This window comes from Carassius carassius, chromosome 22 (assembly GCF_963082965.1).
Source record: "Carassius carassius chromosome 22, fCarCar2.1, whole genome shotgun sequence".
NCBI lineage: Eukaryota > Metazoa > Chordata > Actinopteri > Cypriniformes > Cyprinidae > Carassius > Carassius carassius.
The window spans coordinates 17,790,382-17,934,560 of record NC_081776.1 but is presented as its reverse complement, the minus strand read 5'-3'; the positions used below and the strand labels follow the sequence as shown (position 1 = coordinate 17,934,560).

Genomic DNA, 144,179 nt, shown 5'->3' with positions numbered 1-144,179 from the left:
AACACATGCGAGCAGTGAGCCTTGTGTCTTCACCATGGGCGTAGGTTTAGGGGGGGACGCTAGGTACTAGTCCCTATCAATATTTTGAGATAGCAAATTTGTCTCCACCAATATTTAGCAAGCTGCTTTGAACTGCTATCTGGATCTTTGCACTGCTATTTGGATCGATTCTAACGGCCAGGACGACGACAGTACAAGAAACGCCGTAATTTGATTGGCGGCGGGGAATCTGACAGGCTACACGTGCGGGCCGGGACTACTTTTGTGCTTGCACTAGCAGCGAGCGGCTGGTGTGTGTGTATATGCGCGCACATGTTGACGACGACGACGGTAAGTTACCAGGGCTGTCTCTCTGCCACATACAAAGGCCAGAGTAAAAACATTTTAATATTCAATTTTTTTTGCCCCTTTTTGTACTTTGTAGATGCCACCCAAGAAGAAAAAAAGGGAAATAAGAAGCTTTTTCATAAAGCAGAGTCAGAGTGTAAGTAGGCAAAATAACTAGCTAGCCACACAAATAAACTAGCAGTAGTGACTGACCAGTCACTAATCAATGTTATATAGTTTAACAATAATAAAATGTTAGAATATGATCTGTATTTTTTTCTAATGTTGATCTAGTTTACTGCTAGTCTCATACAGACAAACTAACACATAGATTAACATACATTTCAACACATTAATCCACAAAACCATGTCCCCTTCATATTTAAAAATGGCTCTGAAATATAAACATGATGCGTTGAATGCATACTGATACGTGTGTATTTGATTCATTAGTTCAATATTTAATTACACATAGGAAACTCAGACATCTTGTGAAGATGTCATAGAGCATGTTGAGGAAGAAGTAGCTGGACCTTCAGGGCTTAAGGTGAGGTCTTTATGAACTATGAATTATTATAGCGTGATTAAAGGAAATCATGCATGTTAAAAGTTTTAAAATCCATGTCCCCTTCATATTTAAATTGCTCTGAAATATAAACATGATGCGTTGAATGCATACTGATAGGTGTGTATTTGATTCATTAGTTCATTTATTTAATTACTGTACATATATAGGAAACTCAGACATCTTGTGAAGATGTCATAGAGCATGTTGAGGAAGAAGTAGCTGGACCTTCAGGGCTTCAGGTGAGGTCTTAAAGTGATAGATCGTCTTAAAGAGAAGGTCTTAAAGTGATTCTGTGATGAGATATACTACTATTGATTAATAGCAAATTATTAAATATAAATAAAGTCTACCTGTTTTATTATGTGAAAATGAAGTGAATTGGTATTAGTATAAAAGGATATCAGTGTGGATAAAAACCAGGGTAAGTTTTGTTTGCTCTTCAGGAGACAGTCAGTGAGAGAAACAGCAATCCTCAAGCAAGTCAGTGTAGCAGTGTCCTGGACTTGGGAAGTAAGCCATACCAGCCTGATCCAAAATTCATAAAAGTACAGCAACTTCGAAACAAGAAATTAAGGTTTCAGGCAAAGTGGTTTAGTCAATATCCATGGCTGCATTACAGTCCTACATTAGAGAAAGTTCTTTGTTTTGAGTGTGTCAAAGCATACACCATCAAAAAGACCACTCTAGAGAAAAGAAATGACCCTGCCTTTTGCTCTAATGGGTTTAACAATTGGAAACATGCCGTAGAATGCTTTAATCGCCACAAGAAAAGCAAAGCCCACCATCATGCCATTACTGTCAATACACTGGAGCAAACTCCAGTGCACACACAAATATCCAGTTCAATGGCTAGATTACAGGAGGAGGCGAGGTACTGTCTCGAGCAAATTATGGGCTCTTTGAGATATCTAGCAAGGCAGGGAGTTGCCTTTCGAGGACATGAGGTTAATGAGGGTAATTTTTACCATCTTGTGAAATTCCTTGCAACCAAGGACCCTATTTTATCCTCTTGGCTCAAACGTTGCCATAATTATATCAGTCCACAGTGCCAAAATGAGTACTTAGCTTTATTTGCCAACACAATTGTGAGGGAAATTGCCTCAACAATCAGGTCCTTGTCTGTGTTACAGTTTTCAATCATAATGGATGGTACACAGGATATACAGGGGAAAGAGCAGGTTTCCATATGTCTCAGATATGTGGATCAAGACCTTGTGCCGCAGGAAGTCTTTGTGGGATTGTATGAGGTGCTAGGGACAACTGGTGAGCAGATGGCTAAGCTAGCTATTGATGTGCTCCTGAGATTGAATATTCCAATCTCTGGCTTGTGAGGTCAGACTTACGATGGAGCAGCCAATATGGCAGGGAAATTCTCAGGAGCACAGGCAGTGTTGAAGAGAGAACAGCCATTGGCTTTGTATGTGCACTGTGGTGCTTGCAGTGCCTCTACCTTACTACGTGACACATTGCAGTGGGTCCATGAGCTTGGAACTCTGAGCAACCAATCAGGGAAATTCAAAGGGGTATTGGCTAGCCATCTAACATCTGAGGGGCCTACCAAAACAGTTAAACCTCTGTGTCCAACTAGGTGGACAGTGCGTGGTCAAGCTGTTGATACAGTTCTTAGCCAGTATGAAGCTGTGTTGTGTAGTTTGGAGGAAATGTCCTCTGTTGGTTCTCAAAATGGCACTAGAGCCAATGGTCTCCTAGATCGCTTCCAGAAGGGTAATACTGTTCTGGGACTGCTGGTAGCATCAGAGGTGCTGGGAGAGCTTGAGTGCTTAAACAAATCTTTGCAAAAACAGTCCCAAACAATTAAAGGCATGCAAGCTGCTGTTGACTATGTTAGTTCAACTCTTCAAGAAAAAAGGAGTGGGGAAAAGTTTGCAAAAGTGTTTGAGAAGGCAGTGTCAATGGTAGACTCCATGGGAATTGAACCGATTCAACTCCCTCATCAAAGAAATCCCCCCAAAAGATTCACTGGTGGGGCAAGTCAGCATAAGCCAAAAACACCAGAGGAATACTATAGAATAGAATTTTTCAAGGTGTTGGACAGTTTGGGCATTCAGTTCAATGAAACGTTTTAACCAACCAGAGTTACAGAAACTGAAACAGATCGAGAATGTTCTCCTCACTGGGCAGATGGATGATGTGATTTTACAGTATCCAGAAATAAACATGGATATTTTGAAGGTTTAGCTACCAATGTTTCTTTCAAAGCATACACTCACATCAAGTGATGAAGCTGCATGCATTCTGAAAGCAATGCCAAGTGAGGTGAGAGGCTTATTTGATGAGGTTGAGAAGCTTGTTAGGTTGTTGTTGGTCATCCCTGTGGCCTCAGCTGAAGCTGAACGAAGCTTTAGTGCACTGACGAGACTGAAAACCTGGTTACGATCTACTATGTCTCAGCAGCGCCTTAATAATGTAACTGTATGTCATGTACATCAAGAGGCCCTTGACAAAGTCGACCTTAACGATGTAGGCCAACAGTTTGTATCTGTAAATGACAGACGTAGGCATCTGTTTGGAAAGTTTAGATAAAAGGATAGAAACAAGAAAATGCAGTAAAATGTGGAAAGTATCCATAATGGAGTTATAATTTCCCCACCAAAGCTGAGACCAAACCAACCCCCATGGTCTTCACTAAACTTTGTCAGTTGTATTTGTTTTATGATTCGGACATTCAAGCGATTAGACGGTCGGATGTGTGTTATTATTTCGAGCTCCCATGTTCGCGCAGCTGCATTGTGGCACGAACACTCATATAAACAGCTGTGAAGATCGCGCACACAGAGGAGCGCAAAAACTAGTTGTCAGCACTGTCCTGTGATTTATTACTAAAGTAGCTTAGAATCTCAAAACGTATAGCATATTTTTCTACTTTTGAAGTAACTATGCTATGTACAACCCACAGCTTCACAATAATATAGAGACTGTATGACTAATTCACATACACAATCACTCGTACTGGTACTGTGCTAATTTATCTTTATCTGACCTTTATTTATCTCTTACACCGAACAATAATCTATAAGAAATGTTACGAACATAGATAACAGCTGATAGTGAGCTATGATGTCAGATCGCGCTTTCAATAGGAGAAAATATCCCACCTTTACTAGTCGATCTCAACCGTCTGGCTGAGGCCAGTCTAAAAAGACGCTCATGACAGTTGACAGAACGCTGCTGCGTGTCGTAATGAAAGCGTATCATTTTCACGTGTTATTAAGCCTTGCCACTTGCCAATTTAACCATTCAAAAAACTTTAAAGCATTCAAACACAAGACGCGGAAAAGCTGAACTGAGCAGCAGTCAGTAGTCAATTATCAGATCGGTGACCTTTCGAGAAAGATGCAAGACTTTTTATTTATAAAAATTATTTGAAAATAGACTTAAAATGGAAAAAGAAATGGGTCATCTTAATTTTTTTTTTAGGGTTGCTTAATGGAAAAAGAGGCCTCCAAATCTCTTTATTTTTCTCTCTGTGATCATCAGAATTTGAAATTCAAAAAAGTATTACCTTAAAAAGCAATAGTGCAAAATATCTTTAAAATTATGATTGTGGATTATGTCCCAGAGTGTAATGGGTCAAATGGTGAAACAAAGCATTAGTCAGCCAGACAATATAAGGACTGTGAAAATACCAATCTTCTCTAATGACAGTGTGTAATCCTAGACAATAAGCTTCAGGCCAAATTACTCTATCAAAATGCTCATGGGATATTCAGCTGATTCTTGGAAACCCCATGTGGTACATACATTAATGAGAAATACTTGAGCTACTGAAACTCTGTCAGTCTTACCACCCTGTCAAATCATGTGAATCCTTATGACTCTATACTAATTGCCTGTGTTAAAAATAGGTCTGAATTTTCAATGAAAAACTGCATGAAATTTTATCAAAGCCTGTGATCTTACACACACTATGACTCCTTTAAGCAAAGCAATTAAAAAGACTGTCTATAGTTCTTTAGAAAACCAGCCATATTGAGCACATTGAACATTAAATAACTGTGAAACATTATTGAAACATTATTCAAAAATAAAAAGTTTAAAACAATTAAAATGAACTTTGTTCCCCGAGTTCGCAACTCCAATCAAACACAGCTAAACCTAATCAAGTGTTCCGTCACTTGTCAATAACGAGCTCAATAAACTTATTTGAGTGTGTCAGATATAAAGGGATATATACAAAATGTGTAGAGCTGGGGTCCCCAGTACCATAATTAAGAACCACTGGACTAACCAAATGACTAATTAAAACATACTAAGTAAAACCTAGGTATCACACAAAAATGTCACAACAAGGCCACAAGACAACACAAATATGAAAATCAAACAGAAATAACTCAAAAAGAGTAGCAAGGAAGATCACAGTAATGCAGTGAGTCTATGATACCTTTGAGAATAGACCAAGAGAGGATGGCATCTATCTCTAGTGTTTGTGAATGTGCTTATTGGTAAATGGAGAACTGCAAACGAGATTCAGTGATCCGAGGAATTGGAGTACTGTAGGAGAAGCCAATGAGGGTGTGACAAATCATAAACTAAACATAAACTAAACACAGAATGTTGTATAAAATATTCAAAAATGTATTATTGTTCTGCAGTTTTGTCATTTTTTTTTACAATAAAGAATATATTTTTTCTTATGATAAAGTTGTAATTATTTACTAAGCAGACAATAGTCTAGGTAAATAATATGCTTGATATGAAATATAAGACATGATGTTTTAAAAGTCATGTTGAGCATACTTTTTTTTTTATTAAATAATCCAAATCAATTAACCAAATGAAAAACCTAAATAAATATACAAAAAATGACAGCTATGATGACTGTATATAAACTGTTAAAGACTGTTGGTAGACATGCATTATATAAACTAGTGAGAAAGGTGTTTATTTTTGGCTGAAATTACCCAAGTTTGAAAAGATACAGTCTGAAATGAGTTTGGAAAGAGACACAAAACACAAAGGCTATATTCAAATAATGTTACAAAATAAAAAAAAGTACAGCAGCATCTGCATTTATAGATGCAGTTTATATATATAAAATAATAATAATAATAAAAACTCTGGTGCAGCAATTTATTTATTTATTTATTTTAGGCAACTTTATAAAGTGCTTCATTTAGTTATATTCAAGTCTAAAATGTTATTTTTGCACTAAATCAACCTGACTACATCGGTTTACATACATGGAATGTACTTTTTTAAAAGCATTAGAGAATTAGCTCTTGAACAATTGCAGAATTATTTTTACCCATTTATAAACTGAAAAATGGTCAGCTGAAAATGTGCTTCCTATGGTAACATCTAATTTAATTTATTTTATTCAAATCATGTTAAAACATTTTTTTATTTACCCTTACTGAATAAACAAATATATATATTATTATTATTATTTACAGTAAACTGATATTTTACCATAACATTGTTAAGAAATATGCTTGATATATATATATATATATATATATATATATATATATATATACAGTAAAAAACGTTGGTTTTTTTTTTTTTACCTAACCGTTGAGTTACACTTATTGGGTCAATGTGTTGGGTTATCTTAAAATTTGTTGGGTCATTTTTTTTTCGTCGTTGGGTTATTTTTAGTTATAACCCAACTGTTGGGTTAAATATGTTTCCCGCTTCACTCCGTTCAAATATTAACGGTCCAGTCAGCGACTCAGCGCAGACATCAGTGGCAGCCTGCCTGATTATGAAGGGTAAGTAACTGTTAATATAATCATATGATGGATATAACTGTTATAACATTAAGTAATGTGTCTGATAAGTTAATCATTATTTTTTTATACGTTAAAAAAAGTTTTAATTCCCTTGAGTCCGTTTGTTTCCCCCAGAGAATCAGATCGATTGTACATAAATGTGATTCCTGTTTGTTCACCAGCATTAATACATTAAAAGATTAGCTGTAAAACTTTTTAGACAAGTATTACTTAAAGTTAATAAAAATGTCTAGTGAAATGTGAAAGTTTGAAGTAATCATTAGAATTAAGCTAGAAAAGCCGCACGGACCATTTATCGGATCAGACCAGTGAATGAAGCTGCTCGAGCTGAGCTCACACATCAGTCATGCGACAGACAACAGACTCTGTGAGAATCGTTTGAATGAACCTGCAATGTTCTGTTATAAAAGTTCAAAACCCAGACGAAAGAAAAGCACGCAATCGTGAGGCAACCCGCTCTTTCAGTGAAAATTTATACCAGTGCCCCAAATTTACATAACGTTACTCCTACTACCAACATTTAAGAGGGGAGAGTAAAACAGAAGCCATATTCGTCTTAGTGCACCAGCACTAATTAATTGTACAATAAAAGTGTTTTAATGGTTTATTCATATTGAATATTGTTATGCATCTATTAGAATACCCTATAATTACAGCAATTTCTATTATGAAGCTAGATTGATTGACATGTTTTTTAAATGTGTTGTACTAAATGTGTTTATACTTATGTATTAGACAATGGACTTTTTCGTGAAGGAAAAATTGCAACAATTGAATTTCTGCCTGTTAATTGAAACATTTCAAGGTAAGTATCCTATTTATATTAATGATACACATGTTTTCAATTTTACTTAGACCTATGTCTTCCAAAAATTATGAAAAAAAGACAAATGAGGTGAAATATGTGTATTGCCGCATTTCGTCCAACAAAGCTTCCTTTCATTTACAGTGTACTTTTGTTCCTCTCTACAAGTCCAAATCAGTTAAAGGGTAAAGGGTGGTAAAATTTACTCACACTGTAAATATTGCCACATATTTTCTGGAGGGGGTGAAAACTGGTTTAGTCTGTTTCTCAGTGCAAATGATAGTAGATCCCCAAAAAGACAGTAACAATTTAAACTGTAAGCTTAGTTTTTTTTTTTACTTGTGCTTTCTCTGTACTTTTGTCATTTAAAGGCCTTCGTGCAGAAATTGTCTTTAACCCTCTGGACCGTATGAGTCATTTTCTCCTGATAACCCCGAAAAGAACAACAAAACTTTGTGCACTTATAAAATAAAGATAACAAACAAGGTGTGCTGTCTGCAGCCTTTGTCTGCGCTGAACCTCATTTACAAACACGTCATTAAAATTAACTGTAACTCCGTGAATACTCAACGAAGAGACATGAGAGAGATATCTATAGAAAGCTTGACATGTCTACTTTTAAACTAAACAAGTGCTGCCGAAAACAAATATTTTGTGATAAAGTAATCCATATGAAAACAATGCGATGTCCGTTTTTCACATCTCCCTTCATTATATCTAATGTGACCACGCCCCCGCACTGAACGCGCTATTCAGATTCAAACTGAAGCGCGCGGCTTGAATACGCCCATAACAGAAGAAAAAGCAGCCAGACTGTTCTTCATGTTCTTTTATTTTACTGTTTGCTTCGCGGTGAGAGAAATAAGACACAAATCACCCCAAAAAGATGTGCTGTGGTTGAGGATTTGAGAAATGGATTTCCTCAGAAAAAAAAGAATTAAGTCCTCTATTCAGCAGAGATCATAAACATGAGTAAGTCTCTTTTTATTTATTTATATACTTGTACTAGTTTTCACATAACGTGTAAACATTTTACTAGTTAGACTTTTTCCAAACTATAATTCCTGACTAAATGTATAATTAAGTGAAATATTATGAAGTTTCAATAACAATATGCAATACTATACCATTCAAAAGCTTGATGTAAATAATATAAATGTAACAAATAAATGTAACTGTAACAAATGTTACAAAAAATGGTGTTCTTTTAATTTATCCCCCCTAAAAAAACTGAAAAATATTCTCAGCTCTTTTCAACATTAATAATAATAATAATGATGATAATAATAACAATAAATGTTTTTTTTTTTTTTTTTGTAGAAAATAAGATTGTTAAAAAGGATTTCTGAAGGATTGTGTGACTAGAGTAATGATGCAAAAAAAAAATAGTTTGAAAGTCAGCTTTGATTGTTAATAAACTGTTTAACTGCTCCCCCAAGTGGATATTAAATTATGTTGTGGGATAATTAAATAAATATATTATATATTATATATATTATATATAAATATATTCTAAATAAACTATAAACATAAAATTATATACATTTATTTTGTCCGCACATTCTTTCTTGTAACTCTTCCCTCTCAGTGGCACAGATGACTGAAAGGCTCATTATGCAGCTCATTATGCAGGCCTTTGTCTTCTCAGGTGTAAATCACAATGATATTCATGATAGTTGACGCCTACTCGCATATGACTTTTACCAACAAAAAGTGTCTTAGAAAATTTAAATCAATATATCTTTTTCTGTAAGTGAGTAAACAAGATGATTTTCACATAATTTAGAAAGAAAAATTCTAGGCTACAAGCTCCAGTTCTCAAAAATCCCGGGAACCATTGTTCTTTATGTGTCTTTTTGCCTTATTCAAGTGTTTTAACATTTTTAGTTTTTCACTAACGACGCATAACATTTTTTTCTCAAAAACACAATCATGTACATACATGCATTTCACATATTATTATAGCCCAGTTTGGGCTGATTACAGTAAGATTGAATCATGAGACAAGCCAGAATCCACATGTCCTGGTGCTTGGTGACAAGGAAAACTCCTCCAAAGTTGTTATTATTTTAAACTGGGAGCTGATGGAACAGGAGATGATACTACAAGCAGTCCGCAAGTGGGACCGCTCACGAGGACTTGCGGGAACCTGCGGGAACCTGGGGGTAGGACAGACGAGGCGAGAGAAAAGGAGATGGAAGGAGGAGCGACAGAGACGAGAGAGGGGAGAGAGGAAAAAATAAAAAATAAATTCCGGTTCCCAGACGCACTGCTGCTCGGCCCTCCACCAGCTGGGTGATCTCCTCTGCGGTGCCTGGCGGTGGCACTGGACGGCCCTCGGTGGACGGCACGACACTCCTCCGCCGCCCGGTGGACGGCGACGGCTCCTCCGGTTTTGGGCAGCCGGCAGAAGTCCCCCGTTCCCTGCTCCTCCCTGTTCAGGCGGACAACAGCAGGCTCAGGCTCTCTGGCGAACGGCGCCGACTCCTCCGCTCCCTCACGGATGGCAGCCGCCCCTCCACATCGCGGGCGGTTGGTAGCGAGCTCGCCCGTCCCCGGCAACTCACTCCAGCCCAACGCCTCGAGCGTCCATGGTGGCACACTCCTCGCCTGCTCGATGGCACCGCGGATTCACCACAGCGGCGAGGGATCTTCAGCAGCGCGTCCCTCCTTCTCCCGGGTTTCGGCACAACTGTAATAATAAAAACTCCATAATCATCGGGAAGAAGGAGGCGGGAACCAGCGGACAATCAACGGAAAACTTTAATGATCAAAATAAACACAAAACAGCGCAACAGCCCCTCACAGACGACTGATGCGCACAAAATAAAACCAAAACATAAAATAAAATAAAGCCCAGGCCTGGTCCTCTCTCGTCCTTCACTGTCGTCGGTCCAGTTTTATATCCTTCCATCTCCTCTGTGGGACTCGAGACGCTCGTGTTCCCACATCCCTCGGCCCCGCCCCACTCGTCACAGTGTTATTTGCATATTAAAATATAATCTGTAATTTACAACAATGTAGTTTCAAAATATGGTTGTATTAAGTAATTTTTTTTATAAAAATACTGATATTAATTAATATAAATAATTAACTCAACTGTTGGGTAACTTTTAACTCAACAGGATTTTAACCCAATGGGTTGGGTGGGAAGGGATGGGAAGGTGCTATACCAACCCATAGTTGGGTTACAGGTTGGGATATTTTTAACCCAACATTTTTTAGTGTATATATATATATATATATATATATATATATATATATATATATATATATATATTATACATCATATATATATATATATATATATATATATTATACATCATATATTTTATTATATATTTTATACACCATCTGAAAGTTGAATTAATAAACTTTCCATCGATGCATGGTTTGTTAGGATAGGACAATATTTGATACAAGTATTTGAAAATCTGGAATCTGAGGGTGCAAAAAAATCAAAATATTGAGAAAATCACCTTTAAAGTTGTCCAAATTAGCCATGCATATTACTAATAAAAAATATGTTTTGATATATTTACAGTAGGAAATTTACTAAATATCTTCATGATCTTTACTTAACACACACACATATATACATACATACATATACATACATATAGTTTAAAACCCAATTAAAGCTCAAAGACAATATAATAGAGCAAGGCCCCAAACAACCTTACGTTTACTATAATAACTTTTCTGACATCAACACTGAATGAATCCGCATCGGTCAGGTGTGTCTCACTTACCCAGCCCAAGTCCAACTATGAGCCGTCCAACCAACAGTGCCTCCTTATTTGGAGCCGATCCCAACACTATCCCCCCAATGGCGAAGGTGAAGCTGGCCGTGAGGATGCACACCCGCCTCCCGAACAGTCCGTTGAGATACCCGCCGAGCAGCGCGGATACCGCCGCCGCGGCAACAGTCCCGGACACCAGCAGCTCCTGCCACAGCGCAGTTATATTCATGTCCCTCTTGAGCAAAAGCATCGCTCCGGACACTACCCCGGTGTCATAGCCGAACAGAAAGCCGCCGATAGCGGAGAACACGGCCAGGACGTAGACGAAACCCGGCGTGACATCTTGCTGGAACTGTTTGCGCGCCGCGCGTTCAAGGTCCTCGGGCGCGGGAGACGCTGCTGAGGGACCAGCACTGCTGAGGCTGGGGCTTGACGGAGCCTTGATTAGACTTCGCTCCCCATCATCCGACGCTCGCTTCCTCCTCTCACCCATCAGATTGCTCATACTACGCAGATAATAGTCATCGCTGGATTTGCAGGACATAAGTGAAAAACCGCAAGAATAAATGTGCACAGTGATTCAAAGAGGATGAACTGGAGAAGTGGACTGATGTGAGTCCAGCTTGAGGTGCTGCTGTGTTGTTGATGTGGTTTAATGAATGGTCTGTCCAGTCTTGACTCCTCACAAGTTGTGTCACTGCTCTGTGCTTTTAGGTCTGAAGGATCAGACAGTGATAAGACTGAAAGTCAAAGGCAGAACTTAGCGTCATCGTGACGTGGGCATGGCGTCACAGAAGTACACACCAACACACACGTGCAGAGAAATACATCTACTCTGACCAAACAGCTTCCTCTTGTAAACAATAATCTCACGGCACTGTAAAAACATTTTAAACAGTATATGTATGAAATGTATTGCACATATCTACTTTTTACAATGAATGTTAAAAAACAACTATTTGTATTTATTTATTTACATGTATAAATAGCACAAATGTTTTCTTGTCTCTCACAAAAACATTAAAAAACTGCTACAGAGAGAATATTTTTGGATTTTTGAACTCAACAGTCTTTTCCCGAAAGGGATGAATGAAGAGATAAACTATTCATGTTTTCTGTAAATGCCTTTATTCTTTTTTAGAGATAAATATTGTTAACTTTTCTATCAAAAGAATTGTGCTTCTATTTGTTCTCTGGGTCTGGGCTGTAGCCCCTCCCTTTGCACCTGTTACTTGTTTCCTGATTATATATCGGGTATTAATTGACTGCATGTCTGTTGTTGATTCATTATGAGCATTGAGAATAGCTGGATGGCTGAAACGTCTGCTCTTGCTCTAATAAAATGATTGATTCTTTTTGTTAAAGACTTTGTCTAGTTTTTCAGAGTGCGAACCATCAACAGTCTCTTCTACATTTTACTGGTTTTCACGCATCTGGACTTAAAACAAGCTTTCATCTGAGCGCAACAATATTCCCTTGTCCTCACAAAAACATTTACATAAATTAATTAATTATGTTAAATTATAATGGTTAAATTAAGCATATTCAATTATTTAAAAATGAATTAAAAATACAAAATAATATTTAAAAAATAATAATTTGTTATTTAAATTTAAATAATAATAATAATAATTATATTAGACATTTTAAAGCATTTAAATGGCCAAATATGACTATTTTTTCTACACCCCCAGGATATCTGTTCCATTTATACAAGATTTACTATGAGTGAGACAGGGGTAGCTGCAGCCTGAAGCAATGGGCGTGCCAAAAGGTAGGGGCGTGCCAAAAGGTTTCTCATTGGTGAAAGGAGTTTTACTGTGCTGGCCAATCAGCAGTAAATATACATTTACGTAATTTCCTTAGACAAGGCGGCGGCGATAAGACGTGTGGTAATTATTCATCGTTTATAAGTTTATCTATACTTTATATACCACAAATATGTATATTAAAGGAGCATTGCGTAGGTTCTGAAATTTCTAACCGTTACTGACACCGGTGGTCGTTAGAGGAACTGCAGCCAGTCTCATGCTCGTTCTCAGTGCGCAAGCTCTTTTTTTTACTTACGAGGAGTGTCCGTGGGTGCCTGAATTGTGCTGGAGGCTGGTCGCTTCTTTCCATCCGCAGAGTCCATTTGAAAACACTATTGCCGGTGCTTACTATAATGGCTGGCGTGCCGTACGGTTGTAAGCCCAAGTAGATGAGAAGGCGCATGACGTCACATTTTGTGAATTTTCGCGCCAATTCGGGCCTCACTCCTCCACACACAATTGAACCTACAGGCTGATAGAGGCAACCGTAGTGGACAGTCGAGGTGTTATTCTTTTTTTTACATCATGGTTGGCTCATACATGTACAAATGAAAGCTCTATCTTAAAATTGTTTTTAAGTAAAAACCTCCACATAGCTCCTTTAAGATAAGTTTGTTACAATACGATCATAATTTTTCCTTTGCGTTATATCTTGCAGCTTTAGTAATTAGTTTATTGTTGTTGACAGACATATGTACAGTGAGACAAAACGATGACCGAACTGACGGCGAATCCTTCAGAGATGATAGTTTATATCTGCGTCCTTTTTGTACAAAACACAATATTGTAGTAACAAGATGTTGTAATCTTTATTTGCTGGAAAATGACAATCAGTCAAGTTTGTGTTTTAAGCACATCTGACACATCCCTACACCTGAAATGTAAAGCAGAACGTGCTCCACTTGCAGGTTATTGTAGAATATGTAAGCACACTGCCATGCATAATTTATTTTTGCACTGTTAATCAATTTTACATTTTCACTTAGTGCAGGTTAATGTAAGGAAGATAATGTAAGGAAGATATTTAAATCCTTTTTGTATGTACTCCACTTCTTCACTGCCTGACCATCATCTTAATGTTTATGAAGTTCAATGTTTTTATTATTTTTTATATCTAAAGGACCTTGTTCAGTAAGTATTTAGATGTTTTTCATATCTGTCACGGTCTACGCATGATCTGTTTCTGTTGTTCTGATGAAGGAAACTTGTGTTGGGGAGGATTCAATGTCTGTTGAGGCACATGTGAATGTGCTACAAAGTGAGTATCAGAAACACATCCAGACACATGGACTGTCAAAGACCACACGACAGGAACATTCTCCTGGAGACGTTGAGAAAGCACAGAAGGAATCTCTGTGGAGGATGTACTCAAAAAAAACACATACTTAAGGACACCTGCTGGAGTGAGTATATTAAAGAAAAAACTCATCAACTGTAAAATATCTTGTTTCAAATCTTTTCAGGTGATATTTTATTCTTCTGTACCTTTTTAGCCCATCTGTTAAAAATTTAAAGCTATAGTTTTAGAAAACAATGCAAGATTTATCAGTGTATACAAGAACATGAAATGCATTGTATATTGTGAACCTTATACATTAGCTTCTGATTGTTTCTGCAGTTCTGCAGTGTATGTAGCTACACTGTCTGAGCCAAAGAGAATGCAACAGAATCTGATGAATCTGAAAAGTGTTTTCCTTTTTTTTCTCATTATTATTATTATTGTTGTTATTATTCTTTTTATTTATTTATTTTATGAAAGGGGGACCCGGCTACACCTTTCCTACCATACACCTGATGGATACTGACTGTAAAATGGCAATCATAGGAGGAGGGCTCAGTGTGGTGACAGAAGATGGAATAGACGTGTGTCAGTGCACCAACCTTTGATGAAGCTTCATAACAGCCTTCTGGATGTATTTTGCTTTCAACATTGCATATCCACCACACCTGAGAAAAACTTTCCTTCAGAGGGACATTGTCAACAGTAGAAGATGGAGGCAAGCACTGTCAGTAACCCTCTTCTTTATTTTAACCCTCTCGTCAGTAACTCTTTTATTAGATCCTCATGCCTTGACTGTACCATTGCCCAAAGTGCACTCGAAGGACATTCACTCTTTTGAAGTTAACCCAACATGTTGGAGTTGTACATGCACATTAACCAAATAGCTTGCTCTACTCTTTTTCTATTCTGTTTTCTTTTTATTTATTACATTATTTAAAAGCCCTTGCTACGTGCACTGTGTTAAGCTAACTGAGACTTGTTATAGCTCTTATATGTCATTGCTCTTTTTGTTGTTTTTGATTGCTTCAACTCTGTCCTCATTTGTAAGTCGATTTGAATAAAAGCGTCTGCTAAATGAATAAATGTAAATATTAGTATAACCTGTGGTATAGATGAGTGCCAGTCAACTTTTTTGTGATTCCATTCTTTTAGAAACCATGCACAGGAAGCATGTACTTTTGGTACTCAGTGAAGAGTCAGTAGTACAGTTGTATTATAATATAATAAAGAAGGCTCTGGCTGCAGACTTGCACTCTAGATATTTTATTCTACTTATTGGTTACGTCTTGTTTGAATCTCTCAACATTTGTTTTTCTCTTGTGTAGGTATGGTTTCTCTTGTACATCTGTCAGTCCAGATGTGAGGAAGACATACAGAGTGGAGCTGGAGCTCAGTAGATGTGTGATGGCTGTAGATACTGTGGTCTTGGAAAGAAGGGATCTTCACAATTTTTCAATTCAGACAAAGAGTTTGCTGGATTCTGTTCTATGGACTGCTACTACAGAATGAATTTATGAATGAGTGGTTTATCTATCTATCTATCTATCTATCTATCTATCTATCTATCTATCTATCTATCTATCTATCTATCTATCTATCTATCTATCTATCTATCTATCTTTTTACTTGAATTGGTGACTGAAACCTAAATAAATGTTTCAGTGGATAAAGCTGTGTCTGTTTGCTTAATTGGTTAATGTCACTTAAAACAAGGTTACTTAACTCTTCTGACTAATTTTTTAATTTATTAGTTTTTTAATTTTTACTAATTTTTCTCTATCAGGCAAAACCTAGTTTTCTAGTGTAACACTTTACAATAAAGTTTCATTTGTTGACTGATGTATTAACTAACATTAACTATGAGCAATACATTTGATACGGTATTTATTAAACTTTGTTAGTTAATAAACATACAGCTGTACGTTGTTTGTTCTTGTTAGTTCACTAATGTTAACAAATACAGCTGACTTTAAGTGACTTTAACTTAAGAACAGCAAGTGGAACTAACCATGTTACGTTTGTATTCTCAAAAATAATTGTAATCTTTTTTTGATTATTGATAAACTAAGACCTAAAAGTGCGGTGGTGATTACGTCAGTAAGCCGTTTTGAAGGTACTTTCGAAAGTAATTTAAAATAATATTATTTACATCATTAACGCTGTTTTTACATTGGATGAATTTCAATTGGTTTTATAGGATTATGTGTTTAATTTATCGCTTTCTATTAATCTATAGGCCAATAGCGATTAAGAGTATGGCTTGCCTTTAGGCGGAACAGCCAGTTTTCGCTAAACCTTTTGCAGCGCTCCCTACCTTTCTTTCCACCAATGAGAAACCTTTCGACACGCCCACCTTTTGCCCCGCCCATTGCTCCAGGCTGCAGTTGTCCCTACTTGCTATGAGGGACTGTTTCCACGTAGTGTCACGGTGTCTGGTATGTGTTTCCCTGGGTGTCCACTAGTGGTCTCACTTCCCCATAGGCACCTAACCGAAGGCACTTCATTTCCCACAAAGCCTTGTCCCTTCATCAACGTAATTGCGCACCTGTTAATTGCAATCAGGTGCCTTCACTTTCATCGTCATTATCCTGTCTATTTAAACCGGTCTGTTTTCTGTCTGTGTCATGGAGTCCTTATTTTCCGTCACCCAGTTTCCTCGCGTCCCTTGTGGTTCTAGTTTCTTGTTTCCTTGTTTGTTTCATGTTCTGACTGCTTACCTGGATTTTGACCTTTGCTTACTGGATTTTGATTTTTGGATTACCCAATAAACACACACTGCTCTTGGATCTCTCGTCTCCTGTGTCCTGATCGTAACAGAAGGACTCCATCCGATCAGATTCAGCGGGGTGTGATTTTGTCTCCATTCCCCAGCCAGCATGGAGGTGCGGAGGAGAAGATTCAGTAAATTAACCACCCTCCGTCATGAGCAAAGTCAAGTCACCAGTGTTCTTCATGGGCAAAGGCAAGTCCCCATTGATCTTCATGAGCAAATGCAAGTCACCATTGATCTTCATGGGCAGAGTCAAGTCACCAATGATCTTCCTGAATCCAGTCAAAACACCACGGAACTACCAGAGCCTCCCCATGTCTCTGCGGAACTACCAGAGCCTCCCCACGTCTCTGCTGAACTACCAGAGCCTCCGCACATCTCTGCTGAACTACCAGAACCTCTCCACGTCTCTGAACTACCAGAGCCTCTCCTCGTCTCTGCGGAACTTCCAGAGCCTCATCACGTCTCAGCCGAACTCTCTGAGCGCTCGACTTATCCTGTCGTGGCCACGAGGCCACCCTTAACCTGTTCATGTTCTCTGTTTCAGACTTGCCTAACCAGACTTGCTCTCCTGTGTCATCGATCCCACTGTGGTGGTCTTCGGCGCCGCCCTGGTGGTCTCCTGGCTCAACCGCACTGCTGTGGTGGTCTTCTGTGCCACCCTGGTGGGCTTCTGTCTCGACCGCACGGCTGTGGTGGTCTTCTGCGCTGCCCTGGTGGGCTTCAGTCTTGCCCGCATGGCTGTGGTGGTCTTCTGCGCCTCCCTGGTGGGCTTCTGTCTCAACCGCACGGATGTGGTGGTCTTCTGCGCCACCCTGGTGGGCTTCTGTCTCGACCGCACGGCTCCAGTTCCACCTAATCCACCCAGGTTACTTGTCCTGCCGGCTCGGCCCTGGGCCCCGAACTTTCTGTTTCCTCCTGGTCTTGTGTTTTTGTTTCTTTTTTTTCTCTCTGTTTCCTTCTGTGGACCTGCCCCTCCGTCCCTCCCCATTGTTCTCCACCGGTCCTCCTGGTTTCCTTGTTGTTTTCATTTTTTCCTGTTTCTGTTTCCCTCTGTGGACCTGGCCCTCCGTCCTTTCCCCTGATCCTCCGCCGGTCCACCTCCCTCCTGGTCTGTGTTCCTTGGTTTGTTCTTGTGTTCAGGTGGCACATCTGGTAGCTGCTCCGTAGAGGAGGGGGTAATGTCACGGTGTCTGATCTGTGTTTCCCTTGGTGTCCACTAGTGGACTCACTTCCCCATAGGCACCTCACCGCAGGCACTTAATTTCCCACAAAGCCTTGTCCCTTCATCACCGTAATTGCACACCTGTTAATTGCTCTCAGGTGCCTTCACTTTCATCATCATTATCCTGTCTATTTAAACCGGTCTGTTTTCTGTCTGTGACATGGAGTCCTTATTTTCAGTCACCCAGTTTCCTAGTTTCTTGTTTCTTGTTTGTTTCATGTTCTGACTGCTTACCTGGATTTTGACCTTTGCTTACTGGATTTTGATTTTTGGATTACCCAATGAACACACACTGTACTTGGATCTCTTGTCTCCTGTGTCCCAATCGTAACACATAGCCTATATAAATATAGCTCTCTAATATATAGATATTTATATATTTAATTTACAGTGGACAGTGAGTGTACATGAAGTAGAAAGTAATTTATGTTATTGTTGAAGATGTAACTTCTTTATTAGTGTTTTACTTAGGCTAATATTTTCTATCAACACCCAGTTCAGACTAAAGTAATATTGTCCACTCTCTTATTTTTTCTACCCTATTATTTTTGCAATAATTACATAATTTCAGAAAATGATAATAATTCAGTGTCAATGAAAATGTATTGGAGTATCAATAATGCATTACTCATTAAAAAAACAAAAAAGATTTTTCTCAATTTTACAGTATCCAAAAGGCACTAAATTGGAATGCGAAATTTTAAATTACAAGCAGCTTTATTCCTCAACCATTTGGTCAAGGAAATTAAATGTTTAAAATGTTTTATTTGCAGTGTCTACTGCAGAAAAACAAAATATTTCTGATAGAGGTTACACATTTTGGTTAACTAATTTGACTGCCTCATATTCCATGTTAATTGCTTGCATAATTGTTTTTGGAACCTGAAGAATTAAATTAACGTATGCATCAAATTAAATAATGTGTTAAATTCAGTTTAGTCTTCTTGAAGATAAACAAAATCATTGTTTTCATTCATAAAAGACAATGTTCAGGATTTCAGGACATTTAATTTCCTCTACACAGCTCTGAGGTTCAATAAACCAATCAGAGTGTCATCTCCCATTCCCTTTAAGAGCGAGATGTGCTCGCGCCATGGCGGATCGCTATTTAGCAGGGGGGCAGGGTTTCATATTTTATTGAAGCACCCCTGGGTGCCGCCATTGGCTAGAGGACCCCCACCTGCTGTTAGAATTCCATTGACTCCCATTCATTTTGGCGTCACTTTGACAGCAAATAACTTTACATCTGAGGCATTTAAAGACTCAATTTTTCCAATAATTATTTCTAAAGAAACACGAAACACAGCCATAAAAGGTAAAAGATTTGATAAATAGAACCATATGTATGAAATGTATTGAACATGGGCACGCCTTCAGAAGCACTGTATAAAATAGAGAACCGACACAGACTCGACAGACTGTTCTGCAGAGCTTTCTTGGTTTTATTTTCTCTTGAAAATAAAATCTTTTTTCTGGAAACAAAACCCAGAGACTGTGTGATTCCTCAGATCCATGGCAGACGAAAATACACTACAATGGTAACCTGACCTTGTTCAGGAAGATCATTGGTGACTTGACTTTGCTCATGAAGATCATTGGTGACTTGACTTTGCCCATGAAGATCATTGGTGACTTGACTTTGCCCATGAAGATCATTGGTGCCTTGACTTTGCCCAGGAAAATCATTGGTGACTTGATTTTGCCCATGAAGATCATTGGTGACTTGACTTGACTCATGAGGTCTAACTGTGGTTTTGCTTGACTCATTGGTGTTAATGGTGACTTGACCTGACTCTGGAGGGACCACGGGGACCTGACTCGACTCTGGCAAGTCTCCTGTGGCTGCCATCTTGTGCAGTGGCGCTGTGCCGGTGGCCATCTTGGGCAGTGGCTCTGGCCTAGCGGCCACCTTGTGCTGTGCCGCTGGGCTGGTGGCCATCTTGTGCAGTGGCGCTGGGCCGACGGCCACCTTGTGCAGTCTCCCCATCCGCTCCTCTATGGTGGCTGGGGAACGGATACGAAATCCCACACCGCTGGATCTGGGCATGATGGAGTCCTTCTGTCACGAACGTACACACAGACAGAGAGATCCAATTGCAGTGTTTAATAGGGAGAATCCAAAAATCGTAGTCCAGACAGGCAAGAGGTCAATAATAACAAAAGCAGTCCAAAATCAAGAAACACGAAAACACAAGGGAACAAGAGAAAGCAGGGTGACATAAACCAAGGACTCCATGAAACAGATAGAAACAAACTGGCTTTATATGGACAGGTGAAAACGATGAAAGTGGGGACAGCTGAGTACAATTAACAGTGATAAATGAGACAAAAGCCCTATTCGGACGGGACTAGTTTTTACAGGGGGTCATTAGAGAAATCTGTGTTTCACAGACGTACTTGGTGATTTCAATCCCGTCCGAATGTGCCACGTCTGTGTTTTTCTCACACAACCTCTGTGATAATTCCAGAGCAAATTACCTACTGTTTTTCAGCAAACTCAGCGATCCTCTGAGAAAACGAATCCCGTCCGAATGCGAATGTCTGTGGTTGCCGGTGATATTTTATTTCACAACGCGTTTCCTTGTGTGTTTTGGCCAACATGAATTACCGTAGATGCTCTTACCGCGCACATGTTTGATATATTTGCTTACCGGCAAATAAATAATAATAAAAAAATAATACAAATAATAAAATCAAGAGCAAGATCACGTAAACATTTATGCACTCAGTTACATAATGTTTTACTTACATATGTAACTTTATGAAAATTAAACATACGGTAAGTTAAACTAAAGGAACCACACATTAACATGGTTTAGCTATACTAGCCATTTAGTATTTATTTGTGTAATAATACTAATGGCAATCATTCTGAATGAATGCAATGCACGCATACGGAGAGCGTGATCTCTGTGACCAGATGCACAATTCAGACCCTCCCACCTCTGTAATAAACATGGAGATGTTAGTCCCGTCCGAATTGGTACATGAAAATCTCAGACGTCAGGTGGTAAGAATCGAAACTCAAACGTAGTTTAGAAAACTAGTCCCGTCCGAATAGGGCTAAAGGCTAGTGGAAAATGAAGTGCCTGCAGTGGGGTGACTCTATGGGGAAGTGAGAACACTAGTGGACACCCAGGGTAACACAGACCAGACACTGTGACAGACTGAAAAGTATTTTCCAACAGTCATGGAGAAAACATACTCCAGTAATCTTTGTTTTATTTACTACTTAATAACAGAAAAAATAATAAATGAACAAAACCAAACATATATGTCTAGCTTTTGACTTTTTATTTTTATTTTACATATATAATAATACCATTGAATGTTGTTTTAAACACTTTCAAATGATGTCCTTAACTAGCATTATCTGTTTAGGTAATATTTATTTAATAGTAACCCTCTATCGCAATTTAACAGTCATGTTGCTATAAAGATCTTTTCTGGTTCTTGGCATGTACATGCATAATTGCCTTTGTTTTATCCTAAAGCAGAAGGATGTACTAATTAACCTATTTGAAATAAAATAAATAAATAAATAAATAAATAAAATAAAAGACGTTCTAGCTAACAGGATTTATTTTTGTTAATTTTCTCTTAAAAAAAAGAAGAAACAGTTTTAAAGTTTTGATGATGTTGATATGGAAACATACATCAATAAATAGTCAGGTTTGGGATTAGAGTTACATATAATCTTTAAACACACATTTGAAAGGAGATTAGCATTTTCTGTCATACTCATGAGTAAACCTATAGTAATCCTGTTCATGAAATTAAAATTCCTCATGTTATTCAAATTAGTGAAGTGGATCTCATTTTTAGTCCTAAAAAAGTTCTGCACCAAATGTCTATTGGACACCATGGCTCTGTGAGAGGCAGCAATTTTAGGATTTATCATTGTGTTCTCAGGTTTATCAAAAACATATTTCTATAACTTAATCTAATGGATTAAAGTGATATTTGATTTAAATGAATTTATTGACTGATTATTATTTATTATCCAGTTAATTTTTATTAAACATTATATTATTATTATTATTATTACTGTTATTGTCAATATTATGTTATGTGTATGGATAGATATAAGCGGTACAAATCATTTACAGACCACAGTCATTCTGTGTTTACAGTTTGAGGTAAGAAAGTATTGCATTTTATCTACTTTAATATATAATTGATGATCATACCCAATTATGTAAATAGCATATCTAATAATTGTTAATATTCCTGGGAAATTCCATTTTTTTTTTTAGTCAAATCGCTTGTCACATGTTAAAAAAAATAAATCAACAAACAAAGAGCTGTTGTCCGTCCACTTTGATCTTATTTATTTGGGTTCTTTTTTTTTCAGATGTACACTCACCTAAAGGATTATTAGGAACACCTGTTCACTTTCTCATTAATGCAATTATCTAATCAACCAATCACATGGCAGTTGCTTTAATGCATTTAGGGTAGTGGTCCAGGTCAAGACAATCTCCTGAACTCCAAACTGAATGTCAGAATGGGAAAGAAAGGTGATTTAAGCAATTTTGAGCGTGGCATGGTTGTTGGTGCCAGACGGGCCGGTCGGAGTATTTCACAATCTGCTCAGTTACTGGGATTTTCACGCACAATCATTTCTAGGGTTTACAAAGAATGGTGTGAAAAAGGAAAAACATCCAGCATGTCCTGTGGGTGAAAATTCCTTGTTGATGCTAGAGGTCAGAGGAGAATGGGCCGACTGATTCAAGCTGATAGAAGAGCAACTTTGACTGAAATAACCACTCGTTACAAACGAGGTATGCAGCAAAGCATTTGTGAAGCCACAACACGCACAACCTTGAGGCGGATGTGCTACAACAGCAGAAGACCCCAACGGGTACCACTCATCTCCACTACAAATAGGAAAAAGAGGCTACAATTTGCACAAGCTCACCAAAATTGGACAGCTGAAGACTTTAAAAATGTTGCCTGGTCTGATGAATCTCGATTTCTGTTGAGACATTCAGATGGTAGAGTCAGAATTTGGCGTAAACAGAATGAGAACATGGATCCATCATGCCTTGTTACCACTGTGCAGGCTGCTGGTGGTGGTGTAATGGTGTGGGGGATGTTTTCTTGGCACACTTTAGGCCCCTTAGTGCCAATTGGGCATCATTTAAATGCCATGTCCTACCTGAGCATTGTTTCTGACCATGTCCATCCCTTTATGACCACCATGTACCCATCCTCTGATGGCTACTTCCAGCAGGATAATGCACCATGTCCAGTGTTGTGCTAGTTACTAAGAAATAGTAACTAGTTACAGTTACTAGTTACTTCATTCAAAAACTCAAATATTTTGTTGATTACTTACACCAAAAAGTAATGCATTACTGTTAAAAGTAACTTTTTAGTAACTTTTTTAAAGAACATTCTTTAATGTTCCCATTAATGCCCTTTTATGCGTTATGGTCTATACAAACTTAAACAAGGTAATTTTAAACACTATTTTGATTACGTCCGACCAGCACAAACTAAATATTGTATATCACAAGGATTCCTGAAATAATTAACAAAACACCTGAATAATTTATTCAGAATCAAAAACTAAAGTGGCTTCTGCATCATAAAAGCTGTTGTGCTGAGCCCTTAACAATGTTCCTTTCACAGCTTAAGTATGAAAACTATCAACAATGTACAACATAAAACATTTTGAAATAAATAAATGAAAGCAATCTGAATTATTCAGAATCAATTTCGAGAAACTCAGCACCAAAAAAAAAATTATATTATTGACAACCATAAATTATATGCAATAAAAAGAAAACATAAAAAATATAAATGTTGTTTAAAAATGAAATCTATGTTATCATGCTACCAAGCTGCCTGAAAAGCCGGCAACTCCACAGTAGAGACAGGCTGCATGTTTTCAGCAATGTTTCAACTGTAGGAGAAAAACATACAATCCGTGGCAACGGTATTGCAATCCGTCCCCTCAGTTTATAAACCATGCTCACGAATTCTTAAACCGTTCCATCGGTTAAACAAATTTTCAATCCCTGCGCTCAGAGTATTGAATCCGTACCCACGAAATCATTATCCGTGCGCAGCTTTCGCAATCCCATCCCTCTGATTTATAAACTCACGGTTTTGTGGCTCCGCCCCCACCGGCAGATTAATTTCTTTTTATTAAACGTTATTTTTTATAGTATCATATGAGACCATGATCAGCTTTTTAGAGTTTATTTTACATTAATCACCAATAGGATAAGACACAGCCGCTTGTGTTTTATAGCCTAAAATAAATGCTAAAAAGAAGAAGAAAAATGGGTAAAAAGCAATACAATACAAATAATGTGCCGGTTATGCTGTCATTTCTTTTCTAACTGAATGTAATGTAATAATAGGCCTAATTATTTAATAATAACATTAAAAATGAAGCATGCATCTAACTCTGTTTGGAGCTTAGTATAATAAAATCAACAAAATAAGTCTTAATGTTAAAAAAGATTAGTACACAAACATTTCCAAAACTGTAAAGGGTTATTTAAAAATAAGGCATTAATGAATTATTTTATGACTAACATTTTTAATGTCTTAAGTGCACTCATTGATTAATCCTATTAAATTCATATCATTATTATATATTATTATTATACAGCTTATGCATAAGAAACTTTTATCCAAAACGACTTACAAAAGAGGAACAAATTACTCCAGAGTCAGTCACAATGCCAGGTTTATTTTATAATAATAATCAAGTGCTAAGATTATCACAAATTAAACAAGATTTTGATGCACATCTTTCTTATTAAATCATTGTATTCCACCTCTTACTACACTTGAAAGAGAATCACTTAAGACACTTTGCTGTAAATCTATTCCACATAATTATTTATATTCATTAAAACTGTATGTTAACACGTAGGAGCTTGCTGCATGAATCCGTGAGTAGTTTACAAATCCGAGGAAATGGATTGCGAAAGCGTGCGCACAGATAATGATTTCATGGGTACAGATTCTAAAACCGAGGGTACGGTTTACAAAATATGAGCGCACGGATTGGAAATTCGTGGGCACGGTTTGTTAAACCGAGGAAACAGTTTATGAATTTGTGAGTACGGTTTATGAACTGACAGGACGGATTGCAAAACCGTCGCCACGGAATGATTTTTTTTTCTCCTACAGGTGACGTGCATTCGAACCAGAAAGACACAGCTCACATTTGACTAAAAGGTTTTTGTCTTTATGTTCAACTAAAGTGAAATAATGAGCATATGTCCAATTTGAGAAACTCGTTTCGCTCTCGCCTTGACTCGCCATGACTGCCGCACAGTCAATAAACAGAAACACGCCCACAGTGCATAATGTGTTTACAGTGGTTGGCATCCACCAATCCTACAATGCGTCGCTGCTGCAAACAGGTTAGGCTGTAGGCTACACTTCAGCCAAAATTAAAAAAAGTAACGGACAATGCACCATGTGGTAATGGTAACAGAGTTAATTTATTTAAAAAGTAATGCGTTACAGTATTAGTTACTGTCAAAAGTAACTGCATTACAGTAACGCGTTACTAATAATGCGTTACTGCCCAACAAAGCTTGAATCATTTCAAACACTTTATCTCTGTTGTTTAAGATGAATTTGGTGCTTGCAAGTACACTGCTTTTATTATTATTGCAGCTTAGATGTTCAAATAGCTGCAGTACTCCGACTTTTCCACAAGTAAAAGTGTGTACGCCTGCTCAGACCCTGATATTTTTATAACTTGGAACTTTGCCATGGATTTTAGCTTACTCACACTATTAGATCGATTCTTTGTGTACGCACTATTTATGAATGAGAATCCAGGTGTTGGACAAAGCTGAAAATTGGACTCAACATAGAAACTGCCTTTACTCCAGTACTCTACAGTCAAATAGAAAGTCTTTTGCAAACCTCAGCCTTGCTATTCTTTGCGTTTCATTGATGAAGGTATGTTTTCTAGCTTTGCACGACATCAGCCCTGCCCCTAAGAGCCTGTTTCAAACTGTCCTTGCTCTACTTTTCACCCCATCTGTGTCATGGTTATGTTGTTTCTGGTTTAGATTTTCCTGTGTTTCTCTTCTACCTTCTTTGACCTAGTTTCCCTTAGTCCCCCTTGATTAGTTAATTCTGTTCACCTTTGTTGATTGATCATCTCGTTTGCTCTTTTGTTTCCCTGTCTTTATAAGCCTTCAGTTTCTGTGTGTTCTTTGTCCTGGATTAATGCTGATTTAATGGTATACATGTGTTGATGCGATAGAGCGCTCCTGTTCTTTGTGTTAAAGTGGAAAGCCTTGCGTCGGGTGTATTATAGGGCTCCATGTGGTCATTCAGAAAGCACTAGCATTCAATATTGTTCACTCAAGTCAGTATAGCTTGAGCTCAATTAGCACACAATTACCCATGTGAACTTAGAGTCAAAATTGAACACACATTGAGCATATCATTCTATAAATAGATAAAAGGGCCTGAATCACTTCACTGAGTTTTGGAACAATGGATTTATGGAGAAATGAAGGAAGAGGTTGAGGACGAGGATGAGGATGAGGAGGAGGAGGAGGAGGAGAAGGAGGAGGAGGACTTGGTGAAAAACGAGGGAGAGATCGAGGTGGAGAAGAAGGAGGAGAACAAGGAAGGGGAAGGGCAAGGAGACAAACAGTCTCAGATGAAATTTGAGCCACTTTAGTTGACCATGTCCTTGTCCATGATATGACTATGAGGGAGGCTGGGCAACGTGTACAGCCAAATTTGAGTTGCTTCACCGTCGCCTCCATCATCAGAACCTTCAGGGAGGAAAGCATGTAGGTGTACATACAGTAAGACTGCTCTTTACAGTAACTTTTGAGTGCTATACTCTGTGCTGTGACAAGACATACACTTTTGCACATACAGTATGCTACTTTAATAATGAAATGCATCAAATTGCCTTGCGTAAGGACAGAGTTTTAGTATGTTTCCATTTTTCCTATAAAAAGAATGTGGTTGCTTCTATTTTTGTAGGACACAGAGACGACCACCTGGTGGAGGTAGGCTTTTGTCGGAGGAACAAGAGAGGGAGCTTGTAATCATGGTCATTGCCAATAATGTACTTCGCTTGCGAGAAATTCAAAGGAGAGTGATTGAGGATAATCATTTTCGAGAGATAAATTCCATCAGCCTCTCCACAATTGACCGCATCCTCCAAAAGCACCGGTTTCGGATGAAACAGGTATACCATGTCCCATTCGAGTGAAAGACCAACGAGTGGAATATGTTCAGATATGAGTATTGATATTGTATGAATCATGTGGGCCATCACAGTATAGCAGTTTATGTTGCCATTTGTGCCCTCTTGAACTGTGGGAACTCAGGGATGTGATTTACTCTACTGTATTTCGTGTTTTGCAGAGAATCTTTGAAATTGAAGGCCGGCCTGTTCCCTAGGAAATTATCTTTGTGGATGAGGCTGGTTTCAACCTGACCAAAAGAAGGAGAAGGGGGAGGAACATAATTGGTCATCGAGCTATAGTAAATGTCCCTGGTCAGTGGGGAGGGAATGTCACGATGTGCACAGCCATAACCCACGAGGGCTACTCCACGGCCATGCCATCCTAGGACCCTATAACACCTATGCTTCTCCTTACTTTCATTGACAGTCTAAGAGAGCATATATTCTAGCTCGACCTCAGGGAACCAGCATAGTCAGAGTAGCCTCACTACATTGTTGTTTGGGATAATGTCAGCTTCCATCGCACTGTTCTTGTTCGTGACTGGTTTACCAATAAACCAGGGTTTTCACACATCTTTCTGCCTGCATACTCTCCCTTTCTAAACCCGATAGAGGACTTTTTTTTGGCATGGCGGTGGAAAGTGTATGACAGAGAACCTTATGTCCGAGTTCACCTCCTCCAGGCCATGGAAGAAGCCAGCTTAGACATAACAGTAGATGCATATCAGTTTAGAATCAGGCATGCACAAGGATTTTATATAGCCAATATAGCCTATGACCTGAAAATAGGATGTTTGGGGAATTGGGTGAGATGTTATGGATTTGTGTTTACTGTTCTGAGAATGCGAGGGATGGTTTCAAGAAATGTGTTTAAGCAATCGAAAAAACTGTAACACACTGATCTCAAGGTTCTAAATATGATCTAAACCAATTCATTTCCTGGTGAGAGAAGCTAAACAAATTTTTATTTATGTAGGAAAATTTCATGATTCACTGTATAATGCCTTTTTGAGATCTAAAAACACTCCGCCTACTACATTGTCATTATCTAAAGCTCCCTGAATAAATTCTGTGAGAAAGCAGTTTTCCATTTCTGTTGAATACTTGGGCCGAAAACCAAACCGTTGAAGTAGATCATGTTTTTCAAGATAGTTGATAAGTTGTTCAAACCAACTTTTCCAAAATCTTAGAGATAACAGGGAGTATAGAAATTGGTCTATAATTCTGAACCTCATCAATTGATCCTGCCTTAAAAATTGGTGTTATATTAGAAGTTTTACAATTTGAGGGGAATTTACTTTCTCTAACAGATAAATTTATCTAATTGATCAAGGTCTTTAGCAAACAAGCACTATATTTTTTTATAAATGCGGTATCCATCCCAAATATATCCTTAGCTCTTGAATTATTTAATTGATTAATAATTTGAAGTATATATGGATATAAGGATATAAAAAGGTGAGGGTGTGCTATTTATTGCATTTTGAGGTAATTGTACAGGTACAAAACATATAGCAAGCTCTTCCACAGACTGGATAAAATATATATTAAACTAATTGGCAATTTCAGTGCTATCAGTACTGTGTCCCTTTTATGTTCAGCTCCAACAATGGTTTTCTTTATATGCCTTCTATATGACTTCCAAAGAGATGAGCTATTTCCTCCTGATTCTGCAATCAGTTGCTCAAAATATGCCGTTTCTGCCTTCCTCATGTCACTAACTACTTTATTTCTTAGCGATTTAAAACTTAGGATATCTGTCTGTTTTTGTAAGAAAATACTTTTTCAAAGCAAGATATCTTTTTTTCATTAGTTGATGAATATCTGAATTTAGCCATGGTAGGGATGCACTATTTTGTCTAAATTTTAACGGTTGTGTATACTTTTGAATATTTTTTTCAATGGTTCGCATCATGGTTCTCATTACAATTTCACAGTTTTTGTCCAGATCACCAATTTGTAATGCATCATCCCGATTAATATTTTTTTATATAATTTTCAAATCTTTTAATTTTAATCTTAGATATGTCTACTACTCCTGGTTTAAAAGTTTGATGAAAATTACTCTGCAAATGTTTCTTTGTTAATTTTCTAACAACCAGGATCATGTTTTGGTCAGACAAACCTGTCAGAAGATGATATATTTTTATTATCCTTTCAGGTTTATTTGTAAATGGCAGAATAATAAGACTTTTACTTTTTTTACTATATTTGTTGGACCTTTTATTAACTGGTTAAATTTATGTTTTGATGTAGTTGATTTCAGTTTCAGCTAATATGGTCATACTTCCTGGTTCTAGTAAGAACTCTAGCTTCTGCATTTTGGACTAACTGGAGTCTGTTTACTAAGTGTGCAACCACCCAATAAAGCATTACAATAATCTAACCTTAAGGTCATAAACCCATGGATTAACTTTTCTGCATTTGTCATTGAGAGCATAGGTCGTAATTTAGATATATTTTTGAGAGGGAAAAATGCAGTTTTACCAATGCTAGAAACATGACTTTCTAAGGAAAGATTGTTATCAAATAGCACACATAGTTTCCTAACTGATGACAAAGAATTGACAGAGCAGCCATCAAGTCATAGACAGCATTCTAGCTTATTACATGCGAGTTAGGTCCTATAATTAACACCTCTATTTTTTCAGAATTTAGCAATAAGAAATTACTCGTCATCTAGTTTTTTATATCGACTATTCATTCCGTTAGTTTTTCAAATTGGTATGTTTTGCTGGGCTGTAAAGTAATATAGAGTATCCTCAGCATAACAGTGAAATCTAACACCGTGTTTCCTGATGATATCTCCCAAGGGTAACATGTAAAGTGTGAAGAGTAACGGCCCTAGTACTGAGCCTTGAGGTACTCCATACTGCACTTGTGATCAATATGATACCTCTTCATTCACTGCTACAAATTGATGGCGGTCATATAAGTATGATTTAAAGCAAGCTAATGCACTTCCATAAATTCCAATAAAGTGTTCTAGTCTATACAAAAGAATGTCTGGAGGCATGGCCGAGTGTAGACACGTCGGAGCGGGAATCCCGGAAGTAACGTCTTCACCAGCGACAGCGTAACTCCTCCGACCCAACCGAGAAATATTGTGGCAATCAATAAAAGACAAAACAGCAGCAGAGCTCAAACTCTCATTCATGGACCAGTACGGAAGAACTACTTTCCTTTCCCAAATGGGGATGACGCCTTTCTCTCCCACTCTCTCGATTTGTGTAGCAGGCGGTCTGACTCCGGCGTGGCTTGGCGGTGTTCTGTCCTATAAGGAATCAGTAAAAAGTCCTCAGCAAAAGCAGCTACAGCGAGCGCTAGACCATCAGCATCAAGCAATGGATTACAAGAGGAAGAAAAAGAACGTCCCTTTCTAGGAATACTTGCGTGCGTTGTTTACTCGTATCTTCAATCGATCGTGCCATCTGCCAGCCGAGGAGTACCGTATAGGGAAAGGAGATCAGCATCCGGAGCAACCCTTCATGGTAAGTTTCCATCCCTTTTATAGAACTGTGAGTTTATAATTGTGATGATCGGGAGGTGTAGCAGCTATTCAGTCAATGGGGACCACCTGTAGTATTCCATTACATACCACACCCACAGTAGGCTTCCAACAAGACAATATCAGCAACACACGTGCTCATTATAAACACACATCACACGTGCTCAATATATTTACACACAGACACTGCACGCAAGATCTCACTGCAATTAAAATAAAATCACACAAATTACAAAAGGAGCCATACTATCCCTCAACCCAATCTATATTTCCCCATCTGACAAACACATCTTCCTTAGTAGTTAACAGTTGTGAGTTAAGTGTTAATGAATAATCTCCTGATAGTTCTTCAACAATTCCTTATTAGTTATGCAGTAAGTAAGAAACAGTATTCTAAAGTGTTACCCAACTTTTTAATGGTTGACTCATGTTACATGAATGTGATATAATCCAAGCATTTTTTCCAAGTTTCAAGATTCAAGTTTTTATTTATTTATATAGCACATTTAAAAACAGCAAACAGGGCTGACCAAAGTGCTGAACAATACACAAGATACAAAGCAAGGACATAACCACACATTCATGACAAAAGCTCACAATGTATTAAAAGCTAAAGAAAAGAAGTAGGTTTTAAGAGAGGATTTAAAAACAGTTAGAGATTGAGCCGCTCTGATGTAAAATGGAAGGCTGTTCCACAGCCTAGGGCCAGCAATCGCAAAGGCTCTGTCTCCTCTATTCTTTAACCGTGATCTGGGGACATTTTTTCCCTGTTCACTATTCAAACAACATTACAGGTGTATCTCAATAAATTAGAATGTCATAGAAAAAATTATTTATTTCAGTGATTCAACTCAAATTGTGAAACTCATGCTTTAAATAAATTCAATGCACACAGACGGAAGTAGTTTTAAGTCTTTGGTTCTTTTAATTGTGATGATTTTGGCTCACATTTAACAAAATCCCACCAATTCACTATCTCAACAAATTAGAATATGCTGACGTGCCAATCAGCTAATCAACTTAAAACACCTGCAAATGTTTCCTGAGCCTTCAAAATGGTCTTTCAGTTTGGTTCACTAGGCTACACAATCATGGGAAAGACTCCTGATCTGACAGTTTTCCAGAAGACAATCACTGACACCCTTCACAAGGAGGGTAAGCCATAAACATTAATTGCCAAAGAAGATGGCTGTTCACAGAGTGCTGTATCCAAGACTGTTAACAGAAAGTTGAGCGGAAGGAAAAAGTGTGGAAGAAAAAGATGCACAAGCTACCGAGAGAACCACAGCCTTATAAGGATTGTCAAGCAAGATTGATTCAAGAATTTGAGTGAACTTCACAAGGAATGGACTGAGGCTGGGGTCAAGGCATCAAGAGCCACCACACACACAGATGTGTCAAGGAATTTGGCTACAGTTGTCGTATTCCTCTTGATAAGCCACTCCTGAACCACAGACAACATCAGAGATGTCTTACCTGGGCTAAGGGGAAGAAGAACTGGACTGTTGCCCAGTGGTCCAAAGTCCTCTTTTAACATGAGAGCAAGTTTTGTATTTCATTTGGAAACCAAGGACCTAGAGTCTGGAGGAAGGGTGGAGAAGCTCATAGCCCAAGTTGCTTGAAGTCCAGTGTTAAGTTTCCACAGTCTGTGATGATTTTGGATGAAATGTCATCTGCTGGTGTTGGTCCATTGTGTTTTTTGAAATCCAAAATTTCTACACCCGTTTACCAAGAAATTTTGGAGCACTTCATGCGTTCTTCTGCTGACCAGCTTTTTGAAGATGCTGATTTCATTTTCCAGCAGGATTTGGCACATTCCCACAGTGCCAAAACACCAAAAGTTGGTAAAATGGCCACTGTGTTGGTGTGCTTGACTGGCCAGCAAACTCACCAGACCTGAACCCCATAGAGAATCTATGGGGTATTGTCAAGAGGAGAATGAGAATTCAAGAGACCAAAAAATGCAGATGAGCTGAAGGCCACTGTCAAAGAAACTTGGGCTTCCATACTACCTCAACAGTGCCATAAACTGATCAACTCCATGCCACATCGAACTGAGGCAGTAATTAAAGCAAAAGGAGCCCCTACCAAGTATTGAGTACAAGTACAATAAATAAACATATTTTCCAGAAGGCCATCAATTAACTAAAAAAGTTTTATTTTTTTGGTCTTATGAAGTATTCTAATTTGTTGAGTGAATTGGTGGGTTTTTGTTAAATGTGAGCCAAAATCATCAAAGTTAAAAGAAACAAAGACTTAAACTACTATTTAATTTATTTAATACACAAGTTTCACAATTTGAGTTAATTACTGAAATAAATTAACTTTTCCACGACATTCTAATTTACTAAGATGTACCTGAATATATTCAATTTGGTGTGCAACTTGTCTTGCAGCAGGTAGACTACTTCAGACATTTACATTTACATTTATTCCTTTAGAAGATGCTTTTATCCAAAGCGACTTACAAATGAGGACAGTGGAAGCAATTAAAAACAACCAAAAAGAGCAATGACATATAAGCACTATAACAAGTCTCAGTTAGGTTAACACAGTAGCATGGGCTATTAAATAATATAATAAATAAAAAGAAAACAGATAGAATAAAAGAAAATAGAGCAAGCTAGTGTTAGAGGTCTTTACACACACACACACACACACACACACACACACACACAATTGCATAATAAATGAAAAGAAAATAGAATACAAAAAGATTAGAAAGGTAGTTAGATTTTTTTTAAAGAATAGAATTAGAATAGTGAGTGTTAAAGTTAGAGGGTCAAATAAAGTTGGAAGAGATGGGTTTTAAGCCGATTCTTGAAGATGGCTAAGGACTCAGCTGCTCGGATTGAGTTGGGGAGGTCATTCCACCAGGAGGGAACATTTAATTTAAAAGTCCGTAAAAGTGACTTTGTGCTTCTTTGGGATGGCACAATCAAGCTACGTTCACTTGCAGAACACAAGCTTCTAGAGGGCACATAAGTCTGAAGTAACAAATTTAGGTAAATGGGTGCAGAGCCAGTGGTAGTTTTTTAGGCAAACACAATGAATTTTATGCGAGCAGGTATTGGAAGCCAGTGCAAATTGATAAACAGAGGTGTGACGTGTATTATTTTTTGCTCATTAAAAATTAATCTTGCTGCCGCGTTCTGGATTAATTGTAAAGGTTTGATAGAACTGGCTGGAAGAACTGCCAAGAGGACATTGCAATAGTCCAGTCTGGACAGAACAAGAGCTTGAACAAGGAGTTGTGCAGCATGTTCCGAAAGAGAGGGCTTGATCTTCTTGATGTTGAATAAAGCAAGTCTGCAGGATCAGACCGTTTTAGCAATGTGGTCTGAAAAAGTCAGCTGATCATCAATCATAACTCCAAGGCTTCTAGCTGTTTTTGAAGGAGTTATGGTTGATGTGCCTAACTTGATGGTGAAATTGTGATGAAACGATGGGTTTGCTAAAATCACAAGCAGTTCTGTCTTGGCAAGGTTGAGTTGAAGGTGATGGTCCATCATCCAGCAAGAAATGTTAGACAAGCTTAGATGCGAATGGCTACCATCGGATCATTAGGATGGAATGAGAGGTAGAGTTGAGTGTCATCAGCATAGCAGTGGTATGAAAAGCCATGTTTCTGAATGACAGAACCTAATGATGCCATGTAGACAGGGAAGATAAGTGGTCCAAGAACTGAGCCCTGAGGCACCCCAGTAGTTAGATGTTGTGAATTGGACACCTCACCTCTCCAAGATACTTTAGAGGACCTATCTGATAGGTAAGACTCAAACCATTGAAGTGTGGTTCCTGAGATGCCTTTTGCCTGTAGGGTTGATAGGAGGATCTGGTGGTTAACCGTATCAAAAGCAGCGGACAGATCAAGCAGTATAAGTACTGAATATTTGGATTCCGCTCTTGCCAGTCTTAGAGTTTCAACAACTGAGAGCAAGGCAGTCTCAGTTGAATGTCCACTTCTGAAGCCAGATTGGTTGCTGTCAAGGAGGTTGTTGTGTGTGAGAAATGTAGAGACTTGGTTGAACACAGCTTGTTCAAGTGTTTTTGCAATGAAAGAAAGAAGGGAAACTGGTCTGTAGTTCTCTAAAAGAGATGGGTTGAGGGTGGGTTTCTTAAGTAGTGGAGTTATACAAGCCTGTCTAAATGATGAGGGAAAAACAACAGTGTGGAGGGATGGGTTGATGATGTGAGTGAGTGCAGGTAAAACTGCAGAAGAAATGGCTTGAAGGAGATGAGATGGAATAGGATCAAGCGGGCAAGTAGTAGGGTGATAAGAAAGGATGAGTTTTGAGACTTCTGCCTCAGAGAGTGAAGAGAACGATGTAAATGAGTGTATGTTTGCTGGTGATATGAGCTTGACTGATTGTGCTGTGGAAAATTGTGCACTAATGTGTTTAATTTTATTAATGAAACACGTGGCAAAGTCATCAGCTATTAGAGATGAAGCAGGGGGGGGGGGGTGAGGAAAATGTTTTAAAAAGCATGCACGAGTAAGACGAATTGTTAATTTTGTTATGGTAGTGTGTCATTTTAGCAGTGGAGACATTAGCAGAGAAGAAAGATAGGAGTGACTGATGCACATTAAGGTCGCAAGTATTTTTGGATTTGCGCCACACCCTTTCAGCAGCTCTAAGCTTAGAACGGTGTTCGCGTAGAACATCAGATAACCAAGGAGCAGAAGGGGTGTTACCTGCCTGGAAGATAAGGGGCACACAGTGTCTAAACAAGATGTAAGAGTGGAGCAGAAAGAATCAGTAGCACAGTTTAGGGGAAGGAAGTAAAGATGAAACCATTGCAGATAGCCGGGAGGGTGAAACTGTGTGTAGGTTACGTCGAAAGACGGGGTAAGGGATGTGTCAGGGACCAAATTGAGGTTAAGAGTGAGGAGGAAGTGATCCGACGTGTGCAGTGGAGTAACCAGAACATGATCAGAAGAGCAGTGTCGCATATAAATAAGGTCCAGTTGGTTGCCTGATTTGTGAGTAGCAGTAGTTGACACTTAGTTGAGATCAAAAGAGGCAAGCAGAGTGTGGAAATCAGCATATAGAGGTTTATCTAGGTGGATGTTGAAATCTCCCAGCATAACTAGGGGAGTACCATCCTCAGGAAAGGTTGAGAGCAACTCATCTAATTCATCCAAAAAGTTACCCAGTGGTCCTGGGGGTCGATAGACAACTACAAAATATATTTTAAGAGGGTAGGTAACAGTAACTGAATGAGATTCAAAGGAGCAGTTGATACCCAAAAATGGTAAAGGATTAAATTTCCAATCATTAGAGATGAGCAGACCAGTATGCTTTATTGGGTGGTTGTTCTGCACGCTTAGTAAACAAACTACAGCTAGTCCAAAATGCAGCAGCAAGAGTTCTTACTAGAACCTGGAAGTATGACCATATTAGCCCGGTCCTGTCAACACTGCACTGGCTCCCTATCAAACATCGTATAGATTTTAAAATATTGCTTATTACTTATAAAGCCCTGAATGGTTTTGCACCTCAGTATTTGAATGAGCTCCTTTTACATTATAATCCTCTACGTCCGCTACGTTCTCAAAACTCAGGCAATTTGATAATACCTAGAATATCAAAATCAACTGTGGGCGGCAGATCCTTTTCCTATTTGGCGCCTAAACTCTGGAATAACCTATCTAACATTGTTCGGGAGGCAGATACACTCTTGCAGTTTAAATCTAGATTAAAGACCCATCTCTTTAACCTGGCTTACACATAACATACTAATATGCTTTTAATATCCAAATCCGTTAAAGGATTTTTAGGCTGCATCAATTAGGTAAAGCGGAACTGGAAACACTTCCCATAACACCCTATGTACTTGCTACATCATTAGAAGAATGGCATCTACGCTAATATTTGTCTGTTTCTCTCTTATTCCGAGGTCACCGTAGCAACCAGATCCAGTCTGTATCCAGATCAGAGGGTCACTGCAGTCACCCGGATCCAGTACGTATCCAGACCAGATGGTGGATCACCACCTAGAAAGGACCTCTACTGCCCTGAAAGACAGCCGAGACCAGGACAACTAGAGCCCCAGATACAGATCCCCTGTAAAGACCTTGTCTCAGACGACCACCAGGACAAGACCACAGGAAACAGATGATTCTTCTGCACAATCTGACTTTGCTGCAGCCTGGAATTGAACTACTGGTTTCGTCTGGTTAGAGGAGAACTGGCCCCCAACTGAGCCTGGTTTCTCCCAAGGTTTTTTTCTCCATTTTGTCACCGATGGAGTTTCGGTTCCTTGCCACTGTCGCCTCTGGCTTACTTAGTTGGGGTCACTTCATCTACAGCGATATCGTTGACTTGATTGCAAATAAATGCACAGACACTATTTAACTGAACAGAGATGACATCACTGAATTCAATGATGAACTGCCTTTAACTATCATTTTGCATTATTGACACACTGTTTTCCTAATGAATGTTGTTCAGTTGCTTTGACGCAATGTATATTGTTTAAAGCGCTATATAAATAAAGGTGACTTGACTTGACAAACCCCAGCGATCGGCCACTGCAGATCTGGCGCATTCGGGTCACGGCACCAAATTTATGTAGCATGTCTGGACCGGTCACCCTCACACACACAGTGCCAACACGACCACGACCACTCTTCGATGAGATTTAGCACTTTCCTTTTTCTTGATCTGTAGTAAGGAGAAATAATCAGTGGATCAAAAGGCGACCGCTTCTCCCTCTCTGGCACACAGAGTCAATTACGGGGAGAGCTCAATAATACATGTGCTCCTAAGCCTCGCATACAGGTGAGGTGAACTGACATTATACAATAATGAAAATTAAATTATACTGTTTACAATAGGTCTCTTTGTCTTTCTTATACATCACATTTCTATTTATACATCACAAGGTAAGGGTATAAAATATTACAATAAATAGATTACAATATTACATTGGATATAAAATCTATATAACATTAACTTATGCATTAATTCCAGTATTTATACATTAAACACACTGCAGTGAAATAAAACTAATTATAATACCATTTGTTTGAATAAATCAGTATTCCTATACGTTACATATCTAAATTAATCATTTAATACATTTAGCACTGTACTATTTGTACCACGTGCGTCAAGCACTGCATGAATCATTAAATCAGATTTTCTCCCATAACACTCTACATTGAATACATTCACAGTCACTAAATCTCTTTTCTTTTATAAAACAGAACCAATTAAACAACATACCTGTAGTAAGGAGAAATAATCAGTGGATCAAAAGGCAACCACTTCTCCCTTTCTGGCACACTAAGCAAATGATGCTAATTAGTTAACGTCACAATGCACATCGTTAAGGTCAAATAACACCTCAAAATATACATTTTCATCATAACTAATACAATCAAGTGCTAGTATAAAATAAATCACATTCATCCAGCGATAAATACGCATTTTGTACAAGAAATATCATCATACCAGAGTCAATTACAGGGAGAGCTCAATAATACATGTGCTCCTAAGCCTCGCACACAGGTGGACTAAAGCCTGGTTCACACGGCAGGATAATTAGGCCGATTTTAGCCCTGATTCACCCCTTCCGACAATCTTAAGAATGCTCCGATTATCGTAAAATAATCTGATCAGATATTCCTGCCGTGTGTGGTGTGTTAAGACTGCTCTCCTCTGCTCGGAAGGACGTCGGGACCGCTCTGATCTCAAATCGGGGATATACAACATGTTGGATTTATTTGGCCCAATTTCTTCTCGTGTGTGGTGTCCCCCAAGGACAAACGATCGCGCAGCCTGTGGACTGTGGCGTGTAGCCAATCAGAAAGCGAGGTGACGAGGCGGCGAGGAAGTACCGGGAAACAAAATCAAAACAGCCAGCGGCATGGCGCACCAGAAAGTCCGGTTTCTTGTTTTTCTTATGGTTTTTTTTCGGTTAAAAACAAAGCACAAACTATGGCCACTGCATCCTCTTCGTCCTCCATGATTGTTTACTCTGAAGTCACATTTGATCTCGAGGGATTTTGCGAGATTTCCCGTCTGACCTGCGAATGCTCGGGAGCCAAATCGGTTCGTGTGTGATGTGTTGATTTTGCCGTGTGGCTGCACACCACACATTGTACGACCAAAACTGTTAGACCCGTGATTTTTTATCGCCGTGTGTGGGGTCTCTCAGGTTTGGAAAATCGGCCGACAATTTTAAAATCGTCCCATGTGAACCAGGCTTAAGGCTATCACACATCGCACGCAGGGAAAACCCCGATGTGTTCCACTGATATAATTCCCCTCCCCAGACAGAATCCCAAAGAAAAAGTTCCACGAATCTAATATTATGTAATTTTAACTTGCAAACAATAATAAATGAACAACATTTTGTGGAGTTCACTAACCCATTCTTATTATGAAACTAACAGAATTTATAGTAGCATAAACACAACATATACATACAAAAAAAGAAAAAAATAAATAATCCAATATAGGAATTAAAAGAAAGCAAATTAAATTGAGTCAATTATACACACCAGTTACACTTATTGACCTTTAGCCACAACACATATCAGCTATTTCCCAAATCTAATGCATACATTTGTATTTATATTATTTACACATTTAAAGAACAAAATTCAAACAGTATCAAAACAAACAATTATACTTAAGCAATAAAGTAATTATAATCCAAAAATTACTGGATTTTATTGTTGGCGATTTGACCAGATTTGTTATGTTCTTTGAAACTCATCATGGAGTTACTGTCATAGCAACAGGACCATGACATCAAACCTGCTTTCGGATCAGGCTTATATCATGATTAGATTGCATCATTTAAATGAAGCTGATACTGAAAGTTTGTCTCAGCCACTGCTATTTTATTTTCTGTTTTTACTAGTGTACTTTATTAAACCAGAAAAAGCCAATTTAATGAACAGACTAAATCATCTAACACAGCACACACAGGTAAAACCTACAGATTCCAGCTGAACTGGTGCTTTTTATATAAAGTTTAATAGCCTCATTGAGAAACTCATTACAAAGGTTAAAATTGATTGATGGTTGTTCAGGTCTAAGCAATTGCATATATTGCTATAACTTGGGATTTTACATTTTCACTCTCCTAAACTCATTCTTCCCTCACTTTCTCTCTTTCTGCAACTTGTGTGAATATGTGAGTATGTGTGTTTTTGCGTTTGATTAGTCTATGTCTTAGATTTGTTCAATAAAGTCTTGTTTATATTGCAAAGAGAAGTATCATGTTTTTTGTGTTTTTTTTTCTTTCTTTTTTTACAAGCTTACAAATTAATGTCTTTTTAATGTACTGTCACTATACTTTGGATATTAATATCCACTGCAGAGTTGATATTATATGGCCATACAGTGAATCACTGGTCGATTCAGTTGATCAGACGTAAAACAACAATTCTGTCTAAGTTCCCTATAAAATCATAAATAATTCCCTTTGAGCTAAATTTCCCTGTATCACTTACAACCTTATCATTCCATTACTGTATCTAAGCCTAACTACAAATCTGATCTCATCTCTTCTCCTTTCTTCATACTCTCTCTACCACTGTCCCCTTAGCTGCATCATTTCCCTACTACAGTATAATTTTTCTTTTTCAGTACGTCTCACAAACAAAAAGCAGGCCAACTCACTGAAATATTCCTGCCGGACCTACAGTGATGTTCCTTTAGCTGAAATATGGATTGTACATTTTCATTCTGTTTGTTTGAATATTTCTCTCATTTTAGTTGAGGCAGTTGTAATATGCAAGTTATGATTAAATTGTACATTTTGTTACACATATTGTGGTAGTTAGGGATTTATTTGAAAGTGAAAGTGAATTGACCTGTGGCCAAGTATGGTGACTATGGTTGACCCCGAATAGTCGATGAATTGATGCTTTGATTTGAGGAGCCTGATTCAACTACTACTTTCACAGTTGAATATTTGCGGGGTGTTATTGATTATGCCATTTTGACTATAAATGAGCGCACAAATGTCTGATTTTCTCCCTGTAAATTAATATACAGCCTATTATGATAAAGCTGTAAGAATGTGAAAAAAAGAAGCTTCAAATTAATATTTTAAAGTGCGTGATTAAATCCAACCACCCCTATAGATTTATGTTTCACTTTCCATAATCCGTGACTGTCAGAGGAGCATCTTGGCGGCAGAGATTTAAACCTTTACCAAGATTCAAACTGTGACAGGCAGAGACTGGATTTTTTCGAACAGGTAGGGTACAAGTGATTTCAAACCATTTCAGCCGGTGTATATGTATCGTGGATATTGTGACGGTGTAAAGAAAATCCGCCCCTTCCATGCCCATATCGGGATGTGAAAAATGGAAGAATGGCTGGGAAAAAAGGGGGGAAATGGTGAACTCGAACTCCAAGTGTCAGGAGAGCAGACCACACAATGGATGCGATTCTTACCTGAGGAGTTGATCGGCGGGAGTGAAATGCACGCTGTATTTGGTCAGGGTGAGTGCGGAAATATAGATTCACCTGGCTGCAGAGAGTGTTACGAACTGCTGAAGAAACTCACAAGATCGTCATTCCATTGGGTTTTGCTAATCTGGAGAAAACACTGCCTCCCAAAGAAAGTTTGCCAGACATGGTCAGCGATATTGTACAGGCACTAACGCACCTAATCTCACGCACTTCAACCACACATTTGCGAGTCGCTTTAAGTGACCAGTTTATATTACTGAACTTCATTTAATTTACCTTTCAGTATAACTATGACTTTGGTTGGTCAAGAGAAAAATATATTCTAATCCTGTTTTTTATTTATTTTCTGGACCGCTGATGAGTGTTTTATTTGGGAGAGAATGCCTCGGATCTGCTGATCTTGTTTATTTTGAGGTATACTCAGTTCACTTAATTATGCTTGTATAAAAACCTTGTCGTTTACAATTGTTGAACAGGGACGTGAACGACTTGAACTCGAACATTGGACTGTAACCTGAACATTTACATTGATGACTTGAACCTGAACATTTCACTGGAACTTGAAAATTTTTCACATGCATTAGAACATTTCTCATTCAAAATTGTGGGTGTTTCTAATTACGGAGTACTCTGTTGCATTCTGAGTGTGTTGTGTGGGGGAAAAAAAGAGAGAAAATTTTGAAAAGTGTTAAATTGTACTCTGTCCCTTTGTACTTTTCTTATTTTTATTTTATAAAACTTTGCACATCCACATTCACTGAAACTACCCCATCTTCCTCAGTATCACATTGCCTGCCTGGTTACCTCCCAAATCCTGGAAAATAAATTCACAATTTGACAGCGCAAGTGCAAGTTAACTGGCATAATCTTTTTGACTTTATGAAACATCAGGAGAAAGCCGTGAATGAACTCACCCAGGAGCAAAAAACAGCTACATCCCCACCATGAAAAGCAACTTGTAGACCTGACTTCTAAAATAGAGGCTAGCAAACAACAAATTCTCATGAAGTTGACTGCAACAAAAGTGGAATCCACAGATTCAGATCAATTAGTCAAGGCCATGAAAGTGATGATGTCACACGAGCTACAAAAATGGAGTGTACCTTGATTGCTGAAGTCCGTTTTATGGTGGAGCAAGTTCAGGTGGAACTTCAGAGACATCAGAGCTACACAAAAGAACCTTCAAAAGGAGCATGAGCAGCTCTCCACTGAATGTAATCATTGCATCACTCAGGTTGACAAGCTAAGCACTCAACTAAAAGAACTTCAAACAGACATTGAGAAAGGCAAACGGCAAGATGAAGACATGGCTGATCACCAAGGTGTATATATATATATATATATATATATATATATATATTTACATAGACGTGATGCTCATAAGCGCTCTGTGCCACTCTATATGTTCACCTTTAGTATTATAATACATTTCTGCGCAAAGATTATTTTTTCCCATCTATCACACATTGCTGCCTTTATTACTGTGCTATACATTTAAAGGTACCATTTTTCGTGCTTTTTTGAAGCGTTGATTGTGTTTACAGTGTGCAATATAACATGTGTTCATGTTTCGCGTGTAAAGAAACACAGTATTTTTCACACAATTCACCTATCTGTATACCGCTATTTTCCCTGTCATAAAAACGGGCTGATGACTTCCTTGTTCTATAAAGTTCCTCCTTCAGAAATACGTCACAAGTTGTGATTGTGCCAGCGGTTCCTGTGTTGTGATTCGACAGCAGCTTAGCTCACGCTGCCTTCCTGGAAACGCGATTGGGCTAGTTTTGAGAAGCAAGTGGGCAGGAGCATGTGCTGGAGATGTACTTATAATCACAGGAGCATTTTTACTGACGAGATGCACATGAAAATCGCATTTGATTTTTTTGCACAGCCCTAACATCTGGTTAACAAAGCTAAACAGTGTTGCCCTTTGTGTAATAAGTTACAGAAACGTACTCGGTTACTAACGTAAGAGAGAGTCCTAGAACAGGAGGGGGGAGACCCTCCGTCCCATATCTAGCAGCGTCTGTAGACGAGGCAATATGACATCACATCATCAAGGCAAGGCCTGACCAATGTGGTAATGTGGGTCTTGCGCAATACTGCCCATATAACAGGACCCTGATTCAACTATACCGACAACAGCTTTGCTTGCAGGGCGGGAACCTCTAGGTTATAGAACCTGATAAATGTAGACAGCGAGGCCCATCCTGCCGCCATACATATATCCTGTAAGGAGATCCCACTAGACCACGCCCACGACGAGGCGATGCCTCTTGTGGAGTGTGCTCTGACGCCCAGTGGGCACTGAAGGCCCCTGGAAGCGTAAGCTAACGCTATAGCGTCAACAATCCATCTGGATAGGCTCTGTCTCGAAACAGCCATTCCCTTGGAACGTCCACTGAACGAGACAAACAGCTGCTCAGTCTGTCTAAAGACAGCAGAGCGAGACACATGAGTTCTTAAAACCCTAACGGGGCAAAGAAGACTCGAGTCTCCATCCTCTTCTGACACCGACAGGGCAGACAGGGAAATAACCTGAGCCCGAAACGGTGTGTTGAGGGATTTCGGCACATAACCGTGCCTAGGTTTGAGTATGACCCTTGAGTCATTATGCCCAAACTCCAAGCACGTCGGGCTCACCGAGAGCGCGTACAGGTCACCCACACGCTTCACTGAAGCGAGAGCCAACAAGAACACTGTCTTGAATGACAGATATTTGAGGCTAATTGTTTGGATAGGCTCGAAAGGGGAACCTTTCATGGCCTCCAAAACCATCGAGAGGTCCCATACAGGGACTGACGGAGGTCTGGGAGGATTCAGCCTCCTAGCTCCTCTAAGGAAGCGGATGACCAAATCATTCCTTCCTATTGACTGACCGAGCGTTGTCTCAGAAAACGCTGCGATAGCCGCCACGTAAACTTTGAGCGTGGAGGGGGCTCTGCCCTTATCCAACAGCTCCTGTAGGAAGGAGAGAACCTCCGTCACCTCACAACTAAGGGGTGAACGTCCCCGAGCTGTGCACCAGCTGGAGAATACTGACCACTTCGAGGCATATAGCTGTCGAGTCGACGGAGCTCTAGCCTGAGTGATAGTATTTAGCACTCCCACTGAGAGATCAGCGGGTAACCGTTGAGCGCCCACACATGGAGGGACCACAACTCCGGTTGAGATTGCCAAATCGAGCCCCTGGCCTGCGAGAGGAGGTCCCTCCTCAACTGCACTGGCCACGGGGCAGTGTCTGCTAACTGCATCAAATCTGGAAACCATGGTTGGTTCTTCCAAAGTGGTGCTACAAGCAGTACTGAGCATCTTGTTTCCCTCACCCGTTCTATCACCTGCGGAAGGAGGGAGACGGGGAGAAAAGCATAGAGCGGGCAGCGCGACCACCTTTGTGACAGCGCGCTTTCGTTCTTGGAAAAGAACGCGGGGCAGTGAGCGTTTTCGTGGGACGTGAAGAGGTCCACTTCCGCCCTGCCAAATCTCTCCCACAGCAGCTGGACTGTCTGTGGGTGTAGAGACCATTCGCCCGTGTGAATGTTGTTTCTGGACAATCTGTCTGGACCCAGATTCTGTAGCCCAGGCACTTGAACTGCTCTTAGCGAGCGCAAGTTGCGCTGAGCCCAAACCAGGAGGCGTTCCGCCAACCTGTACAGGTTTCGGGACCTGAGACCGCCCTGGCGATTTATGTAGGACACCACAGACATGTTGTCCGAACGGACTAAGACGTGGTGGCCCTTGATTCGGGGACAAAAGCGTCAGCGCGCTCTATACTGCCAACATTTCCAGACAGTTGATATGTTGGAGCATTTCCCGTTCTGACCACAGGCCAAAGAACGGTCTGCCCTCGAGTAGCGCTCCCCATACCGAAGTGGAGGCGTCCGTCGACATCATTTTCACTTTCAAGCAAATCCCCAGGCTTACACCTGATTGGTACCAGTCGTTCGCTGTCCAGGGTGTCAAGGCTGTAACACAGCTCTGATTGACCTTGAGACGCAACTGACCGGATATCCACGCTCTGCGTGGTACTCGCGCTTTCAGCCAGAACTGCAAGGGGCGCATGCGGAGCAGGCCCAACTGAAGAACTGGTGATGCTGAGGCCATGAGACCTAGCATCTTCTGAAATTCTCTGAGCGAGAAGGTCGCGCCGCAGCGGAGAGAGCTCGCTGCACGCTGAATGCCCGACGCACGCTGTGGTGACAGCCGCGCCGTCATGGAGCGTGAGTCCAGAGCTATACCCAAAAACAGTATCGTCTGACTGGGGTTCAGCGAACTCTTCGTCCAGTTGACACTGAGAACGAGTTTCTTGAGGTGATCGAGTAATATGGCCCTGTGTTCCACGAGCTCTGATCGTGATTGAGCCAGAATCAGCCAGTCATCCAAATAGTTCAGCACTCGCATGCCTCTGAGTCTGAGAGGAGCGAGCGCTGCGTCCATGCACTTCGTAAACGAACGAGGAGCCATGGACAAGCCGAACGGCAGGACTGTATACTGATATGTCTGGCCCTCGAAAAAAAATATACGCGTCCTTCAGATCTATCGACATGAACCAGTCTCCTCTGCGAATATGCGCGAGGAGTCTCCTGGTTGTAAGCATTTTGAAACTGCGTTTCGCCAATGCTTTGTTCAGCTGTCTTAGATCCAGTATGGGTCTGAAACCTCCGTCTTTCTCGGGCACTAGAAAGTATCTGCTGTACAGCCCCCCTTCGCTTTGAGATTGAGATACAGGCTCCACAGCCCCTTTGCTCAACAGTTTTGATATTTCGGCTCAAAGTAGGTGTGCTACTTCTGTTTTGACCGTAGTTTTGACGCGCGCTAAAAAGCGCGGAGGGCGTCGAAAAAACTGTAGCGAGTAGCCTCTCTTTATAATGTCTAGCACCCAATCCGAAACCCCTGGAAGCGCTGACCATGCGTCTGCATGAATGGCTAAGGGTTGGATGCGAAGCGCGCTCTGTTGGCTGGGCAACGACATCGCTTCGATGTGCTGCAACATGGGCGTTAAGCCTGTGACATTTGAGGCGGGGAGCGCGTTGATCACAGCGGGCAGATCGCTCGTCCTCGACCCCTCCACGGTGCTTAACCGAGTGAGGGAGGGCTGAGCGGGTCCCATGGGACTCGTGCTGTCTGTGAGTAATTGTGGGCTGTAAGCGTGCACATTTACTGCTTTTGACTCGCTGTCTGCCTGGGCAGAACGAACGTGCACGGGTTTTCGTTTTTACAGAAACCACATGACGTGTGTGACATAGTGTTTGTGGGCACTGAGGAGTGGGCACATTTACTATGTAGTGCGCGCGATCGACCTGAGTCGCTTTTATGGGCGCGAGCCCTGTGTGAAGGGCTGTGCTTATATGTGGAGATGGGCACTGAGCAGTCGGCATCCTCACTACATTTATAGCACCATCGGCCGTGGCCGGGACACCAGAAATTACACCTTTTTCGGGAAATATCTGGGTAGCCGTGACAACGGTTTTTGTGTGCAGGCAAGCGGGCAACTGTACAGGCTTGTGCATTGCAAAAGACGCTGAGACAGTCACAATCCCTGGAACTGAAACAGCGGCGCGCTTGGGTGTGAGTTCGGCCGCGGCGGGACTTGTACACCGGCGCTTTCCTAGGAGTGCTAGGATGGCTTCGGGGCTTCCGGCCTCATCGTAATCCTCTGCCGTGGTCCCCGCGGCGCGGGGCGACGGCCGGTAGAGCGAGAACGGGGTCTCGAGCTGCATTGCTGACGCTGTTGCGATGAAGCAGCAGGAGGCGGGGGGTGTGGCTGAGAGCTTTGCGGGGCCGGTCTAGCACGACTCGCTGCAGAACCGGAGTGCTTGAATGCTTGCGACGCTTTCTGGTCCTCGACGAATCTCTCAACGAACTCGTTGACAGAAGATCCGAAGAGGCCAGCGGGAGTCAGCGGGGCGTCGAGGAACGCAGTGCGTTCAGACTCTGCCATGTCTGAGAGCGTAAGCCATAGATGCCTCTCAGCCACCGTAGCGGAAGCCATAACTCGTCCCATGGCCTGTGCAGCGGATTTAGTAGCGCGAAGAGAGAGATCCGAAGCACTTCTCAAATCCACGAGACAGATAGCCTCAGGTCCCATCTCATCCAGTTTACGGAGGAGATCACCCTGGAATATCTGCAGCGTGGCCATGGCGTGTAGTGCAGACGCAGCCTGCCCAGCAGCAGAAAAGATCCGCACGAGCAGAGATGACGTCATGCGGCAGGCTTTAGATGGCAACACCGCTTTCGTCCGCCGTCCAGCAGAGGGCGGGCAAAGGTGCGTCGCTATCGCCTGTTCCACCGGCGGAATTGACTGGTAGTTCCTGTTTTTAGCATCATCCAGTGTGGAGAATGCTAGTGAGACAGACGAACGAGTTCGCGCTGAATATGGAGCGTTCCAAGCCTCTTTGCCACCTCTTCGTGAAGCTCAGGAAGAAATGAGGCGGGCTTTGAGTTCAGAGAAGTACGCTCATCCGAAAGGAAACTACCATCCAGCCGGGAACGAGAGGGGGGTGCCTGGTGCAGACCACTCGAAGCCGAGGCTCGTCGCGGCCAGCGTGAGCACTCGCATCAGCTCCTTCTCGATGTCAGCTCGTCTGCTAGGCTTCTGAGCAGAAGGCGCGAGATCCCCGGAGCTCGCCCAGCCCTCACTGCCCGAAGCTAGCAGAGAGCACGTGTCCTCTTCCCCCGACGCGGCCCTGAGATCGACTTCCTCAACAGCTCGCGGTGAGGGCATCCGCCATCAGCGAGCGAGAGCGCTGCATGATCTTCACCCAGGCAGGAGACACAGATGACGTGACGGTCTCCCTCGCTGAGTGGGGCTCTGCACGAGCCGCAAGAAGGCATCTTTAAAAAGACGCAGCTCTTTTACGAGTGTGTGTCGCAGGGCGAACACACTCAGGATAAAAGGATTGAAAAGGATATGGGTGCCGGAGAGCGCAGCAGGAACGGCAGTGGACGGCGGCGTTGGCCAGCAGCTTCAGGAATGGCTCGTCCCGCTGAGATGCTTATCAGACGACGTGTTGCTTCTTCTCGTGATCAACGATGCGTGAGCTTCGCTGAAGAGATGAAAAATCAGGTGAGTCAGTCTTTTCGAGCTCCCTTTATAGGTCTAGGCCACACCCATTTCGGAGGGAAGTGGCATGGAGGGCGCGAATCGCCCTCATTGGTCTGATGTTGCATCAGCCTGCGCTCGATAGGCTTACCCTTACGAAAAATAACCATGGTTTTATTATAGTAAAACTGTAGTAACCCATGGTTTTTTGGCGTGTTGACTATCATTTGTATAACCACAGATTTACTACAAATACCATGGTTAAACTATGATTAATTTAGCAAAACCATGGTTAATTTGTGGTTACCATGGTTTAACTATAGTAACCATGGTTTTTTGGTTTTATTTGTAGTAAAACCATGGTTAATTTTCATAAGGGTATGCAGTTGCCGCAGAGCAGCCAATGAGCGAGCGAGCCGTCTTGCCTATGGCTGTTTGCTGCTGCAAATGCGCTTTACAATAATTCAAAATTAAGGATAATTTTTTGCTTCAGTGTATCGTGAAAAGAGACTTTTCCCCGTAGCGTCTTAGCTAAGACGCAGTACGAGAGAACTCTCGTAAGAGAACTGTTAAACGCACCAACTTAAATAATAAAATGCACTTACCAGTTGTGGTCCATAAACAACGCCTTCTCCAGACAAAGAGGTAACTGCTCCATCTTTCAGGAATAATCTTTGTGCGAATCCGGCATTAAACTAATTGAAATTGAGGAAGCTGTCCTCAGCAAGCTGTCCTCAGCAAAATGTGCTGCACATAGTTTTACATATGGATTATAATTTTTGGGAACCGAGTTAAACATAAATTGTAACCATTAATCTCCGAGTACAGCATCCCTGGGAAGCCCAAACAAAGGTGATTGGACTCATAACAGCGTTTCTACGACATGGTGACAAACACAAATGCAACTCTTCCTCTTCTCCGTCGGAGCGCAACAAGAACACACTGCCCTTTTTCTGTCTTCATGTGGACGGAGGTTAGTCAAAAAACTGTTTTAGTGACGTCATTACTGCAGGAACTAGAGGGATGTAGTCCAAACGGGTCGTTTTTTGTAGGCTAATTCTGTTAAATAAAATATCTCGCTTGGCATTGAACTTTGAGCTTTAGAAATTTACAGATATTATTTATACTCTAACAACAACATTACACACTAACTAAAGTTTAAAACATGGGATCACGAAGAACGGGACCTTTAAAAGAAACGTCTCTTGGATTTTGATATAAATGTATATACTTGTTTTTCATTAATGTATTTTACAACAATACATAGAGCAATGTTTAGAATTTTACCAGATTTGAGACATATTCACTTTTATTTGTAATTAAAATATTTCAATCGATTTTATAAAATTATTGTGCACCCTTGATTTTTGAGTATCTTTTGCTGCTGAATTATCCACTAACCTAGTTTATAATAGTATTTTTGTGATTGTGATTATAAATCCGCGAGACAGATAGCCTCAGGTCCCATCTCATCCAGCTTACGGAGGAGATCACCCTGGAATATCTGCAGCGTGGCCATGGCGTGTAGTGCAGACGCAGCCTGCCCAGCAGCAGAAAAGATCCGCACGAGCAGAGATGACGTCATGCGGCAGGCTTTAGATGGCAACACCGCTTTCGTCCACCGTCCAGCAGAGGGCGGGCAAAGGTGCGTCGCTATCGCCTGTTCCACCGGCGGAAGTGACTGGTAGTTCCTGTTTTTAGCATCATCCAGTGTGGAGAATGCTAGTGAGAAAGACGAACGAGTTCGCGCTGAATATGGAGCGTTCCAAGCCTCTTTGCCACCTCTTTGTGAAGCTCAGGAAGAAATGAGGCGGGTCTTTTCGAGCTCCCTTTATAGGGCTAGGCCACACCCGTTTCGGCGGGAAGTGGCATGGAGGGCGCGAATCGCCCTCATTGGTCTGATGTTGCATCAGCCTGTGCTCGATAGGCTTATGCAGTTGCCGCAGAGCAGCCAATGAGCGAGCGAGCCGTCTCGCCTATGGCTGTGTGCTGCTGCAAATGAAGGCTTTTTATACACTTCATGATTTTTAGATTACCTGTCAATCTTTAACTTGTCCACCACACAAATCACAACCTCCAGGAGCTACTTGAAAGCGGGGGATAGAGGTGGCAAGTCCTTAAAATCCCTCACCTTACTGTCTTGCTGAAGGTATTCCCCAAGTGTCATCATTTGACACAGCACAAGTTCTTGAAGAGGAACTGTACCATATTAAAGTGGGGGTCTAGTTCTTCACAGAAGTCACCTCCAAGACCAATATATTAGTAGCCAGGTTTCCATTCAAAGTTGCAAATTTAACTTATGTGCAGAATTGGAACAAAGTCGTCACTTCCTGATATACTGGTACTATATATCCCTAAGAAGCTATTGAATATAATAATTTTCCTATATAATAAATAACTTGCACCTCAGAACGAGCAGAAGAAACACACAGAATGTGGTTATTGGTTTCGGAGGTGGATGCTGCTGTTTGGGAACGCAGTCATTTAACAGTTCTGGGAGGCAATTATACTGAAATACTTTGATGACATACTTTGCTCGGGCATTTCCGAATTACCATATAACAACATTTCAGATGCTGTGGAACAAGATCGGTCCGCTGATTAATCAGGATTTACCATCCCATAGCACAAAATCACATGACTTTTTTGATGCTTTTGAAGGAATTTATTAGCAAAATGCATTTCCATCTCCCATTATTTGCATTAAGTCAAAAATCACCTCAAGTGAGCTTAAAAACTTTTTTGGAGAAATAAGGTATTTTTATTCGAGTTTCCATCACTCAATTCTGAAGTAATATTTTAAAATGTGAATAAAAGCAGGGTGATGGAAACCCAGCTAATGTCAATGTTATTATCTGTCAAAATCTTAGTCACTATTAGAGCTGTCACTTTTAGTTTTGAAAATCGATTGCACAATCGATCGGACCAACCAAAAAAAGTTTCGAAAATGAAAATAGGGAATTGATTTTAACCAAACATTTACACTATTAATTTTAAAAGAATTAAACAATTAAAAAATATAGATGTAACAAAACTTACAAACAATCAGAAAAAGAAAATAAAGAATTCTGAAAGTGCAGTATGCGTTGCGAAAGCTAGACAGAAAATACCAGCAATTTTACGCGTCTATAAGACCCAGTGACGTCGAAAGCGACCTCTTATGCTGCGTTCACACCAAACGTGAACAGAGCGTCTGGCGCGAATGATTTCAATGTTAAGTCAATGTAAAGATGCGTTTACGCGCATCTGGAGGTCGAGCGGCATGGTAGACATGAATTTGCCTCATTCGTGCATCTAGTTACAGGAGATTCTGAGTTATGAAAAGGACTATTGCAAGCTGACAACGACCGGCTTTAGTGGTGGAAAATTGGCAGTAATACCCCCACCTTGCGCAGCCATCCCCTCTGCACATATATTTTTTCGAGAATGTTGCACTCCTGTTGCTGTTTGTTATTCTGCATGAAACATCATGCCAATAAATAAGAAATATTTCTGACTTGTGCGTTTCCAGTGCTCTCTTTACATTCGTCCGTTATTTGACGTTGAAAAAGGAAACGTCTTTTTTTTTTTTTTTAGACATGGAAAATCGATTTTACAATCGATTCAATTAACATTTATGTCTTAAAAATCGAAAAATTATTTTTTCACAAAAGTGACAGCCCTAGTCACTATGATTGTCACCTTCTGCACTACATCTCCCAGATTCCTTCCTGGTCCATCACCTGCACACACTATCATCACCAGCTGTCTCCAATCACCTCATCACACTTGCACCTGATATAAGGACATCATACACAAACACAGAGCTGATTTCTTGGTTTCTGACCTTATCAAGCAGTGATGTCACTTCACATTTCTTTTCTAACAACGCAGTGCCTTGTTTTATCAATGAAACATTCAAATAAAGTTATTTGTGTGAATGCATTTAGCTGATTATTGCCTTTCACTTAATCCTTGTGTGGTGTTCATATTTTGTTAGCTTATTCAGCTAGTTCCCTTTCAATGGATATTTGAGCTGCGTCCTCTAGGGGTATATCATTACACACAATGGTGGTGCTTCAAGCATATCAGACTGATCTGCTAAGAGACCTGGATAGAGGCGAGGGCCTTTGTCCTGATCAGGTAGCTGAGCCGCGCTGCACCGCACCACGGATCTCTCTCCATGCTACCAAGCAGGCTGCCTCCGCCATGGGCAGGACTATGGCGGCCATGGTGGTAGCAGAGAGACATCTGTGGATGAATCTGGCAGACATCGGGAAGACATCAGGTTTCGCTTTCTGAACTTTTCAGTATTTCCATTGAGATAGGGATCGAGAAGTTCAGGGAGATGAAGGCGCGCGCCGCTGCTTTTAGATCCTTTGTTTCATGAAGGTCTAGGTGTGAGCCCGAACAACATAGGGGTCTTGGCCTGTCTCGATCTGAGGATCAAAGACGGGCACAGAAGGCTAGTGTCGCGACTTGTTCTCCTCCCCCACCTGCAGGCAGGGGTAAGAGGAATCATGGGTCACGAGGAGGTAAACAGAACCTAAGGGATGTGATGCAGATGCGGCAGCGTTCTCATCTGAATCAGATCGATACCTAGGTATCTACTCGTTCCCTTTGGGGATTTTTTAACTTCTGCTTTTATCCTCCTCTTCCTAATTCCCCTGTAACCACCAGCTCTCCACCTGATCGAGCTTAGGTGAAAACCTCTCACATAACAGTCTCCTATGCTGGACCTATGATGTTTTTGGCTGGTTCTATGTTCATAGCAACCACCTTACTGATGGTGCGGACTAAAAAGAGGCGCCCCTTGAGCATGGCTCCAGCGCAGGAGGGGGGGTGAGTATGTAACCCCCCACCCCCCCCTTATGTGTCTACTAATAAACTCTGTGAGTATCCTTTGCAGTGCTCAATTACAGTGTTTACTAAACAATCGTCAGCACCAGCCATCCGGCTTCATATTCCGGTATTAGGCGGCTGATATCACAGGTTTCTACGTCAGCCTCCTTGATCATCAGGCCTGGCACAGCTCTGCAGGGAATTTCATGGATGTCTGGCCAGGTCACCCTGAGGGGCCTCCTGGCCGCTTAGTTGTGCTGTCGCATCCAGTGGGAAGTGTAGGTGGCAGTTACAGAAGTCTTCTTGTATATGCTGCCTAAGGTGATGCTCCCCTCGCCAGAGGTTTGTAAAATTTAAGATTGCCTCTCCCATGTGGTTCAGCACCTCTGTGATGCTCAGCAAACTTTAGGTACACACGCTAAGCTCTGTGTACTTTCTGAAAACCACATGGTGGTCAGTGTGCACGTGAACATTTTGCGGACTTTCTGAAATCCTGTATTGTAAGGGTTACGCTCTCCGCCTCATTCCCTTTCTTGAGATGGTTAGACCTTGGTTGCTTGGGCTCCATTCAGCCAGTATGTATTTGTTTACACTTCAAGCATCGCTACCCTCAACATGAGGGGCTATTTGGGTGATTTGCGTGGTAGTTTAGCAGCGCTCCCCTTTTCCAAAAATGGTCGCCTATGAGTGCGCTACTTTCTTTCTGAATTCGGAGTTCTACTCTCATGTGAGACTGAGTTCTCTGTGTTTTTCACCAGAGCGCTCCAGAATTATTTCCACAGATCGAGTTGATGACTCTCAAACATGTTGTTTTTGAGATGCATCATTCCATCTATGAGCTGCTCTATCAGAGTGCCATGATAACCCATCTTTAGAAAAGTATTTTGAATTCCATGCTATGGTAAGTGTGCACGTGAAGTCTTTGCACACTTTCTGAAATCCACATTGTGGTAAGTTCGCACGCTAGTATTCTGCGTTCTTTCTAAAATCTTATATGGTGAGGGCTTCGCACAGTTGCTTCGTGCCCTTTCTTGAGTTGGTAAAAGCCCCATTCATCTTGGGCACCACTCCACCTATGTATCCTTGGATACCTATCTAAACAGGGTGTTACTACTAGAGATCTGTTGAGACAGCTCCTTCAGAAAGCTTATGCAAAAGCAAGAGATTTTTCAATGTATGCTTCAGACACCGGTCACGAGGAGGTGTTCCCCATAGCAACCCCTAGAGGTAGCAGTGTCTCATTCCCTACTCAGGGAACCATGGTTACATTTGTAACCTGAGACATTTTTGTGGGTCTGGTGGACCAGCTGCATTTTGGGTTTTTAATTCAACACAATCAAATTTTGAGACTTGAACTCACAAACTTTGGGTTACAAATCTGACTATCTAACCATTAGGCCACGACTGCCTTGTGCGGGAATGGCAACACCCACTCTGTCTGGTCTCATCGATTGCTAGGACTGGTATTGTTTGGGTCGTGACATACCTGTATACCATTACCATAAGTATACCATTATTGGTACCTGTTGCTTTCACTCTGCTAACTTCACCTATTTGTCAATAAAGAGCTTGATTGTATGCACTCATCCCTCCCTCTTGTCCAGTGATCATCAACTGGCGGCCCGCGGGCCGAATCTGGCCCGCCGAACCGTTCAATCCAGCCCGCGACTGGATTCGAAAATTGTGAGGAGAAAAAAAAAGAGGAGAATATATCATGTGGTCCACACTATTAAAGCAACTGAAAATAGCAACAACGACTGAGACTCTTAACTATCAGTAATCCCCACCAATTATGACTCTATTTAGGCTTTATTCCGAAATGAGGACAAACTCGCTCCACTTTTTTTTTTTTTTACATTTATTGTTTCACACAGTTCTTGTTATTTTCCACACATAACTTTTCCTTATGCCCCCTACTTAACGTTTGGTTTTTATTTCAAAGTCTTAACAAACTTCAAACCAGACTTCTCCGTACAAAAAAAGGAGAGAAAACCAACTGGCTGGCATAACTTAAAATAGCATGGTAAATAAATACTAACCTGGTATCCGAACAAAAACAGGATACAAATAATGTTTGCACATCAAATAAAACGTTAAGTGGGCTATAGCGATTTCAAATCACAAGGCTGAAATAGGTTACTCACACTGCTCAATGGCTAAAATTACATTTCCCCTCTGACACCAACTTTTTTACATTAGGCTTGGCCGCTGTCAGACTTATGCGCAAAGAGTCATCCAAGGACTGGTGTGACAGCCGGTTCCTCTCATGTGTTTTTATGTTGTTCATTTTGGAGAACGCAGCCTCACAGGTGTACGCCGAACCGAACATGGTGAGCACATACATAGCCAGCGTCTTCAATGTACCATACTCCTCGGGACAGGACAACCAAAATGCGCCCAGGTTTTCAGCACCACGGAGAGCAGCCTTCAGGTCCCCTGTGGCCTGGATTTCAGCCAGCTCGCTCTGAATGGCCGCTTCGTCCAAAGACATCATTTTCACTGCGTTTGTGGAGAATTCTCCACTTGGGTTGATGCTGAAAGGATCACGCACAAATCCAATGACATCCCTGGGAATTAAAAAGTCATCGAACCTGGGGGAGAAGTTGTCTTTTAATTGTGTGATGTATTTCTTCATCCTGTCTGTTACGTGGCTTTGTCCCACCTTCTTCAGTGTGCTGAAATGCAACAGCCTCCCCGACAACAAATCTGCGTTAAAAAGGTCAAGTTTGTTCCCAAACGCATCAAGTTTTTCCACCAGATCCACCACTGATCCTTGCAGCTGGAGATTAAGTGCATTCAAATGCGAGAAAATGTCTGTCAAAAATGCAACGTTGGACATATATTCGCTGTCCTGCATGGTGCGGAGATGGTCAGCTGCCGCTTTTGCTTTGCTTTGTTTCAAAAACTCCATTACCTGGGCACTGAGTTCAACGAAGCGCTCCAGTGCTTTGCCCTTACTGAGCCAGCGCACGTCATTGTGGAGTAACAGGTCATCATGAGAAGCCTCGGATTCGAGCACAAATTTGCGGAACAGGCGATGCTGTGTGCTTGAGGTTCCTCTGATGTGGTTGATAATTTTCATTGTTTTCTCCATCACCTCTTTGAGCTCCCCACTTAGCTTTGAGCACAGCACACTTTGATGGATAATGCAGTGAAGCGCGTTAGTTTTAGGAGCGACAGTCTTTATTCTGCTCACCAGACCCTTGTTTTTGCCAATCATAGCAGGTGCTCCATCTGTCACTATCAGGTTGATTTTATCAAAGGACAATCCATGACTTTTAAAAAAATCCTCCAGTTTTCCGAAGATGATGTCAGCAGTGGTGTTGTCCTCCAGCGGAAGCAATGCCAGCAGCTCCTCTCGGAAATCTTTGCCATCAAAGAATCTGACAAAAACGCACAACTGTGAGATATCCGTATTGTCCGTGGACTCATCAATGGCCAACGAAATGTATTTGGCTTCCTTGATCCCTTCAATGACAACTTGCTGGACATGCTCTGCCAAGACGTGTACACGACGCGCGGCAGTTGAAGCAGAGAGAGGTATTTGTTTGACAGCTGCAATAATTCTGTCCATGGATTTGTCGGGGGCAAGTTCCTCCAGAACTGTGACCATGCACTCCTTGAAAACCTCACTTTCTGTGAAAGGTCGATTATGTTTGCAAAGCACCCAGGCAGCCTGCATTGATGCACACGTTGCTCTCTCTTGATCAGTTAAAGCTCGAGTAATAATGCCACTTGCACGGGAGTACGCAGATTTCAATGTGGCAATTTTTCTCTTTCGGGCCTCTGACTGCTCAGGATATGAATCCTTGAAATTTGTGTGTTTAGTGTTTTGGTGACGGCGCAGATTATATTCTTTTGCAACAGCAACAGTTTTGTTGCAAATGAGGCACACAGGTAACGCATTTCTGAAGGTTGGCATGATAAATGCGTACTTTTCAGTCCATTCGTCATTAAAGGATCTGTTTTCCGCGTCAACTTTTCGTTTCATGGCCTTTGAGAGTGCCATTTTAGCCTACCTGTGTTAAGAGGCCTTTTCCTTCCACTAACTGAAACTGTATTAGCGCTGAAGCCAGGGACGACAGCCCTATATCGATACTTTGTTTCATCTGTTTGTTTTTCAAGTGCTCTATAAATAAAGTTTACTTGAATTGAGACAAAGTATCTCTATCACTCCTGGTGGTTGACTGTGGTACAAGTGATAGGAGCCTGACTCATAAAGGCTAAAAATGCCTTCAGTTTTGTAATGAAATGAAAAAATATAAACAAATAATAAACATTAAGTGATAATTTTATGCCAAAATTATATTTTTATTTACATTTTTTGGGGGTCCGGCCCCCAAGGTGAGTGTCCAGTAAAATTCTGGCCCTCCGACAAATGTAGTTGGTGACCCCTGCTCTAGTCTCTGTTTCCATGACTGAAGACCAGACCAATTATAAGATGGATCCAGTGGGAGTCAGTGTGTAAGAGCAATTGTGTTCCATTTATCAAGATGGCCACAGTTCAGAGAGGTATGTGGAAGAATTTATCCACTATTGCCATTTAATGACTTGGTATGAAAGACAACTGATGGATCTGTTTTGGAGCGAATTAGAAAATCACATTGCTCCCTGGATTCCAGTTGGTAGCTCTAGTATCTCCCAGAAGCAGTTCCTAGACATGATGCTGTGGGTGAGTGCTTCTGTAGGTGAGGTTGATATAGACGAACGACATCACCACTCAGTGATAATCACCTCAGTCCACTTCAGTCCTCATGGCACCAGTGGTCTTTTCCACTGAACCCCCCACCTTCCTCAGAACATCAACCAAGTTCTTCACTATACAATATCCTGTCCTCCTGTCTTCTGTGTGCCAACTTCTCTTGACGTGACCATTAAGGTCATCTCCGAGTTACTAGTTTGCCTTGATGTAGCCCTGCAGGCCATCCTTTGTGCCCTCATCACTTTTTATTATTTTTGAAAAGCATGATATATAAATTTTTTCTTTGATTACAGTAATAAGTTTAAAAGAACTCACGTATTTGATATAGAAATCTGTAACATCATAAATGTCTTTACTGACACTTTTGATCAATTTAATGCATCTTTGGTGGAAAAAGATTATATACAAAAAGCATATACTGTACATATAATTATAATTATATCATATTTTTGTTTTAAGAGCAGTCAGGAAGGGCTTATACCTTACCAGTAAAATATTTTTTTATAGTTAAAAATGAATAGGATTTTTAGGGTTTGGCATTTCTTATTATTTTCTGTGCTTTTGAACATTTAACCAAATGATTATTATTTTGTTAATTAGTCATATTTATTAGAAATTTAAAGTTTATACTATATATATATATATATATATATATATATATATATATATATATATATATATATATATATATATATACTAAACAAAATTGTAAACGCAACACTTTTGTTTTTGCCCCCCATTTCTCATGAGCTGAACTCAAAGATCTAAGACTTTTTCTCTGTACACAAAAGGCATATTTCTCTCATATATTGTTCACAAAGCTGTCTTAATCTGAGTTAGTGAGCACTTCTCCTTTGCCGAGATAATCCATCCACCTCACAGGTATGTAGGGCTGTGATGGTGGCCATGACAACCGCATCACAGCGGTTTGTATACAAGTCTAATAACAGTGACTTTTATTTAGACTTTTAGATTGTAATTTACAAATTACCTCAAACGCCATACATAGCATTTCCTTTAGATTGGCAGTTTTGAGCAGCGGAAAATAGTTTATGCATTCAGCAAATTGATTGTGTTAGGCGATGGACCTTGTTGGGAAACCAAATACTACATTGCCGATCTGAAGCCATCTCCATTCATGTCACCCATCCACATTTGTACAAGTGTCTTCAAGTTCCTGTGATCGAAAACGCCTGTCTGGTCAGGTTGGGTAAGGCTTGACCAAAACTGACCAAATACAAACGAGATGGTGATAAATGAGATGTGTTAACAAATGTGACAATGATTCCCATTTCAAAGAGAGTGCGTGCAGACAAGGAGTTAATGTGCCTGCAGGATTTATACTTTCACCTGTCTCCGCTTCGCGAGCCTCCGCTGACTGCGTGCGCACCTTCCCAAACGGATGAGGCTTTTATTCAGTGAACCGTGTCTACACTGGATGCGACGCCGAGTCGCAACAGGTTTGTCTAGTGTCTACCTAGGACATTTGAACTCTGTGTAAGTACCTCAGTTTACTGTCAGAGATTTGTCATGTTGTGTAGTGCTGCATCCCCGATTGATTATAATGATATTTTGTCGTGTGGCTCCCATAGTTCCATATCTGGTGTGATCACCATTTGCTTCACGCAGTGCAACACATCTCCTATGCATAGAGTTGTTCAGGTTGATTGTGGCCTGTGCCATGTTGCTCTACCCTTCTTCAATGGCTGTGCGAAGTTGCTGGATATTGGCAGGAACTGGAACACTCTGTCATATACGGCGATCCAGAGCATCCCAAACATGCTCAGTGGGTGACACGTCCGGTGAGTATGCTGGTCATGCAAAAACTGGGATGTTTTCAGCATCCAGGAATTGTGTACAAATCCTTGCAACATGGGGCCGTACATTATGCATGCTGCAACATGAGGTGAGGGTCATGGATGAATGGCACAACAATGGACCTCAGGATCTCATCACGGTATCTCTGTGCATTCAAAATGCCATCAATAAAATGCACATGTGTTCGTTGTCCATAACATATGAATGCCCATACCATAACCCCACCGCCACCATGGGCCACTCGATCCACAATGCTGACATCAGCAAACCGTTCACCCACACGACGCCATACACACTGTCTGCCATCTGCCCTGTACAGTGAAAACCAGGATTCATCCATGAAGAGAACACCTCTCCAAATTGCCAGTCGCTATCGAATGTGAGCATTTGCCCACTCAAGTCAGTTAAGATGATGAACTGCAGTCAGGTCGATACCCCAATGAGGATGATGAGCATGCAGATGAGCTTCCCCTGAGACGGTTTCTGACAGTTTGTGCAGAAGGTCTTTGGTTATACAAACTTGTTGCAGCAGCTGCCCAGGTGGCAGGTCTCAGACGATATTGGAGGTGAAGATGCTGGATGTGTAGGTCCTGGGCTAGTGTGGTTACACATGGTCTGCGGTTGTGAGGCCGGTTGGATGTACTGCCAAATTCTCTGAAATGCCTTTGGAGATGGCTTATGGTAGAGAAATGAATATTCAGTTCATGTCCAACAGCTCTGGTGGACATTCCTGCAGTCAGCATTTCAATTGCACGCTCCCTCAAAACTTGCAACATCTGTGACATTGTGATAAAACTGCCCATTTTCGAGTGGCCTTATATTGTGGCTAGCCTAAGGCACACCTGTGCAATTATCATGCTGTATAATCAGTATCTTGATATAGCACACATTTGTGGATTATCTCAGCAAAGGAGAAGTGCTCACTAACACAGATTTAGACAGATTTGTGAACAATATTCGAAAGAAATAGGCCTTGTGTGTACATAGAAAAAGTCTTAGACCTTTGAGTCCAGCTCATGAAAAAGGGGGGCAAAAACAAAAGTGCTGTGTTTATAATTTTGTTCTGTTAATATATATATATATATACATACATACAGTACAGACCAAAAGTTTGGACACACCTTCTCATTCAAAGAGTTTTCTTTATTTTCATGACTATGAAAATTGTAGATTCAGACTGAAGGCATCAAAACTATACAGTACAGACCAAAAGTTTGGACACACCTTCTCATTCAAAGAGTTTTCTTTATTTTCATGACTATGAAAATTGTAGATTCAGACTGAAGGCATCAAAACTATGAATTAACACATATGGAATTATATACATAACAAAAAAGTGTGAAACAACTGAAAATATGTCATATTCTAGGTTCTTCAAAGTAGCCACCTTTTGCTTTGATTACTGCTTTGCACACTCTTGGCAGTCTCTTGATGAGCTTCAAGAGGTACTCACCTGAAATGGTCTTCCAACAGTCTTGAAGGAGTTCCCCCGAGAGATGCTTAGCACTTGTTGGCCCTTTTGCCTTCACTCTGCGCTCCAGCTCACCCCTAAACCATCTCGATTGGGTTCAGGTTCGGTGACTGTGGAGGCCAGGTCATCTGGCGCAGCAACCCATCACTCTCCTTCTTGGTCAAATAGCCCTTGATGCCTTCAGTGTGACTCTACAGTTTTCATAGTCATGAAAATAAAGAAAAATCTTTGAATGAGAAGGTGTGTCCAAACTTTTGGTCTGTACTGTATATATATATATATATATATATATATATATATATATATATATATATATATATATAAATATTTTTTTTTTAACTTGTTGAATCATGATTTGAGTATTGCATTTCGTTCTGTGTATCACAGACAATGTTGTGTGCACTGCCAGACTGACGAGGATGAAATCTCACAATTGCTGACTGCACACAGTAAGTTGAGCTGAGGGCCAGTGTCAGACACACAACATACAATCCTTAGGCCGTGATTTTTATGGACAGAAATTAAATTTCACTTTAACTGAGCGTCAGCAGCGCAGCAAAAATAGACCCAGCGCCGAAACGATCGCGGCACTGCTGCTTCTGCTCTGCTTCTGCTACGCTCTGCCGCGCAGCCTCTGCGTGCAGTGTGAACGCTCTCATCTGTTAACATAGGCACCGAAAAAAATACGCGCTGCTTCTGCTCTGCTGCAGCTTGCGGTGTGAACCCGGCCTATCTGATGTTACAGCCTGTTTGTTCTCAGCTAAGCTATACTATTTTAGTCATTATTATTTTAGACAGTTTGTTAAACAGACCACTTTGGATGTTGTTGTATCAAAGGCACAGATATGCAATCAAAAGCAATTAGCACACATCTTTCAAAAATTCCTTCCTTGAGAAATAGCCTTTTGGCCACTAGAGGGTATTGTCAGCGCAGTATTTTTTTTTTAACACACAGGATTTATTTATTTATTTTTGTAATTTTAATTTAATATGAATACTGAGTCTCATACAAAGAGCTATTTTCTTATTTGCAAACTATTTGCAGCTTAGGTAACTATATGCACAAAACTACAGTGAAAACAAAAACAAAGTGACAAACCCTACATCTGAAAAAAAATATTTTTTTTTAAATATTAATGGACCATACAGTTTGTGCAACATAAAATTATATTCCATATACAGGCTGACATATGCATGAAAATCTTAGTTAATGTTACATGTGACTAACTTCAGTATCTCTCTCTCTCTCTCTCTGTGTGTGTGTGTGTGTGTGTGTGTGTGTGTGTGTGTGTGTGTGTGTGTGTGTTGAATATGCACAATTAATAATTAGCTGCTGGTGTGTGGGATGATTTAGTTTCAAGCCAAACTAACATATTTCTGCCATTTGTACTTTTCAGTATGTTTTAAGTTAATCAGCTTTATTAACTGCCAGTCATCTGTCAGTGCCAAAATCAATGATTTTTCTTGTTATATAATAATCATTTTATTTTGTTTTGCTTCAGACCTACTGGAATTTTGTGCAATATATTTCAATTATTACTTTAGTTTGAACTGTTTTATATTTTTTTTACAATGACAGATATGAATAATGCCATATTTGTACTCTGAATGTGATTTCATGACCAAATCAACTTGTCATTGTAACCTAACATCATGTGTCAAGGCCTTAAAGTGAGGGGTCATTTCTCAGGAACACAGGACCTAGAGTGAAAGTTTTAACTGTTCATTGAAACTACACACACTGTTTCCAATGATTGCACTCACCATGACCGGACTTACCAGTTGACTTGACTAGGCTGCAGCCTTTTAAGTTTGTTTGATTCGTTCAGTTATATACCAGTCAGAAATTATTAGATGCATTTCCACTGTGCACACGAGGGCTTCCATAATCAAACAGCAAAAACTGGTATTTATGATTATTTCACATAGAAGAAGGACACACGTACTGCATCTGCAGTGATTAATTTGTGATCACATAGCTACTTTACACAGCTCCATTAATCCTTTAGCCAAAAAGAGCACATATTTAGAAAGATAATGATAAATTATCATATGTCCACACCTTATTTCTTTACAGAGGATGATTCATTCTATATTATATTAATGTTCCACTAAATTATGTAATCTGAAGTGTTTTGAGTGCTCTCTCCTGTCTCACTGCCACCACACACAGTGGGGCAGAAATGTCATCAAAAATAAATAAATAAATAATAATAATAATAATTATACAAAATAAAATAGCCATTTAATCAGTTTTTGTTTTCCTAACCTATCATATAGAAGTTAGCCTATCACACAAACAAGAGTACTGTTTTTCCAAATATCTGCACAATCCCAAATGTAAAACAAACAACAAGTTACTGTGTAACCTTCAGACACAAAATTCTGTTTTACTCCTGTTTAAATAGAACAGCAGAACCGCTGCATCTCCGAGCAATACAGTGTTCTGTTCCTCAGCCTTACACAGACCAGTAAATGTTTCAATCAGGCTATAAGTACAGTCCTTTGATAAGTTAGCATTTTATATTTAAACTCAATATAATTTATGCAGAATTTTGCTGGAAGTGATTTAATTTGATTGTTAATAGCCAACATGTCTTTTTATTCAGATTTAATTTATTGATTACATTTAAGAATCTGACACAAGTGGACACAGATATGACAATACATTTTTATAATACTAATACATCTGATTTTTTTTTATTCATTGCTGTTTCAGGGTTAGGGTTATAGGGTCTCAACTAAGAGAACACATTATATTTATTTTATTATAATGACTATTTAATATTATATCTAAACTTTTACTAGGCTAGACAAGTTGCATATTAATTGTACTATATGTAAACCTCAAAGCATATTTACATTTTTGTATGTTTTGTGTTACTGCATAATGATGTTCTAGTTGAGGGCATTTGTAGAGTTATAGGTATAGGGCCCCAAACATAACCTCAAGCCCAGGGGCCCCCGGCCCCCTAAGTCCTGCCCTGTCACTCAGCTTTCACTGTAGGAAATCCAAAGCTGTTTGTCAAAAGCATATAAGACAACATTGGTCTGCTCTGTCCTCTGTACCTCTGAGAAACCCCAGCCCCTCTCGCTGTAGAAAAGTGATCTATTGACATGATCACCAGATGGACATGACTGTTTGGTTACTGATTAGAAGAGATGTTATAACATTGAATGATAAGGCCTTCTTGTGAGCAAAGTACCAGAATCCTCCAGCCATTCTGAGGGACACAAACAACAGCACAGGTATATATATATATATAAGCTCTGTATCTCTTACTGTCTGACTGTTTTTCTTTGTTTTTTAAAAAGATCCTGTTTTCGCATGTTGTAGAGATGATTTGATTCTGTATCAATATGCATTATATTCTTTGACTATGCACATGTCTAGGGCTTTTTGTCACATCTGTGAATATTTCTAGTTTTATTTATTAATATTATTTAAATTTCTGTAAAAGCTCATCACATTCACATGGGTTACAGTTGCCAGTCTGACATTGCATTACTTATTATGTGAATTTTATCAAAAATAAAGAGTTATTTTAAAAATAATTGGTAGCATACAAAGAAATTACAAATCATTATTTTATAAATCAACATTGTACAAAAATGTATAAAATGTAAAAAATAAATAACTTGTATATGATAACTTGCCCCGAACTGACATTCATGCAAACAATTCTTGTTAATATTAATATTCTCGATCCCGTTTACACATTTCATTTAAAATAATTATATTGTTGATCTTTGCCTGACTGCATATCAGTGCAATTTTATTGTGTTCAAAAAATGTTTGTAACAACTCGTGACAACTAGCCCTTGTCTCTTTTAGCCTAAATAAACACACATTTTCTTTTGCCAATATCATCAAACAAGTCTTTTTTTCCCTCTCTTTCTTCTTTCTTACTTTCTTTAAAAAAAAAAATGTTTCATTGTCTTCAGCATCAAACCAGCATGAACAAAGTTTGCCCTGCTGTCCATGATTCTTGAAAACTTTGAAATTTTTTTTTCTTTTTTTGTCAAACACCCTTCCTCTTGCAGGAAATGTGGTTCAATTCCTGAATCCACTCTCAGCTCCACCCTCAGGGGTCTTTCCCCTCAGATTATGTTTTCTTACTCCCATGAACAATGGACCCTGGAAAAAATGCTGTTTGCACGACAATTGTGTGATGCTGTTCATAATGATCCTGGTGTTGACATGCTCTGCACTGTTCTGTTATCTGTCATTCATATCCTTTGATTCAGGGCATCATGAGTGTAGAAAAGAAGACGGCACGAGAGCCATGCTGCTCCAAATTAAAGGTAATTTTGACTCTTCTTCTTCTTGCTTTTCAGTTTCTCGTTTACATTGACCCATTATAATCGAAGACATGAAACTATAAATATTCATATTTAACTTTCTGGTTGTCAAACATTAGTGGACCATGTTCATAGTTATTACCATTTACTACCCTTTCCTATTCTGGAAACTCTGTTTGAACTTGAGGGGAACTACCTTCATACATCCACCATAAAGCTTCAGCATCATTCATTTGCAACTTGATTTGATATTGTTGCCTAATATGTGCATTAAATGAGGCTTCAGAGTCTGATATATATGAGGTCAAAAACATATGTACAGTATATGTGTATACATACATACACACACACACACACACACACACACACACACATTGTGTGGACTAATAAGTGGCATGGTTTCTGACCCAAACTATAACTTTTTAATAATTAACTCATGTAACGAACATACAATGGCAATCTGATGGTGGTACAAATACTGAGAAAATGGTTTTACTAATCATCAAAATGTGGGTCACTCATGTGCAACGTGTCACTGCTAAAAACATCTGTCTTGTCTAGTGTTGAATAAGTGCAGATTTCAATTATATTGACACTTATAAGAATACAACTGTTATAAAATGATTTTTTTTTTTGTTGGTCATTTTCAAAAGTAATTTTTAATTTTTAATGGTCAACCTGTGAGTGTTTGCCATCGGTTCCACAAATTTTTTTTACAAAATAAACATTTGAAACTTTTGATTCAGGTGTGGTTGGCTTGTTTTAGGGAGCATTTTTCAGGTGGTCAGCTGAAGATCAGCCTGGAAAGACCAACCTAAACCAACTCAATCCCTTTTAAACTATCTAAGAACAATAAACTAGTTTAGATTTGGCAAATTAGTACATTAGTATGCATTTGAGTCTCATTAGTCTGTTTTCGTATGATCTGCACATGATTCAAATATGAGATTGGGTTGAAATACCATACGATGTAATTAATATGGTATGTCTCAAAACAGCATATATAAAATTATGGACTTCCCTAAAAACAACCTAGCAACATGTTAGGGACCAACCACAATATCTTAGCATCATGATAGTGACTTTGCATTTCTTCTGAAAAGTAAAAATTATAGTTTGTTAGTGTATAAAATCATAGTGGGTTTTAGTTACATGAATTGTTAACCTTGTGTTTGTTTGTGTGTGTGTGTGTGTGTGTGTGTGTGTGTGTGTGTGTGTGTGTGTTTGTGTCTGTGTGTATGTGTCTTCTTCAGATGTTTTTGGCTGCCATGTGTTTTGTGTTCTTTGCCAAAGCATTTCAGGGCAGCTACATGAAGAGCTCTGTCACACAGATTGAGAGACGTTTTGACATTCCTAGCTCGCTGATTGGATTCATTGATGGAAGTTTTGAAATTGGTAAGCATAAAAATTACACATTTTGGGCCTAAATGTAGCAGAACACAAAAAACAAAGCATATACCCATACACTCTAAAGGTAATTTGTAACTAGTCTTTTACGTTTGGGTGAATTGGTGGCAAATTTGTTTTATCTCATTTGTACATTTCTTATGTGGGGGTGGAACTTCATTCATTTTTGTTTCTTCTAAAAATCTTGCTTTTCCATCTGAATCACATTTTACAAATTCATATGATATCATCTCCTTGTCAAAATCTTGATTTTAATAGAAAACCAAATTTTGTTCTTTTCAGGTAATTTGCTTGTAATAGCTTTTGTAAGTTACTTCGGCGCTAAGCTTCATAGACCACGACTCATAGGAGCTGGATGTTTAATCATGGCCATGGGATCGTTCATAACTGCAGCACCACATTTTTTTCAAGGACTGTAAGTTTATGCAGATAAAAAAAAAATAAATAAATACAAAAATACATTTGCCTATTCAAGTATTTTTATTTAATTTTTTTAACACTAGTCAACTGCTCTATAAACCACTTTAGTCATCATGTTTGTGTCTACAAATATATGTTTCTAAATTCAAATTATAAGACAAATAATATGTGTCAAATGTGTATTTGTTTTCCAAGGTACAAATATGAGACAACAATTTCACATTCATCTTCTGCTAATGGTACAGTGAGTATTCTACCATGCTTAACCAATGGGAGTCTTGCAAATGATAATGAAATTCCAACAGTGGAAATTCAAGCAGGTAAGTTGTTCAGCCCTGACCCTGAAACAGACCTCAGATAAGATATTAACCTAAATGACACTGCAACCCTTTTATTTATTTATTTATTTTGTAATTATTATTATTATTATTTATTTGGCACAATAAACTGATGGCAATCACAGGATTCTAGATAACATCAATAGCCTATCTATTAAGTTTCTTAAAAAAAATAATTAAAAATAATATATATTACTACTAATAAGTTGAGTTGTGGAGTAATTTGTCATATTTGGCTTGTAATATGATTGTGCTACCCAGAAGACTGCAAGACTGATCTGTCACTCTAGTTTGCTTATCCAGTTTCTCATTTCGGAAATTTGAACTTTGGGAAGCTTAATATATTGGGTTTGATTGTTTCACTTGGAATCTACAAAAATAGACTCTGATCTTTCATTAAGATGCTGATATTGGAGTGTGTGTAGTTGTTTACTTGTGGTACTTTTGTTTTTGAAGAGTGTGAGAGAGCAGCCAGCTCCTCCTTATGGATCTATGTCTTTCTCGGGAACATGCTTCGTGGGGTAGGAGAGACACCTGTCATGCCTCTGGGGTTGTCTTATCTGGATGATTTTTCGAGGGAGGAAAACACTGCTCTTTACATGGGTATGATTGATTACCAGTTTCAATCATTATATTATCAATTTTAGCATACATTCAAGCCTTGTTAACATCATGATAGTTACATTGCAACAACATTAGATGTCAAAATGAACCAGTTTCACTTTAGTTCTGTATGTTACTTATTGATCATTAATATATGTATTTGCAGAGATTATATTTTTAAAAATTAAAGAGCTATTTATATTTACTAAAAATAAATGACACTTTCATAACTGCTTCTAAACATACTGAAGTACACTTTTAAAAATACTTTAAATCTAATTTAAAGTACATTTTAAAACATTGTTTTAATAAACTTTTGTCATGCTTTGAAGCACACTCTCTTTAGAAAAGCACTTTATTATAATTATAACAGTAGTGTGTTATTCAATATTACATTTACAGTTTATACATTTTGAATGTTGTACAAAAGTATAGTTAAATATATTTAAATAAACTTCATTTCATGTATATTTTTATATAATTTTTTTAAATATACTTTATACACACTTCAATCTAAAATAATCAAATAATAAATTGAGAATTAGTTTTTGTAGTATAGAAAATAAAGCCCCCCTTTTTTAGGATAATTAAATATTTGAAACAATATGACTAGACAAACAATAAACCACTGTCAATTTGTCACTATAAAAATGTATAGTGATACCATGTACAATAATTTTTATATTGTGCAATTTTATTTATATACAATATTTCAGTAACAATTTTTTTTTTTTGACATATGGTTTTGTGCTATATGAAACCTTCCCCACGCTGTTTGAACTTTGTCCCAGTTATTTGGTTATGTGTGTGTGTGTGTGTGTGTGTGTGTGTGTGTGTCCCACTCCCATTACATTCATGAGCAGTATATAAATGGGATCGGTTATTTCACATTTATATATAAAACATTCTATAATTATATAATCTAAAAAAATTAAAGGTTGAAAAACATTTCAGATATTTTACATTTATATATAAAACATTCTATAATTTATATAATCTAAAACAATGAAAGGTTGAGAAACATTTTAGTTATTTTACATTTATATATTAAACATTCTATAATTTATATAATCTAAAACAATTAAAGGTTGAAAAACATTTCAGTTATTTCACATTCATATATAAAACATTCTATAATTTATATAATATTTATATAATATACATAATCTAAAACAATTTAACTAAGGTTGAAAATTATTCTGTTCTTTTAAAAAGGTTATAAAAAAGCTTACTAAACCGATTGTTTTAGCTGAATAAAATTGGCTTACCTTCAGCTTTGTGAGAAACGGGCTCCCAGCTCCATCTGACGGACTCTCTCTGAAAGCTGAGTGATCACAATGACACACGGTCAATGTTTTTTGTTAGGGTTAAAATGATTTTCAAATTATAATCCCTAAATTTTTAAAAAGTTGTAATAATGTTTTCAAATTATTAAAAAGTGGTAAAAACAAAAATACTCTTTTCCTGAATAACCTTAGGCCTACCTCTGTCTCAGAACACACAGTTGAGCCGCGCTCGTGCCCGCATGCACGCGCATTCTCAGTGTCCATGGAAGATGTTGTTAATTAAAACCATCATATCTCACGCAGGAGTAGCATGTTTTTGACAGTTTTCTGACGGGTGCATCTATGAATTACGGTTGTTCCGCGGCTAGCATCTCTTGTACTCCTCTCTCTCTCTCCCTCTCATGCATTCATTCGTCTCCGAGTCTTATTTTCTTCTTTTAATGAATATAAACACATTATACATTCACAAACAATATAAAACAAAACATTTACAATAGTTTTAGTCATCACTAAAAATATCAATTTTACAAGGATCAGGGAAAAAATATATAATTGAACAGAATGAAGAATATGTTCTATTGAGGAACCCGGCCGTGTCATTGACACAATTCAGTTAAATTCATTTCACATTAATCCTTGCAAAACATTTTCTATATTATATTTAAAACCTTTTCTATCCATACGCACATCATATTTAATGATTATTGTATCACTCCCTAAACCTACCAACATTGTAAACATTCTAAAGATCATGTAGTATAACTGATCTTTTTCAAAAGCTGTTTAATTATTTATTTTAACCGTACACCTACCACCACACAATAAAATGCTGCATGCACGTACATTTTTAATTAAATTTAGTTTTTAAGCGATCTGAATTATGACTTCCCTATAAATTTAATCATAGACCACACGTACCTTGTTATATCACTATAATATCCATGCCACTATACAAATTTGTATTCTGATAAACCATAAACAAGCGGACATACGCATGGACATATCAAGTTAAAAAGAGACTTATCTCTATTTTAAACAATATGAAAAAATAAATAAAATATAAAATTATATATGACAACGTGTTACTAAAGCGGAACATACATTTTAAATCAGTATTCATCAAACTTATAAAACACATCGCGGTTACAGACGTTACTAAACCAAAGCAAATCATTTATCATACATTTTTAATCATGTATTCAACCAATACTTATGTTTATTGAGCTTATAAAACACGTTTTAAACATATTTTAAACAAAAACTGGTCATAAACGCTGACTTCTCAATATTACAGACATGTACAATCACAATCACGCCAGTCACATATTTATGGATATTCAGACTTTAGTCATTAATACGTTTTAGGATAATGAAAAACACCAACGTCGGGGGATGGCGAAATATCTCCAGTCCCCCAAAACCCACTCAGACTCAAGGAGTTAAAGAATATGGAAATAAATAATTATATAATGACATCAGGCTACTAAAGCAATTCATTCATTCATTCAAAAAAAGTATTCAACATTTAAGTTAATCAAACTTAGAAAACACACCATTCTCTTCTTTAAAAAAAAAAAAGATAACTTATTTTAAATGTGATTATATGTAGCATAGTATATAAAATAATCATTTCTGATGATACATATAAAAAATTATCCCTTACATTTTTTAGACCGGTAAGAGACGTCCAAACATGAATGAAATATCCCCAAAATAAAATAATACGACTTAAAAATAAAATAAAATGTTTAAATCATAAACAGAATCTCACAGGTCCTAGTAGGGGTATTCTCCATCTTCTATTCTTCTACATCTGATGTCCGCTGTTTCTTAATTCAACAAAATGATGATATATATTACCTAAAATATTTATATTTTTATATAATATTATATAATAAATAATTATTTATATCATATTATATCATATCATATATATGATTATATTATATTAGATGCGTTATGCATTAATCACTTTAGATTCTTTAAAGTTCTTATTTTTAGCATGATCTTCAAAGTTTTAATAACATCTCTCCCTCTCTCTATCTCTCTATCTCGCACTCTCTCTCTCTCTCTCACACACACACACACACACACACACACACACACACACACACACACACACACACACACACACACACACACACACACACACACACAATGTCTTTCTGTATGTTTTAAAAATAAAAATAAAAATATTGATTTTGCTTTAAATGTACGCTGAGGAGCTCGTTTGTTTGTCACAGCATAGACTGTGAAGTTTAGATGAAGTTGATTTATCTTTTAGAAGATTTCTTTCAGAGAAAGACCCTCGATCGTAGTCAACCATTAAAGATGGTTCAGGACAGATGGGTTTGCGGACCCACGCATCCTAGAGATGTAATTTGAGAACTGTGCTTTGCTACGGTCGTAAACCTTACACATATCTAAGGTACTGTCAGACACAGAGCAGGAAAGACATTTTTTTGCAGGGCCTCTGTTTAGCTGTTCCAAAATACCTCCATTTAAAAGCAAAAATAAAATTTTAAAATGACCGCCTGTACATCTGACGGCTGTAGTTCTATTTTATATATTTTATATTAAAAGTATCCTTACTATCCATATTATATTCTTTATTTAAAACAATATATTTAACTGACAGTATCCCCCCAACGTGTGTTTTCCATCAGTTGTTTGGCCTTCAGCCTTTTTACGTAGTGCTTTTCATTTACTGTAAGATCGCTTTACACCAGTGTAATGAAAGTTAACTTTTACTGTATCCGCATCCTTCTATCCTACTGTGTACTGTAAAATAACAAATATACATTTTGCTTAAAGTCACTAAAATAATTACACCTACAATTTTAAACGTGTTTAAACACATCGTGTGTCACTTTTCTCATTCGACAGAAATACTATTTTGCTAATTATTTACCCGGCCTGTAACACTCGGTGTAAATGTGACCAAATCACTAAGAAAGAGAGTATAGCAAGAAAACTAATGTTTACAATGCATATAGAATTCAGAATACAATTCTTAAAGTATTTTTTTTTTAAAAAGTTGATTTGTAAATGATAATTTTATTACTGAAATGTTCTTACCTAGAACAGAAAACATACACTTTGACTATTTTGTAGGCATCGTGTAATGTTAAATGGTTTACAAAAAAAAATTAAAGCGGCTTTGATTTTCAAAATGAAAGAAATGTACGAGCTGAGGATGTTTCAACTATTATCATCATTTCCTTTTGACCCTGATAAACCGGTAATTAATTTTCTACACAAGTGACACAATATACAGTTCTCATACTATTTGTGTAAATAGCCGTGCTAAAACATTTTATGACTATTTTTGCACGCCAACAGATTATGTCAAGGGTGTTCCACATCTAAGAATCACAATGTTTTGTAAATGACATTTTTCTTACACCTCAAGATTTAGCCACATCAAGATTTTGGACGGCCGTTCACAAATTGTTTGTCGGACCGTACGTTTTTAGGTGATCTTTGTGCGGTGTCATCGTAATAGGAATAAATGAAAATTAAGAAATTAAGTTACAGTTTTTCTCTTCGAGATATTTCTTTTAGCGCAACTTTGTGTCTGTCCAAAAATGTGATCGCATGAAGCATCGGCGCAAAAATGATTTTATTTTCTGTTTATTTTCATTTCAACATGTTAATGAACACTGTTACAGATTTTGTTTTCGTAACGTGCAATACAATAGTTTGTTAAAAGATAACGCTATGGGCTGTTTGAGTAACACCGTCGTCTCTGATGCTCGAAGTTTTCACCGCTTACATCCACCCCGCTAGCCTAAACCTGTAACTCTATCATAATTATTTAAAATAACTATAAACTTCATGCGTGACACATATGTAACTGACTAAAACTAATATGTATGCTAAACAAACATTTGCGGTTGTGAAAAAATGAAGTGAATTAATAGATGTCAGAAACTGCTCGCCTAGTGTTTTCTTAAAGAAGAACAGGTTATTTAGACGTGACAAAGCGCAGTTCCAGTTGTAGTGCGGTTTCCGGATCAGACCTTAAGCACGATGAATGACTAAAACAGTCAAAATCATCGCGCCTCTCACTTAAATGAACAACTTATCAACACCGGTTTATTTATTGAAATACTGTACAAAGACAACCAAACAATAATGTATACAGTAGTAGAAAAAAAAAGCTATTTACAGAGTTGCATTAAAACTTTCACAATAGTTTAAAAGAGATGATTTCACTATTAGGTATTTGTTATTCTGATACACATTTCCTGTATAAAAGAGTATGTCTATAACATTTAGCGCAATCTTATGGATCTTAAACGTAATCACGTTACAACAAGGTGACATAGTCCCTCTAGCAAATCCGTCAAAAGTGGACAAAGCAGAAAAATCTCAGCACACGGTAGATGCTAATGCTTATGACCGAAGGGGAGTACACATAGGCCTACTCTTTAATGTCAAGCGGAAATGTTGAAACAAACGAGTACGACGTGTAAAATGTGAACGTGGTCATCAGCTATATGAACAAGAGCTCTAGATGTAGGGGTGATATTTTATACCGTAAAAATTCCTATGAACAGGCTCTGTATGTTTGACCACAGTCAGAGAAAACTCTTCATCAGAAAACTGCAAAACAACGTGTAAACAGATCGATCGACTAGCTCTGGTAAAAAATAAATAAAATAAATAAAATTATACATGTTTACAAGTCACACATTGACAGTTTTTGTCTCATGTGCTCATTACAGCTAAAATCACTGAATTATGAAATGCAAAAGTGTGTATGGCATTTTTCCATAACCATTACAAAAGTGAGAACATCGTAGTTCTCAAATGTGATTGTATTTCAACAGTAGCCCATCTAACAAATCTGGCAGAAGTGGAGAAACAAATGTTTAGCACATAAACACGTACACGAGAAATGTTGCTTTATTTGAATCAAAGAAGATGGCCGTAGGAACTGATAACATTCTTTAATGTTGTTGTGTTGTGTCAAAATGAGTTTACAGGAGTCTTAAAACAAAATGTGAATTGTGTCATCTGCTATCTGAACACGATGACTAAATCTAACGGAGTTATAAAAATATCATTTACAAATCAACATTTAAAAAAAAAAATACTTTAACAATTGTATTCTGAATTCTATATGCATTGTAAACGTTAGTTTTCTTGCTATACTCTCTTTCTTAGTGATTCGGTCACTTGAATACACGAAAGGTTATGGATAAAATGTATCTCACAAGAGCGTGGAAACTTTAACACGCTCAAACTTAAACGAGTGTGCAGCTTTCGGTGGAACCGTTTGATTTGTTTAGGCTGTAATAGTTTTAAGTGTAAAACAGCTAGACTTCATTTTTGCGTCGATGCTTCATGCGATCACACTTTTTGGACAGACACAAAGTTGCACTAAAATAAATATCTCGAAGAGAAAAACTGTAACTTAATTTCTTAATTTTCATTTATTCCTATTACGATGACATCGCGCAAAGATCACCTAAAAACGTACGGTCCGACAAACAAATTGTGAACGGCCGTCCAAAATCTTGATGTGGCTAAATCCTGAGGTGTAAGAAAAATGTCATTTACAAAACATTGTGATTCTTAGATGTGAAACAACCTGTGTCACTTGTGTAGAAAATTAATTACCGGTTTATCAGGGTCAAAAGGAAATGATGATAATAGTTGAAACATCCTCAGCTCGTACATTTCTTTCATTTTGAAAATCACAGCCGCTTTAATTTTTTTTTGTAAACCATTTAACATTACACGATGCCTACAAAATAGTTAAAGTGTATGTTTTCGGTTCTAGGTAAGAACATTTCAGTAATAAAAATCTAATTTACAAATCAACATTTAAAAAAAAATACTTTAACAATTGTATTCTGAATTCTATATGCATTGTAAACATTAGTTTTCTTGCTATACTCTCTTTCTTAGTGATTTGGTCACATTTACATCATGTTACAGGCCGGGTAAATAATTAGCAAAATAGTATTTCTGTCGAATGAGAAAAGTGACACACGATGTGTTTAAACACGTTTAAAATTGTAGGTGTAATTATTTTAGTGACTTTAAGCAAAATGTATATTTGTTATTTTACAGTACACAGTAGGATAGAAGGATGCGGATACAGTAAAAGTTAACTTTCATTACACTGGTGTAAAGCAATCTTACAGTAAATGAAAAGCACTACGTAAAAAGGCTGAAGGCCAAACAACTGATGGAAAACACACGTTGGGGGGATACTGTCAGTTAAATATATTGTTTTAAATAAAGAATATAATATGGATAGTAAGGATACTTTTAATATAAAATATATAAAATAGAACTACAGCCGTCAGATGTACAGGTGGTCATTTTAATATTTTATTTTTGCTTTTAAATGGAGGTATTTTGGAACAGCTAAACAGAGGCCCTGCAAAAAAATGTCTTTCCTGCTCTGTGTCTGACAGTACCTTAGATATGTGTAAGGTTTACGACCGTAGCAAAGCACAGTTCTCAAATTACATCTCTAGGATGCGTGGGTCCGCAAACCCATCTGTCCTGAACCATCTTTAATGGTTGAATACGATCGAGGGTCTTTCTCTGAAAGAATTCTTCTAAAAGATAAATCAACTTCATCTAAACTTCACAGTCTATGCTTTGACAAACAAACAAGCTCCTCAGCGTACATTTAAAGCAAAATCAATATTTTTAGTTTTATTTTTAAAACATACAGAAAGACATTGTGTGTGTGTGTGAGAGAGAGAGAGAGAGAGAGAGAGAGAGAGAGGGGGAGAGATGGTATCAAAACTTTGAAGATCATGCTAAAAATAAGAACTTTAAAGAATCTAAAGTGATTAATGCGTAACGCATCTAATATAATATAATCATATTTATGATATGATATAATATGATATAATTATTTATTATATAATATTATATAAAAATATAAATATTTTAGGTAATATATATCATCATTTTGTTGAATTAAGAAACAGCGGACATCAGATGTAGTGGGGGTACTGATTATTCAAACATTACATTAATGCTAGCTTTGAAATAATGTACACCATTGACTTAAATCATGCGGTCTGGAACTCCACCCTCGCTGTGAGGGGTCTGTGAAGCACCCCCTCAGGTCTCACGTACAGGAGAATACCCCTACTAGGACCTGTGAGATTCTGTTTATGATTTAAACATTTTATTTTATTTTTAAGTCGTATTATTTTATTTTGGGGATATTTCATTCATGTTTGGACATCTCTTACCGGACTAAAAAATGTAAGGGATAATTTTTTATATGTATCATCAGAAATGTTTATTTTATATACTATGCTACATATAATCACATTTAAAATAAGTTATCTTTTTTTTTAAAAGAAGAGAATGGTGTGTTTTATAAGTTTGATTAACTTAAATGTTGAACACTTTTTTTGAATGAATGAATGAATTGCTTTAGTAGCCTGATGTCATTATATAATTATTTATTTCCATATTCTTTAACTCCTGAAGTCTGAGTGGGTTTTGGGGGACTGGAGATATTTCGCCATCCCCCGACGTTGGTGTTTTTCATTATCCTAAAACGTATTAATGGCTAAAGTCTGAATATCCATAAATATGTGACTGGCGTGATTGTGATTGTACATGTCTGTAATATTGAGAAGTCAGCATTTATGACCAGTTTTTGTTTAAAATATGTTTAAAACGTGTTTTATAAGCTCAATAAACATAAGTATTGGTTGAATACATGATTAAAAATGTATGATAAATGATTTGCTTTGGTTTAGTAACGTCTGTAACCGCGATGTGTTTTATAAGTTTGATGAATACTTGTTTAAAATGTATGTTCCGCTTTAGTAACACGTTGTCATATATAATTTTATATTTTATTTATTTTTTCATATTGTTTAAAATAGAGATAAGTCTCTTTTTAACTTTTTATGATTAAATTTATAGGGTAGTCATAATTCAGATCGCTTAAAAACTAAATTTAATTAAAAATGTACGTGCATGCAGCATTTTATTGTGTGGTGGTAGGTGTACGGTTAAAATAAATAATTAAACAGCTTTTGAAAAAGATCAGTTATACTACATGATCTTTAGAATGTTTACAATGTTGGTAGGTTTAGGGAGTGATACAATAATCATTAAATATGATGTGCGTATGGATAGAAAAGGTTTTAAATATAATATAGAAAATGTTTTGCAAAGATTAATGTGAAATGAATTTAACTGAATTGTGTCAATGACACGTCCGGGTTCCTCAATAGACCATATTCTTCATTCTGTTCAATTATATATTTTTTCCCCGACCCTGGTAAAATTGATATTTTTAGTGATGACTAAAACTATTGTAAATGTTTTGTTTTATATTGTTTGTGAATGTATAATGTGTTTATATTCATTAAAAGAAGAAAATAAGACTCGGAGACGAATGAATGCATGAGAGGGAGAGAGAGAAAGGAGTACAAGAGATGCTAGCCGAGGACCAACCGTAATTCATAGATGCACCCATCAGAAAACTGTCAAAAACATGCTACTCCTGCGTGAGATATGATGGTTTTAATTAACAACATCTTCCATGGACACAGAGAATGCGCGTGCATGCGGGCACGAGTGCGGCTCAACTGTGTGTTCTGAGACAGAGGTAAGGTTATTCAGGAAAAGAGTATTTTTGTTTTTACCACTTTTTAATAATTTGAAAACATTATTACAACTTTTTAAAATTTAGGGATTATAATTTGAAAATCATTTTAACCCTAACAAAAAACATTGTCCGTGTGTCATTGTGATCACTCAGCTTTCAGAGAGAGTCCGTCAGATGGAGCTGGGAGCCCGTTTCTCACAAAGCTGAAGGTAAGCCAATTTTATTCAGCTAAACCAATCGGTTTAGTAAGCTTTTTTATAACCATTTTAAAAGAACAGAATGTTTTTCAACCTTAGTTAAATTGTTTTAGATTATGTATATTATATAAATTATAGAATGTTTTATATATGAATGTGAAATAACTGAAATGTTTTTCAACCTTTAATTGTTTTAGATTATATAAATTATAGAATATTTTATATATATAAATGTGAAATAACTGAAATGTTTTTCAACCTTTAATTGTTTTAGATTATATAAATTATAGAATGTTTTATATATAAATGTGAAATAACTGAAATGTTTTTCAACCTTTAATTGTTTTAGATTATATAATTATAGAATTTTTTATATATAAATGTGAAATAACCGATCCCATTTATATATTTATATACTGCTCATGAATGTAATGGGAGTGGGACACACACACACACACACACACACACACATAACCGTATAACTGGGACAAAGTTCGAAAAAGCTAACTGGGACAAAGTTCAAACAGCTTGGGGAGGGTTTCATATAGCACAAAACCATACGTCAAAAAATATAATTTAGAACTAACTAGGTCAATAGGGTAAAACCTTCTGTCAAAACCACATGATCGATGCGTGGGGAGTGTTCGTATATGCGAAACCACACGTCCAAAACTATGATTTAGAACTAACTAGGTCAATAGGGTAAAAGCTTCTGTCAAAACCACATGATCGATGCGTGGGGAGGGTTCATATACCGCGAAACCACCTGTCCAAAACTATGATTTAGAACTAACTAGGTCAATAGGTAAAAGCTTCTGTCAAAACCACATGATCGATGCGTGGGAAGGGTCAATAGGTACACCCATGAACTCATTCCGGAAGTTCAACCCATCCATCATAAGTTCACCGGAAGTTCAACCCGTCAAAAGGTCAAAGGTCAAAGTCGTAAATCATCTTGACACAATGTGCATTATAATTACTACTGCAATAATTTTGGATATAAGTATTTATTTATTTATTTTCTTTTTTTGGGAGGGGGTCTATGGTTATGTTTTTTCAGCATGTTAATAAGAATTAAGAATGACGATGTGTATAGGATGTGGTAGGGCTTAATTGTCATGAACATAATGAAATACAAATAAGATTTTAAAAAAAATGTGAAAATTATTATGCCTAACTTCATTTCTGACTTTTGATTTTGGTGTGAAATATGATTTGGGCATGTTCTTGACCTCACCCTCCTACTTTTCCTCTGATTAAGATGATGTCAGTGTGAATCAGCATTTTTGCATTGATTTCCCCCCCCTCAGCTCTCATACAGACTTTGGGAATACTAGGGCCCATGTTTGGATTCATGTTAGGATCTTTCTGTGCCAAGCTCTATGTGGACATAGGAGCAGTGGACTTAGGTAATGACCTCTTCAACCAATGAATATTGCAAATCTATTTTTGTTGAACTTATAATGGCCGTTGCCCTACACTGATCTAACATATGATTATTCCTAGGCCAAAAAGGTGATCTAAGATTTCCTCATGGTTATAAAATATATGAAAAAAAAAAAAATGAAAAAAAACAACAACCTTGAAATGATGATATTTTGCACATTCCCAGAATCCTTTCTTAAAGGTGTTTGATACATACAAAGTAGCCTTTGTACCTTCAGTTTTACTTAGTTACTTGTTGCATGCGAATTATGTGAAAAGTGGATGTTTGTCTTTAAAGCCCCTTTCACACTGCCATTTCAGCAAATACACGGGTGAAGTGTTCCGGCAATTGTTCCCTGGTCGCTAGATTTTGCACTTTCACACTGCCAGTGATTACCCGGGATATGTGCGTGCTTTCATACACAACCCGTAAAGATCCCGTAACGACAGTGTTGGGAAAGTTCACTTTCTACATGAACTAGTTCAAAGTTCAGTTCACACATTTTAAAATGAACTAGTTCAGCTCATAGTTCAAACTACAAAATTTTGAACTAAGTTCACAGTTACAAAAATGAACTAGTTCAAAGTTCATTTTTTCCATATGTTGCTGCGAGCTATTATTTTTCAAAATTATTGCAACAGCCCATATAGAATCACAGACAGCAATTATTTTATCAGTTTTAACAATGAAGCTATGCGTCAGATTTCATCTTCATATCCAATTTTGAATCCTTATCCAACCAGGGTTTACATTAGCATTGAAGAAACAGCATTTCCCCATTGTTGCTTTAATGCTTTGTCTCCCATTCTCACCGACCTTGTCATAAACATCATAAAATTCTTTTAAATGATCATACGCCTTCTTGCTACATGCTGCTGTCACCTCCATGTTTTTTTTTTTTTTTTTGATGACGCGTCACGCATGCGGCAGACGGCGGTGCGACACTGGTGGTTGGTGTTGCCAGATTGGGTGTTTTTCCGCTACATATTAAGACCCGTTTACGGTGTGTTTTAGCCGGGTTTTCGCCTGGAAGGCTCTATAGAAATCTGGCACCCTATTGAACGAAGTTAACCTGAGAGAGCATGCCGTTTACAGACACCAGAATGAACGAGTTGACAGTAACGTTCATCAGGCAGTAATACAGCACGTTCAGTTCACGTTCGCCCAAAATATGAACGAGTTCATGAACTACATAGGCACAACACTGCGTAACGACACGTGACATCAGGGCGTGACGTGTAATGTACTAGTCGAGCACGTTATACTTTCATTGAAGCAAGCGAACGATCTCGGCGTCAGCGCGGAAAGTGAGGAACTAACTGATCTCTGCTTCATTACAGTTTGCACATATTTTTTCGTTGCGAACGTTGATCTTCCTTCAAAACAGCCGGTAAAAGAGTCTCGACATGGCATTAGATCTGGGTTTTGTTCACACAGCGCTTGTCCCGGGTTGAACCCGGCAATGTTACTAGGTCCCCGACCCGGGTTCAATGCCGGAATCAATCCCGGGACATGGTTGCTTTCACACAGAAGGCGACCCGGCAATTTTCCGGCAATTTGCTGGGTCCGACGTGCAGTGTGAAAGGGGCTTTAGTCTGATTGATTGGCTCCGTTCACTTTGACTAAGTAGGTTAAAAAATGTAACTTTGAAAAAGCACCCTATTTTCCAAAGAGGATTCCAAATCATAACTCTGCAGTTACACATCATAACCTTAAGTCAGTGTAGATCATTATTATTGAACAGCTGATAATAACTGTGGGACACACTACACTATTTATATTTATATACACTACACTTTTTATCCAACACACATACTTAGCGTACACGTAAATCTTTTGCACATAATATACATGTACATACATGGAACACACTACACTACTTATATTTATATTTATATACACATACACTTATTTATCCAACACACATACTTAGCGTACAGTTAAAATTTTTCCACATAATATACATGTACATACATAAATGCTCATTTTAATATACCTGCCATACATTGTCAATTTGTATATTGTCAATCCTTACCCACCTACTTGTATTTTTTTGTATTTTTTATTCCTTATTGTGTTTTTGTTCTGTCACTGTTATGTTGCACTGCGGAGCTCTGTCACGAAAACAAATTCCTCGTATGTGTGAACATACCTGGCAATAAAGCTCATTCTGATTCTGATTAACAAATGACTTGAATACTAGTTATCATAGTCTATATAACTGACTGGCTGACCCAGTTACCCTTTGACATAAGGGGTCTTATTGCTTGTTAGGTTTTTAAATGATAAAATATTTTCACTGATTAATGAACAAAATGCACATTTTTTATTTTTGAAGATACCATCACCATCAACCACAAAGACACACGTTGGGTTGGTGCCTGGTGGCTGGGCTTTTTGTTTACTGGTGGAGTGATGCTACTGGCTGGAATTCCCTTTTGGTTCTTTCCCAAGTCTCTTCCAAAGCAGGGTGAGACTGAAACTGACAAAAAATCTAATATTCTAGAGGGCGAGCAGGACCGTTTCATTCCTGATAACAACAAACACAGTACTGCTCCCAACAAACCAGCTCCTGTTTCCATGGCAGTTCTGGCTAAAGGTGTGCATTTCATTAAATATTTCATTTTAAATGTTTATTCATAAAATTAAGTCGAGATATTGAGCATACATGACCCTTGAATTTATGTAAAGCTTTTAATTTTTATATTTTAGATTTTCTGCCATCACTGAAAAAACTCTTCAGCAACACGATTTACCTGGTCCTTGTATGCACCGCTTTTGTACAAGTCAGTGGTTTTATAGGAATGATCACATTTAAGCCAAAGTTTATGGAGCAAATTTATGGCCAGTCAGCATCAAGGGCCATATTTTTGATAGGTGAGTCTATATTTATTGTACATTTATTGCATTTATTTTTGTCTGCTTAATGTTAATTTCCAGTCTAAATCAGTGGTTTTCAACCTGTGGTCCGCGGCCCCCTAGTGGGTCGCGGTGGTATTGCAAGTGGGCCGCCATTTACTATTAAAATAAATAATAATATTGTTAATATATATAAAAATTTCTAAATTATAACATAATAACATCATTTCATATCTATAATTAAATAAAAAAATGTATATTAAACTGTTACCATGCTTCCACTATTCGAGCTCGCTGATTGGTTTAAGAATAAACCACCAATTTATCTTAGATATTTTTTGCTGCATATTTGTTGCTTACAGAAGAACAAATTTAAACGTGCATAAATGGCTGCCAACAGGCTCGACATAAATGGCTGTCAACGTGTTCCCTCCTGACTGCTTGGTCCGCTGTCTGTCTACCCACTGCCAAGCTGGATCTGGTTTTCCCATTTTGCTGAGCGGTGCCAGCCCAAGTTATTTTCTGTTCATTTCCAGTCCATTATAGGGCTGTGTGATTAATCGAAATCGTCATAAAATCACAATTTGAGTGTCACGTTTTCTAAATCGCTTTATAGCACAATTTTCCACGGCCCTGACAGAACAGAACAGACTGGGCATATGCCTAACTCCAGGTTCACACACTGCCTGTGATGCGCCCTTTTTCTGAGCCCATGTTAACGGATCAGAGCGTTCACACTGCATGCGGTAAAAGGATAGAAATAAAAATATGCGAAAATAATTAATATCTAACACATGAGCACAGAGAGAATTGTGGGTGCACCGACACAGTTTAAGTGAGAGGAGACACGTTTTAAGTGCGCGCACTCTCTCCGGGCAAGCAAGTCTGGTTTTGTGACAGAGCGAAGCAAATCTGCGTGCGAACAGAGATTCGCGCTCGTGCATTATTTTAATGTGCTTTCGCGTTACAATAACGCGTTCTTGCTGCTGCTTCTGCACCGCTTACACATACTGTATACACACTGCTATCGGAGAACGTGTAAACCTGTATAATGTATAACAAATCTATTTCAACACCTGAGTCACTGCTACAATTAATTAGCTCTATGAACAATGCATGGCAAAAAAGAAAAAAAAAGTCCCTGGACACGGGATTTATTTATATTTTTTTTACACCTTTACTATAGTGATAATTTTGACTTACAGTATGTCTGCTCTAGAGACAATACAGCTTTTTGATAAAGCTCTAATTGGTTTTCTTTTGGAAATATGTTTCAAATTCATCCTGAATGCATGTATGGCTGTAAAGCATATCTGTGTGTTTCAAAATCAATCGAAATCGCTAAATCGATCAAAGAAATCGCGATAGCACAGCCCTAGTTCATTCAATAAATACAGTTAGTAATCTAGCTTCTGAGTACTAAGTTGTTAACCCAACAATAGCGGGGTCAGTAATTTATTTATTTATTTTTGCAGTGGGCCACGCAAACATACGTGTTTGGTTGTGTGGGCTGCGATTTGAAAAAGGTTGGGAACCACTGGTCTAAATACACGTAGTGAGGCCTTTCTACAAAATAAGTGCAAGTTGTGTCCCTCTTATTCATATATGTAAAAAATTACTTTCACAAGTTAGTCACCTTTTTCCTATTTTAAAAAAAAATCATTTTAGTTAATGTGTTGTAATTTTTAAAATGTCAACCTTGTTACGATGACCTTATATAGTGAATGTCTCAGTAACGGGTTTCATCCTCATTCCCTGAAGTAGGGAATGGACATATTACATTGACATACTCACATATGAGGATTCCCTTTGAAAATGCCAGTCACCTCTGAGAAGTAAAATAAAAGGCTATTGAATATTGGCGAGTGGAATTTGTGTTTAAGAGCCGAGACCGTGTCATGGCCATAACTACATAGCAGTGTAATTCAGGGTTGTGGCAAGAGGGATGTAACATGAGCATTCCCCCCTTTAGGGAACAAGGGTTATAAACATAACCGAGACATTTCCTTTCAGTCAGTCAGGTTCAACTTTAGATCAACATACTGACATGTGAGATCCCTATGGAAAGCACCTCAACCACTGAAATGTGTTATGAGTGTTAACGATGCAGCTGTTGGCAAGCTCTTGTATGGCAAGTAACAACTGGCATCCCGAGTCTTAACCTATCCAGTGCCTTGTCATGTGTAACACACGGGCTCTGAGACAGAAGGTAAGAGTGTTTTTAGTTGAGCACGGGAGATCTGCAGGTGAGATAGTTCGGTGAGATCGCTGAGTCAGGCTTCACTGACAGAATGGGGTATTGGAATTTTCAGAGCCGCCGGTGGGGTGACCATGATGGCAGACATGTTGCACACACCTCAGGGTTCACACTGGAGAGGAGAACTTGGAGAAGGGATCGTAGGAAACATTCGGGAGGAATGAAGGAGAGACACTGGAGAAACACAGGAGTCTAGGAGAATTGATCAATAAGAGGAAAGTAGCGAGGTTATTACTGAGTCAATGCAGGTAGATAAGCAACAGGAGTGATTCCGCTTTGCAGCTACGAAATTGGACAACTTGGGTAACTGAGGTGTGTGCACTTTTATGTGCAGGTGAGCTGATGGAATGATTGTGAACAGGTGCTGGTGATTAGTATTCTGGTGAAGGAGTGTGCTGTGAGTAGCTGATTGATGAGTCTGACTGACTTGTGACAGTACCCCCTCCTCCAGGGCCCACTACTGAGGGCCGAACACCCCGATGAAGTGGTGGTCTCCCTCTGCCCCGAGGGGCTGGATGATCCGGATGGGCCATGTGGAATTCCTCCAGGAGTGTGGGATCAAGAATATCATCTCTCGAACCCAGGATTGCTCTTCCAGACCACATCCCTCCCAGTTGACAAGGTATTAAAGTCTGCCACCATGCCGCCGGGATTCCTGAATTTCCTTGACCTTATAGATGGATCCTTTCTCCAGGAGTAATGGGAGAGGGGGCTCCTCTGTCCGGTCAGGCTCTGTGGAGACAGGAGGGTGGAAAGGAGCCCTGTGGATGGTTGGCGGAGGGAGTTCTGGGCGTACTCGGCCCAGCCCAGGAACTGGTTCCAGGAGTCCTGGTGGCCATGGCAGAAGGTCTAGAGAATACGTCCTATCTTCTGTATCTTCCGCTCCGTTTGGCCATTTGATTGGGGGTGGTAACCCGAAGAGAGGCTTACGGTCACACCTAGGAGAGAAAAGAAAGCCTTCCATACACGGGAGATGAACTGGGGTCCTGATGGACTGATGGAATACCCAGTTGAAGAGGAGCTCTGCAGTCTTTGATATGGTACACTCTGTGCATCCCCAGACAAATCTTCTGACATCAGCTGCCATGTTGGGCCACAAGAAGTGGTTTTTGAGCAGCGAGAGAGTAGCATAAGCCCCAGGGTGGCCAGTGCCTAAGGATGTATGGGTGGTTAGAATGAGAGCAGTGCATTGGGTACGTGGGACATACAGACATCCTGGGGGGCAGCCCGGTGGAGCAGCAGGAGGGACTTCTACAGTGACTGGCGGTGAGGACCATTGAATTGGGCTGGCAATGAGTTGAGTGGGTATTATACTTTCGGGTTGATCCGTGCCTTTTTCGGGACAATGGAGTCGGGGCAGGGCATCAGCCTCGATGTTTCAAGGACCAGGTCTGTAAGAGATCGAAAAATGGAATCTGGTGAAGAAAAGTGCCCATCTGGCTTGGCAAGGATTCAGATGTTTGGCCTCTCTAAGGTATTGTACATTCTTATGGTCTGTGAGGACGGTGAATGGATGAGCCGCGCCCTATAGCCAGTTTCGCCACTCCTCCAGTGCTAATTTTATGGCCAGTAGCTCACGGTTTTTGATGTCATAGTTTTTTCTCCACCGGGCTGAGCTTCCTAGAGAAGAAGGCACATGGATAGAGTCGAGGAAGGGAGCCCTGCCGCTGCGAGAGGACCGCTCCCACTCCGGTGGTGGAGACATCCACTTCAATCACGAAGGGGAGTTCTGGATCCGGATGTACTAGGAGGGGAGCGGTGGTGAAAGCTTGTTTCAGGGTGGCGAAAGCTTCAGTGGAGGCTGGAGTCCAGGACAGAGACTTGATCGTTGATGGTTGTGGCCAGGAGGTGATTGCTTCAATCTTCCCCTTGTCCATGTGGATTCCAGTTTCATTGATTATGTAGCCCAGGAAGTGAATGGAGGATTGATGAAATACATTTTTCAGCCTTAAGGAAGAGGTGGAATTCTTGGAGTTTGGAGAGGATGATTCTTACATGCAAGCAATGTTCGGCGAGGCTCCGTGAGTAAATGAGGATGTCATCAATATACACGATCACGAAGCGGTTGAGATACTCCCGGAGCACTGCGTGCATAAAGTCTTGAAGGATGGAAGGGGTGTTGACGAGGCCATACGGCATGACCCGGTATTCATAGTGGCCAGTAGGGGTCACGATTGCCATCTTCCACTCGTCTCCTTTGCGAATGCGGATGAGATTATATGCACTACGTAGGTCTAGTTTGGTGAATATGGTGGCTCCTCTGAGCTGTTGCAGAGTGGCTGGGATGACCCTTACGAAAATTAACAATGGTATTACTATGAATAAAAACCAAAAAACCATGGTTACTATAGTTAAACCATGGTAACCACAAATTAACCATAGATTAACCATGGTATTTGTAGTAAATCTGTTGTTATACAAATGGTAGTCAACAAGTCAAGTCAAGTCACCTTTATTTATATAGCGCTTCAAACTAAATACATTGCGTCAAAGCAACTGAACAACATTCATTAGGAAAACAGTGTGTCAATAATGCAAAGTGATAGTTAAAGGCAGTTCATCATTGAATTCAGTTATGTCATCTCTGTTCAGTTAAATAGTGTCTGTGCATTTATTTGCAATCAAGTCAACGATATCGCTGTAGATGAAGTGACCCCAACTAAGCAAGCCAGAGGCGACAGCGGCAAGGAACCGAAACTCCATCGGTGACAGAATGGAGAAAAAAACCTTGGGAGAAACCAGGCTCAGTTGGGGGGCCAGTTCTCCTCTGACCAGACGAAACCAGTAGTTCAATTCCAGGCTGCAGCAAAGTCAGATTGTGCAGAAGAATCATCTGTTTCCTGTGGTCTTGTCCTGGTGGTCCTCTGAGACAAGGTCTTTACAGGGGATCTGTATCTGGGGCTCTAGTTGTCCTGGTGCTGATCCACCATCTGGTCTGGATACACACTGGATCCGGGTGACTGCAGTGACCCTCTGATCTGGATACAGACTGGATCTGGTGGCTACGGTGACCTCGGAATAAGAGAGAAACAGACAAATATTAGCGTAGATGCCATTCTTCTAATGATGTAGCAAGTACATAGGGTGTTACCGGGTGTTCCGGTTTACCTAATTAATGCAGCCTAAAAATCCTTTAACGGATTTGGATATTAAAAGCATATTAGTATGTTATGTGTAAGCCAGGTTAAAGAGATGGGTCTTTAATCTAGATTTAAACTGCAAGAGTGTGTCTGCCTCCCGAACAATGTTAGGTAGGTTATTCCAGAATTTAGGCGCCAAATAGGAAAATGATCTGCCGCCTGCAGTTGATTTTGATATTCTAGGTAATATCAAATTGCCTGAGTTTTAAGAACGTAGTGGACGTAGAGGATTATAATGTAAAAGGAGCTCATTCAAATACTGAGGTGCAAAACCATTCAGGGCTTTATAAATAATAAGCAATATTTAAAAATCTATATGATGTTTGATAGGGAGCCAGTGAAGTGTTGACAGGACCGGGCTAATATGGTCATACTTCCTGGTTCTAGTAAGAACTCTTGCTGCTGCATTTTGGACTAGCTGTATTTTGTTTACTAAGCATGCAGAACAACCACTCAATAAAGCCTTACAATAATCTAACCTTGAGGTCATAAATGCATGGATTAACATTTCTGCATTTGATATTGAGAGCATAGGCTGTAATTTAGATATATTTTTGAGATGGAAAAATGCAGTTTTACAAATGCTAGAAACGTGGCTTTCTAAGGAAAGGTTGTGATCAAATAGCACACCTAGGTTCCTAACTGATGACGAAGAATTGACAGAGTAACCATCAAGTCTTAGACAGTGTTCTAGGTTATTACAAGCAGAGTTTTTAGGTCTTATAATTAACACCTCTGTCTTTTCAGAATTTAGCAGTAAGAAATTACTCGTCATCCAGTTTTTTATATCGACTATGCATTCCATTAGTTTTTCAAATTGGTGTGTTTCACCGGGCCGTGAAGAAATATAGAGCTGAGTATCATCAGCATAACAGTGAAAGCTAACACCATCTTTCCTGATGATATCTCCCAAGGGTAATATATAAAGCGTGAAGAGTAGTGGCCCTAGTACTGAGCCTTGAGGTACTCCATACTGCACTTGTGATCGATATGATACATCTTCATTCACTGCTACGAACTGATGGCGGTCATATAAGTAAGATTTAAACCATGCTAATGCACTTCCATTGATGCCAACAAAGTCTTCAAGTCTATGCAAAATAATGTTGTGGTCAATTGTGTCAAACAAAGCACTAAGATCCAATAAAACTAATAGAGAGATACACCCATGATCAGATGATAAGAGCAGATCATTTGTAACTCTAAGGAGAGCAGTCTCATAACTATGATATGGTCTAAATCCTGACTGGAAATCCTCACATATACCATTTTTCTCTAAGGAGAAATATAATTGTGAGGATACCACCTTTTCTAGTATCTTGGACAGAAAAAGGAGATTCGAGATTGGTCTATAATTAACTAGTTCTTTGGGGTCAAGTTGTGGTTTTTTGATGAGAGGCTTAATAACAGCCAGTTTGAAGGTTTTGGGGACATATCCTAATGACAATGAGGAATTAATAATAGTCAGAAGAGGATCTATGACTTCTGGAAGCACCTCTTTTAGGAGCTTAGATGGTATAGGGTCTAACATACATGTTGTTGGCTTAGATGATTTAACAAATTTATACAATTCTTTTTCTCCTATAGTAGAGAATGAGTGGAACTGTTCCTCAGGGGGTCTATAGTGCACTGTCTGATGTGAAACTATAACTGACGGCTGAATGGTTGCAATTTTATCTCTAATAGTATCGATTTTAGAAGTAAAGTAGTTCATAAAGTCATTACTGCTGTGGTGTTGGGAAATGTCAACACTTGTTAAGGCTTTATTTTTCGTTAATTTAGCCACTGTATTGAATAAATACCTGGGGTTATGTTTGTTTTCTTCTAAAAGAGAAGAAAAGTAATCGGATCTAGCAGTTTTTAATGCTTTTCTGTAGGATAGGTTACTTTCCCGCCAAGCAATACGAAATACCTCTAGTTTTGTTTTCCTCCAGCTGTGCTCCATTTTTCGTGCTGCTCTCTTTAGGTTGCGAGTATGCTCATTATACCATGGTGTCAAACTGTTTTCCTTAACCTTCCTTAAGCGTAAAGGAGCAACTGTATTTAAAGTGCTAGAAAAGAGAGAGTCCATAGTTTCTGTTACATCATCAAGTTGTTCTGAGGTTTTGGATATGCTAAGGAATTTGGATACATCAGGAAGATAACTTAAAAAGCAGTCTTTTGTGGTGAAAATGATGGTTCTTCCATATTTGTAACAAGAAGTAGAATTTACAATTTTGGCTATATGAAGTTTGCACAGAACTAAATAATGATCTGAGATATCACCACTTGGCTGAATAATTTCAACACTATCAACATCAATTCCATGTGACAGTATTAAATCTAGAGTATGATTTCGACAATGAGTAGGTCCTGAAACGTGTTGTCTAAGCCCAATAGAGTTCAGAATGTCTATAAATGCTGATCCCAATGCATATTTTTTATTATCAACATGGATATTAAAATTACCAACTATTAAAACTTTATCTGCAGCCAGAACTAACTCGGATGTAAATTCACCAAACTTTTTAATAAAGTCTGTATGGTGCCCTGGGGACCTGATTTATCATTAACATTTGTTTCTCTGGATAATGTTATATGAAGCACCATTACTTCAAACGAGTTAATACTTGAAGCCTGCCCTCTGAGAAATCCTGAAAACGTTATAAATTGAAGCAACACCTCCCCCTTTGCCTTTTAGACGCAGCTCATGTTTATAACAGTAATCGTGGGGGGGGGGGACTCATTTAAAATAATGTAATCATCAGGTTTTAGCCAGGTTTCTGTCAAACAGAGTACATCTATATTATGATCAGTGGTCATATTATTTACAAAAAGTGTTTTCGTAGAAAGGGATCTAATATTCAATAAGCCAAGCTTTATCATTTGTTTATCCATATTGCATCTGTTTTTTATTTGTTGAACCTCAATTAAATTGTTAATCTTAACTTGGTTTGGACGTTTTTTGTATTTTCTAGTTCGGGGAACAGACACAGTCTCTATAGTGTGATAACTAGGTGAAAGAGTCTATATGTGCTGAGAATTAACTGACCTCTGTGACGGGAGGCAGCTAGCAGACGGTCGGTTTAGCCAGTCTGTCTGCTTCATGACCTGGGCCCCAGTTAGTCAAGTATAAACTCTAAGATTATTTGCCATATTTCTAGAGAGAAGAGTGGCGCCACCCCAGGAGGGATGAAGACCATCTCTTTTCAACAGGTCAGGTCTGCCCCAAAAGATCGTCCAATTGTCTATGAAACCTATGTTATTCTGTGGGCACCACTTAGACATCCAGCTATTGAGTGATGACAATCTGTAACCACGGTAAGCAGGGAGGGGACCAGAGCATATTACAGTGTCTGACATCGTGCTTGCAAGTTCACACACCTCTTTAATGTTATTTTTAGTGATCTCCGACTGGAGAAGTCGAACATCATTAGCGCCGGTGCTCTGGCTCCCGGTAAATATTTGCTGGTGTCTCTATATTCATGTTCCGTACAATAGAATCACCAATAACTAGAGCACTTCCATCAGGTTTCTCAGTGGGTGCATCACTGAGTGGGGAGAACCTGTTTAATGTTTTGATCAGAACAGAAGAGCTGTGTTTTGACCCATGACTATGCTGCCTCACCGTCACCCAGTTGCCCTGCTGCAGGGGCTCTGTTGCCGGAACCAAACAATATACAGGAATCTCTGAGCTAGACGCATCCAAAGCCGTATCTAGAGCCATAACATTCTTACTGTCCTCAATTAAAGTTTGGATGCGTGTCTCTAATTCTGAAATCTTCTCTGTCAGCCTAACTATTTCCCTGCATTTATCACATGTGAATCCCTCATTTGCGACAGAGATAGATAAACTGTACATGTGGCAAGAGGTGCAAATAACAATAGCAGGAGAAGCCATTATTCACCGTGCTTGATGAAATATTCTTACTGCGGTTGTTTGATGAACTTGTGAAAAACTGGAGCGAGAGAGAGGAGAGGAGAAAAGAAAACAGCGATAGGTTCGAATGAAAACGCTAATGACAAGTTAACGAGTGCTAACGCTTTGCTGGTGTACTGCACTCATGGATATAAAATAAAAGTGAACGATCAAAGTAAATCTGATAAGATTGATCGATAATATCAGAAATATGGTGTGAATTAAGTTATATTTTATCACTTTAAAAAACAGAGAGTGATAGTAAGATAAAGATTCTAGAGAAAAAATTAAATAAAAACAGCTACACAGAGCTACGATTAGCTACAGAAGGCCAACAGGAAGTAGAGAAAACATTGTCCAACAGCGACACCCACAGGCAGGGAGTCATAGACAAAAAAAACACACCAAAAAAACATGGTTACTACAGTTTTACTATAATTAAACCATGGTTAATTTTCATAAGGGGAAGAGGATACCGGAACTTGATGGTGATCCTCCGTTCTTCTTTGCCATGAAGAAAATGCTTGAAGCGGCAGGGGAGTTAGATTGAACAATGTAGCCTTGCTTGAGGGCTTCCTCCACATACTCCTTCATGGCCTTCTGTTCCGGTAAAGAGAGGGGATAGATTTTCCCATGTAACTCACGCTGGAGAGGAGGAGCTTGGAGAAGGGATAAGACACTCGGGAGGAATGATGGAGAGACACTGGAGAAACACAGGAGTCTAGGAGAATGGATCAATAAGATGTAGTAGCGAGGTCAGTAGTGAGTCAATGAAGGTAGATAAGCAACAGGAGTGATTCCGCTTTGCAGCTACGAAATCAGACAACTTGGGTAACTGAGGTGTGTGCTTTTATGTAGAAGTGAGCTGATGGGATGATTGTGAACAGGTGCTGGTGATTAGTATTCTGGTGAGGGAGTGTGCTGTGAGTGGCTGATTGATGAGCCTGACCGACTTGTGACATCGTGAGCCAGATAGTTTTTTTTTAACCAGATAGGGATCGAAAGAACAGTACTCATCAAGAGCTCCTTTCCCGAGTTTGTGACTTTTTCGCAAAAACAAAAGAGAGCACTTCAGCTCTTTACATATCTAATGTTGATTGGGGAAGATTGACTGGGACACTATGGAGACAATATCCTGCCCGAAGGGAGGTGACATGTAGACAGTTATATGAACCCCACTTCAAAAATGCTTGATCAGGAAGAGGTTAAGTAACATAAAAAGAATGCACAAGGCAGAAGATCAAAATTAACCATTTATTAATGGCCAAACAGCTCACGAGTCACATTAATTAACCAGCAACAGATATAATAAAGAGTTAAATCAACTAATCTAAAGCAAAAATAAATTGATATGCATCCAAAAAAAAAAAAACACAGATCAACAGAAACATCAAAGAAAGCACAAAAATGAACACAGAATATGCACCGCTTATCAGCAATTCACACACAAAGCTTACTGTAAGCGCTCTTCATCAACGATAGCTGGATAGCAGGAGCTTCTCAACAAGTGGGAGTCCTGCACGCGGTGGAACAGGGATAGCCACAACACAACTCCCACCTTATATTCAGCCCAGAGCATCCTTACTCAACAAGCTGCAGGTGTCTAGGGGCAGAGTTCATGGAAAAGTTTCTCTGGTTGGCCCTATTTCAGAAGGGATGGAACCACAACCAGTGCAGAGACTCAGAAGGAGGTGATGCTCTGAGTGGAGTGAGCCCTCACTCCTAAAGGGCAGAGCTCACTTGGTGTCCGGTAAGCCAAGATGATGGCATCCACTAATCAGTGGCCCCCAAAGCTGACAAAAAGCTGCTCAGAGCTTCTAAAGCTCTATGTGCAGTCGCCATAAATGCACCGAGTATGAACAGTACATAGCGTTACAAAGGCAGGGCCTGCCTCCTCCAAGGGCAGCACTTTCAAGTTCACCACTGATGAGTGGTGGGAACTTTGGGCACGTATCCAGGCCGGTGAGCTCAGGATAACTTTAGAGCGTCCTGTCCTTGAGTGCAGTCCTTGGGTGCAACTATCAAGACCTGCTTCTCGTGCTACCTGATCTTGCACAGGGTCTGACTCCAGAGGAGGAGGTGGCAGATGAGTTACTACAGTCAACTTGAGTGTACACTGCCTTGGTCATTGATGTATGCAACTGTCATAGTGTTGTCCGTCCGAATGTGCACATCCTTGCCCTGAAGCAGGTCGAAGGGTGCAGGGCCAGCAGTACTGTCAGGAACTTGAGGCAATTGATATGCCACTGCAGTCAAGGTTTTGTTCAGGAGCCTGAGGCTGGCTGCTCATTGCATACTGCTCCCCCTGGTCTGGAGGCATCTGTTGTGATAACAACATGTCTGGACACTTGTTCTAAGGGCACCCCTGCAATGGGCTGAAAGTCTAGTGATAACGATGTAGCAATGCACAATGTACAGCAGATGTATGGGGGAAGATGTGTTTAAAGGCCTCCTTATTCGCCTGGACTGCTGAGAACTGCTGGGCAAAGTCCTCAACAGTGTCACCGAAAAGGCCAGCCTGCAAGAGAGACTTAGACTCTGACTTTACAACCAACCCCTGAGGGGGGAAGCTCAGCCGAGACATCATCCTCTGAGGACTCCGGCACCTTCTCCGACCCCATTGAAATGCTGTGACAATTTCCTTTGGAAATCTGCAAATGCTGTCTCAGCATGGTTACAGCACACTTGAGAGACAGCAATTGTAATCTTCAGAGGGTGTCAGGAAGTGACCTCATTCAGAAATGCATGGACGAAGCAACATCTTTATAATGACACACTTGTCCATTTTGCTCTCTAAGGAAACTGCTCCAAAGTGACAGGGAGGGGAATCACAGCACTTAACCATGCTCTAACCAGCAAAACACTGCTGAATGCATCATAAATAGTTATCCTTTCCAATGAAAAAATAAATAAAATAAAAAAATAAACCCTTCCCATTCTGCTAGCGGAATTGTAAGAACAATTGTGCTATGACAGCTGCAACAGGACAAGCTCTGAAGCAAAAATCTGAATGAGTTGATATACGCTGACATATTATATGGCTTTGTGTACAGGGAAGTGGCTGTGTATGCAAATTCCACTAGCCAATGTTCACTGGCCTTTTATTTTACTACTCAGAGGTGATTTGGGTTCCCAAGGAAGTCCCCATAAGTGAATATGTCCTTGTGATGTTGAACGTTACTGACTGAAAGGTATGAACAGAGAATTTAAAGTTAAAGGGGTGGTTGACTTTTTTCTAGACTTGATTGTGGTTATGGAGTGCAGTCTACCATGTGTTAATACTTTTTTTTTTAACATTATTTTTCATATAATGTACCTTTATTCCATACCACTCTGTCCCTTCTCATTTGAACACTTCAATGAATTCCTGTTTTTTTGAAGTCTCTCCCTCAGAAATACATGATTGGTTAGCTGGTCCAATGTGTTGTGATTAGCTAAACCATCTGCTCGTCTGAACATCCCGCCCCTCACCTCAAAAGCATGTGCTCTAGTTGTAAACATTGGCGTCGTCTATATTGCTTATCAATTTGAGCCTGATTGAGATGCGGAAGATATTAGTGAAGATTATCGCGCAGAACCTGTGCAAGCACGGCTCTTAATGGTATATTTTGTTTGTTTGTTTGTTGTTTTCTCATACTTTTAGATACACTACAATAAATGCTACTTCTTTGGTTAGCTTTTAATATACGGGTTTACCCTGATAAAAGCTGTAATACAGTAAGGCAACCGCATCTCATAGCTATTTGAAAATGCGTGTATTCACTGAGCTGATGATCTAAATGAGAGGGGGGGGATGCACAGCGTGTGCAAAGCAGGGCTACACAATGAACTGAGTTAAGAAACGCTGCTTCTTCTTCTTTCGTGTGTCGTCATCAAATGTCCAGCTCAGTAGAACTCAGCCACGTTCTCATCTCTGGTCCCACGTCGAAGAGGCCGGCCTCCGACGGTGGTTTATACAGTGGACAGGTGGTGATTATGTGCTCAGCGGTCTGCTCTGGCTCCCCACACTCACACACTGCTCTGTCCTCCAGGCCCCACTTCCTCATCGATGCTTTGTAACGTCCAACCCCAGTTCGCAGGCGGTTTAGCAGAGTCCATTGCCGGCGTGGCAGATCCTCTCCTTCAAGAGCGCCTCCAGGGTCATAGATGTAACGGTGGATTCGTGAGGGCCCTGCTGACTCCCACTCCTGCTTCCAGGCTGCCGCGAGCCATGCCTCTGTAGACAGGTCCTCAGGGATGGACCTGAGCAGGTCTTGTGCCGCCTTGTTGTACGGGTGGCGGGACTTCTGTCTATGAGGAGGCAGTGCTGTTGTGGTGGTATTGTGCAGGATATGCCAGTTGTATCTTTGGGCTTTCCTTGCAAGAGCGAGGGTAGCAGCCTCTCGTCGGAGGCCGGCCGGAGCAATTCCCGCTAATGTTGGCAGATGGTAGACAGGGGAAGATTTCAGGCAGCCAGTTATAGTCCGAAGGGCAGTGTTTATGGCAATGTCGACTTTCCTGGCGTGTGGGCTTCTACACCAGGCTGGGGCACAGTATTCAGCTGTGGAGAAGACGAGAGCTACTGTTGATATTCGAAGCACCTTGGCAGTTGCACCCCAGCTAGTACCAGCGGGACGTCGAATTATTGCGACCCTTGATGACACTTTGGCCGTCACTTCTTCAAGGTGTTGTTTGAATGTTAGAGATCTAAATGTTAGAGATCTTTAGTAGCTTTAGGTGGAGTCCATGGTGCCAGACGGTATCGTAAGCGGCTGTGAGATCAAGCAACACTACTCCAGCCTTCTGTTTTTCCTGAAAGCTGTCCTCAATGTCTTGGGTGAGCAGTGTCACCTGGTCAACCGTTGACCGACCGCGCCGGAAGCCAGCTTGTTCCCGTGGGAGTTGAGGGTCCACTATTGGCTCGATACGATTATAGATCAGCCTCTCCAGGGTTTTGAATGGGACGCAGAGCAGTGAGATGGGTCGGTAGGATTTGGGGTCTTCAGCAGGCTTGTTTGGTTTTGGAAGGGCTATGACAGCAGCGCGGCGCCATATCTTCGGGAGCTTGGACCTTCGAAGGCATGTCGAGTAGAATGAGCAGAGCCATACAGATGTTCTAACCCTCTGGTGAGTCACAAACTCAGGGTGGATGTTATCATGTCCTGGTGCTTTCCCTTGTTTGGTCTTACTCAAGGCAGTCTGGAGTTCAGCTGTTGTAAATTCCCCTGACAAGTTGGCGTCCACACTAGCTGCTCTACACAGGGAAGTCACCTGGTGTGATGTTGTGCGGGCAAAGTTCTTATCAGCATCAGGGAAACAGCTGTTCTTAAGGAGCTGGGATGCGATGGCATTTGCTGTTATTGGGCACCGGGAGGTCGATGGTGTTCTACCTGTCAGCTGGTTTATTGTCCGCCACGCTTTACGGCTGGAGTGGGTGAAGTCAATTGACTGAACTACTTCTGTCCACCTTGACCTTCAGGTGGCATCTAGCTTCTGCAGAAGTACCGTTGTAGATTCTTCCACTTCCTCCCTGGAGCTTGCCTGCTGGTGGACATGCAGGAGGTGGCTGCACTCTCCATCCCAGCCCGGGATGTAGTTTGTGTTAAAGCCACGGGGGATGGTTTTCCTTGCTGCCCCAAGGAGTACTCTGCAGTAGGCTGCATACCCAGCGTCCACGTCGGCATTGTCTGGGTCTGGGAGACAGGGTGATGTCTTTTCTGTCTCCTCAGTGAATGACTGCCAATTTGCCTTACGAAAGTTCCATCTCCTGACGGGTTTCCCTGCAACTGGCTGCACCAGGGATGGGACCTTTATGATGGACGGTCGGTGGTGTGAGCGGGGGAACCTATCCAGGACACGTCTCTCTGGCTTTTGAGCCGTGTGCCACACAGCGAAAGCCAGGTCCAGGTTGGTGTGGGTGTTCCAGCGTGCTGAAAAGAAGCTTGGAGGTTCTTTGGGGTCGAACAGTAGCAACGCATTGGCACTGGAGGCCCATTGGCTTAATGTCTCTCCATTTGGTGTAGTATGACTGTAACCCCAGTCTATGTGTTGGCAGTTAAAGTCCCCTGCATAGATGGCGGGTGCAGGTGCCGGTGGAAGTGATGTCATGGTCAGCATTGATGGTGGGGGCTTGTAGACATTGATGCTGCTTAAGAACATTTTAAACTTTTGAATCACTAAACTGACAGAATTTTAAAAGATGACATCTTTGCTTGCATTGAACTTTCAGTGCTGCAACTTTGCAGATATTGTTAATGCTCAAACAGCAACATTACACACTACCTAATGTTAAAAAAGTGAAATCGCTATCAACCATCCCTTTAAAACTTTGCAGCAACACACATTTTTCAAATCTTTTAATGTTATTTAAAATTGTCAGCCCTGTTACCCTTAAAAAGGAACAGTCATGTCCAATAAAATGTATACGTTTATGATATGCTGATGGAATGTTTTAAATATTTAGTTATGTGTTTATTTATTCAATAAATTGTAAAAAGAAAATGTAAAAAGTTATTTTGTGATGTTTTACTTAAAAACGAATTAAAATAAATATATAATTAAATATATTATTTAAATTAACAAACAATCATGAATGTACTCTACTTTTGTCTTTCTAGGCATTATGACTCTACCAGCTGTGGCTTTAGGAATCATCACTGGTGGGTTTATAATGAAGAAGTTCAAATTGAAAGTACTCGGCGCAACCAAGCTCTGCATTGGAACGTCTCTTCTGGCTTTCTCTTCACTGCTTATTCAGTATTTCCTGCAATGTGACAACTCACAAGTGGCTGGACTTACAGTGTCATATCAAGGGTAAACACAGCAAAAAAATAAAATAAAAAAAAATAATAATGATACTAAAGTTAAGTGTGTTTGTAACACCTGCAACACCTGTTTGCAATGGGTAGTCTATTTTTATGGACCACTAGGTTCGTCTAGGGAGTCTGAGATAATCATAGTGTAAAGATATATACAGATAAAATGAATCAGGACTTTTGGTGTCAGACTATTTACGGTTTATAATGTAAAGATAATAATGAAATACATTTGTTGTAAACACTCAGTAAGAACAATTACAAGGAAAATAACATCAATACTATAAACAATATACCGGTATGAAAAATATACAAAAGTTAGATCTCACAAAACCCTATAGGTGCACCCTCATAAATAAACACACACTTATATGTGTCAAATAAATTTTGTTCACATTCATCCAATAGTTTGGTATGAATATAAAACTCAATCAATCAATCAAAAATGAAATAAAAAATCAATGAAATTCAATCTGAACAGTTCTCATTTTTTTTTCAGTTAGGGTTAATTTAGTTTTTCCTCCAAAAAAAAAATTGAAGGAAAACGATTTTCAGAAAAAAAAACAATACAAAAGTCCAATCTTTTGAGTCTGATCCAGGAAAATTTTAATCACTCTCTCAAGTGATAGGAAAAATATTGAAGGAAAAAATGTGAGTGAAGATCCCACCTTAACTTTGAAGAAACAGAGTTCACACATCTGGTTTTAGGCCTACTCAATCAGATAGTCTAGTGTCCAGATCCTTGGGGCTCGCCATCAAAGGAAATATCCAGGAATTATTTCCACAGGAACAAAAACCTGACCTGTATTTTTGGTCAAAATGAAAACAAAATTACTTCAAACTTCTATCTTCTTATTTCAGAGTGAAATAATTTTAAGCCAGCGGTAAGCTGCATTATCATCAAATTACAGCAATAACCAAAATAAAATTACAAATGACCACCACATAAAGGAAGTTTAGATAAAACTCATATTAAACCATACATACACTTTATCATAAACTCAAGACTTCACTTAAACACATGCTTTCTAGAACTTCGTCACACAATTCCATGTTACTCATTTACAGATCGTTATTAAACCAGCATTTATCTCACTTCAACCATAAACATACAAAACACTCACCAAATCCTTGTTTAGTGATGTCTTTTATCAAATATTTGGTCTCAAAATAACGATGTTCAGACACATTACCCGCAGGAGCTCTGCTCTATCGCTCTTCTCAAAATGGAGGATTCAATTCTTCCTCTGCCCAAGAGCACATTCTAGGAAGAGCAGGCTTTTCATCTCTGGCCTGTTGACGTGTTCTAGGCTTTGGAACAGGTTTTGGTAGATTAGACCCTCTCACTTGTCACAGGGAGAAATCCACAGGGAAGCAGAAGATCTAGATGCAAGGTACATACTGATCCTTCTTTTCCTTCAGGTCTTACTGTGTATACTGGACGTTCACCAGCCCGACGTTCTACAATGTAAACAGATGGCTCCCATTTATCAGCAAGTTTGTGTTTTCCTCGCAAACGGACTTGTCTTACCAAGACTCGATCACCAACTTCTAGGGTAGAATCAACAACATGCTTGTCGAACCTCATCTTGTTCCTTTCAGCGTTCTTGAGTGCATTGCGGGTAGCAATTTAATAACTCTCTTCAAGGTGCTTTTTAAGGTTCGACACATATTGTGACAGTCGCATGGAGGTGGTAGGAAGACCAAAAGCTAAATCAATGGGTAGTCGGGGCTGCCTCCTGAACATCAGTTCGTAAGGACTGAATCCTGTGACATCATTCTTTCTACAATTGTATGTGTGAACGAGAGCTTTAACGAAATCACAAAAGTGCTTGTTCAAAAGTGTTCTGTTAAATCTCTCCACAGGATTACCACGTGGATGAGAAGGTGTGGTTCTTCTTTTCTTATCCTCTTAGCCAGCACCCCGAAACTCGCTCTTGTCAGTTTTTATGAATAGATTCAATGAAAGGGACAAATTTAATCTTGACAAACTATGTATCATTATAAAGATCTAAGCCTCAAGCATTGACGACAGATCGCTGTTTTTCAATGGAAAGCAATGGAAATGCTGTACATACCAGATCCGTCATAATAACGAGTCATAAACACATGCACATCTGTAAATCACGGTTTAGATAGAAAGGTAAGGGTCCACTGAACGACATCTCATGGAGCACGTTTAATCAAACGAAGCAATAACGTTGTAATATGGATCATAATTCCTTTGTTTATGGTTCAGTTCTTCAGCGACAGAATTGTTTGAGTCCGTTATGGAATAACTCACAGTCAGAAACTGCATCTTGGTAATAAAAAGACGGCATAGTTTTGCAGCATACAGTGTCAAAAAAAGAATGAGACGATCCACCGGAAAAAAGAATGAATGAAAGATAGGCGAAAGATAGTATATTTGAATTTTAGCGCTCTCTCCTGACGCACCTGTCAGCTGATGGAGGCGGAACTTATAGCGATCGCCTTTTTCTTTGTTTGTTTTATGTTGAATGTGAATGTATCTGCATGATTACCATCTTTTTGAGTGCAAATCAGCCCAAATCAGGTCGCTATTACTGCATGATCACAGCTATCAAAGTGAACGCGTCTATATGAATAGAGAGAGTGGATGCTGCATTTCTAGCAATCTCAGGATTTTCTGTAACTGGCAAACAAAGTTAAATCTTTTTTTTTTCTTGTTAGTCTTATTTTTCTTACTCAAGTATTCTTATTGTATTTTTCTAGTGCTCAAATAAATCACTTATATGATTTGTATAAGTTTCTGTCTAGTGTTTTATAATGGAAATAAAAACTTTGCTGTGGTATGTTTAATGACTAAATAGTTTGTAGAAGCCTTCAATACTATTGGGAAATATATTTTTTATATTTGGGGGGTGGGGGGTGTAGACATAATCCCATAAAAATATTTGCAGGAGTCTCATTTTTCATGATATCTTATTCAGATTTGAAATAGAAACTCATGAGACATGTGACTTTCAACCCATTACTTTTCTGGATTGCTCCAGGTATCATTTCATGTATTTTCATATAAAAAAAAAACATTTAAGTGTGGTAAAAAAAATTCAAGGCACTTCAGTGTCTATAACTTTTAATATTTTTGAGCATTATCAAATCTGGTTGATAAAAAGTAAAGCCCAAAGGGTCTTCCTTTCAAAGACACCAAAATTATGTTTGTAACACACTGAAGTAGGAAACTGATACAATTATAAGTTTGGTAGAGCACTTTCAGCTGTGCGTCACATAATGGGGGGTGTTGGCTAACAGGTTAATCCCAGAGATGGCACAGAGCTCTTTAATGGTGTGCGATTCGAAATCAGGACCCTGGTCACTGTGTAACCTTTCTAGAAATCCATAGTGGGCGATGAAATTGTCCCATAGAGCTTTGGCGACAGTTCGAGCCTTCTGATTGGCTGTTGGTATTGCCATCGCATACTTCGTAAAATGATCTGTTATCACAAGTATGTCTTTGGTATTACTTCGATCCGGCTCCAAAGAAAGAAAGAAAGTCCATACACAGCAACTCTAGGGGTCTAGTTGTCAGTATGTTGACAAGCGGAGCTGCTTTCTCTGGGTGGGCTCTGTGAATCACACAACGAGGACAAGTTTTTATCTTTTGTTCAACATCAAATGCCATCTTTGGCCAGTAAAACCGGGACCTTACTAGATCAATGGTACGATCCATTCCCATGTGGCCCATCCCATCATGGAGACTTATCAAGACATTTGCTCTGAACTCTTTGGGTAAGACCAACTGATAAGTCAGAACTTCTCCATCCTGTTTCTTTCTGTACAACACCCCATCTAGGAACACAAAACGATTCCACTCCCTCATCATAAGAGAAAGCACCGGGAGTTCCAATCTCAAGGAGGGAGAGGGTTTCTCTACTGATTTCAGGTGAGTAATGATCTGAGAAATGGTTGGGTCAGCGCTTTGCTTATTAACGAGATCCTGAACTGACAGATGAGGTATGAGTGAGATTTCATGTCCTTCTTCCTCATAGCTGCTTGGCACAGCACTAGAACTCATAGCAAGAGACTGAACTAGCAATGCTCGGTTACTTGCACTTTCCATAACATCTTCTAGCGCAGAACAAATCATATGCTTGTCACAGATAGCTTCAATTTCATCCCGTGAAAGGCTTGTTGTTTCTGGATTCTCAAGATGTAAGGTTAGGAATTTATCAATCCTCTCTTGTTCCTTCCTTGATTCAAGATCAGCAATTACTTCATGAGGATGTCTAGATAAACCATCCCCGTCAAAGTTAAGTTTCCCCGCTCTGTACTTCAAGGAGAAAGTGTAAGTGAAAAGAGCAGATAACCAGTGATAGCTGGCTGCATCTAGCTTCGCAGTAGTCAGTCCATAAGTATGTGGGTTACTGTCGGTGACAGCTGTGAATGGACTTCCATAAAGGTAATCGTGAAACTTTTCCGTCACCGCCCACTTTAAAGCAAGGAATTCAAGTTTGTGCGCTGGATAGCGACGTTCGCCGATTGACAAACCTCTACTTGCGAAGGCAATCAGCCTCATGCGTCCCTCCTGCTCCTGGTACAATGCAGCTCCCAAAGCTGTGGTGCTTGCATCCGTGTGTAAGATGTATGGTAGTTTAGGATCCACAAAGCCCAAGATAGGAACCGAGGTGAGCTTGTCAATGATTTCATCGAAAGCTTGCTGGCAAGTAGCCGTCCAACGTTGTTTGAATGGCTCTCTAGGATTCAGGTATTGACCTTTCATCTCTTGAGTCTTCTTTGTTGGAGTGGAGTGGAGGGTATCCAGAGGTAAGGTTGTTTAGAGGTTTCACTATTTTGGAGAAGTCTTTGATAAATCTCCTGTAATACCCTGCGAATCCAAGGAAAGACCTGAGTTCCTTCAAGTTTGTCGGACTTGGCCAGGTGTTTAGCGCCCTTCATCTTATCAGGATCCGTCTCAACACCATTTGCAGACACAATGTGCCCTAGGTATCCACAATGTGCCCTACATTTTTCAGGGACAACTTGAGACCGTAGTCTTTCAGACGTTGAAGAACTCACAGAAGCATTTTCTCTTGCTCTTCTAGTGTTGCAGAAAAGACTATGAGATCATTTTTAAAGACTAGAAACTCTTTGAGATTGATGTCTCCCATGCAGCGCTCCATTAGTGTCTGGAACGTGCTGGGTGCGTTTGTGACACCCGGAGGCATCCTATTAAATTCACAGAATCCCATGGGACAAACAAAAGCAGTCTTCAAGCAATCTCCTCCACCTCAATCTGATAGTACCCGGACTTGAGGTGTAAAACTGAGAACCATCTAGACCCAGTCAACGCAGAGAAAGTCTCTTTTAGATTAGGTAGGGCATAAGCGTCCTTTATGGTCTGGAGGTTGGGTTTCTGATAATCAATGCAAAGTCTCATCTCCCCATTCTTTTTCCTCACCACCACAATTGGGGAAGAGAAAGGAGACTCTGACTCCCTTATAACTCCAGCATCTAACAAGTCTTGTAGATGTTTTCGAATAGCTTGACTGTCTTTGTGGTGAATAGGTCTGGCTTTGTGTTTAAACGGCGTCTCGTCATGCAGTCGAATATGGTGTTTGGTCTTAGTGGTGTGACTAAAATCAAGATCATGGCATGCAAAGACTTCATGCATTGAATTAAGCTTTCTCGTCACTCTTTCTTTCCATTCAGGAGTCAGCGGCGAATCATCAAGATTGAATTAAATTTTAGAGTCGTCTAACAACCTTGTCTGATCAACAGGAGGTGTCAACACACTATCTTGACTCCTAGGTAAGACACTATGAATATAATTGACTTCAGCAACCCGGATCTTCGATGGAATGACCACATCGTGCTGCGACTCATTTTTCAGTACAATGGGTAAGCAGCCTCCTTTGACAGGAAGGGTAAGCAAACAACTTGACACCATTATTCCACCAGGTAAAGATGACGTATGTGGAGCTTCCACAATAACCCATCTGTCATTCACTGGACTAGCCATCCTAATTGACCCTTCAAGAACTACTGTCTTCCCAGCAGGAATGGTTTCAGGGACTTGGCAGTTCAAACCCACCCACCCCAGGGTATCAGATGCACTGTGCTTGTGCGTAAACTCAAGGACTTGTAGGACTGCTCTGTAACCTTGATGAATGGGTTGATGACTCAACTGCTTCGAAGAAGTATACTCCGAATATAGAGAGTTCAGTGTGTTAGTGCCTATGAGCACTTAAGCATTAGGTCTGCCATCTGGAATGATCAACGCAAGGGTCTGCACTTCGGTGTCTGAACCTACGAATTCCTTTGGAAAGGTTATTGACGTTTCAATGAAACCCAATTAAGGAACTTGACAGCCGTTTGCACCTTCAATTTCAAGCAAGTTGTGCAAAATTTGAATGGTTTGATTTGTAAAGTTGTCTTGGTAGAAAGAAAAAGGAAAAGTGGTCACTTGTGACCCAGTGTCAAGAAGGCAATTAATCTCTTTGTCAGCAACTATCGCTCTTGCTGTGCATTTTGTCCCAACAAGGCGAGGTGGAAGCCTTTTGCATTCACGATAAAAAGTTATCTCTGGGACGCTGAGTAGTTTCTTCAGTTCCTCTGTGTCCCGTAACAGGAACTGGAACTAGTTTAAATCTTGGGAGTCAGGGGACTTGTTACATTTCTCCCACTGCAACTGATTTTCTCTCAGCTGGCGTTTCTTAGCATTGACCAGGGATGGATTTGGATCATCCTCCCATTGGGATGCTATATGGCCATCCTCACCACAGTGAAAACAATACCAGGGTCTTGGCTTAGTTGGCTTGTTATGTTGCGGGTTGGCCTCTCTGTTTGGCTTTGGCGTGAATATCTTAGCTGATCTTGACTGCATACTGGGCTCCTTTAGCTTAGAATCTTTACATTTCTTAGACCGTTTCATTGAGGCAATCTGGTGTTGTAGCTCAACTATCGATAGCTTTAGTTCTCCCACTTCATCACACTTCTCAACAGAAGACGCAGGACTGACATCGTGAAGATTTGACAGAACACGTCTTGTGGCTCCAGAGGACTGCTTGGCAATACCCAAGTGTTGGTTCATCTGCACTGCTTTGATGGCTTGATTATCTTCCTCTGTTCTCAACAACAGCAGTAAATCAGAGGATGTGGGTGGATTGTTTCTTTTCCACTCTAACTGGAGCTCAGTTATTAAAGCATTATCCCAGCATCCCCGGCAGAATTGTTTCAACAGATACCGGTCATGCTCAGCAGCAAAAAAACCTTGGGAGAAACCAGGCTCAGTTGGGAGGCCAGTTCTCCTCTGACCAGACGAAACCAGCAGTTCAATTCCAGGCTGCAGTAAAGTCAGATTGTGCAGAAGAATCATCTGTTTCTTGTGGTCTTGTCCTGGTGGTGGTCTGAGACAAGGTCTTTACAGGGGATCTGGGGCTCTAATTGTCCTGGTCTCCGCTGTCTTTCAGGGATGTAGAGGTCCTTTCTAGGTGCTAATCCACCATCTGGTCTGGATACGTACTGATGGAAAATGCAGTTTTACAAATGCTAGAAATGTGGCTTTCTAAGGAAAGATGGTGATCAAATAGCACACCTAGGTCCCTAACTGATGACGAAGAATTGACAGAGCAGCCATCAAGTCTTAGACAGTGTTCTAGGTTATTACATGCAGAGTTTTTAGGTCCTATAGTTAACACCTCCATCCAGTATTTCAGTATTTTATATCGACTATGCATTCCATTAGTTTTTCAAATTGGTGTGTTTCACCGGGCTGTGAAGAGTATTATCTGCATAACAGTGAAATCTAACACCATGTTTCCTGATGATATCTCCCAAGGGTAAAGTATAAAGCGTGAAGATTAGCGGCCCTAGTACTGAGCCTTGAGGTACTCCATACTGCACTTGTGATCGATATGATACATCTTCATTCACTGCTACGAACTGATGGCGGTCATATAAGTATGATTTAAACCATGCTAATGCACATCCATTAATGTCAACAAAGTGTTCAAGTCTATGCAAAAGAATGTTGTGGTCAATTGTGTCAATTGCAGCACTAAGATCCAATAAAACTTATAGAGAGATACAACCACAATCAGATGATAAGAGCATGTAGCTGCCATCAAAGAAAACATACATATATTTCAGTTCAATATGATTCACAGTTAAAATACAAAAGGGTTAAAAATCATATGATAATGTATCATGGTCAATACATAATAATTTCATGTTTATTTTCCTTTTGTTAAAAACCTTGTGAAAAATGTATTTTTTGTTCCACATGGAAATTATTATTTGTTGTTATGGGGATGCTAAATGGGTGCACTTGCTAAGAGCAGAGAGAGAAATGTGCTTCGGTTTGCGAGCCTGCTGTCTAAAAGCCCCAAGAAGATTTAAAAGTTTCCATATAAGTTGTGTATGTAAAGTTTGAAGATGTATTCCTCATCTAAGTTTACCCTCTCGGGATCATGCGGCCAATGAGGTATATTTTATTTCTTTGTCATTTATTTGTATTACACGATACTTTGTTTGTACCAAGCCAATTGCGATATTATTTTACATGACATAAATGTATGCTTTATTACTTTATTTCTATGTGATTTCGTTTAGTATTGTCGGCAAAATATGTCTACAATTTACTGTTAATTTATGTTTTTTCTGTACTTTATTTATACCAGTTCTGACGGCGATATGGCAATATAAAGGAACATGTAAAGACATGTTTGAAGATTATGTCACCAAATAAATGCCCGTTAAAACCCAGGAACGACTTGAGCCTTTGTTAAACTCGAAGGGAGTAACAGAGCAGGTCATTTGTAACTTTAAGGAGAGCGGTCTCAGTACTATGATACGGTCTAAATCCTGACTGAAAATCCTCACATATACCATTTTTCTCTAAGAAGGAATATAATTGTGAGGATACCACCTTTTCTAGTATCTTGGACAGAAAAGGGAGATTCGAGATTGGTCTATAATTAACTAGTTCTTTGGGGTCAAGTTGTGGTTTTTTGATGAGAGGCTTAAAGGTCCTATGACATGAAAATTTCACTTTCTGAGGTTTTTTAACATTAATATGACTTCCCCTAGCATGTATGTGGTCCCCAAGTTTCTAAAAATTTTAATCGGTGCAAATCGAGATTTTGCTATCTTTCTCTGCCTTTGAGAAAATGGAAGCTCAAACGGTCTGATCTGGAATCTCCTCTTTGTGACGTTGTAAAGAGAAATGTTACCTCCCCTTTCTCTGCTTTGCCCGACCAAATATTTACATATAATTCAGTTGCAATGTCAGCACAGGCGTTATAAACAGAATTTTATGATATGGATTCGACAGCACCGGCACAAACAGTAAGTAACAGTGTTCATTAATGCCTGATCTGTGATCAGTGATTTCTGATGTGCAGCTAATTATTCAAGTTAACACAGACTTTCTTTCTAAATCGTTTAATACTGTTTATGCATCAGTGAATCAAGCCAGTGACTAAACGATCAACTTCACGTTGTTTCTCTTAGTAGCATGAAAGAAATCTGTTATTTAAATTGTGATTTAACTACAGAGAGCGATCAAAGAACGCTCCCTTTTTTTCTGAGCTCTCACACATCGCGAGTATATATTATCTGCACTCTTGCCCAAACTGCCGTTACAATGAATGATGCTGTTATGCTGCTCAACGGAGCTCTTACTGTATTCATGTGGTGTATTCATTTGTTTGCTGTGTTAGTTGTGGTGAAAGCATTTTGTGAGAGAAAACGTGTTGCAATGATGACGAGATCACTGCATTCACGCGATAAACAGACTCTGTCTACTCAGCTCATCACTCCAGCCTTTCATGTGATAATAAAATTGAAAATAAAATGAAAATAATTATATAATCAACAAATCCACGATTCGTTAATCTCGACAGTTGTAGTATATATATATATATATATATATATATATATATATATATATATATATATATATATATATATTTGAGAGGGTGCCACATTTAATATGCATTTCAAATGCAAAGATGTCAGCCAATCACAACAGTTGTCGTTTACTCGGAGTCTCACAGCAGACACGCCCCTTCAAACAGAGCATTCAAGCCAGAGGGCTATTATCAGGATATAAAAATGCGTTTTATTTCTAAATTTTAAATGTAAAAATCATACTAACAATATAAGTACACCTAAGGAAACATTAAAAAGCATTTAAAGAAAAGTAAATAATCCATGTCATGGGACCTTTAATAACCACCAGTTTGAAGGTTTTGGGGACATATCCTAATGACAATGAAGAATTAATAATAGTCAGAAGAAGATCTATGACTTCTGGAAGCACCTCTTTTAGGAGCTTAGATGGTATAGGGTCTAACATACATGTTGTTGGTTTAGATGATTTTAACAAGTTTATACTATTCTTCCTCTCCTATGGTAGAGAAGGAGTGGAACTGTTCCTCAGGGGGTCTATAGTGCACTGTCTGATGCGATACTATAGCTGATGGCTGAATGGTTACAATTTTATCTCTAATAGTATCGATTTTAGAAGTAGTTCATAAAGTCATTACTGCTGTGATGTTGGGAAATGTCAACACTTGTTGAAGCTTTATTTTTCATTAATTTAGCCACTATATTGAGCGTTATGTTTGTTTTCTTCTAAAAGAGAAGAAAAGTAATCGGATCTAGCAGTTTTTAATGCTTTTCTGTAGGATAGGTTACTTTCCCGCCAGGCAATATGAAATACATCTAGTTTTGATTTCCTCCAGCTGCGCTCCATTTTTCAGGCTGCTCTCTTTAGGGTGCGAGTATGCTCATTATACCATGGTGTCATACTGGTTTTCTGAACCTTCCTTAAGCGTAAAGGTGCAACTGTATTTAAAATGCTAGAAAAGAGAGAGTCCATAGTTTCTGTTACATCATCAAGTTGTTTGAGAAAATGCTATTTATAACCACTAGATAGCAGCGGAAGACCACTAATGGGCTCATTCAGCTAAGTTAAACAGTACAGTTCAAAAGTTTTATGGATTCATGCCAAAACATTATAAATTTACTGTTAACTTTACTTTAAATCTCATTGAGTCAAAGTTTTCCATTTTGTTCATACAGACATATCAGTTTTTACAATTTTGCAACATTATGATTACGGTGAAACCTGAAAATGACATCTAAACTCTTAAAAAACTAGTTTAATCATTTAATTTCAGTGTGTGTGTCTGTCTGTCAGCTTATTCTCCGTTTTGGATGTGTTTCCATACATCATACATCCAGGTTGGCTCAGACCACGTCAGAGAGGTTTTGGATTTGCTAAGGAATTCGGATACATCAGGAAGATAACTTAAAAAGCAGTCTTTTGTTGTAGAAGTGATGGTTCTTCCATACTTGTAACAAGAAGTAGAATTTACAATTTTGGCTATGTGAAGTTTGCACAAAACTAAATAATGATCTGAGATATCATCACTTGGCTGCATAATTTCAACACTATCAACATCAGTTCCATGTGACAGTATTAAATCTAGAGTATGATTTCGACAATGAGTAGGTCCTGAAATGTGTTGTCTAACCCCAATGGAGTTCAGAATGTCTAAAATGCTGATCCCAATGCATCTTTTTCATTATCAACATGGATATTAAAATCGCCAACTATTAAAACTTTATCTGCAGCCAGAACTAACTCGGATGTAAAATCACCAAACTTAAATAAAGTCTGTATGGTGCCCTGGTGGCCTGTATACAGTAGCTAGTACAAACATAACAGGGGATTTATCATTAACATTTGTTTCTCTGGATGTTATATGAAGCACAATTACTTCAAACGAGTTATACTTGAAGCCTGCCCTCCAGAAATCCTGAAAACATTGTTATAAATTAAAGCAACACCTCCCCCTTTGCCTTTTAGACGCGGCTTATGTTTATAACAGTAATCTTGGGGGGTGGACTCAATTAAAATAATGTAATCTTCAGGTTTTAGCCAGGTTTCTGTCAAACAGAGCACATCTAGATTATGATCAGTGATCATATTATTTACAAAAAGTGTTTTCTTAGAGAGGGATCTGATATTCAATAAGCCAAGTTGTATCATTTGTTTATCTATATTGCATCTGTTTTTTATTTGTTGAACCTCAATTAAATTGTTAATCTTAACTTGGTTTGGACGTTTTTTGAATTTGTAGTTCGGGGAACAGACACAGTCTTTATAGTGTGATATCTAGGTGAAAGAGTCTCTATGTGCTGAGAATTAACTGACCTCTGTGACGTGAGGCAGCTAGCAGATGGTTTAGCCAGTCTTTCTGCTTCCTGACCTGGGCCCCAGTTAGTCATAGTCAAGTATAAACACTAAGACTATTTGCCATATTTCTAGAGAGAAGAGTGGCGCCACCCCAGGAGGGATGAAGACCATCTCTTTTCAACAGGTTAGGTCTGCCCCAAAAGCTTGTCTAATTGTCTATGAAACCTATGTTATTCTGTGGGCACCACTTAGACATCCAGCCATTGAGTGATGACAATTTGCTATGCATCTCGTCACCATGGTAAGCAGGGAGGGACCCAGAGCATATTACAGTGTCTGACATCGTGCTTGCAAGTTCACACACCTCTTTAATGTTATTTTTAGTGATCTCCGACTGGCGAAGTTGAACATCATTAGCGCCGGCATGAACAACAATCTTACTGTATTTATGTTTATGAACTAGCCCTTTTAAATTTGCCTAGATGTCAGGCGCTCTGGCTCCCGGTAAACATTTGACTATTGTGGCTGGTGTCTCTATATTCACGTTCCGTACAATAGAATCACCAATAACTAGAGCACTTTCATCAGGTTTCTCAGTGGGTGCATCACTGAGTGGGGATAACCTGTTTAATGTTTTGATCGGAACAGAAGAGAGGTGTTTTGACCCATGACTATGCTGCCTCACTGTCACCCAGTTGCCCTGCTGCAGGGGCTCTGTTGCCGGAACCGAACAATGTACAGGAATCCCTGAGCTAGACGCATCCAAAGCCGTATCTAGAGCCCTAACATTCTTACTGTCCTCAATTAAAGTTTGGATGCGTGTCTCTAATTCTGAAATCTTCTCTTTCAGCCTAACTATTTCCCTGCATTTATCACATCTGAATCCCTCATCTGCGACAGAGAAAGAAAAACTGTACATGTGACAAGAGGTGCAAATAACAATAGCAGGAGAAGCCATTACTCACCGTGCTTGATGAAATATTCTTACCATAGTTTTTTGATGAACTTGTGAAAAACTGGAGCGAGAGAAAGGAGAGAAAATAAAACAGCCATAGGTTCGAATGAAAACGCTAATGACAAGCTAACGAGTGCTAACGCAATGCAGGTGTACTGCACTCACGGATATAAAATAAAAGTGAACGATCAAAATTAATCTGATAAGATTGATCGATAATATCAGAAATATGGTGTGAATTAAATTATATTTTATCATTTTAAAAAACAGTGTGAGAATGATAGTAAGATAAAGATTCTAGAGAAAAAAACAGCTACACCGAGCTGCAATCAGCTACAGCAAGGCCAGCAGGCCAACAGGAAGCAGAGAAAACACTGTCCAACAGTGACACCCGCAGTCAGGGAGGGGTAGAGCATGTCAACCTCTTTAGCAGAATATGAGGGTTTTCCTGAGAAGGGTCTCAAGTGCATAGAAGCAAGGGAATGTGCAGGGGTATCCTCACTTTCCACAATATGCTCCACAACTAAACGCTGCACTTCAGCTGGAGTCACGTCACCCACTGTTATTTTTAATTGTGCGCCTGCATCAGCATTGGGCCTTGAAAGTGATGCACCAAGCTGTGACAGAGAAATGTTGGACTTTGTCTGGAGGAGGACTGAGTCATTTGAAGGCATGACATCACGTGGGAATACCGTCGTAGTCTGCATTGACTCTATTCTTTTCAAATCACCTTCATGATCAGACTCACTAGCTGGGAACTCAGTTCATGGAAGTGATACAGCAGGGGCTTTTAGTTAAGCTAACTCTTGCTGCAAGAGCTCTTCCATGGGCTTGCCTGATACTTTTGAGATTTCTCGTAGCCCTTCAATGAAAGTCTGAGTTGCACTGCTGCTGGCTTCAGGTGTATACACACCGGTAAGGGACTTAATACTGAAAGTGACAACAGAAGAAGTAGGGCTCTGCAAAGTACAGGGAAGAGAAGGTTCTAATGACTGCATTGCAGAGTCATGTCTGAATTCAACTATGCGCTGTTTGTTAAATTCAGTCTCAGGATCATCAATACGAATGAATCGTTCAATTGAGCCATAACCCAACAGATTTCAGCACTTCTTCAACCCCCTTAGTGTGGGTGAGACCACTGATTATCACAGTGTTGCGGACACAAATGCTTTCAGTGTGCACTACTTCCATTTCTAAAACTAGCTAGGTAAACCCATTTAGCAAGTTCGTTCTGTATTATCTGACAACCAGGCTCCTGGCTGGCTCGCCAAGTTTTGTGTAACACCTGCAACACCTGTTTGCAATGGATAGTCTATTTTTATGGACCACTAGGTTCATCTAGGGAGCCTGAGATAATCGTAGTGTAAATATATGTACAGATAAAATGAATCAGGACTTTTGGTATCAGCCGACTATTCACGGTTTAAAATGTAAAGATAATAATGAAATAAATTTGTTGTAAACACTCAATAAGAACAATTGCAAGGAAAATAACATCAATACTATGAACAATATGAAAAAATATACAAAAGTTAGATCTCACAAAACCCTATAGGTGGACCTTTATAAATAAACACACACTTATATGTATGTCAAATAAATTTTGTTCACATTCATCCAATAGTTTGGTATGAATTTAAAACTCAATCAATCAATCAAAAAATAAATTCAAAAGAAAATCAATGAAATTCAAGCTGAACAGTTCTCAATTTTTTTCAGTCAGGGTTAATTTAGTTTTTCCTCAAAAAAAATAAAATAAAGGAAAACGATTTTCAGAAAAAAAAAACACTTATTATTAAAAAAAATTTTTCCACAGGAACAAAAACCTGACCTGTATTTTAGGTCAAAATGATAACAAAATTACTTCAAACTTTTATCTCCTTATTTCAGATTGAAATAATTTTAAGACAGCGGTAAGCTGCATTATCATCACATTACAGCAATAACCAAAATAAAATTACAAATGACCACCACATAAAGGAAGTTTAGATACATATACTCATATTAAACCATACATACACTTTATCATAATCTCAAGACTTCACTTAAACACATGCTTTCTAGACCTTCATCACACAATTCCATGTAACTCATTTACAGATCGTTATTAAACCAGCATTTATCTCACTTCAACCATAAACATACAAAAACAACTTTTATCAAATATTGGGTCTCAAAATAACGATGTTCAGACACATTACCCACAGGAGCTCTGCTCTAACGCTCTTCTCAAAATGGAGGATTCAATTCTTCCTCTGCACAAGAGCACGTTCTAGGAAGAGCAGGCTTAAAGGGGCAGTACTTTATTTTCACATACATGACATAACCAGATAAAAACACATACAAAAACAATTCCTTTTCATTTCTTTCTTTTCAGAAATTTATTCTTGTTTTGTTATCAAATAAATTTTAATTTTTTAATAAAATCAACATAAATGAGCACTATTGTGTGTTATGTAGTATATCTCTTGTCTCTCGTCATGTAGCTTAATCACCTGTGCTACATGTTGTTTATCATAATTTTGTCTGGCAACTTTGAGTGGTCATTGGAATTGCATCTTTTAACCATGTTCTGTTTGGGTCTCAGAGGCCCCAATTATTTATGTGTAAAAATAACAATTTTTGTATTAACTTATTTTCCTGCAAATTCTTTTTATACACTACCAGTAAAAAGAAAAAAATATTTTTTTTGATGTTTTGAAGTAATATATTATGCTTACAATGGCTGCATTTATTTGATAAAAATCAAGTAAAACAGTTATATTGTGAAATTTCTATTACAATTTAAAATAAATGTTTAATATTTTAAAATACAATTTATTCCTGTGAAAGCAAAGCTGTATTGTCAGCAGCCGTTACTTCTTTGTCTCACATGGTGCTCAATTAATCAACTAAATATATTACAACAAAAGAAAACTTTTCTTTTAAATTGCAATCAAGTCAAAAATGTAAAGGATAATGTACATCTAGCGTGGTTCTTGCAGAATAAACCCAGACGCAAAGCTCCTGAAGATAGCAGTTGCGAGCAAGCTGCAAATTCAAACCAAACAGGAAAGGGTGCAGGCAAACGTCCCAGGTTACTTATGTAACCATGGTTCCTCGAGACGTTGAATGCTATGGAAATGTCCTCTGCGTGACCATACTCTGAATGATATGTTTAATCAGCCCAATGGAAAGACAAGATGTCATAGGCGGGTGATGTCATTCGCCAGGAAGCTTAAAAGCACGTGCGGCAGTTCCGACGTCAGCCTCTAGGAATGAAGCAAGCGCTGGCAGGGATGCCGGGAGTATGGCTTCGAGACGCAGCATCTCATTCCCTTGAGGAAACATGGTTACATACGTAACCTGAGACGTTCCTCTTCAGGAACTCGAGCTGCATCGAATGCTATGGGAAAGAGGTGCCCACGCCGCCAGACTTCCAAATCCTTGCCTAGTGTGTATCCGAAGAGCACAGCTAAGGCAAGAGAACAGATGAGCTCGGAGTGGCTCGCATATCTAGATTATAGAACTTTACAAAGGTGGAGGGCATGGACCATCCCGCAGCGTTGCAGATGTCCTTCATGGATACACCTGTTAAGAAGGCCTTGGAGGCCGCCATACCCCATGTGGAGTGAGCCTTGACTCCCATCGGCGATGGGAGGTCAGAGGACTCATAGGCCAGGTTGTTAGCCTCAACTATCCAACGGATGAGGGTCTGCTTAGTTGCAGGGAGATCCCTCTTGGGAAGACCATGGCACACGAGCAGTTGGTCTGTCCTTCTCCACAGGGCAGCTCTGTTGATGTATGTGTCCATTGCTCGAACTGGACACATACAGTTAAGCTTCTTCTGGTCGGGCTCCCAGAAGGGAGGAGGGCAGAAGGCCTGCAGCACTTTCGGTTGTGGTGTGACAGAGGTAACCTTTGGATCATAACCTGCTCGAGTTTATAAAAATGCTTTGGCTGCAAAGTCAAGATGAGAAGGGGCCACTGAGAGGGCCTGACGGTCTCCAACTATCTTCAGAGAAGTAATCGCCAACAGGAAAGCAGTCTTTATAGGCAGATGATGATCTGATATCTCCTGAATCGGCTCGAATGGAGCTTTACAGAGATCCTCTAACATCACAATCAAGTCCCAGGGAGGAACACAGGACCATACTGGGGGCCTCAGCCTCAGCGCACCGTGGAGGAAACGTGTCACTAGGGGGTGTCTTCCCACTGACTGGCCACCAAGGGAGACATGGTAGGCCGCAATGGCCGTCACGTAAACTTTAAGGTGAATTTGGTCAACCTTGCAGAGAACCTGGCTTGTAGAAACTCCAGAACTGTACCAACTGGTCAGTTAGCTGGGTCAAGCTTGCAGTCTCTGCACCATGAGGTGAAGAGTTTCCATCTCATGGCGTACAGTTTCCTCGTTGAGGGAGCTCTGGATTGGAGGATGTTCGGTCACACTTTATTTTAGGGTCCAATTCTCACTATTAACTAACCATTAACTATGACTTTTGCCTCAATTAACTCCTCATTTGCTGCTTATTAATAGTTTATAACGTAGTTGTTAAGTTTAGGGTATTGTGTAGGATTATGGATGTCATGCATTATATGTACTTTATAAGCACTAATAAACAGCCAATATGTTAATAATAAACATGCTAATAAGCAACTAGTTATCAGATCTGGCTTAGGCTGGGAAGTCCCTGTCCTCGTTGCTTCGGCCTACAGTCCCAACGCGGGGGATTACGGGCAGCAACACTCTGTTTCTACGCCTCTCTATACAAGGAGCTGGTACGCCCAGCAGCCCCCGGAGCTAGAGAGCGGTTAGGAAGGAACCGATGAAATGCTGCTGATTATTTGTGGGACTCCTGGTACCTGTCGACAACTGAGTTGACGACAACTGAGCCTGACTAGCTGCCGCATAACCCTTGCCCATCAGCGCTGATTTTATACGCAGCGGCATGGAGGGCAGTGCCAGAGCCTTCAGGGATGATGCTGGTCCTGGGGACAGATAGCTGGCTAGCATCTGTTCAACCCAGGGCATCGCTCTGTAACCTCGCTCACTCAACCCTGCTACTTTCCATAGTAATCGACATCTCAGTGTGGAGATCAGGGAAGAACAGCAGGGGACCGGCATGCAGGTGGTGACCTCGACCGCAGGAAGCATTCATCCAGCTTGCTTCGCTGCGGCTCGGCTTGACTCTCAGTGGGCCAATTGATTTTTAATTGGGCTACCGCACGAGTCACCACCTCCAACAGCTCCTCGTACTGGGGTGGTAGAGGGGCGAGACCTCATCAACGTTCTCTATGCCAATCTCCTCAGAGGAAGACAGGCAAAGCGCCAAGCCTTCACCCCGGGAGGAAGTAGACTAGGCAGATCTGGTGGGTGAGGAAGGAGATAGGGACATGCCCATCTCTATTCCCTACAGCAGATCTAACTGTGAACCCCATGAATGCAGCCTCCGCTCCCTCTCGGCGGAAGCGGGACCAGCACCACTAGGATTGCTGCTGAAGGCCCCTCGTCAAAGAGAGCGTGGGCGTTGGGCGTTCCCCATAGCGTTCGACGCAGCTCGAGTTCCTGGAGAGGAACCGCATATTACACAAAATTTCATCACAAAATAATTAAGGCAATAAAAGAATTAAGATGAAAATGTTTTAAAACCTTACCAGTTTGTTAGTTCTCTTATAATCCATTACAGCGTACAAAACAATTGTAGCAAAATGGCTGCAGCAGCGTTTGTATGAAACGAGAGTGAGTCCACGATAACAGGATGACATAATTAAACAATTGTACACCATTTTGAATCAAGTTTTAATATTTTATTAGCTAAACAAACGCAAAGCTTCCACCAAGAAAAAAAATAGTTCAATCAAGAGTACAGCGCCGACTGCTGTTACCCGGATGAGCCTGTGTTATTAACTTTTACAGGTTGTTATCCAGGGATAACACACAACAACATTGCGAATGACCAATCAGAATCAAGTATTCCACAGAGCCGTGTAATAATCAATAATCAATTATGAATTAATTATTAATCAATAATTACAGCCTTGGTGCACATAAAAGACTTCTTTTAGAAGAAACGTATTATTTATTCCAAAACATTTCGCTGGTATTTTTGAGACATTAAAAAGGCCTTTAGGTTCTCCCAGATCCCCAAGGGAGCATAACAATGATTTTTGTTAACCAATGAACTCACTGTCATTTTTAACTCTAATAAGTGTAATTCAACAGACTTTTAATTATTCAATGTATTTCTAACAGGACCCCACAGGTGTCCTACCAGAAAAATACACTAATTTATACATGTAACATGGGTTGCTCCTGCTCTATCAAACACTGGGATCCCATATGTGCCAGCAATGGCTTGACCTATGCCTCCCCATGCCTCGCTGGCTGCCAGACCTCCACTGGATATGGCAAGGATATGGTAAGCTATTCTTTCCAGACATCTACATGCCTATTGCTGAATCAGTTTTGCCCAGAATTATTGACACCCTTGGCAAATATGAACAAAGTTTGTGAAAATAAATCTGCACCGTTAATCCTTATGATCTTTTATATAAAATAACAACTATCTCAAAAACCTAACCTTTCATTGAAGTAAAACAACTGAAACAATTAAATGAATAAAATAATGCCCTTTTATTCATTACTTGCCAAGAGGACAGCTCTAAGTCTTCTCCTATAATGCCTGATGAGTTTGGAGAACACCTGACAAGAGATAACAGAGCACTCCTTCATATGGAATCACTCAAGACCCTTCAGATTCCTAGCTCCATGTTGGTGCTTCTCCTCTTCAGTTCACCCCACTTATTTTCTATAGGTTTCAGATCAGGGACCTGGGATAGACATGGCAGAAGCTTAATTTTGTGCTCATTTAACCTTTTTAAGGACATTGCTCTTAAAGGGATAGTTCATCCCAAAATGAAATGTGGATGTTTATCTGCTTACCCCCAGGGCATCAAATATGTAGGTGACTTTGTTTCTTCAGTAGAACACAAATTATGATTTTTAACTACAGCTGATGCAGTTTCTCAGCCGGTAACAGAATGGTAACAGAATCTATGAGAGTAAAAAAAAATGGTCGGTCTGTGCAAGAAACTGAACAGTATTATTAATTATTTTTATTTTCATTTTTACTTTTTTTTTACCTTTGATTCACGCAATGTCCAAACTGTTAGAACTCTTGTGAACGCACTTCACAGCAGCAGGCGAGTGAGGCATCTTCTTCTTCTTCTTCTGCTTTTTGGTGGATCACAGACTTATAAGTGCATTACTGCCACCTATCTCTCAAATGGACCATTAACACTCCTAATTGAGTTACATAGAGTGTTAATGGCCAATTTGAGTTCTCAAGAGTTCTAACAGTTAGGGCAGTGGTTCCCAAACCTGTCCTGGAGTACCCCCAACACTGCATGTTTTCTTTGTCTCCCTAATTAAACACATCTGATTCAACTCATCAGCTCATTATCACATGGGTTAATGAGCTGATGAGTTGAATCAGATGTTTTTAATTAGGGAGACAAAGAAAACGTGCAGTGTTGGGGGTACTCCATGACAGGTTTGGGAACCACTGAGTTAGGGCATTGCGTGAATCAGAGGTAAAAAACAGTATTAATACTGTTCAGTTTCTTGCACAGACTGATCACTTTGTGTCTTTAAACATCAATGTATCGTCACGAGCCGCAGGGTTTAATTTGGATTCGTCTGTACATGTTTTTTTTTTTACTCTCATAGATTCTGTTACCATTGCATTGTATGGCTGAGAGACCGCAACTGCTAAAGTTAGAAATAATAATTTGTGTTCTACTGAATAAACAAAGTAACTTTAATCTTGGATGCCCCGGGGGTCATAAGATAAACCTCAAATTTTCTTTTTTGGGTGAACTATCCCTTTAAGGAGGGATTATAGGCTATATGTGTACTATATATTGTGAAATCCTAAAAATAGGGTTCAATAATCTGAGACCACTAGTAAAAATAACAGGTAATTTCTTTCTTTCTTTCCTTTTTCTTTTAATCATAAATTATGTTTTGGTATTTACTATGCCCCCATTTTTACAGCAGCTCTTGAGCTGCCATGGGTGAGTTTATGTAAACCTGATGATCCATGTAATGCCAGCATGGATTGAGATTGTTCCAAAGAGCATGTTGTGTGCTTCAATGAAATCTGACCTTTTGTATAATAAAAGTGAACATGGTTTGCTTATATATGATTAGTGACCTAGAATCAGTGTTAAATATGTGTTTAACCTAAATATCTTCATTGTCCTTGACTGTCACATCCAAAATCCTAAAACTGTTTATGTCTAGGTTTAAATGAAACAAACAAACAAACCAAAAACTTCCCAGATTTCATATGTACTGTAGTCTCAGATATTTAGATCGACAATTTTTTTTGGTATTGTAGTAGGCCTAGTTGACATAATGTTATTCTTTTAAAGGTATTCCACAACTGCACCTGTATTGGAGAGTCGCCGCTCCCATTTGCAAACATGTCAGCAGTGCTGGGCCAGTGCCCTCGCAAGAGTGATTGTGATTACATGTTTAAGTTCTACATGGTGGTGACAGTCATTGGTGCCTTTTTCTCAGCTTGTGGAGCCACACCAGGTTACATTGTTCTGCTCAGGTAATGAATCTCCCAAAAGTAAAACAACAGACACCTTTAGAGACTTAATTGTCTTTGAGGAAATCTGTGTAATATAGTATGTGGGTCCTCGTGATACAAAAATGTCTCTTTATTTTTATAGACTTGTATATACTGTTTGAAATTAACCTTCCTGTTAGGGACAGGGGCACAAATCAAAATTAAATTCTGTGATATGGGATCTTTGTTTTAGAACTGAATACAACAATTTGGCTTAAAAATTAATACATGTTCTTATGACTGCTCTTTTCATAGATCCATAAATCCAGAACTAAAATCTTTGGCTCTTGGTATTTATATTTTGATTGTTCGGACACTGGGTAAGAAGATTGATTTCATTCTCTACACAATTTTATTAAACAACAGATAAAAAAGTATATTTAGCTGATCTGAGAAACTGTCCAAAGGTGGCGTTCCTCCTCCTATTTATTTTGGAGCCTTGATTGACAGGACCTGTCTGAAATGGGGCACAAAACAATGTGGAGGAAAAGGAGCGTGTCGTATCTATGATTCTGGTGCCTTCAGGTTAGTTAACTTACACTGGCAGAAATTCAGCATTTCCATAAACACTTTTCCAATCATTGGCTAGTTGGTCCACAAAAAAAATAAATACAAAAAAATTAAAATACTGAATAATGTCGGTCTAAAATCATAGAGCCACAATATTTATGTATTTATGTAACCATGAAATTACTTGATCCTTCTGAAAATATTCACATTCGTGGTAATTTTCACTGAGGAGCCGAGCCCGTGACCCGGCAACTCAGCGGAGGTCCGGTAGAAGTGGCAATGGGACGCCTCTGTTGCCTCCTTGAGGGAGCGAGAGTTACATACGTAACTGAGACGTTCCCTTTCAGTTGGTCTCTCTCAACGTCATGTCGGTGAGTGACGAATTGGGATCCCCACCAAAGTGCCATGGATGCTACCCCTTCCAGTGTCCTGTGTGAGCTGCCTGTGCCCCTTTTTGGTGTAGGCCGGGGCTCATAACAAGAAGACCAGTCACTGTTGCCATAGCACTACCCGCTTGGTGAGATTGGATAACACTGGGAAAACCTACACATTCCAGTTGGAACAGGAATCTTGGGGAAGCCCAATCCTTTCCAAAGGTGGTTTTGGAGGCACTTACACATATGAACATCCATTTAGGACCATATGGAAGATCGAAGTGGCAATTTGAACCCTTTTGGAAATGGCAGAAGTCTGCCGGGGAAACACAGACTCATAGGCTATACCGTGGACTATACACATATGGGAACCACTTAGGTCTCTAAATATGGAACCCAGCCCTCTACCGGTTCTCACTTCATTGAGTGAGGGCCTAGTGTCAGATGTTCCACCACATCTGGCTGCCAAGAGGATGGAGGAGCTTGACAGGGTCTACAGTACTGACCCTCTGAAGCAATCATAGCAAGCTGACATTAAACCGGGGCCTCTCAGTGCCTTCACCCATTTGAGGTCAGACCACAGGAGGATACCAGCTCCACATGAAGACTATAGAATCTAGCAAATGTGTTAGGAGTTGTCCAGGTCACAGCTCTACAAATATCCATCAGTGAGGTGCCATGAGCCAGCGCCCAGGAGGATGCAACACTTCTAGAAGAGTGAGCTCACAACCTTAACGGGCAGGGCACATCCTGTGCTTGAAAAGCCACTATCCAGTGGGCCATCCTCTGCTTAAAGATGGCATTCCCCTTGTGCCGGCCTCCATGACAGGCAAAGAGCTGGTCTCAGGTCCTGAAGCTTTGTGCCCTGTCTATATAACATATCAATGCTTGGATGGGACAAAGTGAAGCTAGGGTTGGGTCTGCCTCCTCCGGGGGCAGCACTTGCAGGCTCACCACCTGATTGCTGAAGGGAGTAGTGGAAACCTTAGGCACATAGTCAGGCCAGGGCCTCAGGATTACCTGGGAGTCAGCTGGTCAAAACTCCAGGCATGAATCATCGACCAAAAATTAATGCAGGTCCCGTACCCTCTTGATGGAGACCAGTGCAAGCAGAAGCAGAGTTTTCATTGAAATAAGCTTTAGCTCAACTTACAGAAAAGGCTAAAATTGGCCCTGCTGTAGTGTTTTATGCACCAGAGACAGGTCCCAAGAGGGTATGAAGGGGGGCCGGGTAGGATTAAACCTTCTCACCCTCCTTAGGAACCTGATGACCAGGTCATGCTTCCCTACTGACAGCAGCAATCGCAGCGACATAGAATTTAAGGGTGGAGGGAGACAGCCTTCACTCCAACCCTTGCTGCATAAAGGAAAGCATGACCCTGATCGGGCATCCCATGGGGTCACCTCAACAAGAAGAACACCACTCCATAAACAGGTTCCACTTTAAGGCATAAGCAGTTCTCGTAGACGGTGCTCTCGCCGAAGTGATGGTGTCAACTACCTCTTGGGGTGGGTCACCAACAACCTCTGCATCCCGTCCAGGGACCAAACATGAAGTTTTCAGAGGTCTGAATGTAGATGCCACAGGGTGCCCCGTATCTGAGTCAGTAAATACTTTCTCAGAGGAATCTGCCAGGGAGGAGCTGTCGCGAGGAGGATTAGTTCAGGGAACCATGTCTGAGTGGGCCAAAAGTCAAGTCAAGTCACCTTTATTTATATAGCGCTTTAAACAAAATACATTGCGTCAAAGCAACTGAACAACATTCATTAGGAAAACAGTGTGTCAATAATGCAAAATGATGGTTAAAGGCAGTTCATCATTGAATTCAGTGATGTCATCTCTGTTCAGTTAAATAGTGTCTGTGTATTTATTTGCAATCAAGTCAACGATATCGCTGTAGATGAAGTGACCTCAACTAAGCAAGCCAGAGGCGACAGCGGCAAGGAACCGAAACTCCATCGGTGACCGAATGGAGAAAAAAACCTTGGGAGAAACCAGGCTCAGTTGGGGGGCCAGTTCTCCTCTGACCAGACGAAACCAGTAGTTAAATTCCAGGCTGCAGCAAAGTCAGATTGTGCAGAAGAATCATCTGTTTCCTGTGGTCTTGTCCTGGTGGTCCTCTGAGAAAAGGTCTTTACAGGGGATCTGTATCTGGGGCTCTAGTTGTCCTGGTCTCCGCTGTCTTTCAGGGCAGTAGAGGTCCTTTCTAGGTGCTGATCCACCATCTGGTCTGGATACGTACTGGATCCGGGTGACTGCAGTGACCCTCTGATCTGGATTCAGACTGGATCTGGTGGCTATGGTGATCTCGGAATAAGAGAGAAACAGACAAATATTAGCGTAGTTGCCATTCTTCTAATGATGTAGCAAGTACATAGGGTGTTATGGGAAGTGTTTCCGGTTCTGGTTTACCTAATTAATGCAGCCTAAAAATCCTTTAACGGATTTGGATATTAAAAGCATATTAGTATGTTATGTGTAAGCCAGGTTAAAGAGATGGGTCTTTAATCTAGATTTAAACTGCAAGAGTGTGTCTACCTCCCCAACAATGTTAGGTAGGTTATTCCAGAGTTTAGTCGCCAAATAGGAAAAGGATCTGCCGCCCGCAGTTGATTTTGATATTGTAGGTATTATCAAATTGCCTGAGTTTTGAGAACATAGCGGATGTAGAGGATTATAATGTAAAAGGAGCTCATTCAAATACTGAGGTGCAAAACCATTCAGGGCTTTATAAGTAATAAGCAATATTTTAAAATCTATACGATGTTTGATAGGGAGCCAGCGCAGTGTTGACAGGACCGGGCTAATACGGTCATACTTCCTGGTTCTAGTAAGAACTCTTGTTGCTGCATTTTGGACTAGCTGTAGTTTGTTTACTAAGCATGCAGAACAACCACCCAATAAAGCATTACAATAATCTAACCTTGAGGTCATAAATGCATGGATTAACATTTCTGCATTTGACATTGAGAGCATAGGCCGTAATTTAGACATATTTTTAAGATGGAAAAATGCAGTTTTACAAATGCTAGAAACGTGGCTTTCTAAGGAAATATTGCGATCAAATAGCACACCTAGGTTCCTAACTGATGACGAAGAATTGACAGAGCAACCATCAAGTCTTAGAGAGTGTTCTAGGTTATTACAAGCAGAGTTTTTAGGTCCTATAATTAAAACCTCTGTTTTTTCAGAATTTAGCAGTAAGAAATTACTTGTCATCCAGTTTTTTATATCGACTATGCATTCCATTAGTTTTTCAAATTGGTGTGTTTCACCGGTCCGTGAAGAAATATAGAGCTGAGTATCAACAGCATACCAGTGAAAGCTAACACCATGTTTCCTGATGATATCTCCCAAGGGTAACATTTAAAGCGTGAAGAGTAGTGGCCCCAGTACTGAGCCTTGAGGTACTCCATACTGCACTTGTGATCGATATGATACATCTTCATTCACTGCTATGAACTGATGGCGGTCATATAAGTACGATTTAAACCATGCTAATGCACTTCCATTGATGCCAACAAAGTGTTCAAGTCTATGCAAAAGAATGTTGTGGTCAATTGTGTCAAACGCAGCACTAAGATCCAATAAAACTAATAGAGAGATACACCCACGATCAGATGATAAGAGCAGATCATTTGTAACTCTAAGGAGAGCAGTCTCAGTACTATGATATGGTCTAAATCCTGACTGGAAATCCTCACATATAACATTTTTCTCTAAGAAGGAATATAATTGTGATGATACCACCTTTTCTAGAATCTTGGACAGAAAAGGGAGATTCGAGATTGGTCTATAATTAACTAGTTATTTGGGGTCAAGTTGTGGTTTTTTGATGAGAGGCTTAAAACAGCCAGTTTGAAGGTTTTGGGGACATATCCTAATGACAATGAGGAATTAATAATAGTCAAAAGAGGATCTATTACCTCTGGAAGCACCTCTTTTAGGAGCTTAGATGGTATAGGGTTTAACATACATGTTGTTGGTTTAGATGATTTAACAAGTTTGGTTAATTGGTCTATAATTAACTAGTTCTTTGGGGTCAAGTTGTGGTTTTTTGATGAGAGGCTTAAAACAGCCAGTTTGAAGGTTTTGGGGACATATCCTAATGACAATGAGGAATTAATAATAGTCAAAAGAGGATCTATTACTTCTGGAAGCACCTCTTTTAGGAGCTTAGATGGTATAGGGTTTAACATACATGTTGTTGGTTTAGATGATTTAACAAGTTTATACAATTCTTCCTCTCCTATAGTAGAGAATGAGTGGAACTGTTCCTCAGGGGGTCTATAGTGCACTGTCTGATGTGATACTGTAGCTGACGGCTGAATGGTTGCAATTTTATCTCTAATAGTATCGATTTTAGAAGTAAAGTAGTTCATAAAGTCATTACTGCTGTGGTGTTGGGAAGTGTCAACACTTGTTGAGGCTTTATTTTTCATTAATTTAGCCACTGTATTGAATAAATACCTGGGGTTATGTTTGTTTTCTTCTAAAAGAGAAGAATAGTAATCGGATCTAGCAGTTTTTAATGCTTTTCTGTAGGATAGGTTACTTTCCCACCAAGCAATACGAATTACCTCTAGTTTTGTTTTCCTCCAGCTGCGCTCCATTTTTCAGGCTGCTCTCTTTAGGGTGCGAGTATGCTCATTATACCATGGTGTCAAACAGTTTTCCTTAACCTTCCTTAAGCGTAAAGGAGCAACTGTATTTAAAGTTATAGAAAAGAGAGAGTCCATAGTTTCTGTTACATCATCAAGTTGTTCTGAGGTTTTGGATATGCTAAGGAATTTGCATACATCAGGAAGATAACTTAAAAAGCAGTCTGTTGTGATAGAATTGATGGTTTTTCCATACTTGTAACAAGAAGTAGAATTTACAATTTTGGCTATATGAAGTTTGCACAGAACTAAATAATGATCTGAGATATCATCACTTGGCTGAATAATTGCAACGCTATCAACATCAATTCTATGTGACAGTATTAAATCTAGAGTATGATTTCGACAATGAGTAGGTCCTGAAACGTGTTGTCTAACCCCAATAGAGTTCAGAATGTCTATAAATGCTGATCCCAATGCATCTTTTTCATTATCAACATGGATATTAAAATCACCAACTATTAAAACTTTATCTGCAGCCAGAACTAACTCGGATGTAAAATCACCAAACTCTTTAATAAAGTCTGTATGGTGCCCTGGTGACCCTGGTGGGCCCTTTTAGACGCGGCTCATGTTTATAACAGTAATCTTGGGGGGTGGACTCATTTAAAATAATGTAATCATCAGGTTTTATCCAGGTTTCTGTCAAAAAGTTTTTTCGTAGAAAGGGATCTGATATTCAATACGCCAAGCTTTATCATTTGTTTATCCATATTGCTTCTCTTTTTTATTTGTTGAACCTCAATTAAATTGTTAATCTTAACTTGGTTTGGACGTTTTTTGTATTTTCTAGTTCGGGGAACAGACACAGTCTCTATAGTGTAATATCTAGGTGAAAGAGTCTCTATGTGCTGAGAATTAACTGACCTCTGTGACGGGAGGCAGCTAGCAGACGGTCGGTTTAGCCAGTCTGTCTGCTTCATGACCTGGGCCCCAGTTAGTCAAGTATAAACACTAAGACTATTTGCCATATTTCTGGAGAGAAGAGTGGCGCCACCCTAGGAGGGATGAAGACCATCTCTTTTTAAACAGGTCAGGTCTGCCCCAAAAGCTCGTCCAGTTGTCTATGAAACCTATGTTATTCTGTGGGCACCACTTAGACATCCATCCATTGAGTGATGACAATCTGCTATGCATCTCGTCACCACGGTAAGCAGGGAGGGGACCAGAGCATATTACAGTGTCTGACATCGTGCTTGCGAGTTCACACACCTCTTTAATGTTATTTTTAGTGATCTCCGACTGGCGAAGTCGAACATCATTAGCGCCGGCTTGAATAACAATCTTACTGTATTTACGCTTAGCATTAGCCAGCACTTTAAATTTGCCAAGATGTCAGGCGCTCTGCCTGGTAAACAATTGACTATGGTGGCTGGTGTCTCTACGTTCCGTACAATAGAATCACCAATAACTAGAGCACCTTCATCAGGTTTCTCAGTGGGTGCATCACTGAGTGGGGAGAACCTGTTTAATGTTTTGATCGGAACAGAAGAGTGGTGTTTTGACCCACGAATACGCTGCCTCACCGTCACCCAGTTGCCCTGCTGCAGGGGCTCTGTTGCCGGAACTGAACAATGTACAGGAATCCCTGAGCTAGACGCATCCAAAGCCGTATCTAGAGCCCTAACATTCTTACTGTCCTCAATTAAAGTTTGGATGCGTGTCTCTAATTCTGAAATCTTCTCTGTCAGCCTATTTCCCTGCATTTATCACATGTGAATCCCTCATCTGCGACAGAGATAGATAAACTGTACATGTGGCAAGAGGTGCAAATAACAATAGCAGGAGAAGCCATTACTCACCATGCTTGATGAAATATTCTTACTGCGGTTGTTTGATGAACTTGTGAAAAACTCAACCTCAATCTTTCACATTTCTTTTGTGTAGATGATCTCTGCACTGAAGAAACTATTAACAGGGTGCAACTTTTGAGCATCTGCAACAGGACACTTCAGCTACTGGCTTGAAAAGTATTCAATCCTTGTCACACCAAACAATACGGCACCACAAGCAAGACCTGCTCCTCGTCCTCCCTAACCTTGCACAAAGTCTGTGCGGGAAGGTTTATTGGGGGAAACTTGCTTAGACCCCGCGGCCAGCTGTGTCCCAGTGCCTAGTGTTTCTACAGTCAGGAAGTAGAAAAACTGGCAGTGAGAGGTTTCTAGAGAGGCAAACTGGTCTACCTGAGTGCCCCCTAGATGTCTCCAAATCAGCTAGACCATCTGGCGATGGAGTCTCCATTCCCCCCGGGAGTGTAAATCATGACAGCTCGTCTGCCATATGGTTGAGCAGACCAGGAATGTGAAAGGCATGAAGTTACCTCAGAACCTTTCAACTCCAAAGGAGTAAGTGGTGTCCGTTTGGACCAGTATGTGCTTGCATTCTAAACTTGCCCTTTGAGTGTGCTTGACCTTTGAGATGGTTCAAGGCAAGGTGCACTGCTAAAAATTGTTGGCAATTAATATGCCAGTGTAGATGTGGGCCCATCCACACCCCCAACCCTGCGTGCCCATCGTATGTGGCCCCCCAGCTGGCGGTGGTGGCATCCGTGTTAACCACAGCATGCCTTGATACCTGTTCTAGAGGCACTCTTGCCTGGAGGAACATAAGGTCTTATCAAGCAGCCCCAGAGGTGTAACTGCCGCTGCAGCTGCCATATACCCCAGGAGCCTCTGAAATAGTTTCAGTGGGACCGCTGTCCTGCCCTTGAATGATCCATGCTCGCTCCTCTGTGAGGCGTGCTGTCGGTTTGACCGAATCTAACTCAGATCGAGATCATCTGCATTGGGGACAGTTCGCCCTGCCGGGTGGAGGCAGTATTAGGACAGATACTGTATCCCATCGACCGCTCCACCGGGGGGATCCCTGTGTACCCCCTACCTGCACCACCATGAAGAAACCAATTGTCCAACCTGGAGGCTCAGGAAACAGTGGAGTTTTCCTGGAGGAAACGGAGCCTGGGCCACATCTCCGAGATGGTCATCTTCCCACAATGAGAACATGACTCATCCGCGAACGCCACTTGAGCGTGTTTAATGCCCAGACACGTGAGGTGGTGATTGAGTGAAAAAAAAAACTCCATCGGGTGACAGAATGGAGAAAAAAACCTTGGGAGAAACCAGCGTCAGTCGGGGGGCCAGTTCTCCTCTGGCCAGACGAAACCAGCAGTTCAAATCCAAGCTACAGCAAAGTCAGATTGTTCAGAAAAATCATCTGGTTCCTGTGGTCTTGTGCCAATGGCCATCTAGGAGACAAGGTCTTGACTGTCGATCTGTATCTGGGGCTCATCTAGTTGTCCTGGTCTTCCACTGACATTCAGGGATGTAGAAGTCCGTCCGCCTACACAAGAAGCTCCCTAGAGCATACTATACTCATCACACAAGAAGCAGTTAGGTAGGAGCAGAAAAATGTTATCACTCGGTTCAGAAGCATAAAGCCTGGTATGCTTTGCACCTGCTGCCTTTTTATTCTCACGTTGTGATCATTGGGCAACTGGATGCAATCATTGCATGCCAATGTGCATTGGCTCATTTTGTTTACAGTCGAAGTGGATTGGTCTTCATAAGCGAGTTCCCAATTTGTTGGTCACCGACGTGATGTCAAGAGTGACTGACTGAAAGGTAACTGTTTTGAATGACCAGAATTATAATCCTCAGGTGCCCACTAGCGCCACCATCAGCTCAAAATGTGACCTTTCTGCAACTCTTTATAAAACATTTGAAACCTTTTGTTCTAGAAAAGTTTTCATTACCTTTATGTTTGTAGTCATAAAGTCTACAAAACTACATACAAAACTTTCACAGATATAGAGATTCTGTCTTTATTTTTTTGCCCTACAGAAATGCTTTCTTGGGTCTTATTTATGGCCTGTATTCCTTATCCTACGTGTTGTGGGGAGTCCTGTACAACAGACTGTCTCATCGTGAAAAGAAGCTTGCAATAAAGAACCGATTAAAAGCTCCAGAACAGGATGACAATGGTGTTTCTTCTGGCAATAGGAATGTATCTTCAGCTATTGTAAAATGCAGCGAAAACCCAGACCAGGAAACCACTATCTGAAGTTTTGCTTGAAGTACTTTTGGAAAGTACAATGTATGTATTGCTCCAAAGAAAGTGTTAGAGGGGGTATCCATATCCATATAAAATGTAAAGGTTTTAGTTATGAAATTTTGTTAATTTGTAGATTTATATATTATATGCTGTTATTTCCTGGATCTAATGCATATATTTGTATTTGCATTATTTACACATGTAAAGAACAACAATTAAGTACTACCAAAATTAATATTAATATATTATACTCAAAGTAAACATGCCTAGGTATGCATAATATGGTTAATCAGACCAGAACATTGTTACATATCAGAATCAGAAAGAGCTTTATTGCCAAGTATGCTTGCGCATACAAGGAATTTGTTTTAGTGACATAAGCTTCCAGTAAACAGAGACAACAACACACAGACAAAAAAAAAAAAAAAAATTGTACAGGAGAATTACAAATTGGCAAATAAATAAGTGTATAAACAATTGTGCTATAAATGATAATGGAATAGGATTGAGTGAGATGCAGGAATGTTCTAGGATGGAGGGGTAACAAATAAATATAAGGATATTGCACATTTTTGCAAAAATGCAATGATAGAGTTACTGTTATTGTGTCAGGTCATTGTAAGCTCACAGTTTCATATGAGTTTCTTGTCATGTCCTAATGGTTTACATTAAGGTCATATATATCATCACACTTTGTCATTTTCATATGTATATGTGTTGTTTTGTAAAACCTAGTGTATTCCTGGATGGAACTGTATACAACTGAAAGCAATGGACAGGGTGTAATTTACATTGGAGCATTTGACAACATTACTTATGAACTGTGATTGTGTATTTTATAATACTTAGTGAATTTCTGGATGGAAATGTATGCAACTGAATATAATGGACAGGGTGTAATGTATATTGGAACATTTGGCAACATTACTTATAAACTGTGATTGTGTACTTTATAATACTTAAAACCCTTTATGAAGGAAAGATAAAGCAAATGCTTCGTAAGAACTCTTTATTAGGAATATCAGCCAATTTGCATTAACCCGCCATTTATAGACTGTATATTAGGGCTGGGCAAGTTAACGCGTTATCATCGTGTTAACACATTAATTGTTTAACGCCAACAATTATTTTATTGCGTAATAACGCAGTCTTTTTATTATTATGAAAGTCTGTTGCTCACTGGCTTTGAATACACATACAGACAAATCATGGGTCACTGCATGGGATGCTCCCGATCAAATTATTTAAATTAAGCATCAATATTCACAAATCACTGTCCACTGTTATTTTTAACAGAAAAAAATGTAACAAGCTCGTAATCATGACTTTATATGTTTGAAATAAGACGTTTCAGATAACACGTGAAGACAGCAGAGAAGCACTCTCGCTTAACACATTGTTTTGTTAACTTTGTGGTTTATTATTTTGAGTCGTATGGGACGCGGTAACACATGTACCTCTCACAATGTATTGCTTTATATATATATATATATATATATATATATAAAGCCACAGACTGCTAAACGGAACGATCACACTAGTCAATACAATGCGATTAATTGCTATTAATCACAGACAATAATGTGATTAAACATGATTAAAATACATAAAATATATCTTTAGTGTAAACAAAGCACTTACCTGTTTCAAATGACCAATCTCAGATCTTTAAGATCCAGTTTTTTTTTGGATCCACTTGCGAAGTGTGTTTTAAATACTAATCTGACCAACTTGTAAAACTATTTACAATTTTTTGAAAAAAAAAATGCCCTTATACTATCTTGTCTAAAAGACAAAAATATGAATTAGGGTAAATGCTCATGTAATGTGTACACGTAGGCTATTGCATCTTTAGTCTATAGGAATACGTATGTACACATAGTACTTCTTTGCAAAATGACATCACCATTTACTGACCTGGGATAAATAATTACACTTTCACAGATTTTTGCGAATGGGCATAATTTTCACAACAATGTCACATATGCAAAATTTAAAAAAACATGAAGGTAAAACGTTTCCATTTACAGTACAGTATAGTTGTCAAAAGTTATATATGCTTATTATGTCCTTGTTACCTAATTTTTGTGACAATAGCATAGGTTTATACATAGGTTTATAGTTTCCACGAATAATCATTTCACAGACTCAAACTAATGAATAATCATTCAAAAGTACAAATGTTGATGTTTGAAATGGAAAAAATTATAAAAAAAAAAAATTAAAATAAAAAACATTTCAGTTGAGTCTAAATTTAACTGAAATAACATCAAAATTAAATAAAAATAAAAACCATACAAGAACCATACTGCAGCAGGGCCATGAACTGACTGCTGTTCCAGAACATTCACACAATTCTGAAAGCTTTTTAATGAGGACACTAAATCAAAGTTTCTACTGCTTTGGAGCAAAGTACAAAAATCAAGCGTGTTTGGAATGTTTTGGTGAAACATGACAAAGGCTTCTTGGTATCATTTTCCATCATCCTTGACTATAAAGTCACTTATAATGCACTCTTTAAACTCCATTAATTATCTTAATTTATGTCAGATGAGTTTATGGAAAACTAAAATTATCAAAAACGAACCAAAAACTAAAATTATCTTTGGAATGCACTTTTTGTTTATTTCCTGCAATATTATGATATATTTAGTTAATTATCAGCTATTTTCTATAGTAATTTCAAGTGATTCAAAACTTAAATAAAATTAAATAATCAAATTAAATAACAACCAACAACACAATTAATAAATTATCCTAAAATGTATAAATGATATATAAAAAAGTGTATATATGAGAATAAAGGCTGTAAAATATCTGGATCAGGTTCTGAGCTATTCTTGGAGAAAAAAGTTCTTTTTTCAGTTGTTTCTAAACATACATGGCTAAAGTCTGAAAACACTAAATTTAGTACAAACTTGGCTACAATAATATGTAAATAGCATGTATGTACATGAATGTGCTTTTGAGAAAACAGCGTTTATGCATGTTTAGTGAAAAACGTCTCAAGGTTACGTATGTAACCCTAGTTCCTTGAAGGAACGCTTTTGGGGAACGTCCCTGACGAGACCGACTCTGAATATCGTGTGCAATCAGTCCATCGGAAAGGCGTGACGTCACGGGCGGGGTGACGTAGCGACCAGGAAGCTATAAAAGCACGTGCCGTGCAGCTGGCTTCAGCTTCGAGTAGGGAAGCAAGCGCCGGCAGGGGTGCCGGGAGTATGGCTCTGCGACGCAGCGTCTCGTTCCTTCAAGGAACTAGGGTTACATACGTAACCTTGAGACGTTCCTTTTCAGGAACTCGAGCTGCGTCGAAACGCTTTTGAGGAACGATGTGCCCACGCTGCCAGACTTCCAAATCCCTGCCTAGTGTGTAGTCAAAAGAGCACAGCTAAGACGAGAGAACAGAAGAGCCCGGCGTGGCTCGCATGTCAAGATCGTAAAATCGGACAAATGTGGAGGGCGTGGACCACCCCGCAGCGTTGCAGATGTCCAAGAGGGACACACCTGCTGAGAAGGCCTTGGAGGCCGCCACACTCCGAGTAGAGTGAGCCTTGGCCCCCAAAGGAGGGGGAAGACCAGAGGACTCATAGGAGACGTTGATAGCCTCGACTATCCAACGACTAAGGGTCTGCTTGGTGGCAGGAGAACCCTTGTTAGAAGGACCGTAGCAAACAAGCAATTGGTCTGATTTTCTCCACAGGGCAGCTCTGTGGACGTATGCGTCCAGTGCTCGCACTGGACACATACAGTTTAGCTTCTCTTGGTCTGGCTCCCGAAAGGGAGGAGGACAGAAGGCCTGCAGTACGATAGGTTGTGGTGTAACAGAGGGAACCTTCGGAACGTAACCCGCTCGAGGGTATAAGAATGCTTTGGCCATACCAGGGGCAAAGTCTAAGTAGGTAGGGTCCACCGAAAGGGCCTGAAGATCTCCAACTCTCTTTAGTGAGGTGATTGCCAGTAACAGGGCAGTTTTAAGTGTCAGATGTCTATCTGAGATATCTTGTATTGGCTCGAATTGAGCTTTACAAAGAGCCTCAAGAACCACAACCAAATCCCAGGGGGAACACGGGATCGTACTGGAGGTCTCAGTCTCAGCGCACCGCGGAGGAAACGTGTAACTAGGGGGTGTCTACCCACTGACTGACCATTGAAAGGGACGTGGAAAGCAGCTATGGCCGCCACGTAAACCTTTAAGGTGGAGTGGGATAACCCCGCAGAGAGCCTGGCTTGTAAAAACTCCAGAACTGTACCAACTGGGCAGTCTGCTGGGTCAAGCTGGCGGTCTCTGCACCATGAAGTGAAGAGCTTCCACTTCAGGGCGTACAGTTTCCTCGTAGAGGGAGCTCTGGATTGGAGTAGGGTCTCAACAACCTCGGTTGAGAGACCAGCTGCTAACAGCTGTGCCCCCTCAGGGGCCACACCCACAGCTTCCACAACTCCGGGCGAGGGTGAATTATCGTGCCCTGCGCCTGTGAGAGTAGGTCTGTCCTGATCGGTATCTCCCACGGAGAGCCGTCGAGGAGCGAGACTAGATCTGAGAACCATACTCGGCCCGGCCAGAACGGGGCTACTAGTAGTAGACGGGCCCCGTCCCGGCGTACTCTCGCCAGAACTCCCGGGAGCAGAGCGATAGGGGGAAAAGCGTACAGACGAAGCCTCGGCCAGGTCTGTACCATAGCGTCCAGTCCCAGAGGAGCTGGATGAACTAGAGGGAACCAGAGGGGACATTGCGATGTCTCCTGAGTCGCAAAGAGGTCCACCTGGGCTGTACCAAATACTCTCCATATCTGCTTCACCACCTCGGGGTGAAGCATCCATTCCCCGGGCCTCGGCCCCTGTCTCGACAGTATGTCTGCTCCCACATTCAATCTCCCAGGAATATACGCTGCTCTGATCGAGAGGAGTTTGCCCTGGGACCACAGAAGGATCTGGTGTGCCAGCTTGTACAAGGGGCGCGAATGCAGACCCCCCTGGTGATTGATATAAGAGACCACTGATGTGTTGTCGGTGCGCACCAACACATGGTGACCTCTCAGGTCTGGGAGGAAATATTTCAATGCTCGATAGACCGCTAGTATCTCTAGGCAATTGATGTGCCATGTTAGATGGCGACCACTCCACAGACCGCGGGCAGGGTGGCCGCTCATGACCGCACCCCAACCGGTGAGGGACGCATCTGTCGCTAGCGTTACACGGCGACAAGGAACTCCCAGCACCGGGCCCTGATTCAAGAACCAAGGTTTCCTCCACATGTCTAAGGCACGAAGGCACCGCCGCGTGACCTTGATAACTCGACGTGGATTTCCCCTCGGGGAAAAGCCCTTGGACTTGAGCCACCACTGTAGGGGTCTCATGTACAGCAGGCCAAAAGGTATCACGTTGGACGCAGCTGCCATCAGCCCTAACAATCTCTGGAATTGTTTGACAGTGAGTGACTGGCCTTCTTTGACTCTCTCGACTGATGTGAGGATCGACTCGATCCGAGCAGGAGACAAGCGTGCCTGCATCGTGGTCGAATTCCACACTACGCCTAGATAGGTGGTTCTCTGAACTGGAGAAAGTACACTTTTCTTGGCGTTTAGTCTCAAACCCAGCTCCCCCATGTGTGCGAGAACGACATCTCGATGTCGAGCCGCCATCTGCTCTGATTGAGCTAGGATCAACCAATCGTCGATATAATTTAAAATGCGGATGCCCTGCATACGGAGGGATACCAGAGCCGCATCCATACATTTCGTGAACGTGCGGGGTGAGAGTGCGAGGCCAAAGGGAAGTACTCGATATTGATAAGCTTTGCCCCCGAAAGCGAACCTCAGAAACTTCCTGTGTTGTGGAAGGATGGATATGTGGAAGTATGCGTCTTTGAGATCTATTGTGACAAACCAGTCCTCGGATCTGATTTGAGCTACAACCTGGTTGACAGTGAGCATCTTGAACTTCAGTGACATAACTGAGCGGTTCAGGAGACGAAAGTCTAAGATCGGACGCAACCCCCCATCCTTCTTTGGAACTATGAAATACCGGCTGTAAAATCCGGATTCCCTGTCTAGAGGAGGGACCACCTCGATGGCCTCCTTCCTTAATAGGGTATTCACTTCTTGTTCCATAACCAGAGCCTGCTGGGGGCCGACCACAGTCGGTGTAACCCCGTTGAACTTCGGTGGTGGATGACCGAACTGAATCCAATAGCCTCTTTCTATTGTACGCAGGACCCATTGAGATACATTTGGCAGTAACTTCCACGCTGCTAAATAATCTACTAAGGGAATCAGTCTCTCGAGACTGACCTCTGGTGTAAGAGGCCCCCGAAGGGGCAGCGAGCATCCCAGCTCCGCTACGCTCACGGGCGGAAGTAACTGGGGGTGGCGCTCGCTGGAGGCCGCTGCGCCCTGAAGCTCTGGCAGGGTTGGCAGACCGACCTCCTGAGGGTACTGAGGTGAGACGGGCACCGTGTAATGAGGTGAACCGCGCTCTACCCCAGCAGGGGCTACCCTCTGGATCCTGGCGTCAGGATCTTTTCGTCGAGGACTTCCGGGCTTCGATGACAGATCTTAAATCGGTTTTCGCCCTAGAAGCCCCCGACTCAGAGTGTCGTTGCCCTCGGTCCCGACGTGGGGGAGCACGAGTGGCAACGCTCTGCTTTTGCGCTTCCCGGTGTGAGGAGCCGGTATGTGGCGTGGTCATCTCCCGCCCAGATGCACCACGAGAGCGAGGAGGGAGGAAACTCTGGAACGCCGCCGCCTGCTTGTGCGCCTCCTGGAACCTGTCGACGACAGTATTAACTGTGTCGCCGAACAGGCCCGAGGCTTGAAGCGGGGCGTCCAGGAGGCAGACCCTGTCTCGTTCTTTAATTTCTGACAGGGTCAGCCACAAATGCCTCTCCGCGGCCACTAAGGCTGCCATAGACCGCCCAATTGCGCGAGCGGTCTCCTTAGTGGCGCGGAGGGAGAGATCAGCGGTCTTTCTGAGTTCTTCAATATCTTCAGACTTAATCCCCTCCCCCTCATCGACATCTCTCAGCAGGTCAGCCTGATAAGCTTGCAGGACTGCCATAGTATGAAGGCACGCCCCAGCCTGACCTGCTGCCACATAACCTTTGCCCACTAGCGATGATGTAACTCGAAGCAGCTTAGTGGGCAATGTCGGAGCCTTTAGAGACGAGGCCGAACCGGGTGACAGATAGCCCGCGAGCGTCTGTTCAACCCGTGGCATCGCTCTATAACCACGCTCTCCCAGCCCCATCACGTTGCCATAATATAGTGAATCAGGGCCAAAGAGGCGGGTCGAATACGGGTGATTCCACGATCTCGATAACTCATCATGGAGATCGGGAAAATACGGAAGGCTCCGACGTGGAGGTGGTTGCTTCGGCCGCAGAAAGCGTTCGTCTAATTTGCTTCTCTGCGGCTCAGTCTGTTTTTCAGCAGGCCAGTCGATTTTTAATTTATCTACTGCACGCGTGACCACCTCCAAAAGCTCCTCATACTGGGGCGACAGGGGTGGCGAATACCCAGCAACAGTCTCCACATCGACCTCCTCGGAGGACGAGAGGTGAAGAGCTGATCCCTCACCCTGGGGGGAAGAAACCGACGAGCGTGCTTCCGAACCCAGGGCTTGGGCGCCGGATCTGGCAGATGAGGAAGGAGATAAGGACTGGCCCATCTCCAGTCCTTCTGACAGATCCACCTGCGAACCCCACGAGTGCAGCAGCCGCTCTGCCTCGGCAGAAGCGGGGCCAGCACCGCGAGGAACGCTGGTGAAGGCTCCCTCCTCGAAGAGAGCCCTCCGGGATCGAAGCGTCCGCATTGGCAAACGTTCGCAATGCGGGCAGTCGGCCCCCTCGAGAGCCGACTCAGCGTGCTTCGATCCCAGGCAAGCCACGCACAGCCTGTGTGTATCCCCGCTCGTAATGTAGCGAGTGCAGGGAGGAACACACAGTCTGTAACGCGGCTTGGAATCGCCCTTCAAATGTTTGGTCTTTTGCTTCTGCTTAGGCATATTGAGCTGTTTTAGCGATCTTTTTAAGCTAAGGGACAGACAACAATAAATAGGACCAACAGGACAGACTTTTGCACATGCACACACAGAGCGCTTGCTGACAGATTCGAAGCTGAAGCCAGCTGCACGGCACGTGCTTTTATAGCTTCCTGGTCGCTACGTCACCCCGCCCGTGATGTCACGCCTTTCCGATGGACTGATTGCACACGATATTCAGAGTCGGTCTCGTCAGGGACGTTCCCCAAAAGCGTTTCGATGCAGCTCGAGTTCCTGAAAAGGAACTAAAATTTTGAAGCCACTGAAATAGGGTTATAAAACACATACAGAACATTTGTTCATAAGCCCGTCAAACCTGGAGCTTGTAGCCTAGAATTTTTGCTTCAAAATAATGTGAAAATCATCCTGTTTACTCACTCACAGAAAACAATAGATTGATTAAAATTTTCTAAGACACTTTTTGTTTTGAAAGGGCATATGCGAGTAGGCATCAACTATCATGAATTTTATTGTGATTTACACCTGAAAAGACAAAGGCCTGCATAATGAGCTGCATAATGAGCCTTTCAGTCAGGTGTGTGACTGAGAGGGAAGAGTTACAAGAAAGAATGTGAGGACAAAATAAATGTAAATATTTTTATGTTTGTAGTTTATTTAGAATATATTTAATTATCCCACATATATTTAAGTATCCCACAGTAAATGCAGTTAAACAGTTTGTTAGAAACAATCAAAGCTAACTTTCAAAGCTGAATTTTTTAGCATCATTACTCCAGTCACACGATCCTTCAGAAATCCTTCTAATATTCTGATTTCCTACTAAAAAAAAAAAATTATTGTTATTATAATTATTATTAATGTTGAAAAGAGCTGAGAATATTTTTTCCAGTTTTTTTTTTGATAAATTGCAAGAACAGCATTGTTTGTAACATTTATTGTATTAATCGTTTTTATTTATCATCACGTGTGTGCTAAATACAACTTTTAATTTCTATATATACTGACTCCAAGCTTTTGAATTGTATAGTGTATATTGTTACACTTGGAGTAAGACTGGAGAAGCTTTGATCACAGGAATAAATTAAATTGTAAAATATATTAAAATAGAAAGCAGTTATTTTAAATAGCAAAAATATTGAACAATATTACTTCTTATATTACAAGTGCCATGTTGAAATATATAAATGAATATCACATAACTAGCATTTCCAAAGTGTATATTGTTTATGAGCTCTTAAACTAAATGATAAACTACATTAATAACATTATTGTGATGGTCACTGATACTAGTAATACAGCAGAATGTGAATGAAACTTCATAATGTTTCACTTGATTATACATTTAGTCAGGAATTATAGTTTGGAAAAAGTCTAAAAAAGACCTTATGTGAAACATAATACAAGTATATAAATAAAAAAGAGACTTACTCACGTTTATGATCTCTGCAGGTTAAAGTGCTTCATTCTTTTTTTTCTGAGGAAATCCAAATCTCAAATCCTGAAGTAATCCTCAGCGCATTGTCTTGGGGTGAATTATGACTTATTCCTCTCAGCGCGAAGCAAACAGTTAAATAAAATGTAAAAAACTTGAACATTCTCAAGGCTTTGTTTTCTGTGCGGGAGTTTACAAGCCACAAACTTCACATGGAACATAAAAATATCAATACTGCGTTCAGCGCGTGGGCGTGGTCACATTAGATATAACGAAGGGTAGACTTGAAAGATTGACCTCACGTTGTTTTCATATGGCTTACTTTACCACAGAATATTTGTTTTCGGTAACACTTGCTTAGTTGTCTCTTCGCTGAGTATTTGCTGAGTTACAGTTCATTTTAATGACGCGTTTCTAAATGAAGATCACCGCAGACCAAGGCTGCAGACAGCGCACCTTGTTTGTTTTCTTTATTTTATAAATGCACAAAGTTTTGTTGTTATTATGTGTGGATACAAATAAAAGTACATCCTTTACAGATTTGATTGATGTATTGCTCTTATCTGTATGATAAATACTGAAAGTGTAATTTAAGTCCTTTTCAGGGCTATCAGGAGAAGATGCCTCATAACGCGTATATGCGGGAATCGACTCCAGAAGGTTAACCCTCTGTACATTCCAAAGCATATCATACTTTTTACTTCACTACAATTCATAAAACATATCATTACTCCTAATAATATATCATGTGCTGTGACATGCAGAAGCGGTGCCCGATTCAAGAACGAACTGATTATTATCAATGAACCTTTTAAATCTGTTTGCAAATCGCACGAATTATAATGATCCAATTGCAGCTGTTCTCATGTCGACAACTCAACTGATTTAAATGATCCGTTTAGTGCGAGTCTCCAGTGAACTGAACTCACAAGTAAGAACCAGGAGATCTTGTGAGCATGCGCACGACTGAAGCTGCTAAAAGTAAGTCACTAATGTTGAATTTTAGGATTAATTATTGTAATTGAAAATCATATTTAGGTCAAAACTGTCAGATGTTTGTGAACTAAATCTGCTGTAAAGGGTAATCTATTCAAGCCCACTGAAATGCTTGAATGCAGACACATCAAAATCAGTGAAAAGGGAAACCTTAAAATAACACAGATTAACACTGTGCTGAAACGCCTGCTTGCTCAGGTGAACGAGGGGGACACGGGTATTAAAATCATGAAAACAACCCTTCTTGAGGCTGTCCAGAAAAGATTCAAGAATATCGAGAATGAGCCCTTGTATGCAGTTGCCACTCTTTTAGACCCACGATTCAAAGACAGGTATGTCTAATATGTTTATTAAATGTCTATATTATAAACAAAATTTTGAAATGGTGTTTTCGATAACTAAATATTGCATTATTATTGATTACTGTTGCATTAATATGTAACCACTAAAAGCTACTATAGAGGTTGTTTATATGTTTATTTTACACATTAAGACATTTATTTATTATTTTTCATTGTTTTTAGATACTTCACAGGAGCAGACAGCAACAAGCATGCCAAGGATGCTCTGACCCAAGAAGTGGAGAAGATGGAGGCAGCGTTACTGAACAGGACGACACCTGAGGGAGCAGAGACAGTGCCAGAAAACCCTCATGAAGCCCCACGTCTGGAAGCACAGTCAGACAGCAGAAAGAGCAGCTTGAAAGGCCTGTTTGAGAAAATCCTGCAGGAGCATGATGAGCAACGTGGGGCAAGTAGCACTAGCACACAAGTTAAAAATCAAATACAGACATATTTGACAGAGCAAACAGTCCCACACTCAGACAGCCCATTCCAGTACTTTTTTTGCTTCCGGCTTTGCTACTGTTCGGACGTTTTAGCTAACTGCTCTGCGCTTTGCTTCTTATTTCTGTACTTTTCTCTGATTTTTCTAAGATTTCTACATCAGTAGATCAGCACATTGCTCAAACAACAGATTTTTTGCACAAACGCTAAAATTAAAAACTCTTTGGGACTGGAATAATACTACAAAAAGAAAACTTTGCCTCCCACTGCCAGCAGCTTACATTCCGGAAACCGGAAAACAACTGCCTACATTCGAACAGAAGAGAGAGAAAATGCCTCCTGTTGGATCTACTTGTTGCATGAACTGCTGCAAACTTCTACAAAGGATTGTGATTCTTGAAACAAAGTTACTTGCTGGACTTCCAAAACAGACGGAACACTTAGCAGACCGTCATCATGGACCCTCTCAGCATACAGCCGGTGAGTCCCATGAATCTTCTGAATCTCAACAGTTTATACCCAGTGTAGAGGAACAAGCCGAAACTGATCGCCACACTAATCGATGGCACAAACAGGGAGCGAGACCCAAAGGAACACGAGACATCAGATTGTCACAAGTTTCTCGTATTGCTGCTGTAGCTTCCTCTACCCCAGATTCGACTATGACAAGGCTTGTGAATACTGGCATTCAACCACCCCCTATACATCTTGAGAACAGATTTGAAGCATTAATGAATGTGGGTGAGGAATCCCCAAATGTGATTAAACATCTATTGGATCAGCCAGCAGCTAACACCGCTACTAACACGCGCTCAAAGTCGAGCAGACAGTGGCATTCAGCTCAGAGCGCAGCCGAGCCAAGGACTCTGATAGTGGGTGACTCTGTTATCAGAAACATCCATAGCAGGACTACAACAACATGCTGCCTTCCTCAAGCAACGGTCTCTGATGTGAACAAGTAACTTCAGAACATTCTGCTGAAGCACAAGACTACAAATCGAATCATCATCCTTGTGGGGAAGAATGATATTCAGAAAGAGCAGTCAGAACTCCTTAAGAAGGACTTTAGTGAACTCTTTGAAACACTTCGAAGACTCAAAGTTCAGTCGTTCATCAGTGGACCACTCCCAGCAAGGGGAACAAATATGTTTTCACGGTTGCTTGGGCTGAACACATGGCTACAAAGATCTTGTAATATAAAAGGAGTGAATTTCATTGACAACTTCAATCTTTTCTGGGGCCATAGACAATTGTTTAATCCGGATGGCCTCCACCCAAACAAACTTGGTGCCAGAGTGTTTAAGGACAATATCTACTTTTCCCTCCGTCATCCTTCGGCAGAGTGTGTCAATCCATTTAGCACACACACACCGGGTCCGAGTCATCATGTGGTTGACATATACCATAAGGACACTCTCACCTTGAAATTGTATCTGTTACAATCAGGAATCGCAGGAGGAGAGTCACTCCTGCCTGCGGGTGTCGCTGTTGGAAAGTGTTTTCTCTATTTCCTGTTGGCCTTCTGTAGCTAATCGTAGCTCCGTGTAGCTGTTTTTATTTTATTTTTTCTCTAGAATCTCTATTTTACTATCACTCTCTGTTTTTTAAAGTGGTAAAATATAACTTAATTCACACCATATTTCTGATATTATCGATCAATCGTATCAGATTAACTTTGATCGTTCACTTTTATTTTATATCCGTGAGTGCAGTACACCTGCAAAGCGTTAGCACTCGTTAACTTGTCATTAGCGTTTTCATTCGAACCTATTCCTGTTTTCTTTTCTCCTCTCCTCTCTCTCTCGCTCCAGTTTTTCACAAGTTCATCAAACAACCGCAGTAAGAATATTTCATCAAACACGGTGAGTAATGGCTTCTCCTGCTATTGTTATTTGCACCTCTTGCCACATGTACAGTTTATCTATCTCTGTCGCTGATTAGGGATTCACATGTGATAAATGCAGGGAAATAGTTAGGCTGACAGAGAAGATTTCAGAATTAGAGACACGCATCCAAACTTTAATTGAGGACAGTAAGAATGTTAGGGCTCTAGATACGGCTTTGGATGCGTGTAGCTCAGGGGTTCCTGCACATTGTTCGGTTCCGGAAACAGAGCCCCTGCAGCAGGGCAACTGGGTGATGGTGAGGCAGCTTAGTCGTGGGTCAAAACACCGCTCTTCTGTTCCGATCAAAACATTAAACAGGTTCTCCCCACTCAGTGATGCACCCACTGAGAAACCTGATGAAAGTGCTCTAGTTATTGGTGATTCTGTTGTACGGAACGTGAATATAGAGACACCAGCCACCATAGTCAAATGTTTACCGGGAGCGAGAGAGCTTGACATCTTGGCAAATTTAAAAGTGCTGGCTAATGCTAAACGTAAATACAGTAAGATTGTTATTCATGCCGGCGATAATGATGTTCGACTTTGCCAGTCGGAGATCACTAAAAATAACATTAAAGAGGTGTGTGAACTTGCAAGCACGATGTCAGACACTGTATTATGCTCCCCTCCCTGCTTACCGTGGTGATGAGATGCATAGCAAATTGTCATCACTCAATGGCTGGATGTCTAAGTGGTGCCCACAGAATAACATAGGTTTCATAGACAATTGGACGAGCTTTTGGGGCAGACCTGACCTGTTGAAAAGAGATGGTCTTCATCCCTCCTGGGGTGGCGCCACTCTTCTCTCTAGAAATATGGCAAATAGTCTTAGTGTTTATACTTGACTAACTGGGGCCCAGGTCAGGAAGCAGACAGACTGGCTAAACCGACCATCTGCTAGCTGCCTCCCGTCACAGAGGTC

General features: G+C 40.0%; 2 protein-coding genes and 1 long non-coding RNA gene across 3 annotated transcripts in view; 2 read left to right on the top strand and 1 right to left on the bottom strand.

The window, feature by feature from the left end:
* Window positions 1–12,076, bottom strand: part of LOC132099087 (proton myo-inositol cotransporter-like) — a 99,815-nt gene extending 87,739 nt beyond the window's left edge. The window contains exon 1 of the mRNA XM_059505528.1: window positions 11,206–12,076. Coding sequence (XP_059361511.1) covers window positions 11,206–11,740 — 535 coding nt within the window. The 5' untranslated portion in view covers window positions 11,741–12,076. The remainder of the gene's footprint in view (window positions 1–11,205) is intronic.
* A 1,599-nt stretch (window positions 12,077–13,675) lies between these two features.
* Window positions 13,676–15,530, top strand: LOC132098412 (uncharacterized). Its single transcript, XR_009422911.1, has 3 exons — window positions 13,676–13,701; window positions 14,567–14,849; window positions 15,255–15,530. It is a non-coding gene; the product is annotated as an uncharacterized LOC132098412 (long non-coding RNA).
* Window positions 15,531–65,435: 49,905 nt separating this feature from the next.
* On the top strand, window positions 65,436–130,466 carry LOC132099086 (solute carrier organic anion transporter family member 1C1-like). Its single transcript, XM_059505527.1, has 14 exons — window positions 65,436–65,592; window positions 66,843–66,984; window positions 67,279–67,411; window positions 67,612–67,736; window positions 68,211–68,357; window positions 79,762–79,860; window positions 82,216–82,476; window positions 82,590–82,754; window positions 98,628–98,823; window positions 118,179–118,344; window positions 120,362–120,546; window positions 120,820–120,884; window positions 120,972–121,089; window positions 129,950–130,466. Exons 1-14 carry the CDS (start codon window positions 65,542–65,544, stop codon window positions 130,167–130,169), a joined length of 2,073 nt encoding a protein of 690 aa, XP_059361510.1. The 5' UTR covers window positions 65,436–65,541; the 3' UTR covers window positions 130,170–130,466.
* The last annotated feature ends 13,713 nt before the right edge of the window (window positions 130,467–144,179 follow it).

Excerpts from the sequence above, each read along its gene's own strand:
- LOC132099086 (XM_059505527.1), top strand. The coding sequence starts at position 65,542 with ATGAGTGTAGAAAAGAAGACGGCACGAGAGCCATGCTGCTCCAAATTA. Across the intron at positions 67,737-68,210 it reads AACAGTGGAAATTCAAGCAG|AGTGTGAGAGAGCAGCCAGC; the intron begins GTAAGTTGTTCA and ends TTGTTTTTGAAG. Across the intron at positions 98,824-118,178 it reads CTTACAGTGTCATATCAAGG|GACCCCACAGGTGTCCTACC; the intron begins GTAAACACAGCA and ends TATTTCTAACAG.